Source organism: Ovis canadensis, chromosome 1, assembly GCF_042477335.2.
Source record: "Ovis canadensis isolate MfBH-ARS-UI-01 breed Bighorn chromosome 1, ARS-UI_OviCan_v2, whole genome shotgun sequence".
Classification (NCBI taxonomy): domain Eukaryota; kingdom Metazoa; phylum Chordata; class Mammalia; order Artiodactyla; family Bovidae; genus Ovis; species Ovis canadensis.
This window is the reverse complement of record NC_091245.1, coordinates 100,733,144-100,851,293: the sequence shown is the minus strand read 5'-3', so window position 1 is coordinate 100,851,293 and position 118,150 is coordinate 100,733,144. Positions and strand designations below refer to the sequence as shown.

The window sequence follows — 118,150 nt, the reverse complement described above, 5'->3', positions numbered from 1 at the left end:
ATTCCAAGACCCACTCCCTAACTTATCTCTGAGGCAGCCCAGGGGGCTGGTAACAGCCAGTGTACATGCAGGCAGGCAAGTCGGGACAAGTCAGAGGTCTACTCTGCTTTCTTTGTTTCTGAAGCCTGAAAAAGACTACTTCCCTAACAGTCCCTGCGATGTAGGAGACACAGAAGGGGGTTCAATCCCTGGATCAGGAAGATCCCCTGGAGTAGGAAAGGGCAACCCACTCCAGTCTTCTTGCCTGGAAAATCCCATGGACAGAGCACGGAGGACTACAGTGCAGGGTCGAAAACAGTTGCATGTGGGATCAATTGTGAGGTTAGAGGTACAGGTGATGCTGTTTGTGATATCCTGGGTCACACAAGAAGCATTAACTTATTTTACCCACCATGTCTGTATTGAAATCTCCCTCTGTTTTGATTACTGATTTAAGTTTGGATTTTAAGGTTTTTGTTTAGATAACTCTGTGATTACACAGTTTTTTACATTTATGGTGTCTCCTCCACATTTTGTCTACTATTAAAAAAAAAAACCAAGAGTTCAAAACCACTAGTGACTTCAAATATAGATTCTTTTGGTCTAGATCCTAAAAATTAAAAAGAAAATCTGGACTTCAAATTCCAGATGATATTGACATGGTGGGGGGATGAGAATGAAGAGAAATAAAACAAGCTAACTAATATTTATGTTATACTCAGGAGGAGGATATAGATTATTATTCTAGAAGTTAGAAAAGTGTAAGTTTAAATACACCTGTACATACAAAATGTATATGTATAAAAGTTGACTTACAATGTACTAAATATTTCATATTCAGAAAAGCGGAAATCCATTAAACAGTGATCAAACCAGTTAATCCTGAAGGAAATCAAATTCACTGGAAGGACTGATGCTAAAGGTGAAGCTCCAATACTTTGGCCACCTGATGTGAAGAGCTCACTAATTGGAAAAGACCCTGATGCTGGGAAGATTGGGGGCAGGAAGAGAAGGGGGCGACAGAGGATGGAATGGTTGGATGGCATCACTGATTCAATGGAAAAGAGTCTGAGCAAATTCTGGGAGATAGTGAAGGATAGAGAAGTCTGGCATGCTGCAGTTCATGGGGTTGCAAATGTTATGCCCAAGTCGCGAAATCTCTCAATGACCACCAGGGAGCCGGGATCCGATGTAAAAGCAAGAGAGTTTTTATTACCAAGCTCGAGCTGGGGCTCCCACCGTTACCGATGCAGCGGCTAAGGAGAGGAGCCCCGAGTTTTGGGTTACACTGCTTATATAGGGAATATTCAGGTGAAAGGGTAACAAAGGGGGTGTTCAGGCTGAAGGACTACTGATTGGTTACCCTCTTCTATAGGGTTGTGTGTGGATTTCTAATTGGTTTTTTTACTTTCACGGTAAATCATTACTTCCAAGGTAATCACAATGTAACTCATTGCTTCCAAGGTAAATCACAAAAGTAAATCATTACTTCCAAGGTAAATCACAAATTCTTGAAGTTAAAGTCAGGAGGTTTAACCTAAGGGCTGATTGGCTCACGCACAGTCGGGCAAGTTTAGGCAGTATCCAAAGTCTGAGTCTGTTTGCCCGGTACCTTTGCAAAATGGAGCTCTTTTACAAGATGGAGTACCTTAGGCTCTTCACAAAGAGACAGGACTTAGCAACTGAACAACAATAAGAACTGTTTGCACTTGAAAGGTGACTGTAGGAAGAAACTTCCAGTTGGATATGAAACCCATTTGCTAATTGTGTGTGTGTGGTGGTGGTGGTGGAGAACAAATCTTTTAAATTATATAATGTAAAAAAAATTGTTTGCATCTAACACAGGTACACACACATGCATATCCTCAGGAGTGTATACACAAAGATTTAAAATAAGTCAATAAGCAAGTGTTAATTATGTTAGCATAGATACATCTTTCTCAGGAATTAAGACTAAATCAACAAAAACTTATTTGAAGATATAGAGGATTTGAAGAACATAGTTAACAAGATCAATCATAAGTGTACTATACCTGCACCATTTTTATCCCATAGAGTACATTATATTGAACTTCACATGCAAAACTGATTAGACACTGACCAAGTGTGAGATGACAAATGACAACTCAACAAGGGCTGAAAAAACTGAAGCCATACAAAATATATTTGCTAATCATAATGCAATGAAATAACTAAAAATACTATCCTTGATCTATACTGTTGGGGAAAAGCACATGGTTAAAGAAGATATCAAAATAATTATATACTCCTTAGAAATAAAGTGAACATTACATTTTAAAACCTATATGATGAGGTCAGAGGAAAATTCATAGCTTTAAAATGCCTTTATGAGAAATTAAGAACTATTAAAAACTGAATTAAAGCTATTAAAAGCTAATAAAGGAATAATAAAACCCGAGGAAAGAAAAAATAAATCAGGATAGAAATCAATGGAACAGATTTCCCCACTCCCCCAAAACAATTAATTAAAACCATAATCTGGTTCTTTGAAAGAAAATTTAAAGTTACTCCTTCAGTAAATTTAAGTTTGAAAGAAAAAGTACATAACTATCAGCAACATTAGATACAGAAGTATTAAAATGCTATGTATATTTTGGTACATAGATTCCTACTCAGACTAGCAACCACCTGTGTGCTCTGAAGCGGGCCTGGACTCTAGCAGAAGTTCCCGTGATCCCCAGATGAATTTAGGGCCCTCCCTACAGGCTGGAAGGTGAAAAACAACTCTTCTCCACACCTGGTTGCCTGTTCAGCTCCATAACTGTGCTTAGGTCTAGCCCTGGGGAATATAAGATAAGAGTCCAAGGGCTTCTCAGGTGAAGCCTTGGTAAATCCAACTGGTCCTAGGTGTTGTCCCTGCTGAAACTGAAAGCGAAGGAACAAAACCCCCAGCCTCTCTCCTCTCTCCCAGCTAGCTGCTTCAGTCCCCTCTGGGGCCTTGTTCTCAGGCCCGGAAATGTCTTCCGGAATAGACAGGCCTTGGACCCCTGAGGGAGAAGCTCCACAGTTCCCAAAAGTATTTCAGAGCAGGCTGTGAAGAGCCTGGGGGCTCCCTGCACAGCAGCCTGCACACTCTGCCGGCCGAGGGTCCCTTCCTGGCTCTTGATGGTGAAGGAGCCAGCAGGGAAGTCATCAGTGCTCTACTGGACAGCCGCCTCGTCCTCTCCACTTGCTCCCTCCCTGCTGCTGCCGCCGATTCCAGCCGCCTTTTTCTTTAGGTCTCGCCCAGATGGCTAGCGCTCCTCCCCTTCCGGTGACCCCCGGACCAGGTTTCAGCCGAGGCCGTGGCCCCCGGCAAACTCCTGAGTTCCCCGCGCCTCCTGGCAACCACCGCGCCAGACGGCGGCCGAGAGTGTAACCGCAACAGGCGGCCCGGGGTTGGCGCCGCCGCCGCCGCCGCCGCCGGGCCCAACAGCAGGACAAGGCAGTCCCTGTCCGTCGACCCGACCAGAGCTGATTTTTTGCACTTGCTGGCTCTGGGGAAGCAAATATTTGTCATGAGATTTTGAGGAGAGGTTGCAGAAAGCGTGCACCCTGCCAGCCTCTGCGCCGCCGGATCCTCGAGCCCCGGCCCCAGTCTCTGGCGAGCTAAGGTCGCAATGTGCACAGGAGATCACAGGATGGCGCCAGCGGTCTTCCGAGGGATACCGTCGGAGCACGAAGACTCCTCCTCGTCAGTCCCAGAGCTACCGCTTTGGTCTGACCTTCGGGTAGCCCGGTTCTAGCAAGTAAGTGTGGAGCTAAAAAAAAGTGTTTTAATGACCGTTAGTGTAGCAGTTTTACCGTGGAATCTACTAACACCAGTTAGAAACAAATGATTGCAGATTTGCAACCGAGTGAAAATATGAATATGGATTTACAGTATCTAGTACTGTGATCGAAATCGCACATCCATGTGCCCCATGCACAGTGAGACGCATCAATACTAAACATGAGTCTGGAACAGAGAAGGGTTTATTACAGATTCATACAAGCAGATGAGTGGCTCATGTCCTAAGAACCGCAAAGTTACTGAAAGCTGTCAGCACGTCCCTTTAAAAGGAAAAGGTGAGGGATGGGCATGGTAGCTGTTGCAGACTTCTGGGTGTCCTATCCTTTGTTCTCGAGGTCAGGTCATGGTCAGGTAACGATGTTCCTGAAAATCTCTACCAGATGAATGTTATTCTCTGTCCTGACGAGAAAGGGCAAAGTCCCAAGGCACAACTTTTACCCTCCAAGGTCCCAGTCCTGGCTAGGAGGAGGCAGATCTCAGTTGGCAGCTCCTTCGGGGCCAGGTTCCCATATCCTGCCCAGCTGTCATCCCTGAGGGAGCCAGGCATCCAAGCCAAGTGGCCCTCAGTCTCCTCAGGCCATCCAAATGGGGAGACCAGGTCTCACAGACTGTGACGCATACAGACGACTGCTGCTAGTGAGTCACAGAGACAGGGAGAGGTTCACTGCTTCTCAAAGTCTGGGCCCCAGCTAATGGAGGGCCTTGCTCCCTGGGCTCTCCAGCTCATCTGCTGGTCCAAGGCTGGGTAAACTGGAGGGCCTCCAGGAGAAGGCCTGCATCTGCCTCTTACCTCACTCTCTACCTGATGACCACCACACCATGGACCCTTGACTGAATCACTTCCCCAGTCGTCCCTCATTGACAGTTACCCTTGGGCAGGACAGCTGGTTGCTTGTGGGCAGGGCCCATGCTTGAGGCACTGAGCAATGGCTGAACAAGACCTGTTGCCTAGTAACAGGGTGCAGAGTAATGAGGCACAGCAATACTACCTGCTAAGGGCTGTGCTCATCCTGCTCTGTTGCAATTACCCCCTTTTCTTTGATAATCCTTAATCTTGAGGATAACATGTGGATATGTCAGGAGGAAGCCACTGAAGTGCAGTGCTGAAGCTGATGGTGATCTCCTTAGGAAATTGATCTAATCCTTAGGAATGACTGCCCTTCTAAAGTAAAAAGACCAGCATCTGATGTCAAGTTTGCAATTCTAAACATACCATGCTGTTAGTCACTGCAAGATTGATTCCTAGTCCATATTTGTCTTTTTTCTATTATAAATATTATAAATGCAAAAAATGGGAAAGAAGAAAACAAAATCATTTACCACTCAAAGTCAGCATTAAGATGTGGAGAATTTCCCTCTTGTCATTTTTCTGTGCACATTGTAGCATACTTATGTTTGTGTATTATATGTGTTATGCTCCGAGCCCGTATCTCCGAACCGACGGAGAGAGCAAGTCCACCACAGTAATGCAAAAGCAAGTAGGGAGTTTGTTTATTCCTAGCGCGCTAGGGCCCAAGTCTCATCCCACACAAGGGAATCCGACAAGAGCCCCGAACAAAGGAGTATGGCGGCTTATATACAGGCAGTTCTTTGTCTCAGTTACAGGAGTAGCTGGCCTTACGTGATTGGCCAGGCAGGATGAGCGCATATCCTGTCTCTTTCTGGTAAACATGACTCAGGTCCTAGAGCCCGTCGTTTGGTCCCTAACAATATGTAAAGATTTTACAGTCTGTTTTTTTTTTTTTTTCAGTTTAAAGTGATAGTATAGTATTTCTCCATTTTTTTTTGCACGTTATCCACATATATTAGCAAAATCCATTTACCTAAGTTTAATCTAATTTCAGCCTGACCATGCATAAAACTCATGTGTTTTTACTCAGCACATATATCCTACTTTCCTATTATATACTGATAATTTTTTTGTTTATTCTTAGTAGCTTTAATTACACATTTAGATCAGAATACTCAACTCTTAAACACCTTAATTTTTAGTGAAACCAAGAGGCAAGTAATTGTGAACTGTTTGTCATACCAGCATTTTCTGATTGGAAACTTATGGACTGTAGCCCTCCAGGCAAGAATACTAGGGTGAGTTTCCATGCCCTCCTCCAGGGGATCTTCCCAACCCAGGGATCAAACCCAAGTCTTCCACATTGCAGGCAGTTTCTTTACTGTCTTATTTGACCTCTAATAAATCTAGGTACATTTAGCAAAACAACATACTTAAGCTAGCTTCAATACCAGGTATCAATTCAGTACTGAATATTTTTCCCAGATCATGATGATTTGAAATTCATTTTGGCCAAGTTTCTAAATATTAGGAAGTATTTTATTTGTAAGTGCTTACTTTTGAGTCAGTTAAATAAAGATCATTTACAAATTAACTCAGAAGTATTATAACCAAAAAAATGGTCCAGTTCTGGAGAATGCAGCTGAATAAGCTGTATTCAGGAAACAAATTTGAGTTTCCTGTAGCCGGCACACTTACACACAAAAGAAACACAAACACATACAAAGAACAAAAATGTAATCCCTGCAGGACAAAAACAAAAGGGTGAAGTTCAACAACTTCCTCAACTTTTTCAAACCAAGATTCCTCTTATTAATAACAAACAACATGCAAATTGAAAGACAGGAGATCATGACTACATGTGTCACGGCAATTCACCCGACAAACACAAAACCAGAAATAACAGTAGGAATAAGTTAACTTTACTTAGTTAACTTCATGCTTTCTGCTAGAAGTATTTTTTATTTTCTCAGTGTCAGAATTCTGAAAAAAATATTTCATCAAGCCAGCTTTCTCCAACTGCATATACAAAAAAGGGCCAGTTTTGAAATTGAAAAAGTTTCATCTTGACCAAATTTTCCCCTCCTCCAGAGTCTAAAGAATATAGTGGCCATGCAGTGTAAAAAAAAATCTTTTTTTTTAACCCTGGGGGGGGGGGGCACTATAAGATGAACTAGAGCTCTGATTATTATCAAATGCCAGGTGTTATCAAATACCAAACAAACAAATGCAGTGCAAAATGGTCTCTAAGATTCACAGTTCCCTAGCACCACAAAAATGAGACTTCCACCCATTGCAAAGGGAATATCCCAACCAATGTTCCACCACAGGCGAAACCCAGCTCAATAGGGAAGGAAACCTGGTGTCATCACATGCTAGCTGCATTATTCAAAGACATCTCAACTAACCAGTGAAAATCTTGAATCACAAACATATAATATGCAAATAACAAACGTGGTCCCACGCACAGAAGGACAAACCAGAGTGGCCCACCCCAAAATGATACATACAGAAACACAAACAACAAAGAAGCTACAGTCACACAGACAGATAATTAGAGAAAGTGAGTCTAAAATTCCACTTCCACTACCAGAGGTCTCCAGAGTAGCCCAGCTCTCAAAAGAGAACAGACCCAAAATGGCTCACTTTCTGCAAAGGAAATAGCCCAAATGGAGTGGATAGAATTCCTAGCTTGTGCAAACTTGAGTGACTTACTTCAGGCGACACCAAATGTGGACCATAGCTCTGGATGTTTCTTTGCTCCAAACAGCCTTGTGCCTTGGGGCAGCTGCAGCCTGTAAGGGAGAGTCCCTTCCATTTCCCCAGAGCAAAATGAACTCCAGCAGCTGCTGGGTACTTGGGAAGGGGCTGCCCCTGGCCAGGGTCAAACTGCCATGGGCACAGACGTCCTGCCCCAGTCACCATAAATTGTTACTGAAATCTCATATCCATGTGCCCGATGCACAGTGAGGCCCATCAGTACTAAACATGAGTCTGGAACAGAGAAGGGTTTAAAATACCAGTTTGCCTTCAACTTCTCTAATGGCTCAGTGGTAAAGAATCCACCTGCAATGCAGGAGACCAGGGTTCAATCCCTGGTTGGGAAGGTCCCCTGGAGAAGTGCAGGGCAGCCCACTCCAGAATTCTTGCCTGGAGAATCCCATGGACAGAGGAGCCTGGTGGGCTGCAGTCCATGGGGTTGCAGAATTGCACACGACTGGGGACATGCTACACACTTGTTTTACTTGAAGATGTAATGTTGAATCTGTTAGAAGTGAAAGACTTCAAGTATTTAAAATCATGCCGCCTGTTCAGCTAAGAAACAAGACTGAGTCATGATGAATGAAGATCAACCCCTTCCCTTTACTGAGATGATGCAGGGAGACATGGCTCTTTCGAAATTAGCTGGTATTTCCCAGCATGCTTTTGGCGTAGCTTGAATACTCTGTGATTGCATTTATGCTGTTGTCACAGTATTTCCAGCTCCTTGTTTTTGCTTACTTTAGGATTTCACATCCTCTTTGTGGTTGGGTGTAATGCAAAGTTCTGACCCAAGCATTGGAAGTTGAAGTGTTGGTTGTGACTTCTGGGCTAGAGTGTTTAATCCCTGGTTTGAGATGTTCCAGAACTCTTTTTCATTCTGGCACAAACAACTGGCCTTCTCCCTCCCTCTCAGTTGACCCTAGAGTAAATATGAACAACAAAACTTTATTGGTGTAAGGTGCTGGGATTTGGGAGTTGTTTAAACCCCCAAACAACGTGTTACAGATTCGAATGCAGCCTAATTCATAGATGAATAGATTAGGTATAGGCTGTGCATGTTTGTTGTCCTAGATGAGATAATTTGCTGTTGTTATCAGGTAGTAAAGAATTCATCTGCCAGTGCAGGAGATGCGAGAGATTTGGGTTTCATCTCCGAGTTTGGGAAGATCCCCTAGGGTAGGAAATGGCAACCCACTCCAGTATTCTTGCCTGGAAAACTCTGTGGACAGAGGAGCCTAGTGGATTACAGTCCATGGGGTCACAGAGTCAGACACAACTGAGTGACTGAGCATGCACAAGGTTATTATCAAATATTTCTTACTTGCGCTTTCTTTGCCTTGCTCTCAGAGGATTTTTGCCGCAAGCCAAGCTTTTTTTTTTTTTTAATAATAATGCAAGGAAGCAAGATCTTCAAATAACAATTGTTGTGAAATCTGCCCTACCTCTCTACAGTATACTAGGATTCAAAACATCTCAACATGGGCTAACAGTGGTTTTTGAATATCTGACTTGGCACCTAACTGCCATAAGTATAAGACAGAGAAAGATGAAAATTATCTCTGGTTTGTATAATAGTTCTTTTGTCTCTTTGGTACACTTGGAGATTTTTTTTTAAATCCCTGGGGTAGTGTATCATGATTTGGGATGGGTGAGAGCTACCCATCTTTCACCCGCTTTTCTTTTGTAAACTAGGAGAAGGATGAGTGGGAAAGAAGAGCTTTAAAAGGATGAACCAGCTTCAGCATTTACAGCAGGCATGTTCTTAGGCTGCACAAATGTAATGAAAGGGTGCATATAGAAATTGATGATTTCCATCAATTTTCCGTCAAGGGATGAGTCTCTTAAACTATCATTGCCAAGGTACCTGTTAGGACATCTTTATATATCCCTGTGAGTTCGTACAGCCTTCGAGGACACCTATGCTGGTGAGTGAAGCAATCCATGTGTGTGACGATAGGGAGTGGTGGTGACTGTAGAATGAAATGCTGTACAGTGCTTGTTTTACCAGTATTAAATAAAATCATATTGAGCCATTTGTTGATTCTGCAAATAAAATTAGTAGGCTTACATTTCTTTTTAATTAATTTATTTTTGGCTGCACTGGGTCTTCGTTGCTTTGCAAGGGCTTTCTCTAATTGTGGTGAGTAGGGGCTACTCTTCCATACGGTGCGAAAGCTTCTCATTGTGGTGGCTTTTCTTGTTGCAGGGCACAGGCTTTAGGTGCACGGGTTTCAGTTGTTGCAGCCCGTTAGCTCATTAGTTGCGGCTCCTGGGCTCTAGAGCATAAGCTCAATAATCGTGGCACTGGGGTTTAGTTGCTCCGCAGCATGTAGAATCCATGACCAGGGATCGAACCCATGTCCCCTCCATTGGCAGGAGGATTCTTATCCACTGCTCCACCAGGGAAGTCCCCAGGCTTGCATTTTGCATCTAATATTAACTAGTGAAATTCTAAACCCTGACTTTAAAATGCAAGCCTGTGTAACTCATAAAAGTATAATCAGAAAAAAAAATGAAAATATTCTCTTGCTTACAGCTAGAGGGAGAGACATTTTTGCTTCATAGGACAGCTCAAAAAATTCCATTTGAGAAGGTGTTAAACCAAGAACATTCACAGGAATATCAAGCTTATTCTCCTATCCAAAATGGAGGTCTTGTGCAATTATTTTTAATATTTTGTTCTCTGTTACAAGAAGTGTGTCCCTAAACATGTTATTTGAATATCTTATGAGACTCCAGAGGCTTTACAATTGTTGTAGTGACTTACAAACTGCTCAGGTTGGACTTTCTGGAAGCAGAGGCTGAGACAGTGTTTGGGGTAAAGTAAAGTGAAGTTGCTCAGTTGTGTCCAACTCTTTGCAACCCCATGGACTGTAGCCTACCAGGCTTCCTCCTTCCATGGGATTTTCCAGGGAATAGTACTGGAGTGGGGTGCCATTTCCTTCTCCAGGGGATCTTCCCAACCCAGGGATCAAACCTGGGTCTCCCGCATTGTAGACAGATGCTTTACCATCTGAGCCACCAACAAGATGATTATTAGGGATGAACCCTTATGAAAGGAAGAATGAGGACATAAGATTGGGCAGAAGAGGAAATCAGATTGCAGTGTTGGCTTTGATGAACCCTCCAAGGAGCTCTGGAGCAAGTGCTGCTCCTAATAAGTTATTTGAAAAAGGCCAGGTGCAAAGGTGTATATTATGCCAACATTTGCTTACAAAGGGAGATAGAGGAAAGGATGCCTTCTTTCATTTGCCTATGAAAGCATGAAAATCTCTGAGATGACAGAAAACAACCAATAGAAATTATCTTTGGAAAGGACATTAGAAGGTGCTATGGACTGAGTGTTCATGTTTCTTCCCAAATTCATATGTTGAAATCTAATTCCCAACATGATGCATGGTATTAGGAGGTGAGGGGTGTTAGGCCATGGTATTAGGCCATGGGTGGTATTAGGGGTGTTAGGCCGATGGTATTAGGCCAGGGGTGAGGGGTGATTGGGTCATGATGGTGGAGTCCTCATGGGTGGTTATTAGTGCCCTTAGGAAAGAGACCCCAGACAGCTCCCTCACCCCTCTGCATATGAGGACACAGAAAGAAGATAGTCATCTATAGATCAGGATTTGGGCTCTTCAGTTCAGTTCAGTTCAGTCATTCAGTCGTGTCTGACTCTTTTCGACCCCATGAACCACAGCATGCCAGGCCTCCCTGTCCATCACCAACTCCCAGAGTCCACGCAAACCCATGTCCATCCAGTTGATGATGCCATCCAACCATCTCATCCTCTGTCGTCCCCTTCTCCTCCTGCCCTCAATCTTTCCCAGCATCAGGGTCTTTTGAAATGAGTCAGCTCTTCACATCAGGTGGCCAAAGTATTGGAGTTTCAGCTTCAACAGTAGTCCTTCCAGTGAACACCCAGGACTGATCTCCTTTAGGATGGACTGGTTGGATCTCCTTGCTGTCCAGGGGACTCTCAAGAGTCTTCTCCAACACCACAGTTCAAAAGTATCAATTCATCGGTGCTCAGCTTTCTTTATAGTCCAACTCTTACATCCATACATGACTACTTGATAAACCATAGCCTTGACTAGATGGACCTTTGTTGGCAAAGTAATGTCTCTGCTTTTGAATATGCTATCTAGGTTGGTCATAACTTTTCTTCCAAGGAGTAAGCACCTTTTAATTTCATGGTTGCCGTCACCATCTGCAGTGATTTTGGAGCCCCCCAAAAAAGGTCTGCCTCTGTTTCCCCATCTGCCATGAAGTGATGGGATCGGATGCCATGATCTTAGTTTTCTGAATGTCGAGCTTTAAGCCAAGTTTTTCACTCTCCTCTTTCACCTTCATCAGAGGCTCTTTAGTTCTTCTTCACTTTCTGCCATAAGGGTGGTGGCATCTGCATATCTGAGGTTATTAATATTTCTCCCGGAAATCTTGATTCCAGCTTGTGCTTCCTCCAGCCCAGCGTTTCTCATGATGTACTCTGCCTATAAGTTAAATAAGCAGGGTGACACTATATAGCCTTGACGTATTCCTTTTCCTATTTGGAACCAGTCTGTTGTTCCATGTCCAGTTCTGACTGTTGCTTCCTGACCTGCGTACAGGTTTCTCAAGAGGCAGGTCAGGTGGTCTGGTATTTTCATATCTTTCAGAATTTTCCACAGTTTATTGTGATCCACACAGTGAAAGGCTTTGGCATAGTCAATAAAGCAGAAATAGATGTTTTTCTGGAACTCTCTTGCTTTTTCGATGATCCAGCAGATGTTGGCAATTTGATCTCTGGTTCATTTGCCTTTTCTAAAATCAGTTTGAACATCTGAAAGTTCACAGTTCACATACTGCTGAAGCCTGGCTTGGAGAATTTTAAGCATTACTTTACTAGCGTGTGAGATGAGTACAGTTGTGCTGTAGTTTGAGCATTCTTTGGCATTGCCTTTCTTTGGAATTGGAATGAAAACTGACGTTTTCCAGTCCTGTGGCCACTGCTGAATTTTCCAAATTTGCTGGCATATTGAGTGCAGCACTTTCACAGCATCATCTTTCAGGATTTGAGATAGCTCAACTGGAATTCCATCACCTCCACTAGCTTTGTTCGTAGTGATGCTTTCTAAGGCCTACTTGACTTCACATTCCAGGATGTCTGGCTCTAGGTGAGTGATCACACCATAGTGATTATCTGGGTCGTGAAGATCTTTTTTGTACAGATCTGTATTCTTGCCACCTCTTCTTAATATCTTCTGCTTCTGTTCAGTTCAGTTCAGTTACTTAGTCGTGTCCAACTCTGCGACCCCATGAATCGCAGCATGCCAGGCCTCCCTGTCCATCACCAATTCCCTGAGTTCACTCAAACTTACGTCCATGGAGTCGGTGATGCCATCCAGCCATCTTATCCTCTGTCGTCCCCTTTTCCTCCTGCCCCCAATCCCTCCCAGCATCAGTCTTTTCCAGTGAGTCAACTCTTTGCATGAGGTGGCCAAAGTACTGGAGTTTCAGCTTTGGCATCATTCCTTCCAAAGAGCACCCAGGGCTGATCTCCTTCAGAATGGACTGGTTGGATCTCCTTGCAGTCCAAGGGACTCTCAAGAGTCTTCTTCAACACCACAGTTTCTGTTAGGTCCCTACCATTTCTGTCCTTTATTGAGCCCATCCTTGCATGAAATGTTCCTTTGGTATCTCTAATTTTCTTGAAGAAATCTCTAGTCTTTCCCATTCTATTGTTTTCCTCTACTTCTTTGCATTGATCACTGAGGAAGGCTTTCTTATCTCTCCTTGCTATTCTTTGGAACTCTGCATTCAAATGGGTATATCTTTTCTCCTGTGCCTTTCACTTTTTGTCTTTTCACAGCTATTTGTAAGGCCTCCTCAGACAGCCATTTTGCTTTTTTGCATTTCTTTTTCTTGGGGGTGGTCTTGATTCTTGTCTCCTTGTTCAGTGTTATGAACCTCCATCCATAGTTCATCACGCAGTCTATCACGTCTAGTCCCTTTAATCTATTTCTCACTTCCACTGTATAATCGTAAGGGATTTGATTTATGTCATACTGAGTGGTCTATTGGTTTTCTCCACTTTCTTCAATTTCAGTCTAAATTTAGCAGTAAGGAATTCATGATCCAAGCCACAGTCAGCTCCCGGTCTTGTTTTTGTTGACTGTGTAGAGCTTCTCCATCTTTGGCTGCAAAGAATATAATCAATCTGATTTCAGTGTCGACCATCCATCTGTAAGCACCTTGATCTTGGATTTCCCAGCCTCCTGATCTATGAAAAATAAATTCTGCTGTCTACACGCGACCCAGCCTATGGTATTCTTTTATAATAGCACAAACAGACTAAGACAAAGGGCTTGGAGTCTGAGATGGGAAGAGATTTTTGTACATTTTGGATTTGAGTATATATTCAAAAACAAAAAAAAATTATTACAAATAGATAATGTGATACTAAATATTCAATAAGTAGTCTTAGCTATTCTGAAAAAAGCATTGGGTTAAAAACCTGTAAAACTTTGATTTGTCCTGATGATATTAAGTTCTGAAAGATTTAAGTAAAATTACTAGAATTTTTCTTCTTATAGGTGGTAAAAGACCACTTAGGTTTGTTTACCAAGATACATCTGATTATAAATCTTGAATATGTATCCATGCATTAAGTTATTATTAGTTGACAAGATGGTGGCCAATGAATTTGTTGCACATAATCTGGAGCCTAAACTTAGTTTTCAATACACTTTCTGAAGGAAATTGATAAAACATACTTCCTATATCCTCCAGTAAGTAAAAGCTAATGACAGCTTTTACAAAAGCACTTCTGGGTGTTCCTGCATGCTAATTCCCACAGCAGAGGAGCCTTTAAGAATCAGAGGCATTTTGGAGAACTGCCTGCGGGAAACGTCTCGCGTGTACAGAGGGGCATGAGACAGAGGGGCATGGTGGCGCACAAACCACAGGAAGCAGAATGGCTTCTTTCCAGTGATCAGGCATGCTCCAGAGACTGGAGTCAGCAACCATCTCGTGACTTTTTTCAGCTGTGCCTCTCCCTGCAAACTGAAAACTGGTGTGAAGATTCAAGTTGATGAGTGCATTTCTCTTTATGTCTGAAACAAATTGGATTTAGTGATTCAAAATATGAGACCATGAGGTCAAGTTTCCCTGTGGGTGCCTGTTGATTTGTCTCTAGAGCAGACCTAGAGAATCTTTCACTTTCCTTCCCATGGTTGCCTCGTCCCCCCATACTAAGGCTTTAAGCAAGGGTGGAGGATGGTGAACAAAGAAGGGATCTGGGTCCTTTGGGCCTCTCTCTCCAGTAGGAGCCAGTGATTTCTGTGTGTTTCCACATTGGATGGAATAAAAATAAAGAGGAGTGAGCCCTTAGAGAGACAGGGCAAGTGCTAGGGAGATGGCACTCAACCCCTGTAGAGAAACTATAGGGCTGTACACCCACCTGGAGAAAGAGGGAGGTGGCATCAGACCTCGACCAGACCCAGCACCAAGGCTTGCGGACCAGGCAGGTGTGCCTCCATTTGGGGATCCCAAGAGCCTGTTTCCAGCTATACACTAGAAATGAGGGTACATGGAGGTACAGATTGTTCAGTCAAGAAACTAACTGAATCAGATCCATTTTTTAAGTATACTAAAGTATATGTGAGAAAATACTGTGGCAAAGATACAAGCATGGGGAACTCTGGATAGGAAGCACAAAAGAAAAGCATGGGGAAAAAGGAAGTACTTCCGGATATGTTAACCATGATTGGCTTCATTACAGTTTCCGCCAGGTCTGTATCCATGTCTGCCTCCAATTTTCCGTCCCCAGGGAGCCCTATTCCTGAAATTCCATCCACCTAGTGAGGGTAGAATGTAACTGTCTCCTCTTGAGTGTGACTGTCACTTCCTGCTTCAATTCCCAATTCCTCAGGCTAGAGTCTTCTACAGACAGTCTCTCCAGACAGGGTCTTTGGCCCTCTTTCCTATGGAACTAATTCCCTGCATTCTAATTTCTGTTTCCACAGTCCATAAGACCAAATATGGGTAATCAATAAGGCTCCTATGATGATCTATGACCATTTCTTTTAATACAACTGTTGGAGTTTAAGTATTTCTGTTGAGATGACAATTACTGTACCTTTTTTCTTAACATGAAGGGGAGAAGGACATTCTCATTGTCCACAGACTAAGGAAGCAGGGGGGCTATGGTGCTCTTCCATCTGCTTCAAGTCGCCAAGTCTCTGATCACAGAAAGGTTATGAGAAAACCTCAAAGGAAAGGGCAAAAGTGATACACCCATTTTTCATCGTGAGTTACTTCCTTGTATCTCGTTGAGGTATATGCAATACAGAAAAGTCATCAAGGGACCACCCAGACCCCAAGAAGTATGAACTCTCTCATTCTTAGTCACCCAGATTCATTTGTAGGATATAGTTCTTCCTTTTTTGTTTATACTGTTTCCTCTTGTCTCCCTCATATCCTTCCCCTCTCTTTCTTTATCTTAATCTCTTACATACATACATACTTACTTTTCCACCCTGTCTCTGTAAACAAATTCTTGTTCGTAAATAATAATTTGATAACAATAATTTATTATTTTAATAGGATAATCAGGTTAGACTTGACTTCCAACTTTCAAAAAACTTTTTCTTTAGAGTAAGTCTCACTTCAAATCATCCTTGTTACCAAGTTTTCCACTTTATTTCCACTGAAGTCAACCTCATTTATTTGCTGTATTGAAGAGTTAGGTGCCATGGGAGTCGCAGTTCTCATGTGTGTCAGCGTTTGGGTGTTTGTGCCCCGTGCTTACACAGAGAAGAGGGGAAGGGGCCTCTGGACCTGCGGGCACCCACGGCATGACTGCCGCAGTCCACCCTCTCAAGGCTTCTCCTCGTGTGTCCTTTCTCGCAGTTGTTCTTGTTTCTGACGTTTCCACTTTGTTTTAATTGTCTATGTTTTTGAAGGTAGGAGGTACCTTCTTCCCATGACCAGAGTCCAGAGAGTCCAAATAGATTTCTAAATTCCACATTTTCTTTCTTTGTAGTTCCTTATGTATTACAATACATAAAGCACTGTCCACCAAAAACATTATCCCCACTGCCAGATAGAAAAGAAAATGAAACCAGATAGGGGTTGTTGACTGGAGGCCTGTAACAGAAAACAACAGAGGATAAATGCTATTAAGAAACCAGAGGGATCTGGCTGAGTTATGTTTGGAAGAGAAGGTTGGCTGAGACTTGCTATGTCTGTGCCTGAGGGAGACGCTGGGGCTTTGGGGGGCAGGAAGGAGCTGGTGGTAGCTCGAGCTGGGCTCTGTGGTTTTGGACAGGGGGCTGCTCCTTGAAAGAGCCTAGCTGCCAGGGCCTTGCCAGCGCACTTACTTCCTAGTTTCAGCAACAACTGCTATCTGTGCCATTTAAAGATTAGAATTTAATATGAAGATAAACATTTTCCCCTAAAGAGTCTTTGTTCTGGAGCTCATATTCCCTCTACCTCAACCACAGTTGGGCAGGCAGGTATTCATGTGCAATCCACAAAACCCCCGTCTCACCAATCTACCATGTGAGCTCTCTGAAGTAAAAAACTGTACCCCAGTGTCTTTATATCCCCATACTATAAAATAGATAGGAAGAATTAAATATATTTTTTATTAGATGATTGGTGAAAGAGGGAGGGAAGAAAGGAGGGAGAGAGAGAAGGCAGGAGAGAATACAGAGAAAGGAAAAGAAGGGAGGAAATAAATGGAGGAAGGAAAGAGAAGAAAGAGAAAGGAAAGGAAATTTAAGGAAGTTTATGAGGAGAACAGTGAAGTTTTGAATCAAGAGTGCAAAGCCTGTTCATGGTTTTTTCCTGGGTGGGCTGTGAAAAAAGTGTCCTGAGATCTCAGTCCCAGAGGAGGGAAGGGTATGTCTCCTTGTGTATCAGGCAGTTCCCCTCGTTCCCGCTCACCAAGCACTGGAAGCTCCAGCTCGGGGCTGCGCTTGATAAGATTTCCATCTTCTGTGGCAGCTTCACACCAGTATAGCCCAGGGTCTTCTGTTTTAGCAATGAATGTCTGGTATTCAGAGGATGTGGTCCTGCTCATTAGGGTCTTGTTTCCCACATAGAAGGAGAAGTAAAGCTGCAGACCAGGCTTCTCTGAGGGCAACTTTGTTTCACAGCTCAGGTTGACCAGATTCCCCTCTTGGTGAGGGGATGAGAAGGATGTTCTCAGCACTGGGGCTGGAAATAGCTCTGAAGAAAAAGTTGATAGGGATAGGGTGGCCTGCATCAGTGTCGAGGTTCTTTTGTTTGTTTGTTAACAGAAGATATACTCCCACCCCTTTTGGGAAACCTGCCCCTAGAGAATACATCTATAAGACAGAGTTTCCCCACTTCCAGCAGAGAGGTATTCTTAGGATTTCCTCATAGACATACTTGCAGTTACCAGCTTGACCATATTTTTCTGAGGAGAGTACCTCTACGTAGTTCATGCTTCACTGAATAGCCGTGTCATTTATTATAGGACCCTCTGGTAATGTTTAACCGGGAGTGGACACTGACACCCCAGCCCCCAGCCCATTCAGTGACTAATTACTTGTGTTTCTGACTCAAAAGATAATCTGGAGGGGAATCCCTGGAGATCCAGTGGTTCAGACTCAGTGCTTCCACTGCAGTGGGGGCAGGGTTTGATCCCGGTCAGGGAAGTGAGATCTCTCAAGTTGTGCGATGCAGTCAAAAAGACAGAAAGAGATAATCTGGGACAATAATTTTTTTCCCATAGGAATGAACTATTTTTCAGACACACAGAAGTTGCTAGTGGTTATGACTACTAAGATAAAGGCCATGAAAGAGTTATATCAAGAGCCACATGCAAACTAAGACAGAGGGAACCACTTAATTAGCAGATGTTCAAAGGGAAGTGGAACCAGAGAGGCCACGTGGTCCCTGGGAGATAGATGGAAAGTATAACCACATCCTAATGTCTTCCTCACTATGGAATTTTTATGAAGTTTCATTGAATTATTTCCTAATAATCTTCCTACCTACCTTGAGTGCGTCTCTATTCCTTGCAACTAAAATAAAATGGGTGAAGTGGATTCTCACTATGGCATGGCCTTGATGTTAGCTCCTGGAATTAGTGATGGGGCACTGTGGTATACTGGAAAGAGCAATGGACAGAGGGACCCAGAAGACCTCAGTTCTGCTCCCAACCTAGCCACTGACCATTGTGTGGCCTTCATAAGGCAGTTTACCTCTCTGGAGTTCAGTTTCTTCACTTGCAAATTGAAGTGACAATTTATGATGGTTCTTCTGGTTCTTATAACTAATAGCTCTATGACTATTTAGATATAGTACCTTTTATAGTGATGGATACTCCTGCTGATGTGTAGCGACGCCTTCTCTCACCCGAGCAGTGATAGATGCCGTTGTGACTCAAGTTGGTTTTCAGAATGGTGAATTCAGAATCCCGATTAGAAAACCAAAAGGAAGTGCCATCTTTGTAGAAAAGCATTTTGTACACCTCCATATTCTTCCATGCATGACACCTCAAGACCAGAGGGTCCCCTTCTAAGAAGACTCTGCTAGAGACCTGGAGTAGTAGCCAATCTGGAAAATACGGGCACAAAATGTGTATATATGGTGGCAGAGGTACAAAAAGCCAAAGCTGGACCCTGTGGGTTTATCTTTTTTCACTTTGTAACCTTCCAACTTTAGAACTCTGTTGAATTTAAGGTCTGTCTTCTATTCCTCGAATATCTTTAGCTTTGCTAGGAAGAAAAGTAATCTTTACCAGCAGCCCCTTCTTACTTTTTCTTTCCAGGTCTCAGAAGTTGGTTGGGACAAATCAGCTTACTCTGTGTGGTAGGCAGCATTTTAAAATGCCCCCAGTGAGTCACACTCCTGCATGTGGCTGGAACCTATGACTTATTTCCAGTCAACAGAATAGGGCAAAGTTTCTGAAATGCCACTCCTATGATGATGTTACATTATATGAGGTTGTCTTAGCTGACTGGGCTGCAGGAAACTCCTGCCAACCTTGAAGAAGTGAGCTGACATGTTGTGAGAGGGCCTGTGTGAGGGCCACAAAGAAGGGGGTCTTCAGGAAATGAGACTGGCCTCCAGCTGACAGCCAGTAAAATGGCGGGAACCTCATTCTACAACCGCAAGAAACTGAATCCTGCCAATGATCATGGGAGTTCAGAAGAGCTGCCGCGAGGAACATAGCCCAGTCAGCACCCTGACTGCAGCCTCAGCAGAGCACCAACCAAGCTGTGCCAAGACTCCTGACCCATGGAAAGATAATAAATGTATGTTGTTTTAGGCTGCTAAAGTTATGGCAGTTTGTTACACAGCAATAAAAAACTAATACATTCTAACTCCTGACTAATTGGTTAATGGTATCACACATACTAAGACAAACACACAGAATAACAAGTATATGTACATGTGTGTATGTATGTGTATGTGTATATATATATATATATGCTTCTAAATTGATAGGAATACTCACATATGTGCAGATCAGTGACATAGCTGGTCAAAATAAACTCCAAATCAACTGGGCCCTCCCTTTTGATGTTCATTTCCATACATACCCCAAAAGGCCTACTTTATTTTATCTCCCTTGGGGCAGTTGGCTTGGCTAAATGAGGATGAGGTTCTTAAAGGATGAAAGAGGAAAAGAGTTAATAGTGCATTTCCTCCCTCCAGAACATATCTAAGAATGGAAGGCAGATATTCCATGATATATGGTGTATGGTTTTTACAGTCCAGGATGCTGCCATAGAGTTTCTAAATAGAATGAACATTCTTTCTTCCCGTATTTTTATTCCCAGCCAAAAGGTGCTCGAAGACTGCACTGCCCAAACACAAAGACACCTTTGCTTTCTGCATCCACACACACAGTGGGAAATTTTAACATGCTTCCATCAGAAACTGTCAAAACTACTAATAAAGATACAAATATTTGAATGATACAATTAATAGACTTGATTTCAGGATTTATAGAATGATGTACCTTAAAAAAAAGAAAATTCACATCCTGTGCAAAGACACATGCAACAGTGATTAAAGAATGAGCACATAGTAGGCCACAAAGCAATTTTCAACACACATCAAGGAACTGATACCAGATTTGACACAAATTTTTACCAAAATGCTACCTAATATATCCAGAATATACGAAGAATCACATGAATCAGACACAACTTAGCAACTAAAACAACAGTAAAAGACATGTATAAAAATGTTGGACTGAGCAACTGAGCACATACGCAGTATTAGAAGTCAGTGTTGAGGGTAGTGACAAGTGATTCTAGAAATGTTCTGGCTATGATCAATAGGGTCACAAAGAGTTGGACATGACTGAAGCGACTTAGCTTGCAAGCACGCATGATATACTTCAATAAAAGTTTTACATTAAAATATAATGTATATAATATATGTAAAGTCACTCAGTTGTGTCTGACTCTTTGTGACCCCATGGACTCTACAGTCCATGGAATTCTCCAGGCTAGAGTACTGGAGTGGGTAGCCTTTGCCTTCTACAGGGGATCTTCCCAACCCAGGGATGGAACCCAGGTCTCCTGCATTGCGGGCAGATTCTTTACCAACTGAGCTATCAGGGAAGCCCAAAATATAATGTAAAAGATATATAGTACACAGTAACAAATAATGTAAAAGATATTTTTGTCAGTAAGTCATCAGTGCTTGAAGTTCAAGAGTCTGTGCAGAAGCAAAGAAAATGGCCCCTTCCCAGCCCTAGCTCATCTTTTGTTATTTGAACTACAAAATGTTGCTGCTTCTGCTTGAATTATACAAAATCTCATGTTAAAACAGTTCTGTCAGCTTCCCTTACCTCTCTCGCATAGGAACTGAGTCTTAAGAGACACATAAGGAACACCTAGCATTTGCTCTGACATTCTCAACATTTCCTTGGCTGAAGCACATTTCCTCCAAAAGCACCCTTGTCTACATAAATCTAATTCTGCCTCCAGTATGAGTTAACTTTTGATTAATAATTACAAAGAAGTTTTAACATTGCTTTTGAATAACTGAATCACCCAATTGAATAATTATTTCCTGAATAATGAAACATTTTGCCCTAAAAAATACTACAGTCTCCATTTCTTGATAAATAGGAACCTCTTACAGATTTAAGTGTATGGAGATTGTTTTCTCTGCTTCTATTCACCAAAGTTTTTAATTCTCAAAGTCTCACAGTAATTTCATGTCCAGAATATTATATTACCCATATACTGTAAAGTGTGCCCCAGACTATGTGTATAAAGATGTTTACTGCAGGCACTGATTGTAAAAGCAAAAGAATGGAAACACAGTAGAAGTTCACTAATATAATGGTTAAGTTAATTATAAAAGTTGGAAGTAGATTTCTATTGATATAAACAGACAGCCAAAGTATTTTAAGTGATAAAAGTAAGGTGGAAGATAGTATATGGAGTATTCTAATCAATCACTTTTAAAAACAAATGTATATATACTAACAGTTTCATTTTTGTGGAAGGTAACTGCAAGACTTGGGAGTTTATATATATTAACAGTTTTGTTTTTGTGGAAGATGACTGCAGGACTTGGGGTTTGGGTGGGAAGGAAATGTGATTGTTCATTTCCCTGAGTACTATTTACTATGTGTGCAGGCATAACTTTTTTCAACAGAACAAGATAATTTTGAAAAATAAAGTCTTAGTAGGGTATCTAGATTAAAACTTAGACCCTAAGAGCTGCCCTAGTTGAGGTATTGTTGGGGTACAATTTAAGAACCCTAATGTTATGTTTTGAGTATCTTGACTTTTACCTGGTAGACACATAGAGCTGAGATGCATACTCAGATGAATTGGTACACACACATACATGCCATCCAGGAAGGAGAAAACACCAATGAAGATCTTGTGATTTCTAGCCCTCCTGTACCATGCCATACTTACCACTGTGGACTTCTAGCTGTACTGGGTCACTTGGCATTGAGAGGCCTGTCTGGCACTTGTATTCACCACTGTCATCGAATGTAGCACCATTAATACTGTATCTGGGGGCCAGGGTCTTGATGGCTGTGCCGTTGAGAAACCACTGTGTAGCGGTGTCCCCAGGCAGGTGGGGCCCCTCACACAATAAGGTTACATTTTCTTCTTGGAATACACTGACCCATGGAGGCTTCAAGGTGATCACTGCCTTTGTGGGGTCTGCTTGGGGATTAAAAGAAAAGAAGAAGATCAAGTGGAATGAAAGGGAAATCTGAGCAACTGGCAAGATGTGGCTAGCACAATGAAAAAAAAAAAAACATCCAGTATCAATACTCAGATTGAAAAATAGGCAAGTAGAAAACTATAAAAGCTAACCATTAAGAGTATCCAGATTCTGCAGCAGAGAGTTCTATTCATGTTATTAAAGCTGCATCTCGCTATTGGAGATTTGGGGTTCCTGAGAAGTAATTGACGAATTTAGGTCTTGTTGGTAAGTACGAAGCATAGTTTTAAACTAGGGCAAACTGACTGGAGCTGATTCTCCTATCTTCTGTACTGTTCTGTCTCTGAAGGCTAACCTCAGACTTTAATTAGCATCTATGTTGGAAATCTAGGTTCAAACTCTATACTTTGAAACCTTCAGTACCTGTTTGGTTCTCTCTGAGAAGAACAAATAGTTTTTGTCTAAAGGGGAATGGTGTGGGGGTTATTGGAAAGCAAGCAGAGCTACATCTATGCTTTTGCAAGTTTGGTCCTTTCTTGTTATTATATAAACATTTTTTAGACATTTAACCAAGAGATCAGGGTGCATTTAGAAGATTTTACAGAGAAACCTTAAAAACCAGGATTTGGTCACAATCATACTCTGAATATAGGGACTTTTACATCATTTACCAATCTTTCTCCTTTCTGTCCTCTCCTTCTACTCTCTTCTTTAGAATAAGGGGACCCATTCTGTGACAGAAAAGGAAGTTAAGTTACTCACCCACTTGCTCAGCAACTGGAGCTGTAAGAGACAAAGAACAGAGACATCAGTTGGTCAGTGGGAGATGACAAAGAAGGGAGAACTGAGGAGACAGGATTAACGTGGACTCCAAGGGACCAATTTAGGTCTCTTGAGTTTCTCTTTACCCTCTTTTCCCAAATGGGGTACTGGTGATAATGAACAGCCTACAGATGGTTATTGGTAGGGCTTTATTTTGAGACTCTGCTTCCAGGCTTATTGTTACCTCAGAGTTTCCCTCCCCAGTTTTTTGATACAATAGACACGAGTAAACCATGGAAGCCCAGAAACAGTTGTCTCCATACTCATGAGTTCTAGCCTAGGATACCAAAGGAAGACAAAAAGTCCTGAGTTCCCACAGCCAGAGCCTTCTAGATACCCCCTTCTAATCCCAACTTACCCCCAAGGATCAGAGCTATCATGAGCCACATCTCCAATCTGACAGGAACAGTGAAATCTGTAACGCACAAGACATTGAAGAGTTTCTGTTTGGGGTTCTGGAGTCAAGATTAGAAAAGAGGAAGGAAACTGCTTTTCATCACGCTCCTTTTCTGGGAAACGCATCCTTAATTCTTGAAGCATGATCTCATTTTCATACTTCTAGGCTCATCTTCCTGTTTGACACTCTGGATTTTGGGTTTATGGAATTTACAGAATCCAAGGGAAGGGGTAAAGTTTTGACATTCTCTTCTGATTGTGTTCTCCCTCCACCAATTCTGTTTCTTGGGGCTAGACTATGGCAAATCTCCATTTTTAAAAAATGGTTCAGAGACTGGCTAATGCCTTCAAAACCTGATCATTTGAATCCAGATTATCTATATCATTGTCAATGAGGCATGTGAAGAGTTACTCATCTGTGCAAACCAGCCTCTGTACCTCTGGAAAAAACATGCAGGATTAATATCCTATTTTGGTTTTTAAAAAAGCCATCCCCTAAAAGCCAATATGAATTTGGGATATTTATCTTGGCTGAATCCAAGGAAGTTCAATGTTTAATGTGAGTACAATAGAGAAGAAAAATAACTCATATATATGGGTGGAAATATCCCTCAGAGGGAGTTTCAGAGTCCAGATGGGAAGCCCTTATGCCACCAAAGTGAGCTGGTTCCTGAGTCAGAGTTGCAAAGATACAAAGAAATTTTTAGATATTCTGTTATGAGAGAAAGTAAACTAAACAGAAACAAGGATGAATTCAACGAGTACAAAGAGAGACTTGGGTAGTAATCTTACTGACAGACAATTTAAAATGATGACAAATAACGTTGTAGATTAAATTACTGGCTCCAATTTCTTATCGCTCCTCGAATCTACCCCATCTCTACAGCTTCATGAGAGGCTGGGGGTATTTCTCTGATCCTTGGCTTTGGCTCATCCATGTGATTTTCAGTGACCAATGAGATGTGGATGGAAACAGACTTGTGTTCATTCTGAACCTAGGCCTTAGGAAGCTTCACATATTGTTTCTCATCCTCTTATACTTCTGTGATTGTCATGATAAGAACGTATTCTGGCTAACTAGCTCTGTTGTGAGGCGGAGCTATCCTAGCCCTGAAGTAGAGCTGCTCCATCTGCCCTGCAAACTTCTAGTGAGAAATAAATGCTTACTGTTTTATGCCACTGAGATTTTGAAATTATTATGGATCTATAGCTGACTGATAGAAGGAAAAGCAAGAAAGAAAGGTCTAAGAATAACTCATGTTCTGGGAGAGATGGGAGAAGCCTCAGCTCACTCCAATTTACTCTCAAAGTCTGTATTCCAAACTATTATACTATTTTGTCTCCAAAGTTTTCTATTGTGTAGCTGTACCATACTTTATTTCACTAACGTCTCTTCATGAAGGTTATTTCTAATGTTTTACTGTTATGACCAGCATTGCAATGAATAATCTTATCTTTAAATAGTCAACCTGTTATTTGCATAGGTGCAGTACATTCCACCTCCCCACCCCAACTTTGGAAAGATTGTTAGGTTGTCTGTTATCATCGTCATTTCATGTAACTGTACAGTGCTTATTATATGCCTGGAAAACATGCTCAATATGTATTTTCTCATTTAATCCTCACTGTAAACTATGAGTAGACACACTGTTCTCTCCATTTTATAAACAAAACTAGCCAGAGAGGAATTTGGTAACTTGACCAAGGTTATAAAAAGTGGAATCAGAATTCAAAACCAGGCAGTTTGATTTCCTCTACATTCTCATCAGTAGATTATAACAGTGTCTTCTTCATCCCTTACAATTCCTGCTTTCTAGCAAAACAGCTGCTGCTTTGAAAATGAGTGAACGTGTTTCATTGACCAGGAAAATACGGGGGAAGAAGTATTGTTAACAGAAGAGGAACGAAAGAGATCCATAACCTGGAAGGATGAAATACTTTTTTTCTAGTAAGCATCTATAATTTCCAAAATTTGAGGATGTAAGTTTGAATTCATGTAAAAAAAAGAACAATCATTTTAACTAAGACAGAGAGTAGTCTCTAATATTTAATGATCAATGTATGTCATGATGCTCACAAGAGGCATTAGGAGAATTTACATCTGTAAAAAATTCTTAGGAGCAATTGAAGTAAGAGGATGACAAATGCTAACTCAGGGAGGATTGAGGTGGTTCTTAGTTACAACCACATTCTTCCCCTTTACACTCAATCCACTAGATCTCACTTCTAGATCCAAGCCTTAGTTCGACCATAGAGACATCACTGCCCCAAACACGGCCCAGCCTTCAGTTCTGTCTCTACAGTTTCAAGAGCTATGAACTATGAAACCAAATGAAATAGATGATTAGAGGTCTAGCAGTGCAAGGACTTCCTGGGATCACATCATTATTCTCCCTGTTTTGGTTAGGAATATGTTATCCTAGCTCAAACAGATGGCAGTTCATTCAGTTCAGAAAACTCATGTGGGGAAAGGCCATTTCCAGCATCAGATTTGTGGCACTCTCCTTCTTCCCTAAGGTAAGTGAGTTTAAGGGTGCTTTTTCCTTCATACATACTAAAAGAAAAAAATGATTTCCCCTACTCATGACACTTCTGATACCAGATGTATGAATTCCGCCCCCTACCGCCGCAATAAGCAATTCGGATTCTAACTACTCAAAGGGTAGACCCACATGGCCAGGGCTTGGTCCCACAAGACTGCCTCCACTTCACCTGTGCTTCTGACTGAGCAGCTATGAAATAGGAGTTCCCACAACCTCCTCTTCACGTTTGTAAAAATTATTGATGATATCAAGTTGGAAAGAATGAAAGAAAAAGGATACTTTCACACTGTGTCAATGGAAATAAATTGGAAAAGTTTGAAATATATATATGTTAAGTAGTGTATAAGCAAACTTGAACTTTTTTCATTAGGTTAATCTATTATGTTGAGCCATATGAAACTGCCAATATTGAAAGATTTTGACTTAAAAGTGGGCTTAATGACAAACTATCCATATTGAAACACAGAAAAAGAAAAAAGAGCGAAATGTTTTCAAATTTTCAGGAGCACCTGGGTCAGAAAAGAACCAGGCCAAAATTTATTTTTCATCTTGGTAGCTCCATCTACTGGTTAGATAAGGCAAGAACTTCCCTCCTACGTAGAACGTGAGGGGTAGGGGGCATAATTTCAACTCTATCAATTTTGCTACCTCCTAAGAGAACACTCATCCTCTCTCGTCCCCTTCTCCTCCTGCCCCTAATCCTTCCTAGCATCAGAATCTTTTCCAATGAGTCAGCTCTTCGCATGAGGTGGCCAAAGTACTGGAGTTTCAGCTTCAGCATCATTCCCTCCAAAGAAATCCCAGGGCTGATCTCCTTCAGAATGGCATCACTGACTTGACGGACGTGAGTCTGAATGAACTCCGGGAGTTGGTGATGGACAGGGAGGCCTGGCATGCTGCAGTTCATGGGGTCACAAAGAGTTGGACATGACTGAGCGACTGAACTGAACTGAACTGAAGAGAACACTCTTCCTTTCCTGGTTCCCAATCCATATACTTTAAGGGAGTATTTTATTGTGTTTGATGTCTTCAAAGACTACTTTTCACCTAAAAATTGAGAATGTGGTCCTAAGCCATACTTTCTAGATATTTTGAAGCAGGAAATGAGATAACCATCCAAATAGGAAACAATGGTAATAACCATTTCCAGATGTAATGTTAAATAATGCACGACTTACTGAACAGGCTTTATGATAAGGAGAAATGCCAGAGATTAGGTTTCTTGGGTCCTAAAACCGTGAACTTCCTGATGTTGAAGCTGGTTTTAGAAAAGGCAGAGGAACCAGAGATCAAATTGCCAACATCTGCTGGATCATGGAAAAAGCAAGAGAGTTCCAGAAAAACATCTATTTCTGTTTTATTGACTATGCCAAAGCCTTTGACTGTGTGGATCACAATAAACTGTGGAAAATTCTGAAAGAGATGGGAACACCAGACCACCTGACCTGCCTCTTAAGAAATCTGTATGCAGGTCAGGAAGCAACAGTTAGAACTGGACATGGAACAACAGACTGGTTCCAAATAGGAAAAGGAGTAAGTCAAAGCTGTATATTGTCACCCTGCTTATTTAACTTCTATGCAGAGTATATCATGAGAAACGCTGGACTGGAAGAAACACAAGCTGGAATCAAGATTTCTGGGAGAAATATCAATAACCTCAGATATGCAGATGACACCACCCTTATGGCAGAAAGTGAAGAGGAATTAAAAAGCCTCTTAATGAAAGTGAAAGAGGAGAGTGAAAAATTTGGCTTAAAGCTCAACATTCAGAAAATGAAGATCATGGCATCCGGTCCTATCACTTCATGGGAAATAGATAGGGAAACAGTGGAAACAGTGTCAGACTTTTTTTGGGCTCCAAAATCACGGCAGATGGTGACTGCAGCCATGAAATTAAAAGACGCTTACTCCTTGGAAGAAAAGTTATGACCAACCTAGATAGCATATTCAAAAGCAGAGATATTACTTTGCCGACTAAGGTCCGTCTAGTCAAGGCTTTGGTTTTTCCAGTAGTCATGTATGGATGTGAAAGTTGGACTGTGAAGAAAGCTGAGCACCGAAGAATTGATGCTTTTGAAGTGTGGTGTTGGAGAAGACTTTTGAGGGTCCCTTGGACTGCAAGGATATCCAACCAGTCCATTCTGAAGGAGATCAGCCCTGGGATTTCTTTGGAGGGAATGATGCTAAAGCTGAAACTCCAATACTTTGGCCACCTCATGCAAAGAGTTGACTCATTGGAAAAGACTTTGATGCTGGAAGGGATTGGGGGCAGGAGGAGAAGGGGATGACAGAGGATGAGATGGCTGGATGGCATCACTGACTCGATGGACGTGAATCTGAGTGAACTCTGGGAGTTGGTGATGGACAGGGAGGCCTGGCGTGCTGCGATTCATAGGGTCGCAAAGAGTCGGACACGACTGAGCGACTGAACTGAACTGAACTGAAGATAGCCTTTTGGAGAAGGCAATGGCTCATTCCAGTACTCTTGCCTGGAAAATCCCATGGACGGAGGAGCCTGGTAGTCTGCATTCCATGGGGTCGCTAAGAGTCGGGCATGACTGAGCGACTTCACTTTCACTTTTCACTTTCCTGCGTTGGAGAAGGAAATGGCAACCCACTCCAGTATTCTTGCCTAGAGAATCCCAGGGACAGAGGAGCCTAATGGGCTGCCGTCTATGGGATCACACAGAGTTGGACACGACTGAAACAACTTAGCAGCAGCAGCAAGATAGCCTTTTAGAAACTAACCCTTGAAATATTAGAAATATTGGAGATTGTAAAGCAACGATGTCTATATTGTTCATGAAACAAGTGAAAAATCTGAAAATACTAACTCAAAAAACTACATGCATTCCCATGTTCACTGCAGCATTATTTATAATAGCTAGGATGTGGAAACTATAACTGTCTGTCAACAAATTAATGGATAAAGAAAATTCAGCATACACAGAGGAATATTATTCAGCCATAAAAAACATGAAATCTTGCCCTTTGCAACAACATGGATGGACCTTGTGGACATTATGCTAAGTGAAATAAGTCTGATGGAGAAAGAGAAATACCATGTGATCTCACTTCTGTGTATTGGATTGGCCAAAAAGTTTGTTTGGGTTTTTACATAAAATCTTAAAGGGAAAAAAAAGTGGGGCTTATAGTTACAGAGAGCAGATTGGTGGTCACCAGAGGTGGGTAGTGAGGGGTGAACAGAATGGGTGAAGGAGGTCAAAAGGCACAGACTTCCAGTTATGAAACACGCCATTGGGATATAATGTACGGTACGGCAACTATGAGGCTCCCCCCATAGCTCACTTGGTAAAGAATCTGCCTGCAATGCAGGAGACCCCAGTTCAATTCCTGGGTTGGGAAGATCCACTGGAGAAGGGATAGGCTACCCATTCCAGTATTCTTGGGCTGCCCTTGTGGCTCAGCTGGTAAAGAATCCACCTGCAATGCAGGAGATCTGGGTTCTGGAAGATCCTCTGGAGAAGGGAAAGGCTACCCACTCCAGTATTCAGGCTTGGAGAATTCTGGCCTGGCTCGCAAAGAGTTGGACACAACTGAGCAGCTTTCACTTTCATGGCAATTAATTGTACTGTATTGCATATTTGAAAGTTGCTAAGAGAGTAAATCTTAAAAGTTCTCATCACAAGAAAAAAATTATGTGATTAATGTTAGCTAGCCATTTCAGTGATCATAATGCAACACGCAAATATTGAGTCATTATGTTGGACACCTGAAACTAATATGATGTTGTATGTCTATTATACCTCAATAAAAATTTGTCTTCATTGAAAATTTGGAAGAATTTTGCTCATTTAGGGAGTTTTCTTGGTAGTAGTGATGGTTTAGTTGCTAAGTCGTGTCCGACTCTTGCAACCCTATGGACTGTAGCTCCCTAGGCTCCTCTGTCCATGGACTTTTCCAGGCAAAAATACTGGAGTGGGTTGCCATTTCTTTCCCCAGGGGATCTTCCAGACCCAGAGATTGAACCTGTGTCTCCTGCATGATAGGCAGATTCTTTCCTGCTGAGCCACCAGGAAAGCTGTTGTTCAGTGGCTCAGTCATGTCTGAATCTTTGAGAATCCATGGACTGCAGCACGCCAGGCTTCCCTGTCCTTCACCATCTCCCGGAGCTTGCTCAAACTCATGTCCTTTGAGTTGGTGATGCCATCCAACCATGTTTGTCCTCTGTTGTCCCCTTCTCCTCCTGGCTTCAATCTTTCCCAGTGTCAGGGATTTTTCTAATGAGTCGCTCTTTGCATCATGGCCAAAGTATTGGAGATTCAGCTTCAGAATCAGTCCTTCTGAGCTAGTTCTTAGCTGCAACTAAACATTCAGAATCCTAAGACTTTCACAGGCAACACATGGCATCAGTCTACTCAGAAAGAGAAAAGATAAGAACTACAGCCTCCTCGCAAGCCAACTTCAGGCATCATTCTTCTGTGGGAATAGTCCTTGCAGCAGTCAGCAGTCCTTGCAGCAGTCACCCGATATATTATCCTGGTTCTCTACCCCTCACTTTCTACTCCAGGACAGCTGGAGTGAGGTGTAAGGCAACAAACTACAGTGAGGCCATGCTGGCTTTTAAACTTCATGTCCCAGGAACCAATATCTGTTTCAAAAACTTCACAGAGTAAGCAGATAGGGTAGGGAGGTCCCTGGAGAAAGAAAACCAGGCATAGCTTTCTTGACATAAGAGAAGCCATTTTTGGCCTAAGCCATTTTGTGATCTAAGCCTGGCCACAGAGTCAGGGGAGACTGTAGGAAAAAAACAAAACAAAACAAACAACCCAGGATGACACTGTCTCTGGCATGCAGATGAATGGACGGATGGTGGTGCCAAACTTATTGCTTGCTCTTGCCCAGCTTTCAGCTGCTCTTTTGTCTCTGCCTCCCATAGTGAATCAAATGGTTGTTTATGTGGCTTCTCTGATGCCAACTGCTTTACTTATTATCACTGGGCCAACAGCAGAAGGTATTTGGACCAGAATAGTCTTAAAGAATACGCCTGCAATGCAGGAGATGCAAGTTCAATCCCTGGGTTGGGAAGATCCCCTGGAAAAGGAATGGCAACCCACTCCAGTATTCTTTACTGGAAAATTCCATGGACAGAGGAGCCTGGAGGGCTACAGCCCAAAGGGTTGCAAAGAGTCGGACATGACTGAGCGCAGGACGCAGCAACACAACACAGTCTTCCACCACTCCACTGAACTTCAAACATTATCCCTTCTTCCTTCTTAATTGTGTCTTTTCGGAACACCAAGACTGACGGTGCCCATTTTCCCATCCTGTGTTTCTTGTACATGTATCAAAGAAGCCGAGGTCTTTCTCTCTCAGCCTTCTGAGCTGGCAGATTTAGACAGATTAGAGATGAGGAGGACACATTCTCTGTTTTGGCAGATGAACTGTCCACATTATCACTTGATGTAGACTCATCCATGAGGAGTGGCCATGTGGTAAATCAGGGCGTTTTGCCATTAATCGAGTGGTTGTCAATGAAAGCTGATTGGGTTTCGACTGGCTTTAGCACTTCGAGAGCTTCTCCTACGCTTCAGTTTCTCTCTCATTCTAAACAGCTTTTGTTCTGTATTTGTTGTACCCACCTAATAATTAGCCAGAAGTTCTGAATACTCCTCTGTTATCTGTAATTGTCTGATAGGCTGTTAGAAAAGGTGAATAATTAGCATTCAAAATGAACCACTGACTTCTTGGATAGTAGGTTCCAAAAATTAATGTACAATTTTAACCATTTGAGATGTTGTGGTGACCTATATGAAAGTCCCTCAGTCGTGTCCGACTCTTTGCGACTCCATGGACTGTAGCCCGCTGGGCTCCTCTGTCCATGGAATTTTCCAGGCCAGAATACTGAAGTGGGTACCTGTTCCCTTCTCCAGGGGATCCTCCCAACCCAGGAACTGAACACAGGTCTCCCGCATTGCACGCAGATTCTTTACCAGCTGAGCCGTGACCTGTGCAGACCAGACTCCTCATCTTTCTGGTCCAATGTAATATATAGGATGTTCAAGAAAAGTTTATACAATGGCAACCTAAAGGATAGGATGAGACCTCCTTCTATATTCCCGAAATCTCTTAGGGGTACATTTACATGCATCATGACAAGAGAAAATCAGAATATTATAGGCATGACAAGGGAGAGAAGTCTTCTGATCTTCTTCCAAAGCTAGCTTCCAAACAGAGAATATACAGTAAAAGTATTCTTCATATTCTAGGCCACTCATTTGGTAGTAGGTGATGTAATGGTGTCAGAGGTGATACACAGGAGTGTGGCAAGGATTTTAGCTCTAAATGTTACATGTCCCAGCAACACACCAGAACTCATTTCCTGCCTTGGAAGATGCACCCGATAGGAACAGTTGTGTAACTCACACCAGACATTTATCTTTCCATGATGATAGACCTATCCCAGTCCCAAGGCACAGTGTTCAGTCATTTCTTTCCCCAAACACTGCCCATTTATTCTTTCCCTCCTTTTCCTCAGCCGACTGTGTTGCCCCTGCCTGTTGGATCTTTGCATAGATGAGAATTGCCTTTGCAATAAAGACTTAGTAGAGGTAGTAAATGAAGCCACTGTGGTGGAAAGAAAGATGAAAAATTGTTTTGGCCTGCAATCAAACCCGGGTCACTCGTGTGGGAGATAAGATTCTTCCTACTGAAGCACTAGTCTTCTTAAAGTGTTCTTCTATAGGTCATAACACATCCAATACTTCATGACACTCATTCTCCCACAACCCCAGCAGGCCCTGGGACTTCATCTACCAGGATTCTTCAAAGAAATGGAGCCACCTGTCCACCCCTGGAATCAGTGATCACACAGATTCCAGCGTATTAAGCAGCCTACTGTTTCTGGAGCTTGGTCTGGGATGGAAGAGAACTGTAGGTGGGACCCAGCTCCCCCAAAGGATAAAAATTCTCCCCTGAGGAACCTAAAATTACCCCTGTAGGAAGACCTATGTGCTTCTAAGACAACCTCTGAATATTGACCACTGAGAATTCATGTAAGACCAAGTTTCAGAATGTTTCCTCCAGAGAACTTATTACAGGGGCCTTTTGGTGGCCTTTATTCCTGCTGCAAGGAAACTGACTCAGTGAAATTGAAAAACCAGAAGGTCAGGTGTATCAGCACAGTGACTCATTTTTATCCTTGCTTCCTAATTCCCAAGCCCTGTCAGAGACTTGTGCTTCTCCAATATGTAAATATTTCAAAGTCAACATAACCCCAGAACCCACTATCTCCAGAGGCTGATCTATTGCAGTTCTTTTCCCAGAGCCTCCCACAGTCTCCAGGGCCCTAATGGTCAAGGGAGGAGGGACTACTGTTGCTTGGCTACTGTCTTGGTTGATGTGGAATGTCCAGATTTATGCCATGGAATGGTCAATCAGAACTCAGTTTGGCAAAGGGATTGAATAGACTAGACTAACTGTAGGGAGGGCATTTTTTGATCTAATTACACTAATGAGGTAAGAGGTGATAGAGGAAGGGTATAGTAATGAAGCAGAGGTGAGTCTGTAGAGAATCCAATAAATTTAAGCACTGTTAATTATACTGGAAATAAATTTCTGTGCTGGGAGGATGAGAGAGTTTATCCAAAAAGGATAGCAAGATCTAGTATGGGCAATACGCTGGATGGTGGTGAAGGTAAATGTACCAGGCAGGGACGGGAAGAGGTCTTCTTTTAGCGATCAGCTGAAACATGGGACATATGTAACATGCTGTACCTGGGTCTGACCATAGTGTTGAGGCAGAGGGTAGAATGTGATGCTGACAGGGAACTCGCTGGTGTGTTGAGTTTTAACATATGTGACTCTGAGACACATATGAGGCATCGACTTGTGGATTAGGAGTTGTGAGTTGAAAGTATAGGTCTGTAGTTTAGAAAGAGATGTGGGAACAAATGTAGATCTGGTTGATGTAGGTGGTAACTGAAAACATGTGGGCCAGAGCATATGTGTGTCTTGGGTGTTGGGCAGAGGGCAGCCAAAGCTCTTCAAGGTCAAGGTAATGATTGTTTTCCTTGTTTATGACTCAGCCTGGAACTAGCTTAGCTTCTCAGCAGAAGAAGCATGATTATAGGTCACAGCTCCTGTCTTTCAAAAAATCCTAAATCCCGACATGTGAGGAGCTCCCCAGGTTCCTTTCGTCAGTTTAATTTCCCCAGGGACAACTGAAGAAAGAAACCTCTATACTATTTGAACTTCACTAAAAGATCACAATGCTAACATTTTAATGATCAATATTTCTTTCAAATAGTCTACTCTTGGGATTTCTCTGGTGGTCCAGAGGTTAAAACTCCATGGTTCCAATGCAAGGGGTGTGGGTTAGACTTCTGATCAGGGAACTAAGACCCAGCATGCCAGTTGGTATGGACAAAAATAAATAATTTTAAAGATTAAAGAACTAAAAATAAAATCATCTACTCCTCATACAGCTAATAAATCAAAGCCTATTAATTTCAGAAAAGACTCCTGAGAGTCCTTTGGATTGCAAGGAGATCAAACTAGTCAATCCTAAAGGAAATCAACCCTGAATATTCTTTGGAAGGACTGATACTGAAGCTGAAGCTCCAATACTTTGGCCACCTGATGCTAAGAACTGACTCACTGGAAAATATCCTGAGGCTGGGAAAGATGGAGGACAAGAGGAAAGGTGGGGCAACAGAGGATAAGATGGTTGGATGGCATCACTGACTCAATGGACACGAGTTTGAGCAAACTCAGACAGATAATGAAGGACGAAGAAGCCTGGCCTGCTACAGTCCATGGGGTTGCAAAGAATTGGACATGGCTGAATGACTGAACAACAACCTCAAAAAGCAGACACATACTATTATTATAATGATCATAACACTGACCTTTACTCTTTCAGGAAAAACATTTTTTTAAAGCCTCAGACGACCAACTCCAAAATTTATCTCTTTACTATTTCTATCTTGATTCTGTCTTTTCCCCCCTCTTTCTTCTAATTTTGATTCTGATTCTGATTTCTTTCCTGGATTAGAATTATATCCTACCTAACCTACAAGATAGCAGATTTACACAGAAGGGACTGTGTAAGCTATAAAACTGCTTAGCTGCAACATGAAATTGGTTCCTTCCCTCTTGTCATCAAAAGGGCAAAGAAGAAGCCCCAGCAGAAAGGTAGGAGGGGTGAAATTGCCTTTAGAATCAAACCCCATACCTGCTAGAGATGCTCAGAGGGCTCAAACATACCTGGTGCGCACCAGGACCCAGAGACCCAATAGAGATTGAGACAGAACTGTGTTTGGTGTCTCCTAAGGAGGTACAGGTCAGCAGCGGACTGCTGCAGGGGCAGGGGCTCTGGGTGCAGTAGACCTGGGTATGGCATAAGCCCTCTTGGAGGAGGTCGCCATTAACCCCACCACAGAGCCTCCAGAACTTACACAGGACTGGGGAAACAGACTCTGGGAGGGCACAAACAGAACCTTGTGTGCACCAGGACCCAGGAGAAAGGAGCAGTGACCCCATAAGAGACTGACCCAGACTTGCCCGTGAGTGTCCAAGAGTCTCTGGCAGAGGTGTGGGACGGTGGTGGCCTGCTGCAGGGTCGGGGACACTGAGTGTAGTAGTGCATCCATGGGACCTTTTGAAGGAGGTCACCATTATCTTCATTACCTCCACTATAGTTTGGCCTCAGGTCAAATAACTGGGAGGGAACACAGTCCTGCCCTTCAACAGAAAATTGGATTAAAGATTTACTGAGCATAGCCCTGGCCATCAGAACAAGACCCAGTTTCCCCCTCAGTCAGTCTCTCCCATCAAGAAGCTTCCATAAGCCACTTATCCTTCTCCATCAGAGGGCAGACAGACTGAAAACCACAATCACAGAAAATTAACCAATCTGATCACATGGACCACAGCCTTGTCTAACTCAATGAAACTATGAGCCATGCCATGTAGGGCCACCCAAGATGGACAGGTCATGGTGGAGAGTTCTGACAAAACATGGTCCACTGGAGAAGGGAATGGCAAAACACTTCAATATTCTTGCCTTGAGAACCCCATGAACAGTATGAAAAGGCAAAAAGATGGAACACTGAAAGAGGGAGTCCCCAGGTTGGTAGATGCCCAATATGCTCCTGGAGATCAGTGGAGAACTAACTCCAGAAAGAATGAAGGGATGGAGCCAAAGCAAGAACAATACCCAGTTGTGGATGTGACTGGTGATAGAAGCAAGGTCCAATGCTGTAAAGAGCAATATTGCATAGGAACCTGGACTTTAGGTCCATGAATCAAGGCAAATTGGAAGTGGTCAAACAGGAGATGGCAAGAGTGAATGTCAACATTCTAGGAATCAGCAAACTAAAATGTACCGGAATGGGTGAATTTAACTCAGATACCATTATATCTACTACTGTGGGCAAGAATCCCTTAGAAGAAATGGAGTAGCCATCAAGGTCAACAAAAGAGTCCAAGATGCAGTATTTGGATGCAATCTCAAAAACGACAGAATGCTCTCTGTTTGTTTCCAAGGCAAACCATTCAATATCACAGTAATCCAAGTCTACGCCCTGACCAATAATGGTGAAGAAGCTGAAGTTGAATGGTTCTACGAAGACCTACAAGAACTTCTAGAACTAACACCCAAAAAAGATGTCCTTTTCATTATAGGGGACTGGAATGCAAAAGTAGGAAGTCAAGAAATACCTGAAGTAATGGGCAAATTTAGCTTTGGAGTACAGAATGAAGTAGGGCAAAGGCTAACAATTTTGCCAAGAGAATGCACTGGTCATAGCAAACACCCTCTTCCAACAACACAAGAGAAGACTCTACACATGGACATCACCAGATGGTCAATACCAAAATCAGATTGACTATATTCTTTTCAGCCGAAGATGGAGAAGCTCTACAGTTAGCAAAAACAAGACTGGGAGCTGACTGTGGCTCAGATCATGAACTCCTTATTGCCAGATTGAGACTTAAATTGAAGAAAGTGGGGAAAACCACCAAACCATTCAGGTATGACCTAAATCAAATCCCTTATGACTATACAGTGGAAGTGAGAAATAGATTCAAGGGATTAGATCCGATAGACAGAGTGCCTGAAGAACTATGGATGGAGGTTCATGACATTGTACAAGAGGCAGTGATGAAGACCATCCCCAAGAAAAAGAAATGCAAAAAGAGAAAATGGTTGTCTGAGGAGGCTTTACAAACAGCTATGAAAAGAAAAGAATCGAAAGGCAAATGAGAAAAGGAAAGATATAAGCATCTAAATGCAGAGTTTCAAAGAACACCAAGGAGAGATAAGAAAGCCTTCCTCAGTGATCAATGCAAAGAAATAGAGGAAAACAATAGGGAAAGACTAGAGACCTCTTCAAGAAGATTAGAGATACCAAGGGAACATTTCATGCAAAGATGAGCACAATAAAGGACAGAAACAGTATGGACCTAACAGAAGCAGAAGATATTAAGAAGAGGTGGCAAGAATACACAGAAAAACTGTACAAAAAAGATTTTCATGACCCAGATAATCACACTGGTGTGACCACTCACCTAGAGCCAGACATCCTGGAATGTGAAGTCAAGTATGCCTTAGGAACCATCACTACAAACAAAGCTAGTGGAGGTGATGGAATTCCAGTTGAGCTATTTAAATAAATCCTAAAAGATGATGCTGTGAAAGTGCTACACTCAATATGCCAGCAAATCTGGAAAACTCAGCAGTGGCCACAGGACTGAAAAAGGTCAGTTTTCATTCCAATCCCAAAGAAAGGCAATGCCAAAGAGTGTTCAAACTACCACACAATTGCACTCATCTCACACACTAGCAAAGTAATGCTCAAAATTCTCCAAGTCAGGCTTCAACAGTACATGAACCATGAACTTCCAGATGTTCAAGCTGGTTTTAGAAAAGGCAGAGGAACCAGAGGTCAAATTTCCAACATACACTGAATCATCTAAAAACAAGAGAGTTCCAGAAAAACATCTACTTCTGCTTTATTGACTATGCCAAAGCCTTTGACTGTGTGGATCACAAAAAACTGTGGAAAATTCTTCAAGAGATGGGAGTACCAGACCACCTGACCTGCCTCGTGAGAAATCTGTATGCAGGTCAAGAAGCAACAGTTTGAATGGGACATGGAACAAGAGACTGGTTCCAAATCAAGAAAGGAATAGGTCACGGCTGTATATTGTCACCATGCTTATTTATATATGCAGAGTACATCATGAGAAATGCTGGACTGGAAGCACAATGAAGCACAAACTAGAATCAGGATTGCTGGGAGAAATATCAATAACCTCAGATATGCAGATGACACCACCCCAATGCAGAAAGCGAAGAAGAAGTAGAGAGTCTCTTGATGAAAGTGAAAGAGGAGAGTGAAAACGTTGGCTTAAAGCTCAACATTCAGAAAACGAAGATCATGGCATCCGGTCCCATCACTTCATGGCAAACAAAAGGGGAAACAGTGGAAACAATGATAGACTTTATTTTGGGGGCTCCAAAATCACTACAGATGGTGACTGCAACCATGAAATTAAAAGACGCTTGCTCCTTGAAAGAAAAGCTATGACGAACCTAGAGAGCATATTAAAAAGCAGACATTACTTTGCCAACAAAGGTCCATCTAGTCAAAGCTATGATTTTTCCAGTAGTCACATATGGATGTGAGAGCTGGACCATAAAGAAGGCTGAGCACCGAAGAATTGATGCTTTTAAACTGTGGTGTTGGAGAAGACTTTTGAGGGTCCCTTGGACTGCAAGGAGATCCAACCAATCCATCCTAAAGGAGATCAGTCCTGGGTGTTCATTGGAAGGAATGATGCTAAAGCTGAAACTCCAATATTTTGGCCACCTGAAGCGAGAGCTGACTCATTTGAAAAGACCCTGATGCTGGGAAAGATTGAGGGCAGGAGGAGAAGAGGACGACAGAGGATGAGATGGTTGGATGGCAACACCGACTTAATGGACATGAGTTTGGGTGAACTCCGGGAGTTGGTGATGGACAGGGAGGCTTGGCGTGCTGCCGTTCTTGGGGTCGCAAAGAGTCAGACTGGACTGAGCGACTGAACTGAACTGAACTGAAGCTTTTCTGGCTCCACGGATCAAAATCTACCTCTTCCAGCAGGATCTGAAGCCTCATACCTCGTGCGGCGCTGGCAGAGAAGCTTCCGGCACCGTGCAATCAAACTGCTTGGAGCTTGCGAGGCGCAGGTGGCGCGTGCGCACGCGGCGACTTTGTTCTCCCGCATCCGCTGCCCGCCTTGTTCTGACCCTACCGGCCGTAACGTCCGGGCAGGAGACCGGTAGGAGAAGGGTGGCCTCCTTTTAAGTCCTGTCCAGTCAGGATCCAAAAACGATCTTCAGACGGAGGGAGGGGTGGAAATACGTTAAGGGAAAAGAAATCCTCGGTGATTTCCTCATTTAAAAGCACCCTGAAGATGAAGTCGGCGTCTGCAGGGACCAGGTTTTCCTGGCGCTGGTGAAGGGGGTGGAGTCCCCGTTAGCAGTTGGAGCCAAAGCAGATAACCTGGGCCCAGCCACTTGTGAGTAAGCAGCCCCTCTTCCTCCCCTGATGGGCAGCACTTGAACTTCTCTCGTAGCACTTGAACGTCTGCCCCTTGGCTTTGGATGGATTCCAAGGATGCAACAGAAACATCTACTTTTAAAGTTCACTTGCTTGGGGCAAGAGTACTTTAAAATCTCTTAGCAAAGGAAACGGTTTATGGTGGGTTTTGACAGATTTCAGGTGTGTGGGATCTACGAAAACCAATACACTAGGGAAAGCAACTACTGTTAATGACACGCACCCAGAAACAACACTTCAGGCAGGTAGGTTTGTCCGTTAGGTTGCTACTGCTGCTAAGTCGCTTCAGTCGTGTCCGACTCTGTGCGACCCCATAGACGGCAGCCCACCAGGCTCTCCCGTCCCTGGGATTCTCCAGGCAAGAACACTGGAGTGGGTTGCCATTTCCTTCTCCGGTGCATGAAAGTGAAAAGTGAAAGTGAAGTTGCTCAGTCTTGTCCGACTCTTAGCGACCCCATGGACTGCAGCCTACCAGGCTCCTCTGTCCATGGGATTCTCCAGGCAAGAGTACTGGAGTAGGTCCCCAGTGCCTTCTCTGGTCCGTTAGGTTGGGCCTACTTTAAATGCACTGTTAGTGGAACTTCAGAAAAATCTAGGACGTTCACAATGAATATTTTAATTTTAGTAGTTTTAAATGGACATACACATTCCAGAAGTTATGTAACAAACACTTGAGGCCCCCCTTTATGCCTGTTTTACAAAAACGAAAAGGAAAGATGATATATAAATGACAAGACCTAATAAAATGAATTTAAATATTTTTTCCATCAATATTTTTCCCCCTTTGGATAGGTAGCATCTAACTCCTCATTCAATGAAATCTGTCAACCACTGCAAGAACCTAATACCAGCTTTCTAGTTCCAGCTTACTCTTCCCTAAGACTTTCCTCAGCATCTTCCCATCATCTTTTCTATACCATAAAAGTAAATTCTACTTCAGTCTTTAATTTGCAACCCCAAACCCAACAATCAGCCTAGTAAGTTAGGGTAGAAGTCCTCCAAGGGACTCTCCCTACAACGAATAGAAAATTACAGGGGCTTCCCTGGTGGCTCAGTGGTAGAGAATCCACCTGCCAATGCAGGAGACACTGGTTCAATCCCTGATTCGGGAAGATCCCACATGCTGGGGAGCAAGTAAGCCTGTGCACCACAACTGTGAGCCTGTGCTCTAGAGCCCATGAGCCACAACTGCAGAAGCCGGCCAGATCTACAGCTCATGCTCTGCAACAAGAGAAGCCACAGGGAGAAGCCGGTGCACCTCAACTAGAGAGTAGCCCCCATTCACCACAACTAGAGAAAAATCCTCACAGCAACAAAGACCCAGCACAGCCAAAAATAAAGAAAATTGCATAGCAAATGTTGTATTCATGTTCATAAGGAAAACAAACTTTTTTTCCCCCCCCAGAAAAACCCAGATTCATTGTTGAATGTTACAGATATTTTGTCTCTCAATCAGCTCTGGAGGTAACTAGAGATTTTTCTTTGGAGGCTGCACTAGAGGATTGTTGGCTAATAGGTCAGCTATAATATGTGAAGGCATGTATCCTGCAATTAAATGAGAGGAGTTAAGTGACAGTATATCTTGATTTGCATGGTGGCTAGTTCAGTATACACATTTCAAAATATCTTGAGCTGTGTGAAAAAGTCAAACCTGGAAGACTTTAAGATTTACTATCAAACTGTTTTTTACTGCAAACAAGATAGTATGGCGAGGCAAAACAATAAGCTGCATACATGTATAGATAAATGTAACTGAGTTGAGATACCTAAAACAAACTCACCTTATATGGGTAAATTATTTTTTTTTTAAGAACACTAGAGCAATTCAATGGGAAAAGGAATATCATTTTAATAAATAGTGCTGAAACAACTGGATATCTATGTAGCCAAAAACCTGCAATCCTTACTTTGCAATATACACAAAAACTAATTTGAGTTGGACCATAGATCAAACCATACAAACTAAAACTATAACATTTTATAAGAAAATACATGAGAATATGAGAATACATGAGAATATCCAGTGACATGATAGTAAGCAAAGGTTTTCTAAGTATGACACAGAAAGAAATAAGTAAAAAATACAATGATAACTTTGCTATATTTATGGATAACTATAAAATATAACTTTTTAAACAACTTTACAACTTGTTAAAAAAACTTTTTAACAACATTAGAAAGTGTTTTCGTGAAATATACCATAAGTAAGTAGAAAGGCAAGTTACAGTGGAAAAAAATAGTTACAAAAGATATCTGAAAAAGACTGTCTCCAGAATATATAATGAACTCCTATAACTCAGTACTAAAAACTGAAACACCCATTTTTAAAACAGGCAAAAGGTTAAATACACTTCAGAGAGAGGAAGATATAATAATGGCCAGTAACACATTAAAAAGTGTTCAATATCATTATAGATATTAAAACTACATTGAGTAGCATGGCTAAAATTACAAAGTCTGAAAATATCAAATCTTGGTGGAGATGTGGACAAAACCAGAATTCTCATCCAGGGATGTAAATGTTATAATCATTTTGATTTGACGATTACTTACACATTTAAACATAAATTTACATAAATATCCTTCTGTTCCCATGTTTTTCTGGAAGTTTTACTTTCATTTCAGATTCAAGGGATTCCTTAATTTAAAAAAAAACACTTGTTACGTACAAATCAACAATTTCAATATTTAAAAGAGGATTATTTAACTTAATTTCAATATGCAGTCATTAAAAGAAAAGAGAAATAGAAACAACAGAGAAGAGTAATAGCACATAGGTCAGCAAATTGAGCCGACCAACATCCAGACTTAAACAGTGTGCTGGGAAGTCCTGAGTAACAGCAATCTGGAGTCCCAATTAGGAGAAGGGCAGTGCATCCACTCCACAAATGAGACTTCAAATTGCCCTTTCCAGGGCTCCCACTTATAATCCCAGGCCACAAACTGATGTTATCAGTTTACACGGAAAAATGCAGCTCTGGTTTTACCATAACATTTTCACAATGCTGTTGGTGTCACTTGTGAGTCATAGGATTTCATTAAACCCCAAGCAATTGGCCAGACCTCCAGGGGCTCAAGAATTCCAAGACTCACTCCCTTTCTTTTCTGAAGTACCACTTGATTTGCTTTGCTTGCAGACAGGCTAGGAATCCAGGCAGGTTAGAAGCAAAGTCAGAGGCCTGCTCTCCTGCTTTGAAGCCTGAACAAAACTTCCTCTATTTTAATTTCCCTAACATCCCAGAAACATTTCATTTAGATATTCTTCCAAGAGAAATACACCCTGTTCATACAAAAAGAAGTTGTAGCAAGAATGTTCATAGCATTTAAAAAACTATTTTATATTGAAATATAGCTGATTAAAAATGTTGTGATAGATTCTGGTAGACAGCAAAGGGGCTCCAGCCATATATATACATGTATCCATTCTCCCCCAAACTCCCTTCCCATCCAGGCTGCTGCATAACACTGAGCAGGGTTCCCTTTGCTATACAGTAGGACTTTGTTGCTGCTGCTAAGTCGCTTCAGTCGTGTCCGACTGTGTGCGACCCCATAGACGGCAGCCCACCAGGTTCCTCCATCCATGGGATTTTCCAGGCAAGAGTACTGGAGTGGGTTGCCATTGACCTCTCTCTCTGTTGTTTATCCATAAATACAGCAATATGTACATGTTCATCCAAAACTCCCTAACTATCTCTTATCCAAATTCTTTCCCTCTGATAACCATAAGTTCATTCCCTAAGTTTGTGAGTCTGTTTTGTAAATGAGGTCATTTGTATCATTTCTTTTTTAGATCCTACATATAAGTGATGTCATGATCGTTCTCCTTCTCTTTCTGACTTACTTCATTCAGTATGACAATCTCTAGGTCCATACATATTGCTGCAAATGACATTATTTCATTCTTTTTTAATGTCTGAGTGATATTCCATTGTATATATGTACCACATCTTCATCCATTCCTCTGTCAATGGACATTTTGGTTGCTTCCATGTCTTGGCTATTGTAAACAATGTTGCAGTGAACATTGGCGTGCATGGATCCTTTTGGACCATGTTTTTCTCCAGATATAAATAAACTGGAAAATTCTGAAGGAGATGGGAATACCAGACCACCTGACTTGCCTCTTGAGAAACCTATATGCAGGTCAGGAAGCAACACTTAAACTGGACATGGAACAACAGACTGATTCCAAATAGGAAAACGAGTACGTCAAGGCTGTATATTGTCACCCTGCTTATTTAACTTCTATGCAGAGTACATCATGAGAAATGCGGGCTGGAGGAAGCACAAGCTGGAATCAAGATTGCTGGGAGAAATATCAATAACCTCAGATACCCAGATGACACCACCCTTATGGCAGAAAGTAAAGAAGAACTAAAGAACCTCTTGATGAAAGAGAAGAGTGAAAAGTTGGCTTAAAACTCAACATTCAGAAAATTCCATCACTTCATGGCAAATGGGGAAACAGTGGAAACAGTGACTGACTTTATTTTTGGGGGCTCCAAAATCCCTGCAGATGGTGATTGCAGCCATGAAATTAAAAGACGCTTACTCCTTGGAAGGAAAGTTATGACCAACCTAGATAGCATATTAAAAAGCAAGAGACATTACTTTGTCAACAAAAGTCTGTCTAGTCAAGGCTATAGTTTTTCCAGTAATCATGTATGGATGTAAGAGTTGGATTATAAAGAAAGCTGAGCACCAAAGAATTGATGCTTTTGAACTGTGGTGTTGGAGAAGACTCTTGAGAGTCCCCTGGACTGCAAGGAGATCCAACCAGTCCATCCTAAAGGAGATCAGTCCTGGGTGTTCATTGGAAGGACTGATGTTGAAGCTGAAACTCCAATACTTTGGCCACCTGATGGAAAGAGCTGCCTCATTTGAAAAGACCCTGATGCTGGGAAAGATTGAGGGCAGGAGGAGAAGGAGACGACAGAGGATGAGATGATTGGATGGCATCACCAACTCAATGGACATGGGTTTGAGTGGACTCCGGGAGTTGGTGATGGACAGGGAGGCCTGGCGTGCTGCAGTTCATGGGGTCGCAGAGAGGCGGACATGACTGAGTGACTGAACTGAACTGATATGCCTAAGAGTGGGATTGTAGGGTCTTATGGTAACTCTATTTTTAGCTTTTTAAGGAACCTCCATACTGTTCTCCATAGTGGCTGTACCAATTTACATTCCTGCCAACAGTAGAGGAGGGTTCCCTTTTCTCCACACTCTTTCCAGCAATTTTTTATTTGTAGATTTTTTTATGATGGCCATTCGGACTAGTGTGAAGTGATATTGTAGTTTTGATTTGTATGTCTCTAATAATTAGCAATGTTGAGCATCTGCTCATGTGCCTTTTGGTCTTCTGTAAATGGCACCCCACTCCAGTACTCTTGCCTGGAAAATCCCATGGATGGAGGAGCCTGGTGGGCTGCAGTCCATGGGGTCGCTAGGAGTCAGACATGACTGAGCAACTTCACTTTCACTTTTCACTTTCATGCATTGGAGAAGGAAATGGCAACCCACTCCAGTGTTCTTGCCTGGAGAATCCCAGGGATGGCGGAGCCTGGTGGGCTGCTGTCTATGGGGTCGCACAGAGTCGGACCCGACTGAAGCGACTTAGCAGCAGCAGCAACAGCAGCATATCTGTACATGATTACTGGAAAGACCATAGCCTTGACTATGCAGACCTTTGTCAGCAAAGAGATGTCTTTGCTTTTTAATACACTGTTTAGATTTGTCATAGCTTTCCTGCCAAGAAACAATCCTCTTCTAATTTCATGGCTGCAGTCACCATCTGCAGTGATCTTAGAGTCCAAAAATAGGAAATCTGTCACTGCTTCCACCTTTTCCCCTTGTATTTGCCATGAAGTGATGGAACCAGATGCCATGATCTTTATTTTTTTAATACTGAGTTTTAAGCCAGCTTTTTCACTCTCCTCCTTCACACTCATCAAGAGGCTCTTTAATTCCTTTTCACTTTCTGCCATTAGAGAGGTATCATCTGTATATCTGAGGTTGTTGATATTTCTCCCAGTGATCTTGATTCCAGCCTGTGACTCATCTAGCCCAGCATTTTGCATGATGTGCTCTGTGTATAAGTTAAATAAACAGGGCGATAATAAACAGGCTTGTCATACTCCTTTCTCAATCCTGAACCAATCGGTTGTTCCATACAGAGTTCTAACTGTTGCATCTTGCTTTCTCTGTTATCCAGCAAATGCTGGCAACTTGATCTCTGGTTCCTCTGCCTTTTCTAAACTCAGCTGGAACATCTGAAAGTTTTCGGTTCACATAGTGCTGAAGCCCAGCTTGGAGGATTTTGAGCATAACTTAACTAGCATAGGAGATGAGTGCAATTGTCTGGTGGTTTGAACATTCTTTAGTACTGCCCTTCTTGGGAATTGGGATGAAGATTGATCTTTTCCAGTCCTGCAGCCACTGCTGGGCTTTTCAAATTTACTGACATATTGACTGTAGCACTTTAATAGCATCATCTTTTAGGATTTTAAATAGCTCTGCTGGAATTCCATCATCTCCACTAGCTTTATTGGCAGCAGTGCTTCCTAAGGCCCACTTGACTTCACACTCTGGAATGTCTGGCTCTGAGTGAGAGACTGCACCGTCATGGTTATCTGAGTCATTAAGACCTTTTTTATACAGTTCTTCTGTGTATTCTTTCCATCTCGTCTTGATCTCTTCTGCTTCTATTAGGTCTTTACCATTTCTGTCCTTTATTATGCCCATCCTTGGATGAAATATTCCTTTGATATTTCCAGTTTTCTTGAATAGATCTCTAGTCTTACCCTTTCTGTTGTTTTCCTGTACTTCTTTGCATGTTCATTATTGTTGTTGTTCAGTCACCCAGTTGTGTCTGACTCTCTGCAACCCCATGAACCGCAGCACGCCAGGCCTCCCTGTCTATCACCAACTCCCGGAGTTTGCCCAAACCCATGTCCGTTGAGTCGGTGATACCATCCAACCATCTCATCCTCTGTCATCCCCTTCTCCTCCTGCTCTCAATCTTTTCCAGCATCAGGGTCTTTTCAAATGAGTCAGCCCTTCGCATCAGTTCCTCTTCAATTTCTGCCATTAGAGCGGTATCATCCACATATCTGAGTTTGTTGATATTTCTCCCACCTATCTTGATTCCAGCTTGTAACTCATCCAGCCTGGCATTTCTTATGATGTGCTCAGCATATAGGTTAAACTAACAGGGTGACAGCAGACAACCTGTCTTACACCTTTCTCAATCTTGAACCAATCAGTTGTTCCATACAGGGTTCTAACTGTTGCTTCTTTCATATTCATACTGCAGAGTAAATATTTACTTCTGTCTCTATACTGTCAAACACACTGTCTGACACATATTAATAAGTTACTGGAGGCACAGGGAAGCAAAAAGTGACATATAATCAAAAGAAAAAGGGATGACCAATTTATGGACATGAATTTGCGCAAACTCTGGGAGATAGTAAAGGACAGGGGAGCCTGGCATGCTGCAGTCTGTGGGGTTGCAAAGAGTTGGACATGACAGCGTCTGAACAACAACAAAAAAGACAACTCTCAGGTGGCCTTGATGCTGGACTGTTAAACAAGGACTTGAAAATAAACAAAGACGTGTTAAATGACCTAACAAGCAAAAAAGTAGAGGAAGAAAAAAATGTGAATCACTGTAAAGAAAGCATTAAGTTTTCAATGATAAAGGTACACTTGCATGCTTAGTCACTCAGTTGTGTCTGACTCTGCGACCCCCATGGACTGCAGCCTGCCAGGCTCCTCTGTCCATAGAATTTTCAAGGCAAGAATACTGGAGTGGGTTGCCATTTCCTTCTCCAGGGGATCATCGTGACCCAGGAATGGAACCTACCTCTCCTGTCTCTCTCCATTGGCAGGTGGGTTCTTTACCACTGAGCCACTAGGGAAGCCCCAGTAAAGGTACATGGATATGGCTAAATATGAAAGGGTTATGTCATTAATGAACTTAGAAAAGCATGAATTTGTCTCATTTTTTATGGGATATTCTCCCTCCTCCTTGTCCCTTTAGGAGCACTCTCTCTTCTCTAAGTCAAGAAGAGGTGCTCAGCTGTCCCCTCCACCCTTTGAACATAAAAGACCCTGTTCACCTTTTTTCCTAGGAGCCTCTCTAGGGAACTCCCTTGTTCAGACCAGGAGAATGAAGACCCATAAACACTTCTGGTTGGGAGACATGATCACATCATCTCTGGACCCATGTATTCTGTTTGGGGGTAGATTAAATGGTTTTTATTTACTTTCTTCTCTTCCTTATTTTGTTAATTGGGACTAAATGTTTCATAAGCCTTCCTTTCAGTCTTCTTTTTTCCTTTGAAATCTTGGAGGTAGAACAAGAAGGAAGAGATGCAAATCTTAGTGAAGCCTTCTCACTGAGCATGATGGCCAAGGAGAAGGGTTCTGCCTGGGTCTGAGTGCTGGGTCTCATCATCGTAGTGGTGGGACCCTTAAAAGGTTAGCTCGGCCTTTTACTGCCTCAGTGTTTTCCTCTGCAACAAGAGGGTGATAAAATCCTACACTACGTTTCAGAGCTGTTATGTGGACTTAGTAAATTATTACATAGTAAAGCACTGAGGAACGGTGCTGGTCACACAGTAAAGCTCCAAGAAAGATGTTATTTTTGTTATTATTATTAAGCCTTTTATTTCCACTTCTAACTATACCACTGCTGACTTTCAACATTCCCAGGAATAAATTAAGGATGTCTACTGGAAAAGGTCAGTTTTCATTCCAATCCCAAACAAAGGCAATGCCAAAGAATGCTCACACTACCGCACAATTGCACTCATCTCACAGGTTAGTAAAGTAATGCTCAAAATTCTCCAAGCCAGACTTCAGCAGTATGTGAACTGTGAACTTCCAGATGTTCAAGCTGGTTTTAGAAAAGGCAGAAAAACCAGAGATCAAATTGCCAACATCTGCTGGCTCATGGAAAAAGCAAGAGAGTTCCAGAAAAACATCCAGTTCTGCTTTATTGACTATGCCAAAGCCTTTGACTGTGTGGATCACAATAAACTGTGGAAAATTCTGAAAGAGATGGGAATATCAGACCACCTGACCTGCCTCTTGAGAAACCTATATGCAGGTCAGGAAGCAACAGTTAGAACTGGACATGGAACAACAGACTGGATCCAAACAGGAAAAGGAATACGTCAAAGCTGTATATTGTCACCCTGCTTATTTAACTTCTATGCAGAGTACATCATGAGAAACGCCGGACTGGAAGAAACACAAGCTGGAATCAAGATTGCCGGGAGAAATATCAATAACCTCAGATATGCAGATGACACCACCCTTACGGCAGAAAGTGAAGAGGAGCTAAAAAGCCTCTTGATGAAAGTAAAAGAGGAGAGTGAAAAAGCTGGCTTAAAGTTCAACATTCAGAAAACGAAGATCATGACATCCGGTCCCATCACTTCATGGGAAATAGATGGGGAAACAGTGGAAACAGTGTCAGACTTTATTTTGGGGGGCTCCAAAATCACTGCAGATGGTGACTGCAGCCATGAAATTAAAAGACGCTTACTCCTTAGAAGAAAAGTTATGACCAACCTAGATAGCATATTCAAAAGCAGAGACATTACTTTACCAACAAAGGTCTGTCTAGTCAAGGATATGGTTTTTCCAGTAGTCACTTATGGATGTGAGAGTTGGACTGTGAAGAAAGCTGAGCACAGAAGAATTGATGCTTTTGAAGTGTGGTGTTGGAGAAGACTCTTGAGAGTCCCTTGGACTGCAAGGAGATCCAACCAGTCCATTCTAAAGGAGATCAGTCCTGGGTGTTTTTTGGAAGGAATGATGCTAAAGCTGAAACTCCAGTACTTTGGCCACCTCGTGCGAAGAGTTGACTCATTGGAAAAGACTCTGATGCTGGGAGGGATTGGGGGCAGGAGGAGAAGAGGACGACAGAGGATGAGATGGCTGGATGGCATCACTGACTCGATGGACATGAGTTTGAGTGAACTGCAGGAGTTGGTGATAGACAGGGAGGCCTGGCGTGCTGCGATTCATGGGGTCGAAAAGAGTCGGACACGACTGAGCCACTGAACTGAACTGAACTGAATGGTTTGGTTGGCCTCTTCTCCCACATATTAGTGACCAGTACTGGAAAACTGGTTACTGGCAAGGTTTGATAGTGATCTAACTGAAGTGCAGACGGCTCAGCAAGGAACTGGAGCAAACTTCATCATATTCTTGGACTTCTATGCAGGCATAATGATTTTTCAGCTCATGGTAGAAAATCTTTGCACATGATTCTAGGAAGTGCTTTTAGTATACAACCAGACTTGTTGTTTAGTCGTTAAGTAATGTCTGACTCTTTTACAACCCCAGGGACTGTAGCCTGCTAACTCCTCTGTCGATGGGATTTCCCAGGCAAGAATACTGAAGTGGGTTGTCATTTCCCTTCTGCAGGGGATCTTCCCAACCCAGGGATGGAACCTGAATCTCCTGCATTGCAGGGGGATTCTTTACCACTGAGCCACTAGGGAAGCCCCGACCCACCTGCAATGCAGGAGCCAAATCAGACTTACCCAAATATAAGAAAAATCCAAGTATGTATCAGTGACCCCTTATTTTTTGTTGTTCTTAAGGAATCAAAGTAGGAAAATTTAATTTACCTGGAAATTGTAGATTTCCTCTTTCAGTTGTGAATGGAGTATCTGTAGCAAACCAGCGCATACTCTGAAAACAAGTAGATAAAATCTGATTTAAAGGAATTATATTTGAAGTCTTTGGAAAACTACCAGTGCAGTCAGGACACACAGAGCCAGTTCTAGAGAGAGGCTCATTGGAAGGAAACTAATTCTCTGCCTTTGCCCCTCAGGGCATTTGCCAAGTCTTGGCAAGGAACAAGAGGCTGAGAAGCTAGGTAGAGGGCAGATGCTAAAGAGGGGGGGGGAAAGTAGCAGCACTTTGGGTAATCTCTTGGGGTCAGGGATGTGGAATTCAGTTCAGTTCAGTCCAGTCACTTAGTCAGGTCAGGCTCTTTGCGACCCCATGGACTGCAGCACGCCAGGCCTCCCTGTCTATCACCAACTCCCGGGGTTTACTCAAACTCATGTCCATTGAGTCTGTGATGCCATCCAACCATTTCATTTTCTGTCATCCCCTTCTCCTCCTGCCTTCAATCTTTCCCAAATCAGTTCTTCGGCACTCAGCTTTCTTTATAGAGCAACTCTCACATCCATACTTGACTACTGGAAAAACATAAAATAAATAGGCAATGGAAATTTGCTGTGTGACTCAGAACTCAAAGTGGAACTCTGTAACAACCCAGAGGGGTGGAAGGTGGAAAGGAGGTTCAAGAGGGAGGGGACATATATACACCTATGGCTGATTCATATTGATGTCTGGCAAAAATCAAACCAATATTGTAAAGCAAGTATTCTTCAACTAAAAATAAATTTAATAACAAGAACATAGATCATGTTATAAAGGGCAAAGTCCCACATGGTAGGAGATAGAATGTGAATTGAAAACAATTTTATAAAATGTAACAGTCAGTGAAAAAAATAACTGATGAGCTAGGAAGCCAAATATATAAGAAATTCTACCAACTCCAAACAGGATAAAAATGAGAGCCACATCTAGGTACATGGCTGTGAAACTGCCGAAAATCAAAGGCAAACAGAAACATCATAGAAATGTCCAAAAGAAAAAAAATTCACGTTGTATTCATTATTAAAGAACTAAAATACTATAATTTCCAATCAACAATTTAGTCCCTGACAAAATATCCTTCAAAAGGAAGGTGAAATAAAGGCCTTTCCAGATAAGCAGCATACCTTCACTAGAGGAAATAGTAGTAGTTTTTTGGGCAGAAGTTAGGTGATCCCAGAGGTTTCCCTGGTGGCTCAGACAGTAAATAATCTGCCTGCAATGCAAGAGACTCAGGTTCAATCCCTGGGCCAGGCAGATGCCCTGGAGAAGGGGAATGGTGCCCCACTCCAGTATTCTTGCCCGGAGAATTCCATGGACAGAGGAGCCTGGAGAGGGCTTCAATCCATGGGATCCCAAAGAGTGGGACACTTTTACTTTCACTAAGTGATCCCAAGAGAAACATGGAAATGAAGGACATGGATTGAAGAACATTGAATAGGTTTAATATGTAAGTAAATCAAATATTACTGTTCAAAACTATAATAATGTTGTTTTTCAGTCTCTAAGTGGTATCTGACACTGCGACTCCATGGACTGCAGCATACTGGGCTCCTCTGCCCTCCGCTATCTATTGGAGTTTGCTCAAATTCATGTCCTTTGAGTTGATGATGCTATCTGACCATCTCATCCTTTGCCACCTCCTAGCTCAGATGGTAAAGTGTCTGCCTACAATGCAGGAGACACGGGTTTGATCTCTGGATTGGGAAGATCCTCTGAAGAAGGAATTGGCAACCCACTCCAGTATTCTTGCCTGGAGAATCCCATGGACAGAGGAGCCTGACAGGGTTGCAGAGTGAGACATGACCTGAGTGACTAACACACATCTCCTTTTGTCATCAGTCTTTCCCAGCATCAAGGTCTTTTCCAATGAGTCTGCTCTTTGCATCAAGTGGCCAACTATACATCAATTTAAAAACAGATAAGTACTGCCCACCCCAAAAAGAAAATAGTAACAAGGTTGCTTATAATGAACCACTGTCACACAGATGCTAGGTGGTGTTAGCCTGTGGTATTAAAAAATTTTAACACCTCTTTCTGTTTCATAGCTATGACTCTCCTTTCTGATGGGTAAATTAAACTGTTGAAGTGAGGACCATGAGAATTTCTTATCTTTTGATCTACTTTGCACATTGAATACCCTCTAATGTTGATGCTAGAATATTAGTGATTCCTAATGAAAAGCAGCACATTATACATTACCATACACCTGTACCAGCCTGGTTTGTACCATCTCAAGTCCAGTTGCTATGGCCTAGATCTTACTGGGTTCTGTCAAGGGCCATTTTCAATAGGCTTTTTGGCAGCCCAGGCAACTCTATTAAATAAAGTGAAAGAATAAATAAATATGTTAGATTTTTTAAATCAGCACCAACATGAAGCATCCATTAATTATGTTAAAGGAGATAAAATATTTTAAGGGCCATGATAAAGTGGAAAGTAATTGTAGATCCAGAATTCAATTGAAAACAGACATTAGTAGTATAATGTTTGTACAGTTGTTTTTTTTTTTAAGCAAAAACAATCATCTGTAAATAGCAAAGTTGGGTGAGAGTGGTAGTTTGGAAAGTTAAAACTGACTTCTTGTTAAGTGAAACCCCCTGCATATATCCCTACTTCAAGGGAAAGAAACCCAACATTGCTTTGCTTTGGGATATATTAATAATTATGGAATTAAAAGATTATGATTAATGGAAAATTGTTATGCTAATTTTATTAGTCAGAATATAAACTCCAGCTTTTGATTACTGTGCTCTTAGAAGAATATTAAAAAGCAAAATCTGGAGAGTTCCCAAAGAGAAATGGTAAGAATCACTAGAAGTCTTAAAAAACTCATTTAAGAAAAGCTGCAAGAGTTGTTTTCATTGAAATTGTCTTCAAGAAAATAAAAGGTGTTGAGAAAATATTATTGTTTGGTGTTTTCTCTTAAAAAAATATTTATTGATTTAGGCCACACCACATGGCTTGTGGAATTTCCCAACCCTGGAATCGAATGAGGGTCTCCTGCATTGCAGGCAGATTCTTTACCAACTGAGCTATGAGGCAAGAGTGATTGGTTGGTACTATCAGCAAAAGAATACACAGATATTAAAACTGGCTGGTGAGAGAAGTGGTCTTTATTGATAGAAACAACCAGAAAGAAACAGCCTTGTGTTGAGTGTGGCAGGCCATCAGGAGGCAAGGCTTCCCGGGGTTTTGTAACTACCTCCACAATCTATGTATGATTACAATTTGCCACCAGATACTCTTATCATGGTGCTATCGTTGAGTCCCAGTTACTGAGATTTGAACTCTGACATCTCAAACTTTGTTTCTGCCCACATAGTTGTCAGAAGTTAGGGATGATAGAAAGGCTTGCTGGTTTCTGAGGGGACACTCACGAGGAACTTTGTCTCAACTGTAAGACTCAAAAATACTCTTCCTCTAGCCCAGTTTAAAGCCCACTTGTTTTCATGTGTTTACTTCATTGTTTGCTTGTTTTTAATGCTAAAATTTCTCTGAACCCTCCCCTTCCTCCTAATGGCAGCATCTGCCCCTACTTGCTGCAGCTTTTCTCAATCCCAGTGGATCACCATGGTTCTCATGGCTGATAAAGAACTCTTCAATGGAGCACCTTGTAGGTTTCATTGTTTACTTCCTTGTAGCTTCTGCTCTTGTGATTTTTATGCTCCTGGGGGACCCTTCTTATAGTCCAACCTCTTTAAACCATTATTTTGTTTTGATTCCTCTAGGTAGATGTGGAGGAGAGGCTAGTCATTGTGGATACCCAGATGCGTTTCTTCTCTCTTTCCTTTTGAAGGAGGCAGCAAGAGGTTTCTTTGTGAGAAAATGCTCCAACTGAAGCCTGGGATGCATCAGCCCTTGGAGAAGAAGCGGCCTTCTGAGAGGAGGGTGAATGAGCCGAAGACTCAGCCTGAGAAAGCTGGATTCTCCTCTATGTCCTACAGCGAGTAAGGGACTCTGTGTTTCAGAGACTGTTATAGCAGCTTTCAGGGTCTGTATGCAAACTATGTGCCTTAACTGTAGGGCTTGCTCTTAAGACCAGCCTGGAAATTCTTTAGAGAAAAGTCTATAGTATTTTTATTATAATTACTTTATATTATTCAGAGAAGTTTGGTTTTATTCTAATTAACAATGCATGTTGTTGTTGAATAGTCACCAAGTTGTGTCTGACTCTTCCGCAACCCCATGCACTGTAGCCCGCCAGGCTCTTCTGTCCATGGGATTTCCCAGGCAAGAATACTGGGGTGGGTTGCCATTTCCTTCTCCAGGGGATCTTCCCGACCAGGATTCAAACCTGAGTCTTTTGCATCTCCTGCATTGGTAGGCAGTTTCTTTACCACTGAGCCACCAGGGAAGCCTGACAATACATATATACACCAAATATATGATCTCATGGATACTTGAGATTTCATGGAGCCCTTCTGGTCATGTGAGTGGTGTCTCTTTTCTGCATTGATGGAAGCACATAAGAATCTCCTATTACCTCATCTGTGTTGATGGTGAAAAGTTGACCCATATTAGTGCTGAAGAGGTGGAATTATACAGAGCCTCCTCCATCTCTACTCCATTCTCTTCAGAAGCTCACATCCCTGGTTTCTAGAATAGCAATTTGTATAAGCTTAATTTTTTAAACTTTTTTTTTTATTGAGGTACCATCAGTTTATGACATTATATAACTTCCATGAGTACAATCTTATATTTCCATTTCTGTATGCACTACAGTGTGATTAGCTCAATTTCAAAAATAAGCTTACAAAATTGCCCAGGAATGGCCTGATCACTAGATTTGTCAGTCTGTCTTTAATGGCCATTTTCCTGAAACTTTTCAAAGACATTCAATTAGTATAGAATTAATCTATTATATAATTACCTGTGAGCATCAGTTACTGAAATACTAAATCATCACTAACTTGCTTAGTGGTTGAGGATCAGCTTTGAAGGTGGTTCAGGTTTTGCTTCATACTCCATTGAATCTCTGTTAATATGTAACACTTAAATTTCACTGACCCAGAAAATGTTAGAGCTAAAATAACGAGAAATATTTTAGAACTGAGAACACCAAGGCCCAAAGATATAGTTGCTTGCTCACAGTTGTACAGTGGACTTTGGCAGAAATAATATCAAAATACTGGGCTCTCAGTTCACAAAGCCTCCACCCACTTTGTCAAATGCATTAAAAATTTTTATATTCTCACAATTGTTCTTTTTTAAAAATAGACTTTGTTTTTAGAACAGGAAGTTTAGAGCAAAATTGAGCGGAAAGTACAGAGAGTCCCCATCTACCTATCCTTGTCCCTGCACATACATAGCCTCTTCCCCTAGTATCAACATGTACCATAGTGGTGTATTTGTTGATATTTGTTGCAGTCGATGAAAATCATTATCACTCAAAGTCAACAGTTTACGTTCGGGTTCATTCTTGGTCTTGTACATTCTATGGGTTTTGACATAAGTATAATGACATGCATCCATCGTTACAGTATCATATAGAATGAGTGTTCACTGCCCTAAAAGTACTCTGTGCTCCACCTACTCATCCTTCTCTGCCTTCTAATCCCTGGCAACCAGTGGCCTTTTTACTGTCACTACAGTTTTGGCTTTTCCAGAATGTCATATAGTTGCAATCATATGCGATGTAGCTTTTTCAGATGGGTTTCTTTCACTTAGTAATATGCATTTAAGATTCCTCCATGTCTTTTAATAGTTTGACTGCACATTTCTTTTAAGAACCAAAAAATATTTCATTTCATGGATTTACCACAGTCTATTTATCTGTTCACCTACTGAGGAACATCTTGGTTGCTTCCAAGTTTTCGCAATTATTAATAAAGCTGCTGTAAACATTGTGTGCAGATTTTGATGTGGACATAAATTTTCATCTAATTTGGGTAAATAGTGAGGGATGCAGTTACTGGGTCATATGTAGGAATATGTTTAATTTTGTAAGAAACTGTCAAGCTGTCTTCAAAGATAGCTATAAATAACATTTTGCATTCCTACCGGCTATAAATGAGAGTATCTGTTGCTTCACATCTTCACCAGCATTTAGTATTGTCAGTGTTCTGTACGGTCACCATTCTAACAGATGTATAGTAGTAGCTTAGTGAAAGTAAAAGCTACTCAATCATGTCCGACTCTTTGTGACCCCATGGACTTTATAGTCCATGGAATTCTCCAGGCCAGAATACTGGAGTGGGTAGCCATTCTCTTCTCCAGGGGATCTTCCCAACCCAGGGATCAAACCCAGGTCTCCCACATTGCAGGCAGAATCTTTACTGTCTGAGCCACCAGGGAAGCCCCTAGTAATAGCTTACTGTTTGTAGATTTTTTTTCATGATGACCACTCTGACCAGTGTGAGGTGATACCTTATTATAGTTTGGATTTGCATTTAGTAGTAGCTTACTTTTGTTTTAATTGACAGTTCCATGATGACAATGATGTCATTGAAAAATGGGCAGAAGACCTAAATAGATGTTTCTCCAAAGAAGACATACAAATGGCCAACAAACACATGAGAAGATGCTAAACATTGCTCATTATTAGAGAAATGTAAATCAAGGCTATAATAAGGTACTACCTCACACTAGTCAGAGTGGCCATCATGAAAAAATCTAGAAACAATAAATGCTGGAGAGGGTGTGCAGGAAAGAAAACCTTCTCGCGGTATTGGTAGGAATGTAAACTGATACAACAACTATGGAGAAACAGTATGGACGTGTCTTAGGAAACTAAAAATGAAACTACCATATGACCCCACAGTCCCACTACGGGGCATATACTCTGAGAAAACCATAACTCAAAAAGACAAGTACCCCAATGTTCATTGCAGCACTGTTTACAATAGCCAAGACATGGAAGCAGCCTAAATGCCCACTGGCAGATGAATAGATAGAGATGTGGTACATATGTTCAACAGAACATTGCTCAGCCATATAAAGGAATGACATTTGGTCATTTTTAGTGATATGGACAGATCTAGAGTCTGTCATACAGAGTAAAGTAAGTCAGAAAAACAAATATTGTATATTAACACACGTATATGGAATCTAGAAACATGGTACAGATGAACCTATTTTCAGGGCAGGAATAAAGATGCAGATGTCGAAAACAGACATGTAGACCCAGAGTGGGAAGAAGAGGGTGGGGCGAATTGAGTGAGTAGCACTGACATATACATTACCGTGTGAAATGGATGCTAGTGGGAAGCTGCTTCACAGCACAGGCCGCTCAGCTCAGTGCTCTGTGATGACCCAGAAGGGAGGGAGGGAGGCTCAAGAAGGAGGGGATAAATGATACACATAGCTGATTCACCTTGTTGTGCAGCAGAAACTAACACAGCATTGTAAAGTTATTATACTTCAATTAATTAATTAATTGATAAAGTAGAACTTGAAAACCATTTTTAGAAGTATGGGAGCAGGGGAAAAGATGATCTTAGAAGGAATCTTTTACCCAGAGACACTCTCTTATTTTCCTTCCTTCATTCGCTTTACCCATTCCCTTCACTAAACACCAGCTAGAGTTCCGCGTGGGGACTCTACTGGTGAAATTCTCAAAGCACCTTCTGCTGAAGCACCACAATCTATCAGTCACCCCTTTCTACCCTTACCACTTCCCACTTTAGGAAATATTCCTTGATCCAGGATCAGGCTCGAGATTTGACCCACCTGCGGGAAAAGATAAGGATTGGGAGGGCTGTCTCTTCCCTTCTCATCCAACATGTTCAGAACGCAGTGAAGGCCTTTGAAGAGCTCCTCAGCAGTAGGAAGATTGACTATAACATGGAACAGCATTTCCGTGAGCAGCTGGCCAAGAGCAGCCAGCTGGCAGAGAGCCTCGCCAGCAAGTTCAACACAGGTAAGCCAGGCCCAGGGCTCAGGAGGGCCCTTAGTCCCTCCCCAACTCACACTCCCAGACCTGCACTCATTCACAAGTGACATTTCAATCTGGTGTCCTGTCCTGTAATCACCATCTTGGGGCTATGGCAGAGTCAGGGCTGGCTGGTGAGAAGCAACAGAGAGGCACACAGGGTTGGGGATGCCGTGATGATTGCCAGCTACTCTGTCTCGTGGAGTATGGCCGCTACGGCAGGAGGCATCACTGGGGGTGACAGCATGTATCTGAAACTAATTGGTAGAAAGAGAGGTGGAATGGGGCAGCTGGCTGCTGTGAAAAGAGTCCTAAACTAGGAATCTAAAGACTTCTGCTCTAGCCTGTATGTGTTCGTTGCTAGTTCTGGACATGTTCATATTTCTTTTGATATCTGTTTCCTCACCTAAAAAAATTTAGATCAAATAATACAAGCCCCTAACTCTTGCATGATTGTTCTTAGGATTAAATAAACAATATTAATCAGTGCACTTGAAAAGAATGATAAGAGAATCGTGCTGATTTGGGAATTGTTTAGAATACTATTTTTTTTTTGTATGTTTTGGGTTTTTGATCATGAAGCCTGAGGGATCTTAGTTCCCTGACCACGGATCGAATATGCACCCCCTGCATTGGAAGGTGAAGTCTTAACCACTGGACTGCCAGGGAAGTCCCTGGGAATGCTTTAGTCACTCTATGTATAAGTACCTTTTGTGGGAATGTTTATTATTTAAGAAGCCAGTTACATAGAATATTGTCTAGTGACCTGAGGGTACATAGTAAGAGCAGGTTTGAGGCCATTGTGCAGGCTCCTGATGGCAGATGCAGAGGTGGGACAGGGTGGCTGTTACCTTTATGGAGACAGGTTCTGCATGAAAACTGATGGGACACACAGACACGGGACTGGGAACCTGCCCCATGGCAGGACTGGGAGGCTCTGGCTGGGGTGATCAAGAGGCCAGCTGGACAAATACCCCATGATCTGAGGGAAAAGAGACATTTTCAACTTTTTACTCTGACTCAGGGCAGAGCAAGTAGAGGTTACTGATGATCTTTGAGGTGGGTTCAGGAGAAAGCAATGGCAACCCACTCCAGTACTCTTGCCTGGAAAATCCCATGGACAGAGGAACCTGGTAGCTGCAGTCCATGAGGTCGCTAAGAGTCAGACATGACTGAGCGACTTCACTTTCACTTTTCACTTTCATGCATTGGAGAAGGAAATGGCAGCCCACTCCAGTGTTCTTGCCTGGAGAATCCCAGGGATGGCGGAGCCTGGTGGGCTGCTGTCTGTGGGGTCACACAGAGTTGGACACGACCGAAGTGACTTAGCAGCAGTAGCAGCAGGAAAGTTTGCCAGACATGCTCTCTAAACACTCAACCCAGTGTCTCCCGAAAAAATTCAGAGAAGCCTGTACTTGAGCATCAAGGAGCTATGTGTCTCTGACCCCAGAGAGAGAACCCAGTGTGTGCTTGTATTTGGTAAATGAGAGCTGTTTAAAGTAAGACTGTTCCTTTTCTCAATTTGGTTTTCAGATGACGGTATAAGTAAGAAGAAGCAAAGAGAACAGGTGCTGCAGAGACTCAGGTAACTCCAAATTTTCAGGGGCTATGAAAGATAAAATCTAGTCAAGAATCCAGAGCAAGGACCAGAAGATCAGTGGAGCAGCAGCTCTCTCACCCCATGAAAACCGAACAGCTGATTATACCATTAGTACCTTAGTGACAAGGTGGTCTCATTTCCCTTTTTTTAGTTTATTATTCTTCTAGTTCCAAGGCTCATATTCACTCATTTAGTAATGTAGTAATTTAGCCTAATTCTCCAGTCTTAGGAGTCTCCCATCCTCCCAGGGATCACCTCTGGTCTCCCCTAGATCTTTAAAACCTAGAGTGAGATCATATCTGAAATCTTTAAGAGTGACCCAACAAGTACTGGCAGAGTTGAATGGCTACAAATTTCTTTCAAACAAAAAAGTTTTATATTATAAATATGACATAGATTTATATGATGTATGACTAGGGAAAGGAGAATTCACTCAGTTGTGTCTGACTCTGTGTCCAGCCCTTTGTGATCCCATGGACTATAGCCCGCCAGGCTCCTCTGTCCATGGAATTCTCCAGGCCAGAATAACGGAGTGGGTAGCCATTCCCTTCATTCAGGGGCTCTCCCCAACCCAGGAATCAAATCCAGGTCTCCCATATCGCAGGCAGGTTTTTTCCCAACTGAGCCACCAGGGAAGCCCAAGGAGGTCTGAAAAGTACAAGACACCTAGAAGGGAGCATTGCCTCAGGAAGCAGTTTTAAATGGGTCACCACAAATACTATTTAATGGATTATGTCACACGGTATGTTGAACTCTTTATGGGCCTCTGGGTGTCTTGTCAAAGTGTTAAAGAGCCTGATGGGTCTTCTCTCTTTCTCAGGATGTTTGTAGCCAAGGCACTGGACACTGTTGTTCTCCCTGCCTCCCAACTCTCTACCCCCAAATGAAAATGGGTTGTTTGGCTGCTTCTCTGAAGGAACAGTCTCCTTGACTCCTGGGGACTCTCCTCTAAGCCCCCAGATCAGTATAACTGTGATGTTTGGGTGACTTTCACTTTTCCTCTGTCTTTCTTACTTCCTAGTATCCTAAGGGAGAGGCAGAAGAGGGGTAAGAAGACAGAAGTCCTGCAGACGCAGCAGGATGCCCAGCCGCAGACTTGGCCCCAGACGTGCTCCAGCAGCCATGCCCAGTCCACCACCCATCACTCCCCTAGCAGTACCTACCTGCTGCTCAATCAGCAGAAAGTGTGCCCTGCAGTGGACATGGCCAGTAAGTACCCAGACATCCTTCAGTTTCTGGGCGCTTGCTTATTTGTCTAGACCAAGAGGAGGCATCGTGGCAGCCACATCCTGCAGACCTACTGTGACATGCCTGATTGAGCTCAGGTCAGGGATTCAGTGCCAAGCACAGGCTTCAGGGGTGTCAGATAGCTTTTCTTCATTCCTAGTGCCTCACTTTATCAGCCACCAGACCCTGACTCAGGCACATACATGGTGCTGGATTTGAGGGGAGGGGTCATGAGTTGGGAAAGGGAGGGGACAATTGCTCCCTCATACCTGCAACACAGTCATGTCACCTTTCAGACCACAGACAAGAATGTCATTAACATTGGGCCTTTGATCCTGAACTCCTTTGGGTAAACAGCCACAGTTTCTCTTTTGGGTGTGGGTGAGTCGTTCAGTAGGGTCCAACTCTGGAACCTCATGGACTGTAGCCCAACAGGCTCCTTTGTCCATGGAATTCTCCAGGCAAGAATACTGGAGTATGTAGGCACTCCCTTCTCCAGGGGATCTTCCCAACCCAGGTCTCCTGCATTGCAGGCAGATTCTTCACCATCTGAGCTTCCAGGGAAGCCCATTTTTTCCTATTATTTGTTTATTTTTACATTTATATTTTTTACTTTTTCCTATTTTTATTCACCACTAAATATTCTCTATCATCTGTGAATTTACAGATCCCACCCATCATTCTAATAATTCAGCTGTAATATCCTCTAAACCATCAGTTACTGGGACTGACTGAATCCATCACCATCATGACACTCCCCAGAATTCCCCAAAGAGGGCCCTTGGGTAGCTTTGGTTTAAGAATAAGTTTAAAATCAAGGCTTCATTTTTCTCCTGCTCAGCATTCCCTTTATTTTCCCTCCTGAGGAAAGCATCTGACTCATACAGAGTCAGATGTAAACAACCAGGGGCCAGGAAACCATCCTTAGTCCCTGGCTATATGTGTTTGTTTTTATTTTTTCTGAATATTTTAGGCATGTTGTTGTTTTTGTTGTTTATTCACGCAGTCGTGTCCAACTCTTTGCAACTCCATGATCTGTAGCACACCGGGCTTCCCTCTCCTTCAACATCTCCTGAAACTTGCTCAAACTCATGTCCATTGAGTTGGTGATGCGATCCAACCATCTCATCCTCTGTCTTCCCCTTCTCCTCCCGCCTTCAATCTTTCCCAGCATCAGGGTCTTTTCTAATGAGGCATGAATAAGCCATAATGGATTTTGACCTGGAACTATTCCTGTTTCTCATTTTACATGAGAAGCAAAGCAGCATGTCTCCTCTTGAGTATAGCAGTCAAGGAAAGACAGAAAATTCACATTTATTGAGCATCTATTATGCTCATATTATTGATCACTATATATATGCTGCCTCATTTAATCAGGACACAATCCTTTTAAATTAGTGGTGGTATCTTGATTTTACACCACAGCTAAGGACACTGAGGCCCAGTGAGGTCAGGAAACTTACTGAAGCAGTCCAGCTTGGAGTAACATTGACTGTGATCCTGGCTGACTCTAAAGCTTGGAGTGCCCTCTGCACTGCGGCCTGAGCAGTCACGGACCAAGCCGGGAGGGAGTCACCCCTGTGCACACCTCTTTCTCTAGGCTTCTGGAGCCAGTGTTTTCCCCATTCCACTCTTTCTTCCCCTATGCCCAGCACAAAGGCCTAGCCTCTGCAAAGAAGATAAGACTCTATGCACGTATGCTTTCACCCATGAATTTATAAATGAATGGTTTTGGTTGTGGTTTAGTCACTAAGTCTTGTCCGACTCTTGTGACCCCATGGATTCTAGGCCTCCAGGCTCCTCTGTCCATGGGATTTCCTAGGCAAGAATACTGGAGTGGGTTGCCGTTTCCTTCTCCAGGGGATCTTCTCCACCCGGGGATCAAACCTGGCTCTCTTATATCTCCTGCATTGCAGGTGGCTTCTTTACCACTGAACCAGCAGGGAAGCCCACTATAAATGAGTAGGCTGTCCTTGTTAGGTACATGACATTGTCCAAGATGGCTGATGGGAGTTTGTGGTGCATCCTTGAACTCAGTTGCCCAGAGGCACTTGGTTCCACCTCAACGCTTCCCTGAGATACAGCAGATAAAGGGCAAACATACCTTCTCCTTAGCTGCAATTCCTGCCACTACTTGTTAGAATGGCCACATTTGAGATGTGACCACGGAGGTGGCACTCTCAGAAAGTATCAGCCTTGTTTTCTATTATCTCTGTCTTTTCCGAAGGAAACTAAGCCCTTCTTTTTCCCACCTGAAGTCATCATTTTTCTCAGAGGGGCAATGGTTTATCAATACTCCTTCTTTGGGGGCCAGAATTCCTATTGCCACAAATGGTGTGTGGCAGTGTCACTGTGACACTTAATTCCCCTCCCAGGAGGCTTGTCTCTGCTGCTTTCCATGTACAGTGTAGGACGTGTGTCCTGTGTTGTGTGGCAAGGGAAGAATGGGACAAGAACATGCTGATCACTGTTGCTGACCGACTAGAAACCTCGTATGCCCTTGGCTGAGAGGAAGCTGATTTTCTGGGGAGGGGATATAAAGGAAAAAGATGAAGAATCACATTTTGATTGAGTTTCTACTTTAAGTTATGCCTTGAACTAAAGGCTTAACGTAGTCTACCTTACTCTTTATTTCACAGCAATGTTATATTGTGTAAGTCAGGGAAGGATACTGATTTAAGTAAGCAGTTCCCTAAAGGAATTTGGCTTGGTTGAGGAAAATAAGACCTCAGTCTGACCCAGCTCAGAGAAGAAACCTGGCTGTTCTGTGGCCCTTGATAATTGTCCTTGAAAGGAGAAGGCTTTTAAACTTTTCTCTGAATTATGGCCCTGTCACCCAGCCTGGTTTTTTGTCTGAAGGGAACCAGCAAAAACATGATATAAATGTTCTCATAGCATCATTGAGCTGTACGATACCTTTTTTTTTTTGGTTCTATAATCCCCTATGCAAAAATATTGTACCCCAGTCATTCTTTGGACAGGAGCCAGACAATCTGAGCTATACTTAAGAATTCTTTTTACATTCTCATGAGCCATTCTGGTGGATTGCAAATCACCACTTGCCTTTCTCAGACACCCCCTCAGCCTCAGAAGGCATCCAGAGTCAACTCAGGCAGGAGTAGTGGGAGCCACCAGGAGTAGGCCACTCTGTCTAGGTTTGCTGCTCATCAGCCAAATGCAAAGGCCATTTTCTCTTCCTCATCTTCTACCAACAATCCCAATACAGAACAAGCTCAGGAAGGATTATCAGCTGTTTGGTGGCAAGAGCATAGACTGTTGGGTGAGAAGATCACACGTTCACAGACCAGTTTGAGAGTCCTTACTCTCATGACTTCTAAGATTGGCAGTGATTCCTACAATTGGAGGAGACATTTCTGAAGTACCTCCCTGGGATCATTCCAGCATTTGAGGATCTTAGAACGAGGAGAGAGGCCCCTGTACTTTTCCTCTGTATGCACTGTGACCCTCAGACGTTGTATCTAGCAACTGCTTCTTGATATCATAGGCCAGGAGTGCCAGGAACCTTGGGGTTAAATTGATAGTTCTTGGGAAATGAGTTCTTAGCTGATACTGAGCAATTGACTGATCACTGTCTTTCACCTTAGTCTTCATTCCATGGATTGCTGTGTCAGTTTTCTCAGGCTTTTGTAACAAAGTATCACAAACTGGATGTTTTAAAACAACAGAATTGGTTCTCTCACAGTTCTGAAAACCAGGAGTCTGAAATCAAGTAGGCAGAGCCATGCTCCCTTCTTTCTTGCCTCTTCCTGACTTGATGGTTTTGGGCAGCATCCTTTGCCTTAAAGATGCATCTCTCCAATCCCTGCCCCCATTGTCACCTGGTCTTCTCCCCTGTGAATCTCCTATCTCTGTCTCCTCTCCTCTTCTTTTTTTTTTTTTTTCCTCTCCTCGTCTTATATAGACATCAGTCATGTTGGATTTAAGGTCCACCCTAATCCAATATCATCTCCTTTTAACTAATTAAATGTATAGAGACTCTATTTTCAAATAAGGTCACAGTCTTAGGTTCCAGGTAGACATGAATTTTTGGAGGATACTATTAAACCCAGCATAATTATTGTTAAAACACTTCATTTCTGTCTTCCCCATTTGTTTCTCGCTCATATTCCTTTCTGGACAGATGTCAGCCCAGCCACTCCTGCTGATTCAGCTTCATTGCCCAGCAACCACTCAGAAGCTGTATCTGCTCAGCCCTCCTATCCTTTGGGTGGCACCACAGAGCAGAATGGGACACCAGACCCTGGGCATCACGGCAGCAATCACCCATGGGAAGAGATGAAGCCTCAGAAGATGAATGCCTCCGGGAACCTATCCTCCTCCTCCTCTTTGGACCGGCCCAACTCCAAGCCCTCTGGTAAAATAACAAAGGAGCAGTTGGTGAAATACAGCCATTGACAGAAAAGACACATTCCTTTCCTGGCCAGAGGGTATTTTGTTCCTCAGTTAGACCCTGGCTCCCAGAAGTGGGTGAGAAGATGAAGGGGCAGTATCCCATGGGCCAGCCAGAGAATGAAGCCCCAGCTTAGTGCTGATCCTTACTACGTGCCTCTCTCCTTTCCACTAGCTAGGGGCTCACTCTGGGCAGGAGAATAAAGGAAGGCAAAGGCATTCTGAGGCACTCTACAAGGAGGAGGAGTTCCCTCACATTTGTGTGCTCCCTCTTTTCTGTGCTATAACCTTTTTGGTCTAGATTTTTTGGACTATTTTAGAATTCGAAGTTCAGACTTCCAAGGGGAAGGTAAGTCTTCTTAACTCAAGAGTTATTGCAGAATGGAAGACTATTTCTATACACACATTTCTATACACAGAGAAAGACACACACACTTTGTATACAATTATAAGCCAGTCCCGCTTCTCATTCTTTGCCATTGGGTTTGGAGCCAGGCCTCCTGGCACTCAGTGGCTAGGGGTGCACCCCTGGAGGAACTGCTTGGAAGCAGCTTGGTTTCAGTATGCAGACAGTATAACAAAACAACATTTGAAAATCTCAGAGGAAAAACCTAGCCGTAAGCAAGATGTCCTGGTGAAGCCTATTTTTGATCTTTTTACCCTCCTCTTTCTGCATCTTTTTCCATCCTTGAAAATGTTCCCTTCTCTCATTCCTCCTTCAGGTTGCGACACCTCCCCAGGCTCTTCCCGTCACTCTTCACCCAAGGAAGACATTCAATGTCACTCATTATTCATAGCCTGATCTAATTTCAAAAGCATTTGCCTTAGTTTCTTTCCCTGGGTGAATGTTAAAAGTTGTTCAGTCATGAATCGTAGGATAAGAGAGGTCTGAAGTAGAGAGGGATGCCCTCTGGATTTCTACCAAAGGAGGTGGACACACTTTCTCATTATTAGGCCAGTCCTCCCAAGAGCACTTTAGTGGCTTCTCACCCTTGTTCACCAGCCCAGGGTCCATCTCCCTCAGATATATTCAACTTCTCCCTGGGAGGAGGCCTCATGGAGTTCCTAGCAGGGGGCTGTCTTGGGATTGAAAGCCTGCTGCTGCTGCTGCTGCTGCTGCTGCTGCTGCTGCTGCTGCTGCTAAGTTGCTTCAGTCTTGTCCGACTCTGTGCAGTCTCATAGACGGCAGCCCATGAGGCTCCCCTGTCCCTGGGATTCTCCAGGCAAGAACACTGGAATGGGTTGCCATTTCCTTCTTCAATACATGAAAGTGAAAAGTAAAAGTGAAGATGCTCAGTCGTATCCAATTCTTAGCGACCCCATGGACTGCAGCCCACTAAGCTCCTCCATCCATGGGATTTTCCAGGCAAGAGTACTGGAGTGGGTTGCCATTGCCTTCTCCGGGATTGAAAGCCTAAGACCGGTTTAAACAAAGTTTCCTGATGCTTCCCGGGTGCCGAGATGATCAGAGGAAGTTGACAGCAGTATGGATATGGGCAGGGATCTTGCAGAGGCTCCCGTGAGGGATCCGCCTTCCTCATTTCCTACCTCTCCCATGTCTTGGTGGTGTGCAACAGGGGCCGACCTGCTGGAAAAGAATCTTATTGAGATCCAAAACCTGCGCCAGCGCCTGGAGGAATCTGTATTCATCAATGACCGCCTGCGGGAGAGGCTGGAGTTTGTGCTCAGCGATGCTGGCCAAGGAAAAGGTAGGAAGGACACTGAAACCTCCCGGCTCTGTCCACATCTGGGGACCTCACAGGGCATGTAGGTTTGCAGCTATAAAGACGCTGGTGTGTACTACCCTGCTCTTCCTCACAGTCAGCCCAGAGAGGAAAGCAGGACAGGCATTTTTGCCCCTACTTTGTAAATGAAGACACTCAATGGCTTGCCCTGGGTACGGCTAGTTCTCATGCATGCTCAGTCACTCAGTCCTGTCCGACTCCTTGGAGACCCTATGGACTGTAGCCCAGCAGGCTCCTCTGTCCATGGGATTCTCCAAGCAAGGATACTGGTTCAGTTCAGTTCAGTTCAGTCATATCTGACTCTCTGCAACCCCATGAACTGCAGCACCCCTGGCTTCCCTGTCCATCACCAACTCTCAGAGCCTACTCAAACTCATGTCCATTGAGTCAGTGATGCCATCCAACCATCTCATCCTCTGTCACCCCCTTCTCTTCTTGCCTTCAGTCTTTCCCAGCATCAGAATCTTTTCTAGTGAATCAGCTCTTTGCATCAGGTGGCCAAAGTATTGGAGTTCAGCTTCAGCATCAGTCCTTCCAATGAATATTCAGGACTGATTTCCTTTAGGATGGACTGGTTGGATCTCCTTGTAGTCCAAGGGATTCTCAAGAGTCTTCTCTAACACCACAGTTCAAAAGCGTCATTCTTCAGTACTCAGCCCTCTTTATGGTCCAGCTCTCACATCCACACATTAGTGACTACTGGAAAAACCATAGCTTTGACTAGATGGACCTTTGTTGGTAAAGTAATGTCTCTGCTTTCTAATATGTTGTATAGTGGGTTGCAATTTCCTGCTCCAGGGGATCTTCCTGATCCAGGGCCTCAACCTGCATCACCTGTGCCTCCTACATTGGCAGGCAGATTCTTTACCACTGCACCACCTGGAAAGCTGTTCTCATCCTCAGAGCTATCTAATGTGATGCCCATTCTTGTATCTCCCGGGACTACTTGGTGCTGCCCCGAGGGCTTATGACCTGACTGTCAGATGGTAGAGCCAAGGCTTCCATGGTGCCCTCAGCAGAGGGAGAACCAATCCCACCTTCATGTCACTGGATGCCACCTGCCACCCTCCTCTCCCTCATGCAGATGGACTGTATTTCTACACTTTCTACCCAAATGTTCTCCCTTGTCATGATCAGGAATATAGTGACCAGGGCCCTGACAACATCACAGCAGCAGCCAGTTAGGGGGAAAGACTATGTTCCACAACCGGAGCCATTGACATGAGGGTGTGGCCCATAGTGGTGTGACTCAGCCACATCAGACTGTTGTCCCAGTGCATGAGGCTCCCAGGTTTTGCCAGAATTTTGGTGGATGAAGGGAAGTATATCTTTGAAAGCATCTGTTACCCAAATGTGTGACTTGTCTGGTTTGTTATTATTTCCAGAAATAGTATCTACCTTTGGCTTCCATGCATAGAACCCGGAGTCCATACCTCAGCTCTATAACAAGAAAAGGGCCTAGAGGGAAGCAAGCTGGAGTTTTCAGACTTACACAGGGCAAAACCCAAACTTGGTTACTTCCATATCCCTCCGTTCTGCAGCAATAGCCAGCTGCAGAATCACAGAGAGTGGAGAGTATAAAAATTGCCCGGACTCACACAGCCCAGTCTAGATAAGGTTGCTTCTTATGAGGTCCCACTTGCAAGTCCCTAGATTCACAAGCTCTAGGAGTGAAGCACAGTGGGAAATTCACATTTCACGTGTAAGTCCCTTCCCCAGATAACCAGAGAGTTACTGGCTGTGAACTGGATACCAGCTTGGTGTTTCTCTCTCTACCTTTCCCACTTCCTGTTGTTTGTGAATAGGAGGGGAAAAAATGTCAGTTTCTGTTGGGAGCAGTCATTGAAGAGAGTTCCCTAAATCCCTCTAGACCTCATTGCTCTGTCTCTCCCTCCCCAGGTGCTGCGCAGTCAGCTTCAGATGTGTCCCTCGCCACTCCTCATTCATACACTGAGAGTCACTCTTCCGGCTCTGGTAAGGACATCTTGTGACACAACACCGGGAGGGTCTAGAGGAATGTTCTCCAGATTCTCCAGCCCTATCCAACAGCATTTGTGGGTGTAAACTTGGAGGCATCAGATATTACCTTTAAATGAATGGATCAAATTAATAAATTATTATTTAAAAATTATTTGCATGTATTTATTGAGTGACTATAAAAAGTAAAATTTGTGCAGGCCATAATGGCCTGAAATTCAAAGAAAATATTAAAGGAAAAATACATTTTCTCTATTATCTATCTCTATTTGAAGAACTAGATCAGAAAGGCCAATGTAGGGGAAAAGTTAGATCTATTGAGAGTGGGCCTGTGGGATCCTTGAGCCCTATTACATGCTTGGAAAGAAAAAAAACTATCACATGTGAAAATATAGTAGGATAAAATCCAAATGTTTATAATGAAAACCGTTGGCAAGACCCAGGTGAACTCCATTAGAGAGAGTGACAGAAACTGCTTCTCAGAATCATGAAGATCAGAGTTGCCTCAAGCCTGGAGATAGTAGTTGTTGAATTTTCAAAATGGTAACAAAATATATGCTAATATATTGAATAGTAAATTTTATTTTGATCTTTTTCAAACTAAGAATGGATTGATATTAATGAGAGGACATGTCAGTTCAGTTCAGTCGCTCAGTCATGTCTGACTCTTTGCAACCCTCTGGACTGTAGCATGCCAGCCTCCCTGTCCATCACCAACTCCCGGAGCTTGCTCAAACTCATGTCCATTAAGTCGGTGATGCCATCCAACCATCTCATCCTCTGTCACCCACTTCTCCTCTTGCCCTCAGTCTTTTCCAGTATCAGAATCTTTTCCAATGAGTTGGCTCTTTGCATCAGGTGGCCAAAGTATTGGAGCTTCAGCTTCAGCATCAGTCCTTCCAATGAATATTCAGGACTGATTTCCTTTAGGATTGACTGGTTGGATCTCCTTGTAGTCCAAGGGACTCTCAAGAGTCTTCTCCAACACCATGGTTCAAAAGCATCAATTCTTCGGCGCTCAGCCTTCTTTATGGTCCAACTCTCACATCCATACGTGACTACTGGAAAAACCATTGCTTTGACTAGACAGACCTTTGTTGACAAAGTAATGTCTCTGCTTTTTAATATGCTGTCTAGGTTTGTCATAGCTTTTCTTTCAAGGAGCAAGCGTCTTTTAATTTCATGGCTGCAGTCACCATCTGCAGTGATTTTGGAGCCCAAGAAAAGAAAATCTGTCGCTGATTCCATTGTTTCCCCATCTATCTGCCATGAAGTGATGGGACTGGATGCCATAATCTTTAAGTTTTTGAATGTTGAGTTTTAAGCCAGCTTTTTTACTCTCCTCTTTCACTTTCAAAAGGCTGTTTAGTTCTTCACTTTCTGCCATAAGGGTGGTGTCAATCTGCATATCTGAGGTTACTGATATTTCTCCCGGCAATCTTGATTCCAACTTGTGCTTCATCCAGCCTGCCATTTTGTAGTCAATGTAACAACTGAAGTGAAGTGTGTAGAAATGCACCTTGAAGCATTGACTGAAGCCCTTCCTGGGGACAGTGTGGGCTTCAATGTCAAGAACATGTCTGTCAAATATGTTCGTTGTGTCATTGTGGCTGGTGACAGCAAAAATGACACACTAATGGAAGCAGCTGGCTTCACAGCTCAGGTGATTGTTTTGAACCATCCAGGCCAGATCAGTGCTGGCCAGACCTGTGCTGGACTGTCACACAGCTCACGTTGCTTGCAAGTTTGCTGAGCTGAAGAAGAAGATTGATTGCCATTCTGCAAAAAAGCTGCAAGATGGCCCTAAATTCTTGAAATCTGGTGATGCTGTCATTGTTCATATGGTTCCTGGCAAACCCATGTGTGTTGAGAGCTTCTTTGACTATCCTCCCGTGGGCCGTTTTGCTGTGTGTGACATGAGACAGTCACTGTGGGTGTCATCAAAGCAGTGGACAAGAAGGCAGATGGAGCTGGTAAGGTCACCAAGTCTGCCCAGAAAGCTCAGAAGGCTAAATGAATATTATCCCCCAAATCTGCCACCCCAGTCTTAATCAGTGGTGGAAGAACAGTCTTAGAACTGTTCATCTCAGTTGGCCATTTACGTTTAATAGCAAAAGACTGGCTTATGATAAAAATGCATCATAAAACCTTCAGAAGGAAAGGCGAATGTTTCGTGGACCGTATATTTTGTGTGTGGCAGTTTTAAGTTATTAGTTTTTAAAATCAGTACTTTTTAATTAAAACAACTTGACTAAAAGTCTGTCACAGAATTTGAGACTCATTAAAAAAAAGTTTAATGAAAAATGTAACTTTTTTGTTACATTAATTAAAGCTTTATTTTTTATGAGAATGAATGTTATCTGTATTTTTTGTACTTTTTATTTTGTTTTGGGGTATAGCCAATTAACAACAACAGGATTCAGCCATACATATACATGTATCCATTCCTCCCCCATAACCCCTTCCCATCTAGGCTGCCATATAACACTGTGCAGAGTTCCATGTGCTATACAACAGATTTTTGTTGACTATCCATTTTAAATGTAGTAGTGTGTACATCCTTATATAAATCCCTTTTTAATACATATATATATATATATATACCAAAATCACTGCAGATGGTGACTGCAGCCATGAAATTAAAAGACGCTTACTCCTTGATAAAAAAGCTATGACAAACCTAGACAGCATATTAAAAAGCAAAGACTTTACTTTGCCAACAAAGGTCCGTCTAATCAAAGCTATGGTTTCTCCAATAATCATGTATGGATGTGAGAGCTGGGCCATAAGGAAAGCTGAGTACTGAAGAATTGATGCTTTTGAACTGTGGTGTTGGAGAAGACTCTTGAGAGTCCCTTGGACTGCAAGGAGATCCAACCAGTCCATCCTAAAGGAGATCAGTCTTGAATATTCATTGGAAGGACTGATGCTGAAACGGAAACTCCAATACTTTGGCCACTTGATGCAAAGAGCTGACTCATTGGAAAAGATCCTGATGCTGGGGAAGATTGAAGACAGAAGGAGAAGGGGAGAACAGAGGGTGAGATGGTTGGATGACATCACCAACTCAATGGACATGAGTTTGAGCAAGCTGTGGGTGATGGTGAAGTATAGGGAGACCCCTCCATGGAGTCACAAAGAGTCAGACACAACTGAGCAACTGAACAACCAGAAAATATATGTATATATATATATTATATATATATATATATCTGTCATATATATGACAGACTGTATGATTTCAATACCTTTATACCATGAAATTTTTATACCCTGTTTTATGTCCCTGGATATGTTCCAATGGCTCCTAGTTTATAGTCTATGGGAACTTGAATAGAATTTGTACCCTGCTGTTGTGTGAAAATTGTATAAATCATAATTCTGTTGAATTGGTTCATAGTCCTTTTCAGGTCTACTATATCCTTCTACTGTTCTGTCTATTCTATTTTTGAGAGTTTGATATTGAAACTCCAACTAAAAATCCTAAGTTACCTACTTTCAAATAATTGTAATATATAGTGGAAATATATGTAACTTTGTTCTGTATTTTCCAAGGCTCCTGTAAATGTGTCTATCATTCTTTCATAATTTAAAATGAGGAAAAATTATAGTTTCAATCAAGATTCTGTAAACAAGATGATTTCTCTCATGAGATCAGCCCAGGGCACAGAGATAATCACATCTGTGGCTCATGGGTCCACTAATTCCTTGTTGCCACTTATAGCTTAAACCGAAGGTAGAACAAAAGAAGGTGGAGTGACAGTATTTCACCAAACTGGAGAGGAGAGGAGACAGTTCTACCATTGTTCTTATTTCTGTTCCCTGTACTTAGCCAATCACTGATACTTTTATGTAGTCTTACATCTGTCCTGGGTTTGGTTGCTCTGATGGCCTTATAGACCTTCCTAATGCAGAGATAAAATTGACTGAAGATCCCAGTTGTGCTATCTATCTATCTATCTCTGAGGCTGCATCTCCCATGGGCTGCTCCCTGCCAATAGCTGAGTGCAGTGGGGATGGAAAGGCAGACCCACTCCTGGGAGAGACAAGACTCTTCATTGGCTGGGTTTGGCTCAGTGACTCCACAATGACTTTGATGAACTTAGACTTCATGGCAGGCAGTCTTGGACACCTTCTCTTCTCTTCCTTACTAAGTCAGATTTGCTTCATGACCTGAGGCATCTCTCATCATTCCTAAGTACCTTCCTATTTCCTTGCAAATGGGTATTTTCCCTAATGAAGTCCTTGCACATTTAATTAATTCTCACCATTTGCTTTTTGGAGCATCTGGAATAGCATGGATGTCATCCTGCCAGCCCCTTCTATGGCTATGTGCTGTGGGCACTTTGTACTCTGCTTTGTTCCAGACATAACTGTCTTGATATTACTCCTCCTGTCTCACCCTGCCACACAGTCATAAGGGACTCCATGCACTGTTATCATTAGTAGGTTATTTATTAAGTCCATAAACATAGAAGGTGCTGTGGTGATCACCCTTTATTAGTTTATAGTTATCTGGCACATATCCATGAACATTGGATATTGAGAGAACAGAACAAAACTTTTAAACCAGAAATGATGGGATTTCATCCTGACATATCACACATTATGGGAATGTTTAGTGGTTTGGAATCCATGTGATTTCTCAGCCTTAGGGGAAAAAAAAAAGGTGAAATCTTACCATTTGCTACAACATGGATAGACTTGATGGTATTAAGCTAAGTGAAATATCATTCAAAGGAAGACAAACAGCATGCAGTTTCACCGCATGTGGAATATTTTTTTTAAATTTTAAAATGAACCATCTGAACCATTCAAAACAAACATATAAACAGGTAATGGTTATCAAATAGGTAACAGTTATCAGAGGGAAAGACTGAAGTGGGGAGGGAAAAGTGAGTAAGAGGAGTCAACTATACGGCAAGAGATGGAAAGTAAACCTATTTAATGGTGAACTTGCTGTAATGTATACAGAAGTTAAAATATACTGTACACATAAAAAATATAGTTATAAATGAAAAAATAAGTAAAATGATATCCTAGCAGGGTACAGAGAGCCTGGCAAAAGCCAAGGGGGCAGCTGTACTTCCCTGAAGGCTCTCTCCTGAGGTAGGTGGTTCTAGTGTTCAGTCTGGCCCACGACCCCACTGCCCACCAAGGGAATCTGGAGGAGGCTGGAGGGCAGCCTGTGCTGTGGAGGGCCAGGGATGACAGCCTAGTGGCCTTCCTATAGCCACTGGCCTGCACTGCCAAAGAGAGCTGAATAAGACATTGCCTGAAATTTCTTACAGCCTGAAGAGAATGGGGCAAGAGGGGCCTCCTTGCCAGGACAAAACCTTCCCCGAGTCTTGGAGGACAAGGTCCCATGGGAGCTGGTTGAGAGGGAGATGCCAAAGGAAAAGAGCAATAGCAGCCCAACCAATGATCTTAGGATGTCTGCAAGTTCCTCTCAAATGGTGGAGCAAGTCATGTATACGGAGAGAGAGTAAGAACACAAATGTGGGGAAATGTTAATTGATGCATTGAAATGGAGAATATATGCAGTTACTCTTCTTGCAAATTTTCGTAAGTTTCAGTGTACTTTTTAAAGGAATAAGTACTCAGCCAGTTTCGTGCAGCCATGAAATTAAAAGGCACATGCTCCTTTGACGAAAAGCTATGACCAACCTAGACAGCATATTAAAAAGCAAAGACATCACTTTGCTAACAAAGGTTTATATAGTCAAGCTAAGGTTTTTCCAGTAGTCATGTAGGGATGTGCGAGTTGGACCATAAAGAAGGTTAAGCACCAAAGAACTCATGTTTTCAAATTCTTGTGCTAGAGAAGACTCTTGAGAATCCCTTGGACTGCAAGGAGATCAAACCAGTCAACCCTAAAATAAATAAATCCTGAATATCCATTGGAAGGACTGATACTAAAGCTGAAACTCCTATTCTCTGGCCACCTGATGCAAAGAGCTGACTTATTGGAAAAGACTGATGAAAAAACTGATGCTGATTGTAGGCAAAAGAAAAGGGCAGCAGAGGGTGAGATGGTGAGATAGCATCACTGACTCAATGGACATGAATTTGAGCAAATTCCAGGAGACGGTACAGGACAGGCTGGTGTGCTGCAGTCCATGGGGTGGCAGAGTCAGATTGGCCTTAGCGACCGAACAGTAACAAAACAATTGGTACTCAAGTCCCAAGTTCTCTTTAGAGGGACACTGAAAGTGAGGCTTTAGGTTTCTGGTGAAGGGAGGAGTGGAGGTGAGGGGCTGTTCCGACTGCTCCTCACATCTCCCCTCTATCACCCTAAGAAATGCCCTGGACCCTGGGATTCTACCTCATTGGCTGAAGGATTTGATGCAGACTCCACTGCAACTGGACGGTGGGACACATAACACTTGTGGGCAGGAAGTGAAGATTGCTGGAGATGCAGCCAAAACTTAAAAAAAAAAAAAAAAAAAAAAGTAACCAGCCTCCCCTGACCGGGAATCGAACCCGGTCCGCGGCTGTGAAAACGCCAATTCCTAGCCACTAGATCACCAGGGAACTACGTGCTCTTGTCCTCATAAGTAACAATAGGAAACCTGAAACGACTGTGTGGTGTCTCTCGCCCTCGAGTTCTGAGTCCTGCACCCCGCCCCCCTCCAAACAATTGTGCCCTGCTTTCTCCGAATAAGCCCCACACCAAAAGCCGAGCGCTCTGCGAGACAGTAGACGCGCCCGCGAGGTCTGCCTGGTTTTCAAGTCCCCACGACTTGCCCAGTGCCGGCGCACCTCACAACTGCCCTGGAGACGCGCCCTTTCCCGGCGAGCGCGCGTGGAGAGCAGGTCGCCGGGGCGGGGGCGGGAGAGGCGGGAGGACAGCCCCGCGGGTGAGACCTCGGGATCCCCAGCGACACGAAAGACTCTAGGCGGGTGCAGGAACCGGGAGGGCTGGATGCAAAGCGCTTGCGAACAAGGCTCCACACCCAGACCTGGATTCCGTCCGGTCTTCCCCCGACGACCTGCTGCCCTGCGGTTCTCCCGCCTTGGATGACACCATCTCCAGCTCCCTGGGCTCAGACCTCCAGTTGTCCCTGACGCCGCGCTTTCCTCAGACCCACATCCAAATAGTCAGGACTTGGCGTTTGCTTCTCAGTCCCACACAGTCCCAGTCCCTCCTTTTCGAGACTCTGGACTTGGGCAAACGACTCTGCTGAGAAAGGTGGTCTCTCGGGCACCCGCTGTGCCCCCGCTCCGTCGGGGAAAGGACTGCCACCCCCTCCTCTTGTCCACGTAGGACGGCAGCGCGCTGGACGCAGCCGAAAAGACCGCGAATCCGCTCCTCTGGCTGGACGTGGGAGGTCCTAAAGGGGAGGAAAGCAGGGGAATCTCATGAAAGGTCCTGATCTATTTTCATGTCCGCCTCTGTGGGGACTCAGGCTCCAGCGCTGGTGAGGGTGCTGCCGCGCAGTTGCACCCGCGACTGCACTCGGAGTCCACGCGGAACCAGGCGGAGCCCTGCGGCCCGGGGGCCGGTGCGCACGCGGCCCGCGCGCTCCTCCGGGTGGGAGCCCCTGAACCTCAGACGGGAAGGAAATGGCTGTGACCGTCGCACTAAGAAAAGAAGAAGAAACCACTGCAGGAGAAAACGCATATGCATTCCCAAGCTTGTGAAGCTTAACTTCTAAAGGAAACCAGGGACAGGGAGACACACAGACAACAAAGCATTAAATTCTTTCAGCAAAAAGAAATGCTTTCTGCCCGTTGGCGTTATGCTGTGAAGTGAACACGAAAACCCATCCTGCTTTCTGGGGGAAATTGACTTTACCTCTCTGTGGTTCTAGGTTAAGATTCGCACTCCATGATCCGTTGAACTGGAATATTATAAAAGGCAAATAAGTTTTAGACATCTTACCGGGATGGGAAGAGAGTTTAGGGGAGAATGGATACATATTTATGTACAGCTGAGTCCCTTTTCTGTCCGCTTGAAACTGTCACAACATTGTTAATGAGCTATACTCCAATATAAAATAAAAAGTTCTTTTTAATTTAATTTTTTTTGAAGTTTTAGACATTGTAAACGATAAAGCAAAGCTATCCTTAAAGAAGAACCTCAACCGATGAGGAATGAACCACCATGAGATTTGCGTTGACCGAGCCTGGCTCCCCCGCGGCTTGAGGCGGGGCCTGGTCTGCAAACGAACTCAGTACAGGCGGGGAAGAATGGCTCTGCCGGCGTTGATGCTCGCTATTTTCAAACAGATAAAAGACCTGAGCCGTCAGCCTTTGCTGGGCTTCCTGCTGAACGTGAAAGCGTGATGGAAGTCTTGACATCTAACCCCCCGGCTCCTGCGGCTTCTGGAAACTGGCGAGTCAGCAGTGGCGACCCTTACACTCCGATGCATAGCTGTGGAACTGGAGACCCTACCTTGGGTGCCGGACCTCCAGGCTAGACTGTTGGGGACCCAGGGACCTCGTTTCGGGGAAGGCGAGGAACCTTAGCCAGAGTTCAGTCTCCTCACCTGAGGGATCGCCTGTGCCCCTACAGTCCTTTTCCTTTCAAGAATGTTTGTGGCCAGGCGTGGTAAGAGGTACAGTTCTTGAGATGTGTCATTAGACAACAACAGTTATCTGGTTTCCGTAGTGTAGTGGTTATCACGTTCGCCTAACACGTGAAAGGTCCCGGTTCAAAACAGAGCTGTATGTTTACATGCTTTTTCTTCTTCTCCCTGAAACTTACTTTCACCTTTAAACCCTCCCACCGCTCCCCCACAGCCCTCCCCGCCCCAGTCGATAAAGAATCTGCCTGCAATGCAGGAGACCAGGGTTCGATCCCTGGATGGGGAAGATCCCCTGGTGAAGGGAATGGCTACCTACTCTAGTATTCTTCCCTGGAAAATCACATGGACAGAGGAGCCTGGCGGGCTACAGTTCACGGGGTCACAAGAGTCGGACACGACTTGATGACTAAACCACCACCACCCCCAACATACACATATCAAAAAAGAAAAAAAAAACACACAAAAAACTGGGCTAGAGAGATGGATTATAGCAGCGTGTGCAGCTGCACTTTTATGGCCCACCCACAAATACAGGAGAAATTCCCGAATTACCTAAAAGCCTATTCAGCACTAGGAACCAGACCTCCCTTTGTCTGCTCTGAGTCACTTTGAAGACCAGGCCACAGGAAGTCCAAGGAGGGCACAAAGCCAGCTTCAGGTTAGCTTTCCTCTGGAAATGCCCTCACCTTCTCATCTGGTGCCTAAATCTCCTCTACACGCTGAGAGGCATTTCATCTCTGAAAACCAAGAAGCTTTTCCCTGTGAAGTTCACTCGCTTTTCCCCACCTCAGCACACCTGTGGAACAACTTGGTTTGCCCGACAGAACTTAAGAGACTGTCAACATCCCAGTGCTCAACCCAAAGACACATAGATGAAGGATTTCAGGTTCTAGAATTGCATGGAAAGGAGTCCTTACATGTGCCATTGTCAGGAGAGACCCCGGAGTCAGGTGAGAGATCAGGAAGCAGACCTATCCCCTCATCACCCGCTGAGAACACCTAACAAGGAAACTGAGATTCAGAAAGAGAGCATGACCTTGGCTCTGCTGTACACAGCACTAAAACCAAACCAGGAGGGACCCAGCCTGTCACCTTTCAGCCTGGCCTCCGAGCCCAGAATATCACCCAGGAGAGAGAGTGAAGGGAGTTGAGCAGACAAGGGCTGGAGCCTTGCCCAGGTGCATGCAGCCCTGGGCCACTGGGACTCACCTCCTTTTCTGCTCTGCCACTCTCAGAAATTTAACCTTTACTGTCAGTTTTCAACTGGAAAAGCCAAATTAGAGGGAGGAGGTAGTAAGGTAATGTCTGGTTGCCTGGTAGCTACAATTTGGCATTGTTACTGCTGTGGTCTGGATTCAGTTCCAGGTCAGGAAAGCTCTGCTGCTGCTAAGTTGCTTCAGTCGTGTCCGACTCTGTGCGACCCCATAGACGGCAGCCCACCAGGCTCCCCTGTCCCTGGGGATTCTCCAGGCAAGAATATTGGAGTGGGTTGCCATTTCCTTCTCCAATGCGTGAAAGTGAAGTCACTCAGTCATGTCTGATTCTTCGTGACCCCATGGACTGCAGCCTACCAGGCTCCTCCGTCCATGGGATTTTCCAGGCAAGAGCACTGGAGTGGGTTGCCATTGCCTTCTCCCAGGAAAGCTCTAAATTGCATTAAATCTTCCTCTTCCTGACCAGAGGTGGTTTGCTGCAAGGCACAGGCAAGACCCTGTGCAGGGTTCCTGTGGCCAGGTGCCCTTCAGGTCAGGGAAGAGAAATGTGATGAACCACCAGGACTTCTCCCCTCCAGTCTTTTCTTTCTTTATTTCAGAAACCTAGTGTCTCACATATGGAGTTTTCATTCAAAGAGAACCTGGGACTTGAGTTCTAAAAACTCATTAAGAAAACAAAAACATAAAACCTTTTAAAATACAAAAAAAAATTGAAATCCTCATATCGTATATTCTGTCCCAACTGCACAGTTAACATTTTCCCGCATTTGCTTTCTCATTCTCTCCATCTACACGATTTGCTCCATCATTTGAGAGTAACTTGCAGGCATCTCAACTCAAGACCACTGGTTGGGCCACTGTTGCTCCTTTCCTTTGGTCTTTCCCTCAAAACCAGCTCCTGTAGGACCTGTCCTCCAAGGTCAGGGGAAGCCTTTGTCCTTGCACAGAGTTCCTGCTTGCCCCTTCAGGAACCTGAAATCTGTTCTCTTTAGGCTGCAGAGAAGCTTCAGGCAGTGTTTTATTCTGCTCTCCCCAAAGTGTAGGCCAGGCTTGCCCTGTGCTTGTAGGAACTCTACTAGGCTGTCATCCCCCCAGCACTGCCTGCTCTTGGAACTCCTCCTGGTCGCCTTGCTGGGCACTGGGGTCTTGGGTCAGCCTGAGCGCTAGAACCACCCACCTCCTGAAAAACCCTTCTGGGAAGTGCAGCTGCCCTCTTGTCTCTTGCCCGGCTCTTTTTGTTCTGCAGGGAGCATAAAGTGTTTCAACTGGACAGAAAGATAAAGGATCTTTCCTGTGATGGGAGGATGAAGGGATCAGGTGGGAAATGCATTAAAGGGAGAGGGAGAGTTCTCAAGAGCTTCCCACAATTGTCTGCATTGGTGCTGTCAGAGGGTTGGCTGCCCTGTGATCATGGTATGTAGTCTTGTCTCACCCTGGCCTTGGCCTGGCCCTGGGTCCAATCTGAGTCCAAGCAAAGAGAGGCAACCTGGTTTGCAGTACATAATCCATTGTGCCTCTCTCCAAAATGAGGTAGTCACTGAACTTCTAGTTCCAGGATCCCGGTGGATGGAATCCATGGGTTGGGTTTTCTCCTTTTTCCTTGAACTTCCTTTCTTGGTGATCCATAACTCGGCGGGGGGAGGGAGGGGGAAATTAGCTCAGGAAAAAAGTTTAGCTCTGGATAAATTTGTGATCGTCGGTGTTAGGTAAAAGAAAAAATACTTTTAAAGACTTTTAAGAATTCTAATAATTGACATATAATGACATAGACAATGTTCCTGTCATGTTATGTTTCTAAAAATGACTCCTTTTATGCATCATGTGTGTGCATGTTCGCAATTGACTGTTTGCAATCCTATGGGGAGTCTATAGGTAAGAATAGTGGAGTGGGTTGCCATGCCCTTTTCTGGGGGTCTTCCCAACCCAGAAATGGAACCAGCATCTCTTATGTCTCCTGCATTGGCAGGTGGGTTCTTTACCACTAAGCACCACCTGGGAAGCCCTGTATGCATCACACTAGTTTAGTAACTTCAGTCTAAAAGCTGTTTTATGTTGTCTTCCAGATTTTCTAATAATGAAAAAAATATTGGTGGCAAAGAGCTCTAATCCAGTGTTTGTAGAAGTCTTGGATTTATTTTCTCTTCAAAATTCTAATGACACTGAACTGTCTGATTTTCCTACACTGGTTTTACTGGTCCAATAAGCAAACTTAAATCTTATAAATATTTTTTATAAAATTTTAAAATATGTGTTGTAATAAATTAAATGTACCATGGGCTTCCTATGGTACTAGCAGTAAAGAAAACCGCCTACCAATGCAGGAGACACAAGAGATAAGGGTTCGATCCCTGGGTCGGAAAGATCCCCTGGGGCAGGAAATGGCAATCAGCTCCAGTATTATTACCTGGGAAATTCCATGGACAGAGAGGCCTGGTGGCCTCCGGTTCATAGCTTCTCTGTCCATGGGGCCACAGAGAGTCAGCTGAGCAACTAAGCCTAAATAATATACCATATGATAAATGGAGACTAAGTCATAATTCTAGAAGCCACTATGTTGATTATTCTACCTACCATTTTTGGGATAACCACCTCATTATTTTTATAGATTATAAAGTGTCCATATGGTCACAGATTAAGAGGAGGTGTCAGTACTTTAAGGGATGTCAGTGAGCATGGCCATCCCTGTCACTTTAAGAAGTGTAAAACACACGTCTGTGCCAGGAATTAAGGAGCTGTCACTGGAGACTTCTTTCCCTAAAATGTTATTTATTTTAAAAAAAAATTTATGTGTGGGGCAGGTGTGTTCCTTGTTACCTGCCTTCTAGATTGTGAGTCACTCTTTCCTGTTCTTTGTTAGGTTTTCTTTGTCTTTTTCACTGTTAGTGCCATGGGAGGGAAATGGGAGGCCACACCTGGAAAGGACACAGTGCCAAGCTGTTATGCTCTGCTATGTTCCAAATGTGGGCTCAGCAAGGCAGGGGTTTGTCTTGGGTTTGCTCAACACACAGCATCTCTCCCAGAGGAGGGCCTGGCACTTAGTAAGCCCCTAATATGTGTTCAGTGATGAAAGGCATTCTAACAAGAGACCCCAGAAAACAGAAGAGAAGGAGAGAAAAATGGGTAAAATTGGGGGCAGCCTAGAGTACGAGGGACAGAGGAGGACAGACAAAGAGAAATACCCATACACAGGCATGCGCGCACATGCGCACATACACACACACACATAGATTGTCCAAGAACCATATTTAGTGTATAAAGGCAAAGGGCCCAATTATGCTCCGGAGATTCAACAGAAGAACCAAGGGAAGGTGTGCCAATAATTCTTGGTATTCAGGTCTGCACATGATGCATTATCAGTAGCAGGATTCTCGGTTCTGATGATTTGTCTCAAGTAGGCTAATTTCTTTTTCAAACACTGTCAAGGAATCACATGGAGACAGTGGTCAGTTTGCTAATTCACCCTGGTATAGGAGGCAGCCCAGTCATTAAAGTGTGTGCATACAATGAAGGCAAAAGGCAGTCCACAAAGGAAAGGCAAGAGGAGCAAATGTCTGAGACCAGTGGTTTCCCTAACTCCGGTAGGTAAGCTACGTGGCAGGAGGCAATCTCAAGTCATTCTAGTACCCAGTCACGTAGGTCGCTACTGAAAATGCAGAGGGAAAGGAACAAGCTGCTCTGACTGGACTGACTCCATTTTGAAAAGAACGGGAACTCCATGTTACACTCTCGGTGAACTTTGGACTGTATATTGGGAGGCCATGGAAATAAAATGCAGAGCAGACCTCTCTGGTACAGGGAAACCAAACCAGGCTGACCCCGTACCTAGACTTCCCGGAGCCAAAAAGAATGCAATGTCCACTATGTAATCAATCACTATCTGTAATCTTAATAATACCCATTGTTGATGTAGGCTAAACTGCATGTCCAGATGACTTTAGAATGTAAATTTATGGCTGTAACCTGATTGTATCTCTTACTAACATTGTCCAGAGTGGGCTTTAGAGAATTTGGGGGTTGTGAGCTTGGGCACGTATGCTTTGGGTATAAAAAGTTGTCACAAAAATTGGTCGGCGTCCCTTACTAAAGCGGAATCTCTGCCTCAGACCCACTGGTATAATAAACTCTATTCCACTATCCGCGCTGTCCTTCTGAGTGAGTTTGCTTCCCAGGGCTCTTGGCTACAACAAAAACAATTGGAAGTTGTTCGAAGACTTTCTAAACATCTTGGAGGTTTAGTTGCTGAACATATGCAGTAGGGTGTCTGTGGGTAATGGCCACATTGCCCTTCTGTTGTATTTCTTGCTTAGGAGGGCACCACTCCCCAGTTTGGATGAACAGATAGATGCATAGAAAGCTTGTCATACTGACAAGAAGAAGATCTTTCATCAAATTGGAACAATACACTGGAATATCAATAAACACAACTCCTACTGAAGCTCAACTAGGAACATAAAAAGATGCCTTCAGCTCCTGGCAAATGTGGAGTGACAGAAATTTTATTTATCTTCTTGCCTGAAATACCCTCCCCTTCTTCCCTGCTTCCAAGGGGGGCGGGGGTGGGGAGGAAGAAAGACATGAAACACTAGCTTTCCAAACAATGGAAATAGGCAATAAAAAGACAAATCACGGAGAGATGAAAAACAAGCAAGGTGAGCCCTACCATTGGTTCAGCTTACTAATTTCAGAGAGACTGCAAACTGGGCATGGGGAACAAGATCTGAGGCCAGCTCCTTGATAGTGAAGATAAAGCCAAGAGCCTGTGGAGAGCAAAGTAGCTGGAGTCCATAGGACAAAGATCCAGTGATGAGAGAGATGGAAGAGAGAATCCAGACATATGAAAAAGATCTCCCTCAAATAGTAAACAGAGTTCTGATCAGAGCCTACTTGCAGAGCAATTGCATAATGACAAGGAAAGAAATTCTGAAAAGATCATAGAACTGTGTCTGTTACTCACACAGGGCAGAAAATCTTACTCACTCCCACCAGCCATATTGGGCTACTCATCATTCCTCGACCATTGGCTAGAGACCTCAGCAATTTTGCCTCACTCATGGGAACACTCAGTCCTAGACTGACTTACCTAAAAATCATAAAAGCAAGGTCCAAAAACATGAAAGTAGTTACAAGTCACTTACCTGTCCCCCAGAATAAATCTCAAGATATATAGGAATGCCAAAATAGCCAGTTTCCCCAAAACAAAACTTTGACAATGTCTGGCATCCAAAGAATACCAAGAATGCAAAGAAGCAGGAAAACATATCCCATAAGGAGGAAAAATAATCTATCCAAACTGAACCAGATTTTAAATTATAGAGAGGATTTTAAAATAGTTATTATGACTGTGTTACATATGTCCAGTTAAGGAGAGATGTAGAGCATAGACAAAAGATGAGACCCAAACTTCAGAGATGAAAAATATAATATCTGGGATGATACATTCACCAGCTAGAATTAACAATAGATGAGACATTGCAGGGGGAAAAAAAAAAGGATAATGGAACACAAAGCCACAATCAATTTTTAAATATCCACAGTGAAATTCCCACTCAAAAAAAAAAAATTTAATAGCATGCGTAAGTGAAGGGTAGGGCAATTTTAGAAAGTCTAATATAATCAAAGTCCCTGAAAACACTGAGGGTAAATTTCGTGAAAGAAAATATTTTTGAAGAAATAATGACAGAAAACATTACAATCATAATTAAAATTATAAGCCCACTGAAACAAGGAACCAAATGGACCCTAACACACTGTAATTAAACTGTTCAATTCCACTGAAAAAGAAGCAATCTCAAAAGAAGCACGACAGAAAACAAAAAGATCATATCAGATTTCTCATCAGAAGCAGTGGATATAAGATAGTGGTAAAGCAACTATACCCCAATTTAAAAATAAAAACTTTTTGAAAGGAATCAAGAAATAGGAAAATAAACTCTGATATATACAGTTACAAAAAAAAAGAGAAGATGATAGTGGAATAACATCTTTAAAGGATTGGGGGGAGGGGGTGGGAAACAGTTTATGTAGAATTCTACACTTCTCCCCACCCCCCTCCCAAAGTCTTGGAGAGATAAAAATGAAAATTTTACAGACATACAAATGTTGAAAGACTTCATCACCAGCAGAACCACACTACAAGAAATGTTAGCGTCCTCCAGGAAAAAGGAAACTCACACTAGCTGGAAATAAGGATGTACACAAATTGATGGACAATGAAAATGGCATCTGTGGGAGAAATATACATTTATTATTATTATTGGTATTATCATTACTGTTTAAACCTTTTTAAAAACATGTGACAGTTTAAAGAAAAGTAACAATAATAGATTGTGGAGTTTATAACATAAGCAAAGTAAACATGCATGACAATAGCATAAAGGCCAGTAGGGGAGAAATGTAAAAAGGTGTGACATGGCTTGAAGGCAGACTGTGGTGAGTTACAGATGTATGTTGTAAAGCCTAAAGCAATCGCTAAAATAACAAAACACAGTTATAGCTAATAGGCCAATGAAGGTGAGAGAATGGAACCATATACAAAACCATGTAAACACTATGATAGAGCAGTTGCTCTTCCGGAACTCTGTCCTATAAGATATGTGCACAAGATTGATGAATGCGTATTCATTGTAACAGAAAATGCATAGAGCCAAATGAATTTCAAAGTTAGATGGGAAGGATTCAATAAATACTAGTACAAACAATGGGAGAAACTTCATTGCTAAAAGGAACCCAGAGGATAACGATGAGATGAAGAATCCTGGATTCTAAGTAACCTGTTTTCCTCCAGAGCACTTCCGTGGGGATCAGTGATGTCCTCGCTTATGTCCTCCTGTTGTGCATAAGATTCAGGGAACAAAAGGGTAATGGAGGACTTCTGCACCTTTAGGGGAATGTGCAGGGTAGTAATAACCGCACCCTGTTTTCATTCTGAAAAAGTAGGAACCGTCCCTGGGTGGGCTTGAACCACCAACCTTTCGGTTAACAGCCGAACGCGCTAACCGATTGCGCCACAGAGACACCTGGAGGTGTCGCCCTATTTCCCCTCCCCCACCTCTTTCCCTTAGATTGCAAGCAAGCCTTCCACGCTAGGAGGAGCCACTCATCCTTCTCCGAACAGTTATACCCGCTCCAAAGCCTCCGAACACCAGGGAAACCTGTGGGGAAGCCGGGGGTCGGGCGATTCCGAAAGCAGAAGTGCAGTCGAGCGTCCCCGCAGCGCCTGGCGCCACGCTCCCCGCAGATGCAGAGCCCCGGAGCCGCTCCGGACCTGATCCGAGCGGGCCCCAGGGAAGCTGAACCCCGAGTGGACTCTGTGCTGCCTCCCAGTTTGCTCTGCCTTCATTCGACCGTCTGCGCCCCTGGCGTTGCCCCCTTTCTCCCTGCGTTCAGCCGGCCAAGGGAGCCAGAAAGAGGGCTTGGGGACGGTTTATCAAAACAGAAATATAAACAGGCGGGAATGAAGCAGGGGCGGCAAGGACAAAGCAAAGATAACTTCCGGAAGCAGGTGCAGAGACAAGGACTGGACGCAGGGGAAATGAAAACTGCAACAGACTTGAGAGGGCGTAACGGAGGGAAGGTGCGAGAGAGAATCAGGAGTGCCTGCAATTATCCAACAATAAAGCAGCACAGTAATTGGAACGGATTTGTCAAAGTTAAAAGAGCAATATCGCATCTTGCCTACCGTACAGTGGCGCGCCGTGATCGTATAGTGGTTAGTACTCTGCGTTGTGGCCGCAGCAACCTCGGTTCGAATCCGAGTCACGGCAGTGTTTGTCTTTATCTTCTGCATTGTATCTGCCAAAACAACTCTTGGCCTGAAAGGAAATCATTAAGTTGTGTTTACAGAACAAAATGTTTGTATCATTAATGGGCAGCTGTTTTAATACTGTAATGTGTAGTTGTCACCAGGATCGACAGAAAATTTTTATCATTCAAGCATTGCCCTTGATACTTTCCAGGTAATGCATATCCATCCTCTGATACTTAACTCTGATGTCTACTCCTTCAGGCTTCTTTCTTCAAGTTCATGTGAATGAATGTATAATTTTTCTATCTAGCTATTAACAAGCGACATGATGTTTTTGATACATATGTATGTTATTGAATTTCTCACACCTTAATTTTGGCATTAAGCTAATATAAAACTGTGTCACAAATGATGGACATTAGGATAATTTCAAACTACAGCTTTTGGGAAAGGCTCATATAAATGCCATTCTACTAGTTATTTGTGGATGTGAGCATAAAATTCCATTGAAAGAAAGGGAGTAATGGACAGGAAATTGTCAAGGAAGGCAAGACCAATGGCTTTCTATCCTAGAGGTTTTAGTATGCCAGAGGGGAGAGGAGCAGTGAGGCAGGTCGTAGAAAAGTGGAATATTTATTGCCACTGAAGAGCACTAAAAAGGTGACTAGGAAGTAGATTGTGGCTGCCAGTTACCATGACTAAACACTCATGGTTCCATAACCTTATTTGCCACTAGCAACAGCTGCAGAAAATTGCCTCCTCTCACTTATGCAATTTCTGAGTGCAGTTACATAGACCTTACATTTTTCACAAAATGTTAACTCAAAATAGTTCATAGACTTAAAAGGAACATGCTAAATTATAGAAGTTCCAGAAGATAGCATAGGAGAAAATCTATGTGATCTTAGGCTTGACACTAAGTTTCCTGGGTATGAAACAACATAGTGCAATGTAGTCCGAGACTGGGATAGGAAAAAGGATATGTAGTGACAATGGTTTCGGTTTCAAAAATTCCAAACCTCAGAGGTTTTAGTGGATAAACTCGAAAGACATACTCCCAACAGGAGAGGTCTGCAGCATTAGCGGTTTGGAAGCACTTTGTGGCTTCAGAGGGCTGCAAAAACTGATTTTTCCAAGACAGCATCTTAAGCTGTGCATTAGTCAGGAATTGAACCCATATCTCCTGGATGGGAGGTGAGAATTCCGCCACTAAACCACCAGTGCTCTCCTGTAAGTCCTTGCTCTCAGCTTCACCAGGAAGAGTCACAGAAATGATGTTGCAAGGCCAGTTCAAAAAATCAGTTTATACAGGCCTCTTTATTCAAAATGCAGAACAAAGCCCCCAAAGCACACCCAGAACAGAAGTTTGTATAGGAGGTTTAGGTCAGGAAACACCATCAAGATGTGGAATTCAAATCAAAATACTGGACTTCATTTCCTCACTTAGGATGCATTCTCTTCGCCCTCCTGTGGCTTGGTGCCTTCCAAATCCTTTCCCCTCACTCTTGAGACAAACACCAATTCTTCCCTAAACAGGCATTCCGGACCCAGAGACAGTTTGGGAGGCTCAAAATTTGGAGATGTGCCTGAGTTACTTCAGAAGATCTGAATGACAATTAAGCCTCTCTTCTCCCAAAGCTCTTTTTCTTTCTTTCTTTTTTAAAAAAATTTTAAAGCAACTTGATATCCTCTTCTCCTGATTCAATAACAGTAACATAAATTATAACAAAAATTTATTGAAGTGGACACCTAAGTGAATTTAATCTATTCTCTTCAGAATTAATGACTAACCAGGTAAGATACTCTTTTGAGTTGCTGAAAAGGCCAAGAATCAAATGGCCTTGCTTTTAAGCTCTTGTGTTTGAGAGAGACCTACGAAAGGGTGAATAAATTAAAATTTCACTCCAAGATTTCCCTTTAGCCCCACCCTCTTTGGTCATTCAAGGAGGGCAATGAGAAGAATGATTGCATTTGATTCTGGATAGATGCTGGATTGCTACTCTTCTGTCTAACATAAATTTATTTTGCCCTTTGCCTTGTCTGATATTCAAATTATCCCTTTTTTATTCTTTAAAAAAAAATTAGCCTGAAATAGGCCAAGCACTAATCCATGCACAATCACTGCACAGTGCAGAGCCCCAGAGTTTCTCTCCTCCTGAGCATCTCTTTTAAGTCCTTAGAAAAGCCCAAGGATCAAAATAGCCAGTTTTCAGACTCTGGTGTCTCACAGAGACCTACACAAAAGTATAAGTGAGGTTTTCGCACCAAGGTTTATTCCCTTCATCACACCACACCATACCTTTCCCCTCTCCTTCCCATCTCTTGAGTTGTTTTCAGCTCTGAAGATCCACTCAAGATCTTTTTAGCACATTACACTCAAGCAAAACTTTATTTTTGATCATTTTATTCTCCACCTTTTTCAGTTGTTATGCTGCAGTTCCGATGCTTTGCAGACTCATCATTCTGCCTATCTCACTAAATTTATTTTTTCTTTATCTGTTAGTGTGTGTGTGAGAGAGAGAAACTTTCCTTTATTTGCTCCTGTCTCTCTCTTCCCTTATTTAACAACTCTAGACTATAAACTATGCTAGGCACTGTGCTATCTCTTGAAAATATTTTATTTACATACATAGTCTTGGTTTTTGTGGGAAATATAAATCTTTTTCTTATGAAAATATGTCTTTGGAAGACAAAGTCAAGTAAAATGTGATTTTGTTAGAACACAATGTCAAAAGCAAAGTGGACATATCACACATTCAATTCTGGCAGTCAGGAAAGTCTCTCCAGGGGAAACTTCTGAACTGAGACCTGAAGAACGAGGATGAGTTTGAAGAATGAAGAGGGAGTTGTGAAAGGACTCCCTGTAGAGAGAAGCAAGTCCCTGAAAGGGAGAGAGTTCCTGAAACATCAAGTTACTTCACTGTTGCTGGACTTGGGAACTGGCAAGAGGTATCTTGATGATAAGGAGGGGGAGAAGCAGGTACATGTCCTAGAAGTAAGAAGACATTTTAGTGAAGGAATATGGGGACACTGGGTGGCTTTAGGCCACAGGCATGTTCAGATTTGGGCTGTGCAAGGGCACTCAGGATACAGTGAGGCAAATGAATACCACTCAGTCATAAGAAAGAACAAAATTTTGCCATTTGCTGTTCATGGATGGACTGGGAGGGCATTAAGCTGAGTGAAATTAGTCAGACAGAGAAAGGCAAATACTGTATGATCTCACTTAGAGGTGGAATCTAAAAAACACAACAAACTAGTAAATATAACAACAACAACAACAAAAGATTAAAAGAGCAAACTAATGGTTATCAGTGAGTTGGGGGGCAACATAAGGTTGGGAGTGCGGAAGGTTCAGACTGTTAGGTGTAAGATAGGCTCAAGGAGGTATTGTACAACATGATGAATATAGCCAATATTTAGTAACAACTGTAAATGGAAAGTAACCTTAGAACGTGTATATTTTGAAGTCTTAAATGTAAAATTTTTAATTAAAAATATTTTTTTTACTTGCCTATTTTAGCAAGTTAGACCATTTTCTCAGACTCTTTAAGACCATTGCATAGACTCTTTTGGGTAAAACTTAAGGTTGACAGTTGAAGGTCTAGGGTTACAAACAAAGGATCTGAATGAATCGCCGATGTTTTTCTGCAAGGGTCTGTTCTGTGATTGGAAAGAGCCTTTATCAGAGCTGTAATGTGAGCGAACAAAACCAATATTTCTATATTTCATTTGGTTGTCCCCACCGCATGCTATTGCCTAATTGTCAGTCTCTTTTGCAAGCCTTTCCTTTGAGTGCCTTTCAGTCTGTGAGTTCTATCTTCCAAAGACAACACCTATTTGGGAAGTCTTTTGTTTCCCGACCACCAGGCCCTTGGTTATTGTGGAGATTGTTTCTGGAGAGCTGTCAAAAGGTCACTCGTGGCAAGGCATTGGTGGTTCAGTGGTAGAATTCTCGCCTCCCACGCGGGAGACCCGGGTTCGATTCCCGGCCAGTGCATAGTGCCCAAGTGCTTTTCACACTTCCTTGTTTTGCCTAGTGCACGGTCAGGTCTGAATAGTAGGCGGTTCGCGGTTCTGGCCACCAGGAGCAGGAAAAGGAGAACTGAAAACCTCGAGGTGGTTCTGAACCGAAGACTGTAAGGGGACGAGGTCAACTGGGGCTTTGCAAAGCTCTGAGGTGTCTGGGTATATGGAGAAGCATTTGGTGGCTGGCAGCGCAGCAACCACCTCGCTGGTGGGTTCCTACCTTCCAATGTGTATTTCTGTGGGCCTTCGATTTAGAATATTTGGACTTGTTACTTTTCAGTTTTTCTCCCAGAAGGTCTTAGCAACCCAAAGAGCCATCAGGTCACTGATTCACACTCTGGAGCTTGGGCTGACGAATGGGCCATAACCCACCAGGGAGCGAGAATTAAGAGAGCAGCTGCGGCCCGGCCGACCCCCCAGTGTCCAAGGCGGCGCCAGCGGCCAAGGTAGAGGAAAGCCTGAGGGAAGGAATCCGCGCCGACAGGAGCGGAGATGCAAAGACGGGGTCTTGCGCAGCAGTGGCAAGATGTCTCTGAGGCTGTGCGCCGGACGTTGTGATGAATTTAACATCGTCAGCTAATTCGGCCTCTGCGTGTCCTGTGAGCCCATCAGTGTTCCAGGAAGGATCTCATGTACCTGGAAATGCGTGTCAACAGTACTATATATATAGTGGTTCTGTCGCTAAGTGGTGTCCGACTCTTTGCGACCCCATGGACTGCAGCACACACTGTCTCTCCGAGTTTGCCTAAGTTCCTGTCCATTGAATTTGGTGATGCCATCCAACCATCTCATCCTATGTTGTCCCCTTCTTCTCCTGCCTTCAATCTTTCCCAGCATGAGTCTTTTCCAACGAGTTGGCTCTTTGCATCAGGTGCCCAAAGTATTGGACCTTCAGCTTCAGCATCAGTCCTTCCAATTGAGGGTTGATTTCCTGTAGGATTGATTGGTTTGACCTCCTTGCTGTACAAGGGACTCTCAAGAGTCTTCTCCAACACCACAATTTGAAGGCATCAGTTCTTCGTGCTCAGCCTTCATTATGGTCCAACTCTCACATTCCTGCATGACTACTGGAAAAACCATAGCTTTGACTATACCTTTGTCAGTAAAGTGATGTGTCTGCTTTTTAATACGCTGTCTAGGTTTGTCATAGCTTTCCTTCCAAGGAGCAAGCATCTTAATTTTGTGGCTGCAATCACTGTCCACAGTGATTTTGGAACCCTGTATTCTGTGTAGTAATTATTATTTTCTTCCTCTACATAGTTAATGTGGCTAATTAGATTAATTTATTTTCTAAACAGCATCAATTATTTTCCAAGATAAGACCAATTTTGTCATAGCATTCAATGAGCTTTCTTGGTGATTCAAATGGTAAAAAATTTGCCTGCAATACAAGAGACCTCCGTTCAATCTCCTGGTCAGGAGGAACTCCTTGCTCCCTTCTTCCTGCCCCAGCGTTCTTTTCTGGGGAGTTCGATGAATACAGAATCTATATAACCCATTGGATCCCAAAGAGTTGGACATGACTAAGTGACTACTTCTTTTTTTTTTTTTTTGTGACTACTTCTTACATACATCATTACTATATTATTTGATTCAGTATTTAACACTTTCCACATACTTTTTTTCTTATTTTTCTTTATTTTCACATACTTTTGTAACACATTACTTGACTCAGTATTTTTAAATTACAGCTATATTCAGCAATGAGAGTCCTATAACTTCTGTTTGTTACATGATATTTTTTGGAGAGTTTGGCTTTAGTCTGGACTCATACAATAAATTGGAGAAAATGTGCCATCTTTTAATTCTTTTGGAATTTCTTTGCTCAGGAGCCATTTCTTCTAATGAACATTTTTTAGTCCTGGAGATTTCTTTGCAGGAAGATTTTAAAATTCTGACTTGAAATAGTGCTTGTAGACTAGTTCTTCCCCACCCCCGCAAAAAAAAAAAAAAAACAAAAAAATTCATTATTGGGACAAAGGATTCAGTTCCTCTAAAATATTTATTTTGTGTTTAAGAGATTCACTTATTGTTCCCTTATGTCTACAAGTTTAGTAGCAATGACTTCCTTTTTCTCTCTGAACAGTTTTATCAGCTTTAGTAGTCTTTTCAACGTCAACCATTTATATTTTCTCTTCTGTATATTTATTTCTAACTTTAAAATTTCTGCTTTTCTAGTTAATTTCTAATCCTATCTGCTTCTGTTATTGTTATTCTTTTAGTAACTGTAAGATGAAGATTTATCTCTTCAGCAATCAGCCTTAATTTTCATAATTTGCATTTATGTTTGTGTTCAGTTCAGTCACTCAGTCGTGTCCGACTCTTTGCAACCCCATGAACCACACCACACCAGACCTCCTTGTCCATCACCAACTCCCGGAGTCCACCCAAACCCATGTCCATTGAGTCAGTGATGCCATCCAACCATCTCATCCTCTTCTCCTCCTGCCCTCAATCTTTCCTAGCATCAGGGTCTTTTCAAATGCGTCAGTTCTTCGCACCAGGTGGCCAAAGTATTGGAGTTTCAGCTTCAACATCAGTCCCTCCAATGAACACCCAGGACTGATCTCCTTTAGGATGGACTGGTTGGATCTCCTTGCAGTTCAAGGGACCCTCAAGAGTCTTCTCTAACACCACAAAAGCATTAATTCTTTGGTGCTCAGCTTTCTTTATAGTCCAACTTTCACATCCATACATGACAACTGGAAAAACCATAGCCTTGACTAGACGGACCTTTGTTGGCAAAGCAATGTCTCTGCTTTTTAATATGCTGTCTAGGTTGGTCATAACTTTCCTTCCAAGGAGCAAATGTTTTTTAATTTCATGGCTGCAATCACCATCTGCAGTTATTTTGGAGCCCTCAAAAATTAAGTTTGTCACTGTTTCCACTGTTTCCCATCTATTTGCCATGAAGTGATGGAACCAGATGCCATGATCTTAGTTTTCTGTTGAGCTTTAAGCCAACTTTTTCACTCTCCTCTTTCACCTTCATCAGAGGCTCTTTAGTTCTTCACTTTCTGCCATAAGGATGGTGTCATCTGCATATCTGAGGTTATTGATATTTCTCCCAGAAATCTTGATTCCAGCTTGTGCTTCTGCCAGCCCAGCATTTCTCATGATGTACTCTGCATATAATTAAATAAGCAGGGTGACAATATACAGCCTTGACGTACTCCTTTTCCTATTTGGAACCAATCTGTTGTTCCATGTCCAGTTCTAACTGTTGCTTCCTGACCTGCATATAGGTTTCTCAAGAGGCAGGTCAGGTGGTCTGATATTCCCATCTCTTTCAGAGTTTTCCACAGTTTATTGTGATCCACAGAGTCAAAGGCTTTGGCATAGTCAATAAAGCAGAAATAGATGCTTTTTAGGGAACTCTCTTGCTTTTTCGATGATCCAGCAGATGTTGGCAATTTGATCTCTGGTTCTTCTGCCTTTTCTAAAACCATCTTGAACATCTGGAAGTTCACAGTTCACGTATTACTGAAGCCTGGCTTGGAGAATTTTGAGCATTACTTTACTAGCATGTGAGATGAGTACAACTGTGCAGTAGTTTGAGCATTCTTTGGCGTTGTCTTTCTTTGGGATTGGAATGAAAACTGACCTTTCCCAGTCCTGTGGCCACTGCTGAATTTTCCAATTTGCTGACATACTGAGTGCAGCACTTTCACAGCATCATCCTTCAGGATTTGAAATAGCTCAACTGGAATTCCATTACCTCCACTAGCTTTGTTTGTAGTGATGGTTCCTAAGGCCCACTTGACTTCACATTCCAGAATGTCTGGCTCTGGGTGAGTGTAAGTGATCACACCATCGTGATTATCTTGCTCGTGAAGATCTTTTTTGTATAGTTCTTCTGTGTATTCTTGCCACCTCTTCTTAATAGCTTCTGCTTTTGTTAGGTCCATACCATTTCTGTCCTTTATCAAGCCCATCTTTGCATGAAATGTTCCCTTGGTATCTCTAATTTTCTTGAAGAAATCTCTAGTCTTTCCCATTCTATTGTTTTCCTCTATTTCTTTGCATTGATCACTGAGGAAGGCTTTCTTATCTCTCCTTGCTATTCTTTGGAACTCTGCATTCAGATGCTTATAGCTTTCCTTCTCTCCTTTGTTTTTCACTTCTCTTCTTTTCACAGCTATTTGTAAGGCCTCCTCAGAGAGCCATTTTGCTTTTTTGCGTTTTTTTTTTTTTCCCTTGGGGATGGTCTTGCTTCCTGTCTCCTGTACAATGTGACGAACTTCTGTCCATAGTTCATCAGGCACTCTATCTATCAGATCTAGTCCCTTAAACTTATTTCTCACTGCCACTGCATAGTCATAAGGGATTTGACTTAAGTCATACCTGAATGGTCTAGTGGTTTTCCCCACTTTCTTCAATTTAAGTCTGAATTTGGCAATAAGAAGTTCATGATCTGAGCCACAGTCAGCTCCCGGTCTTGTTTTTGCTGACTGTATAGAGCTTCTCCATCTTTGGCTGCAAAGAATATAATCAATCTGATTTCGGTATTGACCACCATCATCTGAAGATGGGTTTAGCATCATCTTTGGTATATATGTAGTATTTCAGTTTTGTTTGATTCAGAATATTTCCTAATTTTTATTTTCAAATATGCTTTGATTCAGGAGTGGTAGAAGTGTTTCTAAAATTTCAAACACAAGAGATTTTGTTCTTATATTTATACCTGAATTCTAGTGACTAGTGGATTCTCTTGAAATGTTATTTTTGGATACTTCTACAGCTCCGCTTATGCTGAGCCACCGGCCTTTAGAAGGATAGTTATATCGTCTCTAAAGCCTCGGAGAACCGGGAAAACCCATGGGGAAGCCATGAGTCCTGCGATTCCGAGGAAAGAAGGGCAGCGTCCCCCCATGCCTTGCTCCCCTCGCTGTAGCTCGAATTTGAGCCGAGATTGCTATAACCATCAATAGTATTAACAACACCGTACGGTCACGATGAGCCACAGGCCAGCTGGCAGCCACAGCACTTTTTGTAAGTTTTTGAAGGCTAATATAGTCACACTGTCTTGGCTGTTTTATTCGTGCACACTTACAGAAATTCGTGCTTTTCTTGTTTTCATGCTCTTTTCAGATTCTCCATCCCCACTCTGCTACTTAATAAAAACAATTTTTCTCTCTCAGGATCTGGCCCAAGCCTCCTCACAGGCTTCCTGGGAGGTATCGTTGTCTTATTCTTGCGTTTGCCTGCTCTAGCTCCTTTTCATGTTTCCTCTTTTTATCTGATCTCTTTCCAGAGAGATTCTTCTGCACCCAGAAGGGCCACTTCTACAAATTCCTGCCCAGGGGCGAACTTGGTTGAGTGAAGGCGGAGCAAACCCAGAGCCACCTGTGAGCCCGGGCCTGTCAGCTCAGGCCCGGGCGTCTCCGGGGCGCTGCAACTGTGGCTGCGAGGGAAGCAAGGCGTGGGGCTTCGGAATCGCGCGACTCACGGCTTCCCCATGGGTTTTTCCGGTTTTCCGAGGCTTTAAAGCCAATATAAAGTCCTTCTAAAAGCGGGTGGCTCAGCGTAAGGAGGAGAGGGCGTGCTTGCTTTCCACCTGAATGAGGTAGCAGTGAAGTAGGAGAATGTATAACCTCCAACTGTTTCTGTGGCACAATCGGTGAGTGCGTTCGGCTCTTAATTGAAAGGTTGGTGGTTCAAACCCTCACCAGCAGCGGGTGTTTCACACTATAGAATGTAAAGGATTGGCATCTCTTCCTTTTCTACATAAGCTCTCTTCCCTTAATGGCCAAGACAGGAACCTCCACTCCTATATTCCTCCTGTCCTTTGTATTTTGTGCACCACAGGAGAACCTAAGCCCAGATCATCGCTGATCCTGGGAGAGGAGTTCAGGAGGAAAACAGGCCACTCACAATTGAGAAATTCTCAAAAGAGTAGACTCATCATTAAACTGTGAATTCCTGTAAATCGTGAAGTCTCTTCCATTGTTTGTACTAAAATTTATTTACTCCTTTGCATATACTTTTGGTATTAATTTGGTTATATTTTATTATGGGTTTCCTGGGTGGCCCTAGGGGTAAAGAATCCACCTGCCAATGCAGGTAGACCTAAGAAACCCAAGTTTGATCCCTGGATCGGCTATATCCCCTGGAGGAGGGCAAGGCAACCCATTCCAGTATTCTTGCCTAGAAAATCCCATGGACAGAGGAGCCTAGGCTTGCAAAGAGTCAGACTCGACTAAAGCCACTTAGCACGCATGCATGTTTGTATCATTACAAATAATGCTGCAGTCATCTTTCTTATACACATATCCATAGGACAGAATGCCAGAAGAGCAAATGCTCTATCATAGATTATACATGGTTTTGTATATAAGTCCATGTATATAATTGTCTTGCCTTTGTTGACTTGTTAGCTATAACCTGTTATTTCAGCAATTGCTTTAGGCTTTATGCCATCCATCTGCAACTTACCACAGTCCACCTTCAAGAGAAGTCACACCAGTTCACATTTCTCCCCTTCCTGCCTTTATTTGTTTTGTTGCATTTAACTTTGCATATGTTATAAACCCAGAGTTTATAACTATCCAAGTAACAACAATCCAAGGTTATTACTTTTCTTAAACTGTCCTATTCTTTCACCAGCCCTCGGACTGACTAGACTCTGGCCCAACCCATTAGCCAGCCAATTGAAGTGTCTGGACCCCTCAGAGTCACCTTTGTCCGGAACTAGCCCCATCTACTACCAGCAGTTAGACACCAGCCTGGGGACTCCTGGGCCCTCCAGCCAGACCAGACCTCAGGACCTGGCTTTGCCCACCAGTGTGCCAGTACTAGCCCTAGCACCCAGGGGTTCCACAGCCAGCTGCCTCTTGACCCTGCCATGCTAACCAGCGGCTGGAGATTCCAAACAAGGCAGGGCCTAGCAATCAAAGAGATTGGAGCCAGCTAATCCTGCCAGACCACGCACTGTGGTCAGCCAGCCACAACAAAATGACCCATGCAGCCCACATACAGGGCACCCCTAGAGCATATCGTTCTGGTGATGAGAGGGTAGCAGGCTGCTGGGATCCACAGGAAGTCCCGTACAAATGGCCACTTCTCTAAGGCCAGGATACATAACTACCCTACCAGATATGGAGAAATAAAAACAGTACATTAGCAAAATGAGGTCATGCTCCAAATGAAGGAACAAGATAAAACTCCAAACTTAAGTAAAGTGGAGATAGGCAGTCTTTTACTTAGTTCATGAGGTTCTCACAGCAAGTATACTGGGATGGTTTGCCATTCTCTCCTTCAATGAATCACGTTTTGTCAGAACTCTCTGCTATAACCAGTCCATCTTGGGTGGCCCTGCATAGCATGGCTCATAGCTTCATTGAGTTATGGCAAGCCCCTTCACCCTCACAAGACAGTGAGTGATTCATGAAGGGGAAAAGTAGAGCTGCAGTCTATAGCAGGAAAGATGCATCGCTGGGTGAACTCGAACCACGAACCTTTCAGTTAATAGCCAAACAAGTTAACAGATTGCACCACAAAAACAGCCCAAAATCATGGAATCAGAAGATTGTTGCTTCTTGGCAGGAAAACTGTGACAAACCTAGACAGTGTGTTGAAAAGCATAGACATTACTGCAGACAAAGGTCCGTATAGTCAAGGCTATGGTCTTCCCCATGGTCATGTATGGTTGTGAGAGCTGGACCATAGAGAAGGCAGAATCCCAAAGAATTGATGCCTTCAAACTGTGGTGCTGGAGAAGAATCCTGAGAGTCCCCGGGACAACAAAGAGATCAAACCAGCCAATCTTCAGGGAAATCAACCCTGAATACTCGTTGGAAGGACTGATGCTGAAGCTGAAGCTCCAGTATTTTGGTCCTCTGATGCGAACAGCAGACTCATTGGAAAAGTCCCTGGTGCTGGGAAAGATTGAGGGTAGAAGAGGGCGTCAGAGCATGAAATCATAGGATGGCATCACCAATGCAACAAACATGAACTTGGGCAAACTCCAGAAGATGGTGAGGGGTTGGGAGGCCTGGCATGCTGCAGCCCACAGAATCTCAAAGAGATGGACACAACTGGGCAACTGAACAACAACAGCAGGCGGTCTACCCCAGAAAAGATTAGATTTCAGAGATACAGAGAGCAGAAAAAAAAGGTGATTCTCAGAGCCCAGGGCTGAATGCAGCTGTGCAAGGCTCCCAGCCTTTGCCTCACTGCTCATCACCCTTCACCACCCTCTCCCTCCTGAGTGAGGCTTTGGGCTCAGAGGCCAGGCCACAAGATGGATTCCATCCTACTCTAGCTTTAGTGCTGTGTGCTGGGAGAGCCAATGTGATGGTCTCTTTCGAACCTCAGTTGCCTTTTGAATCAGGGGCAGACTTGGTTCTCAGTGGGTGATGAGCAGATTCATCTATTTCCTGTTTCCTGACCTGGCTGCGGGGCACCTCTCCTGGTTAAAAGCACGTGTATCGGCTCCTTTCCCCCCCAACCATTTCAATTTGTGGAGCAAGAAATTCTTCATCTTTGTGTCTTTGGTTTGAGCCCCATGCAGAGTTGAATTCGTTCTCTATTTTTCTGTCGTGAAAATCAAATTGTTTCACAAGTGTGCTGGGGTGAGGGAAAGCCAAGTTTGCTTCACAGGGATGCATTTCTTGGTTTTCTGAGACATGATCCCTGTCAACGTGTAGAGGAGATTTAGGCCCCTGAAGAGAAGGTGTGGGGATTTTCAGATGGAAAGATAACCTGAAGGCAAGCCTTCTCCTGTGTCTTCCTTGGAATGTCTGTGGCCTGGCCTCTAAAGAGCTTACTCAGAGCAAAGAAAGGAGGCCTGGTTCCTAGTGCTGAGTTGGCTTACGGTAGTAGAACTTCTGGGTTTGGGGGGAGATAAACGCAGCTACACATTTTGCCATAACCCACCCCACTTGCCCCCGTTTTTGAAAAAACAGGAGTTCAGGGGGAAAGTTTCAGGGAGAAAAAAAAAAAAAGGAACCTGTTTTCGCCCGGGGGACCTTTCGGGTGTTAGGCGAACGTGATAACAACTACACTAAGGAAACCCCGTGGGTACCAACGCCTAATGACAGCTCCAAGAAATGAACTTGTCGCCAAGACTGGCCCACCAAAAATTTTTGAAGAAAAAGGATCCTGGGAGCACCTTCGATCTCCCAAGCACGTAGACTGCAGTTCCCCAGAGGCCTTCCTTAAGGTTAGGGTTTCTCGCCTCCCTCGAAGCGAGGTCCCTGGGGCCCCCACCTCCAACTGAGTCTCCAGTTCTTCAGCCTAGCGCCAGAGACCAGGGATCGCTCCATTGAATCCCCATCTTCCAGAAGCCGCAGGAGCTGGGAGTGATGGGCTCGTCTGAGCCGCAAGCAACCTGGACGCCCTTCAGTGTAGACGCTGCCCCTCCCCGGCTGCAGACGGCACAGGTGGTCGGTCAGCGCTCTTGGCTCTCGGAAATGAGCGGTGTTTCGAATTCACCCTGTAACGCGAGGCCCGGCCCTTCCCTGTGCTCCCAAGCTCCGCGCGCTCTTGCCTTGCAGCCCTTGAAGTCCGCGGCAGATGGGGTTCCTCAGGTTACCGCTGCTATGGCTTATTCTAGTTGTCCAATATAGTTCAAATCCAAGACTTTCACCACGCTTTCATGTTTCACATGAAGAGCAGCAAAGGCTGAAGGCTCAGGTCTTCTGTCTGTTTGAAAATAGCGAGTATCAACGCAGGCCGAGACTTTCTTCCCTGCCTGTATTGAATTCGCTTGCAGACCAGGCCCCCGCATAAAGCCGCGGGGGAGCCAGGCTCGGTCCACACAGATCTCAAGGTCGTTCATTCCTCGCTTATTGTACTTGAGATTCTTCTTGAGAAACAGTTTTGTTTTACCTTTTACAATGCCTGAAACGCCTTTTATGATTTTCCAGTTCAACAGGTCATGAAGTAAGAGTTTTAACCTAGGACGGCAGAGGTCAAAGCAATTTTCCCAGAAAGCTGGCGTCTGGAGGGGTTTCCGTGTTCACCTCACAGCAGGCAGTTTCTTTTTGCTGAAAAACTTAATGCAGTGTTGTCTGTGTGTCTGTCTGCCTCTGGTTACCTTTAGAAGTAAAAGGTAACAAGCTTGGGGATGTAGGTGCGTTTTCTCCTGCAGTGGTTTTTCTTTTCTTAGTACGGCAGTCACAGCCATTTCCTTCCAGCGTGAGGTTCACGGGGCTCCGACCCCGAGGGAGGCGCGGGCCGCGTGCGCACCGGCCCCCAGGCTACGGGGCTCCGCCTGGTTCCGCGTGGACTCCGAGTGCGGTCGAGGGTGCGACCGCGCGGCAGCACCCTCACCAGCGCTGGAGTCTGAGTCCCCACAGAGGCGGACTTGAAAACTGCTTTAGATCAGGACGTTACATGAAATTCCCCTGCCTTCCTCCCATCCAGGTCCTAGTTTTCACCTCTCACGTCCAGCCAGAGGAGCGGATTAGCGGTCTTTCGGTCCTGTCCAGCGCGCTGCCCTTCCATGTAGACTGGACGAGGAGGGTGGTTCTTTCTCCGACAGAGGGGGCGGGGGGTGGGGGGCGGGGAGACGGACCACCTTTCTCGGGAGAGTCGTTTGCCCAAGTCCAGAGTCGCGAAAAGGAGGGACTGGGACTATGTGGGACAGAGAGGCAAACGCCAAGTCCTGACTATTTGGATGTAGGTCTGAGGAAAGCGCGGCGTCAGGGACAACTGGAGGTCTGAGCCCAGGGAGCTGGAGATGGCGTCATCCAAGGCGGGAGAACCGCAGGGCAGCAGGTCGTCGGGGGAAGACCGGACGGAATCCAGGTCTGGGTGTGGAGCCTTGTTCGCAAGCGCTTTGCATCCAGCCCTCCCGGTTCCTGCACCCGCCTGGAGTCTTTCGTGTCGTTGGGGATCCCGAGGTCTCACCCGCCGGGCTGTCCTCCAGCCTCTCCCGCCCCCGCCCCGGCGACCTGCTCTCCACGCGCGCTCGCCGGGAAAAGGCGCGTCTCCAGCGCAGTTGTGAGGTGCGCCGGCACTGGGCAAGTCGTGGGGACTTGAGGATCAGGTGGACCTCCGGGCGCGTCCACTGTCACGCAGAGCGCTCGGCCTTTGGTGTGGAGCTCCTCATTTGGAGAAAGCAGGGAAGGAACGTTCTTTGGGTACAGTTCCTTGGAGGAGGGTGCGGGACTCAGATGGGAGGGCGAAAGACGCCACACACTGTTTTCCGGTTTCCTGTTCTCACTTATGAGGACCTTAGCACATAGTTCCCTGGTGGTCTAGTGGCTAGGATTCGGCGCTTTCACCGCCGCGGCCCGGGTTCGATTCCCGGTCAGGGAAAGCAAAGTCTTTTGCTTTCATCTCCCCGTACAGAGTTTTCACTTGCTCCCTGTGGCTCAGACCGTAAAGAATCTACCGGCAATGCCTGAGTTCCTATCCCTAGGTCAGGGAGATATCCTCGAGCGGAGAATGGCAACCTGAAAAATTTCAAGGACAGAAGGGCCTGGCCTGCTATAGTCCGCCACTAACACTTTCATTTTCCAAAAGTGTGGTGCACCCCAGTGTCCCCATGCAGTAAAATTTCTGCATTGAATCCTTAGGTCAGTGAGGTCGGGCCACAGGTCCAGGGCATCTCCCAGAGTGGTAGGGGGAAATGTGAGGAGCAGTCTGGACAGCCCTTCACCTCCACTCCTCCCTTCATCTCAGGAACCCAGAATCTCACTTTGAGTGTCCATCAAAAGAGAACTTGGGACCTGAGCACAAATTAACCTTTAAAAAGAATTACTGAACATCAATTACTCCTTTAAAAAGAAAAAGAAAAACAATTTTGAAACCTATAAAATTTTACAAGTATATTAATAGTATATATTCTTCACTTCCCCAGTGCCTCAGACAGTAAAGAATCTGCCTGCAATGTGGTAGACCTAGATTTGATCCCTGGGTTGGGAAGTTCCCCTGGAGAAGGGAATGACTACCCACTCTAGTATTCCTGCCTGGAGAATTCTATGGACAGAGGAGACTGGCAGGCTACAGTCCATGGGGTCGCAAAGAGTTGGACACTGCTAACCTTCTCACTTTGGAGAAGGCAATGGCACCCCACTCCAGTACTCTTGCCTGGAAAATCCCATGAACAGGAGAGCCTGGTGGGCTGCAGTCCATGGGGTCGCTAGGAGTCGGACACAGCTAAGCGACTTCACTTTCACTTTTCACATTCCTACAATGGAGAAAGAAATGGTAACCCATTCCAGTGTTCTTGCCTGGAGAATCCCAGGGAGAGGGGAGCCTCGTGGGCTGCCATCTATGTGGTCGCACAGAGTTGGACACGACTGAAGCGACTTAGCAGCAGCAGCAGCAACCCTCTCACTTTCATTCTTCACCTAAGTGTACAGTTAACATTTTCCTACATTTGCTTTCTCACTCCCTCTCCATATACATGATTTACTCCACCATTTGAAAGTAACTTGCAGACGTCTCAAGATCACTCTTTGGGCCACTGTTGCTCCCTTCCTTTGGCACGTCCCTCAAAACCAGCTTTTGCAGGACCTGTTCTCCAAGGCCAGGGGAAGATTTTGTCCTTTCGCCCTGTTCTCCATAGGCTATAAGAAGCTTCAGGTGAAAATTTATCCTGCTCTTCTGATAGTGTAGGCCAGGCAGGCCTAGAGCTTTTAGAAGGAATAGGACTAGGCTAGTATCCCCTCAGCCCTGCTGCCCTGTGGACTCTGCTTAGTTACTCTAGTGGGCTGTGTGGTCTTGGGTTCAACTGAGTGCTGGAACCACTCACCTTGGGAGAGACAAGAAAGTGCCGCTGCCTCCTCGCTTCTAGCCTGGCTCTCTTCGTCCTGCTAGAATACTTTATGTTTATAACAAATTACTTTACTCACTTCCCTCCCACTCCTCCTCCTTCCCCTCTGGTAACCATTACTCTGTTCTCTGTACCTATGTGCTTGTTTTTGTATGATTTGGTTTGTTCATTCATTAAAACATTTTAAAAATTCCATATGTGAGTGAAATCACATAGTATTTGTATTTATTTGCTTATTTCACTTAGCATAATACCCTCAAGTCCATCCACGTTATAGCAAATGGCAGATTTTGTTGTTTTTAAGGCCAAGTAGTACTGCATTGTGTATGTATGCCACATCTTTATCCATTCATCTGTTGATAGACACTTGGGTTGTTTCTATATTTTGACTATTGTAAATCATGCTGTGATGTACATATGGGTGTATATATTTATTCCAATTAGTGATTTTGTATTTTCTAGGTAAAGACCCAGAAGTGGAATAGCTGGATCATATGGCTGTTTTATTATTAATTTTTAAAGGAATCTCTACACTTTTTCCATAGTGGATGCACCATTTTAATTCCTACCAACGTTGTAAATGCTTCTGATGCCACAAAAAAGAGAAGAATCTTTCCTGTGGTGGAAGGATGAAGGGAGCAAGTGGCAAATTATCTCCTCAAAAGTAGGGGATAATTCTCAAGAGTTTCCAGAGTTGTCTGAATCACTGTTGTCAGGTAGATGGCTACCTTGTAATAATGGTGCTTAGTCTTTTTTTTTTTTTAAGATAATCTCATTAAATGTTTTAAAAATATTTTGGGAATGTCTTTTTTAAGAATCTGGCAGTATGCAACATTGTTCTACTCTAAAACCACCCTGGAACTGCTAAAGGATTTTCATATATTTAGATTACTTAACACTTAATTACTGAACCCACGCTTTAACAACCCAAGAAACAACGGTGCTTGGCCCTGTCCTGTCCTGGTCTTGAATGGTCCTGGCCCCAGTCTGAAGTATCTTGATTTGTGGTTCATATTCAACTGTGCTTCTCTCCAACATAGGTTAGTGACCAAGCTTCTACAGCCAGGATTCCAGAGGAATCCAGAGACACACTTGATGGGGTTTTTTCTTGCCCTTCCATAGACGTTGAAAAAAAAAGGAGACATGAAAGTCTTTCACAAAAGCAGTTTCTACCTGCTTTCCATCTGAGATACTTTCCTATAAGAAGAACCTGTAGTGGGAATTCCTAATAATATACTTTCACAGCCTTGAGAAATTCCACAGAAATCAGTTCAGTTCAGTCGCTCAGTCGTGTCCGACTCTTTGCGACCCCATGAATCGCAGCACGCCAGGCCTCCCTGTCCATCACCATCTCCCAGAGTTTACTCAGACTCATGTCCATCGAGTCCGTGATGCCATCCAGTCATCTCATCCTCGGTCGTCCCCTTCTCCTCCTGCCCTCAATCCCTCCCAGCATCAGAGTCTTTTCCAATGAGTCAACTCTTTGCATGAGGTGGCCAAAGTACTGGAGCTTCAGCTTTAGCATCATTCCTTCTAAAGAAATTCCAGGGTTGATCATCTGGAAAAACAGTATATATTAAGAAATCATGTTAATAATTATCTTTCATGTTTTTCTTAAGAATAATCTCCTTGTTACAAACCCCAAGGCCAGACCCAGAAGGGAGTATGACTGGGATCATGAAAGCATGGACCTTGGAACACTGGATTGGCATCAGGCATGAACGCTGCCTGCTGCTGCTGCTGCTGCTGCTGCTGCTGCTAAGTCGCTTCAGCTGTGTCTGACTCTGTGTGACCCCATAGATGGCAGCCCACCAGGCTCCTCCGTCCACAGGATTCTCTAGGCAAGAACACTGGAGTGGGTTGCCATTTCCTTCTCCAGAACGCTGCCTATGCACTTGCTAGTTGTTCCAAAGACTAGCCCAGAAGGGAACGGCCTGAGGTGAACACAAGGAGATCTGGACTAGGTCGGTGTAGTCCATGACTTTTAGGGGTACATGATTAACACAGCATGTGTCTTGAGAAAGATAAGATCTGAGAAAGTCTTGTAGTCTGCAATTAGGACTAAAAGCTGGACTCAGAGTGGACTCTGCACGTCAGTCCAATAGAGGCTGCAGGTCCCCTGACCCATTGCACCAGATTTCGTTTTCTGTCTTCATTCTCGTCACTTGCTCCCAGGCCATTAGGGCAACAAGAACCGACTAAGGGGATAAAGAACCTAAAGTCAAAAGAAGTATAGTCACCATGACAGTCTGTGTTTTCTGGACCTTGGTCCTCTGCTAGGTGGTAGCCCAGTGATGTGAATAGTTCACACTTGGCCTCATGGCTGGTCTTTTGTTCAATTCAGGCATGTAATCAAGAGCTGACTTGGATAAGAGATTTACCATTTCAAAACAGCCAAATGCCCTGAGACCTTCAGGCTTGGCTATGGCACTGTTTAAAACATGAAGACCTGGTTAGACTATTAGACTTGAAATCTGATGAAACAGAACAAAGTAAAGTGACAAGAGCCAGAGGGATCTCCCATTTCTGAGGGAAAGCAAGAAAGAAACACTGAAGCTTAAGAGAAATGAGCTGGCAGAGCAATGAAATGAAGGGGAATAATGGGTGGTGGATGGGAGGAGTCCCACTGATCTTGACTTACACAGAGCTCTCTCACGCCTCTGATCTGTGCTTGTGCTCTAACTCCCGAAGGCAACATCCAGGAGCTCTCAGATTCAAGGGGTGAAAACTTTCAACTGGTATTTTGTTTTCAAATCAGGAGATATGAGATTCTGACTCCTGACTGAGATGTGGGTTGCTAATCCAGATGTGAAAATCCTGGGTCCTTGCTTCCAGGGAAAGGCAATACAGGCCCCAAGCAGAAGCCTATGCTCTCCTTCCACTGAAGCACTGTCTTAATTCTTTCTGGAGATATTGCTCATGGTATATGGTGCAATTGAATTTTGGACATCACATAGTCTGAAATTGGAGCACTGAATTCAGGAGAGGGTGGGGCGCTACAGTGGACCGGTTGCCTCAATGTGAAAAATATTCATTCAAAAACTGGGTAGAATCATCTCTTTTTTGGAAAGACACTGATGTACTCTTTTCAGAAGGTTTTGTTTGAAAATACAAGAAATATAAAGACATCTTGGATCCCAAAGGAACCCTGGAGATAGATCTAAGCTCATTGAACTAAGCAAGAGCTGGAAACAGGTTTGGAGCACACCAATCAGCCTTCCAAGGATACACAGTTACAAAGAACTAAATTCTGCCAACATAAGAAAATTACTTCGAGCTTTGGATGAAAATATTTCTTTTATGTCCACCAACACTCTACTAATTTAGGGCTTTTTGTTATTTGATTTAAATGGTAAGGGCAAATAGGATGAGATCACTGCTGAAATGACAGCAAAAGTCAACCATGTAGGGAATCTACCTGAAAAGACTCAATAGGAAGCTTTGATTCCAAGTAGGTTCATGCTCCAAACCCACTTAGTTGATAGCCCAAGGGACTGGAGGTCTTCGCACCACACTCTGGAATGTGCTTTATGAGAACCTAGGCTAGTGTTTCTTTCATCCTTTGCTCTTTCAAACCACTCTAGCTCTGGAGGTCTCAGCAGGTTTCAGACATTGGAGACATGACTGAGGAAGTCATGTCACAGAACAATTTGGGGGCTCACAGGAACACCTTTAGTTAAATGATTTCAAGGCCAGACTGAGTCAACTGCTCTCCCATAACTTGCTCCTTACCTCCTTCAGAATAAAAGCTTCTGCATATTCCAACTATAAATGGAGAGGTGAAAACATTACTTCCCTTTAGTGGAAGTGACATGTCTTATGGACTCAGAAGCCTCCTTCCAACCAGTTTTGACTGTCATTTCTCCTCGGCACCATGGTGAATGTAAAAGCTTCCGTTTAGTTTAATAACCAGATGCCAGCAGTGTTACTTCAAATTTCTCTTTGTCAGAAAAGCAAATATTTCAGTGTTACTTTTCTAAGCTCTTTTTTTAAAACAAAAAAAAAAAATCCTGGGATGGACAGAAAAATGCTCTTCTTTGAGTTATTTCTATCCAGGGAACAAGTCTGTAATGTCAACAATAATACAATTCTCCATTTACCTCTGTTCCTGAGAGAGGGGACCCGGGGTTTGAAGAAGGAAATGCTGCAGGATGGCACAAATAAATGAAAATCTAATGAGAAGAAGCAGAGGAATGGTGAGGAAAGTGGGACAGAAAACTGAGGCTTCCAAGGTAGTTTAAGTCTTGCTTTGTTTTTACTGAAAAAATAAATGCCTGATTAATATGTGGGCAGGAGGAAATGTTTTTTAATTTGTATGTGTGGGCACAAGAAAGTGATATGATACCAGAAATCCATAACTTTCCAGTATGCTGAAGTTCCTAGTCATCTTTGTATGGTGCCATTGTTCTACTGTGTTTGGTATTGTTGTAGTGATACCCTTGGTTAGAAGTGAGTGATAATAAGTGGAGTGGGTCCCCTCCTACATTCTTGGTAGGAATGTAAATTGGTATAGCCACTTAGGAGAACAGATTGGAGGTTCCTTAATAAACTAAAAAAGCAGAGCAAAGGCTAACAGTTATATCAAGAGAACACACTGGTCATAGCAAAGACCCTTTTCTAAGAACACAAGAGATGACTCTACTCAAGGACATGACCAAATGGTCAATTCTAAAATTAGATTGACTTGCTTTCCTGGTGGCTCATAGGTTAAAGCATCTGCCTGGAATGCAGGAGACCTGGGTTTGATCCCTGGGTTGGGAAGATCCCCTGGAGAAGGAAATGGCAACCCACTCCAGTACTCTTTGCCTGGAGAATCCCATGGAGGGAGGAGCCTGGTAGGCTACAGTCCATGGGGTTGCAAAGAGTTGGACACGACTGAGCGACTTCACACCATACTCTTTGCAGCTGAAGATGGAAAAGCAATATACAATCAGCAAGACACAGAGCTGACCGTGGCTTAGATCATCAGCTCCTTCCTGCAAAATTCAGGCTTAACTTGATGAAAATAGGGAAAACCACTTCAAATCCCTTATGATTACACAGTGGAGGTGACGAATAGATTCAAGGGGTTAGATCTGATAGACAGAGTGCCTGAAAAACTATGGATAGGAGTTTGTCACATTGTATAGGAGGCAGCGACCAAAACTGCCTCCTATAGAAAGAATCTCAAAGAAAAAGAAATGCAAGAAGGCAAATGGTTGTCTGAGGAGGCTTTACAAATAGCTGAGGAAAGAAGAGAAGTAAAAGGCAAAGGAGAAAGGGAAAGATATACCCATCTGAATGCAGAGTTCCAGATAATAGCAAGGAAAGATAAGAAAGCCTTTTTAAGTGAACAGTGCAAAGAACTAAAAGAAAAAAATAGAACGGGAAAGACTGGAGATCTCTTCAAGAAAAATGGAGAGATCAAGGGAATATTTCTTGCAAGGATGGGCATGACAAAGAACAGAAACAGTAAGGATCTAACAGAAGAAGCAAAAGAGAATAAGAAGAGGTGGCAAGAAAACACAGAAGCACTATACAAAAAAGGTCTTAATGACCAGGATAACCACAGTGGTGTGGTCGCTCACCTAGAGCCAGACATTTTGGAGTGTGAAGTCAAGTGGGCCTTGGAAGTATCACTAAGAACAAAGCTAGTGGAGGTAATGGAAATTCCAGCTGAACTATTTAAAAGCTTGCTGCTGCTGCTAAGTCACTTCAGTTGTGTCCGACTCTGTGTGACCCCATAGACAGCAGCCCACCAGACTCCCCCATCCCTGGGATTCTCCAGGCAAGAACACTGGAGTGGGTTGCCATTTCCTTCTCCAATGCATGAAAGTGAAAAGTGAAAGTAAAAGCCTAAAAGATGATAAAAGTCCATATAGTCAAAGCTGTGGTTTTTCCAATAGTCCTGTACTGATGTGAGAGTTGGACCATAGAGAAGGCTGAGCACCGAAGAATTGATGCTTTTGAACTATGTGTTGGAGAAGACTCTTGAGAGTGCCTTGAACTTCAAGGAGACCAAACCAGTCAATCTGAATGGAAATTAATCCTGAATATTCATTTGAAGAACAGATGCTAAAGCTGAAGGTCCAATCCTTTGGTTACCTAATGTGAAGAGTCAACTCATGGAAAAGACCCTGATGCTGGGAAAGACTGAAGACAGGAGAAGAGGGCAATAGAGGATGAGATGGCTAGATAGTATGACTGATTCAGTGGACATAAATTTGAGCAAACTCCTGAAGATAGTGAAGGACAGGGAACCTGGCTTGCGTGCTGCAGTCCATGGAGTCACAAAGAGTTAGACATGATTTAGTGAGTGAACAACAACAGCAGAGCTACACTGCTTTCTTCGCCTTTGCAGGAACTGATAAAAACATCAAATGTGTGGGTAAAGGTGGCACAAAGAATATGTCTTTATATAATAGCTCCAAATGAGTAAAATGGCAACATTCCAAGCTATGAAAAATGAACGCCTTTATATTTAATTTAAACTCGTGCTGCTAAGTTGCTTCAGTAATGTCCGACTCTTTGCACCCCTGTGGACTGTGGCCCACCAGGTTCTTCTGTCCATGGGATTCTTCAGGCAAGAATTCTAGAGTGGGTTGCCATGCCCTTCTCCGGAGGAACTTCGCGAAGGTGGAACTCGCGTCTCTTATGTCTCCTGCGTAGGCAGGCGGGTTCTTGACTGCTAGTGCCACCTGCAAAGCCGCAAAAATAAATAAATAAGTAAAAAGTACACCTTCCCTGACCGGGAATCGAACCCGGGCCGCGGCGGTGAAAGCGCCGAATCCTAGCCACTAGACCACCAGGGAACTTCACAATAAAGAGGAATTAATTTTAAGGGTGTATGTAAAGGGGTTAATAAATATCAATACAAACAATGGACGGAACCCACCGTTGAAAGGAACCCGGAGGGCAACGATGAAATGACTCTGTTCTTTCGATCCTGGTTTCCAAGTGACCTACCTGTTTTCCTCCAGAGCCAACATTCTTTTGTGAAGATCAGCGATAATCATGTCTTAGCTCAGCCTGTTGAGAAGATATAGGTGACAAAGAGGGTAAAGGAGTCCTAGTTCCAAATTTTCAAGAAAGAATGTACAAAGCAGAAATAACCGCAAATCGTCAGATTACGTCCTAAAATAGGAGAGGGGGCGTCCCTGGGTGGGCTCGAACCACCAACCTTTCGGTTAACAGCCGAACGCGCTAACCGATTGCGCCACAGAGACTCTGGGACAACCGCGTTTGTCTCCTACCTCGCCCACAACTTCATCTGGCAGAAAGCAAGCACGCCTTCCACTCTAGGGGGAGCTCCCTGCTTTGAGCAGGACAGTAGTACCCGTTCCGAAGCTTATGAAAACGGGAGGAACCAGTGGGGAAGCCGGAAGTTGGGCATTTCGAATGCAGAAGTCCAGCCAAACGTCCCTGCCGCGCCTGGCTCCCCACCCAAGGCAGATGCAGCGCCCCGGAGACGCCCCGGGCCTGAGCCGAGGAGGGCCCGAGGGAAGCTGACGCCCGCTGGGCTCAGCAGTGGTTCTTTCGGTTCTTTTCTCCGCCTTATCTGACCTCCTGAGCCATTGGCGCTGCCCTCCCTCCGCTAGGTTGCGGTCGGTGGGCGTGAGCCGGAAGGAGGCTTTGGGGAGGATTGGTCAAATCGGGAAATGTAACGAGGAGGAGAGGCAAGGTCAAAGCAAAGATACTTCCCAGGACACCTGTTTTGAGGCGCGGGCTGAAAGAGATGAAAATTGCATCAGAATGGGAAGAGAATAACGGAAGGAAGACGTGACGGAAACGCAGGAGTACTTGACGGTTGTTCAATGAAACCACTATACTAAAATGTAGGAGTTCAAAGGCGTAGCTTATTGCCAGCACGGTGGCGCGCCGTGATCGTATAGTGGTTAGTACTCTGCGTTGTGGCCGCAGCAACCTCGGTTCGAATCCGAGTCACGGCAGTGTCTTTTTTCTTTTGCATTGGATCTATAACAACTCTTTAGTCACCAAACGAAGTAAGGTCAGGAGAACGGAAGTCAACCCAATGGTGCTCTAGGCTGAAACACTCTGGACTTGATCCAGGTCTCACCATTTACTAGAAAATATCTAAAGATCAGTTTCAAACTCTAAATAAGTCTTGTGTGTAGCTTCCACAAAAGAAAGACAAGAATCTTTGTGTGTGTATAGAAATATTTCTCGCAGAAGGCAATGGCAACCCACTCCAGTACTCTTGCCTGGAAAATCCCATGGACGGGAGACCCTGGTAGACTGCAGTCCATGGGGTCGCTAAGAGTCGGACACGACTGAGCGACTTCACTTTCACTTTTCACTTTCATGCACTGGAGAAGGAAATGGCAACCCACTCCAGTGTTATTGCCTGGAGAATCCCAGGGACGGGGGAGCCTGGTGGGCTGCCATCTATGGGGTCGCAACACGACTGAAGCGACTTAGCAGCAGCAGAAATATTTCAAACAGCAGTGAGGCTTTTTTACACAAAACGAAATAGAATTTAAATAAAGAATTCATAATATACTCCAATCCAGTCATTGTCTTCACTGGATTCTCTGACATCTTACCCACAATTTTTATCCTAAAAGGAGATTATTAAAAGGTGTTCACAGAACAAAATACACAAAACAATAAAGGGCGGTTATTAGAATATTGCCATGTGTAATCATTACCAGAATCACGACAGAGAATTTTTTTTTGTCATTCAAGCATGCCCCTTTGATACACTTACCAGATAATGCCCCCCCATCCTGTACTACTTTAAACAATTCTAATGTCAACTATCACAAATTAGGCTTTGTCCTTTCTTCAAGTTCAAGTGAATGTGTGTACAGTTTTCTATCTAGCTATTATCAGCCAACATTATGTTATATATATATATATATACATGTATGTATATATCTGTGTGTATTTGCGTTTCTCACACCTTAATTTGATACTAATGATAGCCATTACATTAATGTAAAACTACTTCATATATGATGAACATTGGGGTGATTTCAAGCTACAGTATCGGGAAAGGCTAATATGAATATCTTTCTATTATAACTTTCTTGTGTAACTTCACAAGTTATCTGAGAATAAATGTCTATTAAAGATAACGGAGCCAAGAACAAAAAATTGTTCAGGAAAGCAACACCAGTGACCTTCTATGCTGGAGTGAGGGAGTGGAAGGGAACAGTGAGGCAAGTCAGAGGAAAGTGGAATTTTTACTGCCAATGAAGGGCGTAGCATCGTCAATCATTTCTCCACTCTCCAAGGTTCACTGAAGGAAGAATGGCCCATGGAATCATCATTCCAAACTGGTTTAGTGCAGTCTGGGCTCTACAGGAGCATTCTCTGGGCATCTCTTCTGTAAGAGTGGACCTACAGATTTCTTGCTGTTCCCTAAGAAACAGTGGGAGAGACACCAGCCTGGTCAAGCCCCTGGGCTGTGCCACCCAAGCCCTCAACGAGGAGCATCATTCTGGGCCCTCGTGTCAGCCAAGAGAACCAACAAAGCAAGAGGTTGCTTCCAGCCACCACAAGTTCTCTGTCCTCCTGTTGTTAGAAAACGTTGATCCAACTCCTTCCCCAAGCACTAGAGGTGTGTTGGGACATTTTGCTTGTTGGGAGATTTTTGCTTGTTGGGAAACGTGGCTTATACTCCCCAAGAACACAGCTGGTGTGGAAAAGGGAAAGGGAGAAGGAAAAGCCATATGAGAGGCCTTAGAATTGGCTAGGCCTGGAAGGGAAAGTGCCCCTTGGTCCGGAGAGCCTCTGGCCTCCTTGTTCCTGGAAGGGGTGCCTCCACTGCCCCCACCTGATCCCCATTTGGCCCCAGAGGTATGAGGACTCTGGGCCACATTTCCCATGTCTTTCCACAACCCCTGAGGTGTGGCTTCTCTCTTGCTGGTGCCTGCCAGCCAGCCCTCAAGGGCTCCCCAGGCAAGTGCCAAGTCCAGTGGGTGGGGAACCCGCGTGCCCATAGACAGCACAGTCAGGAGGCTTGGCAAATGAAGTAGGACCCATCTATACACGTTGGTCATGAAACAGGAGGGCCATGAAAATGCAGGTGCTTACCCTAATTCCCAGGCAGTTGAGTACACAGAGTGGTGTGGCTCTTGCCCTGGGTCAGCATAGCACAAAGAAGCATTATGGAAGAGGTGTCATCTGCCATGAACCAAGGGATATCGGGAGACAGCGGCAACTCGAACCCCTCACTAGAACCACGTCCCTCCCACAGGTGGGGAAATCACAGCCATCAGCTTTCACAAGTGCAACAGACAAGGCTTACACCCTGGGAAAACACTTTCAAGACCATGGCATCTCTCTTGCAAGGTAACTAGGGACACAAAACCTATAGGCACAGTGCAGCCCCTGTCCCCTCCAGGGTTCACTTGGGGGTCACAACCCTCCTCTCCACCTGCCCTTCGCTATTCTTCTAAACTGCTTTTCCCAAACGAATTCAAGAGAATGCCCTCCAAACCTCTCCCACCCAGCCCCAAACCCTCTCCCACACACAGGAGAACCCATAGCCCACCCACCAGAAGGATGGACCCACAGCCTCAGCGCTGTCTCATGTACTCCACCTGTTGCCTCTGCATCCTTGGTCTACCTCATCCCCTCTTCCCCTTTCCCTGGCTCTCCTCTTGCCCTACAGTGGAAGCAACATTTGTCCCAACAGGTCTTCAGCTTGAGCGTCCAAGGGAGAGATGAAAACATCCTCTCTGCAGGGCAGAGACCATGGTAAGTTGAATTAAGAGCAGTTGGAGAAGTTGCCTAGATCACCATCCTTTTGGTATTCTGGCATCGATCTTTATACCCAACTTCTGATTATGGTGCTGATAATAGTTTTGCATTTGTGGTAGTGAGATGAATTGAAAAGTCAAATTACTCAGGGAAATCAATATAAATTGAATGAAAGAGAATATCTTATGCCAGGAGCCATTGTGAGGAATCCCGCCCGTGGCAAAGGTCATGAGGAAGGAGGCTCGGCATATGCAAAGGCAGGATCGAGCCTCAGGGGTCCTCCTGGAGATTCTCGAGCATCTACCCCCAAAACCAGAGTCTGCCTACCTTACTGCTTTATGCTTTCACTTACACTTCTGATATTACGGGGGACTGTTCCCCTCCACCTCTGTCTGAGAAGGGGTTAACTTATAGCTCCAGTTAATAAATCTCCTGGGTGTGACAAGAGTGTTTCAATCCACAAACTCCTCTGAAGGTTCTCTAGCTTGCCTGACAGGCTTGTCCGGCCACATATGATTGTTCACAGCCTCCCAACCGTGAGAGGCATGAGATGCTTTAAACTTTCTAATACAGATTCTTTTGAGAAGTTAGAAAATTATTAGTATAGTATTAGTGGGTTGGTTAGAAATTATACTGGTGGAGGTTTTTCATTGTTAAGCCAATATTCGCTGCTAAGTCTCCATATCCCCTGCCCTTATACACATTAATGAATATAACTAGCATATAGGAGAAATAAGTATTAACCTTGATATTAATCATGTTAAACCTTAGGCTAAGTAAATTCTTTTCTTAATTATAACCCACTGCACCTTTGCCCTGTAGGAATGCAACTTTTTTTTGGTGCCTTCGGAGGATGGCGCCTGGTTTAAGAAAAATCACCCCTGGAAAAAATAAGTTTTCTGGTTGACTGACCGTTATCAGAAAGAAAGGGTCATAAAATGTTAGCAGGCCCCTGGCCAGAAGATGATGTAAAACCCCTAAGACCTTTGTATACATTTGTATGAAGCATCTGATTTTGATAAATGTCAGGGCTGCTGACCCTGCGTGACTTTGTAGTTTATCTCTATGTATAACAAAAAATATATAAGCAGACCTGAAAAATAAAGAAACGGGTCAGTTCCTGGAAAGACTGGTCTCCTTGTGTCGTTCCTTCTCTCACCTTCTGGCTGAATTCCCATCTGGAGCGTGGAGGCTCGCCAAGCCTATTAATTTTGCCGGGCCTTCTAAGATGGGAACGGGGAGGCACTTTGTGTCTCCACTACTTCGGGAGACCGGGAAGATGCCTGTGGCCTATGCAGGTGGTGCAAACTCCTTGTCTTGGAGTTTTATTGGTTTTCCACATAAACCAATTATTCAGCCCCTTTTCTCCACTGGATTTTCCTACTACACTGTTCTTATCTAATCTCTCTTTATATCTTTAATTAATACTTAATTAAACAATTCTTTCCTGATCACTGATGCCGTCCACCCTTCAAATTACCCTGGATCCACTGGGGCTGGACCCCGGCAATTTAAAAAATATATTCTGCTCTCGCTCAACTGACAAGTGCATGGAGATGGCAAAGACCTGGGAGGCCAGGTGGGTAGGCTGGTGCTCTGCTAGTCATTCATCTGTACCTGTTGCTGCTCCAAACACCAGGAGTCTGGGTCTCTTGTCTCAAGAGACGTCTGGGGAGGACCTACTTGCACTGTGGCGATGGACTTTTTCACCTGGTTTCCTTCTGGGAAGGCTAAGCCGATGTCTTACTGGATAACAAAGGAAGATATCTTAATAACCAAAAGTTATAAGACAATATTCTTGATATTTTTATTTATTAGGAAAATTCACATTAATACTATAAGAAGGTATCATCACACAGCCTCCAGCACAGTTATGTTTAAAAGAATTAGTACACCAAATGCTGACAAGAATGTGGAGCAACTGCAACCATAGCTGCTGGTTTGAAACCATTCTAGGGCTCTGTTTATCAGTTTCTAATGAAGATAAACTTGCAGCTACTCCATGACCCAGCAGTAGCAGTACTTCTGTGAATGCAAAAGTACACAAAAAAGACTGGTACAGAATATTCACCAAAACACCAACAATATTCATCAATAACAATAACACCAAAATTAATACAACAGTACCAAAATTAAGAAGTGATATACATAGTAATATTTGGAGAAGGGCATGGCAACCCACTCCAGTATTCTTGCCTGGAGAATCCATGGACAGAGGAGCCTGGTGGGCTACAATCTACAGGGTCACAAAGAATTGGACATGACTGAACTGACTTAGCACGTGCACACACATACACAATAATACAGATATGCTTAATGAAAATAATATTTTAAAAGCCAGATACAAAGAAATGTGCATTCATTCATTTAAATTTCAGTAGCAATAGTAACCTCTGCAATAGACTTTGCAATAGCAATTAACTAACTGAGATTGGGTAACAAGTGCCTGGAAAGGGGCTCAGAGGACATTTCTGGGATGATGGCTATTTTCTATAACTTGATCTGGGTGATGATTATGTTTACTAAAATTTTTGTGTTTTACAGATTCGTGCTTTTAATGGTATGTGACCTATATAGTTCAAAATTAGTGGCTGGTGAATGAAGACAAGTTGGTGTTCAGTTCAATTCAGTCACTCAGTCATGTCCAACTCTTTGCGACCCCATGAATCACAGCACACCAGGCCATCACCAACTCCCAGAGTTCACTCAGACACATGTCCATCGAGTGGATGCCATCCAGCCATCTCATCCTCTGTCATCCCCTTCTCCTCCTGCCCTCAATCCCTCCCAGCAGCAGAGTCTTTTTCAATGAGTCAACTCTTTGCATGAGGTGGCCAAAGTACTGGAGTTTCAGCTTTAGCATCATTCCTTCCAAAGAAATCCCAGGGCTGATCTCCTTCAGAATGTACTGGTTGGATTTCCTTGCAGTCCAAGGGACTCTCAAGAGTCTTCTCCAACACCACACTTCAAAAGCATCAATTCTTTGGCACTCAGCCTTCTTCACAGTCCAACTCTCACATCCATACATGACCAAAGGCTATACAAAACCATAGCCTTGACTAGACGGACCTTAGTCGGGAAGTAATGTCTCTGCTTTTGAATATGCTATCTAGGTTGGTCATAACTTTTCTTCCAAGAAGTAAGCATCTTTTAATTTCATGGCTACAGTCACCATCTGCAGTGATTTTGGAGACCCCCAAAATAAAGTCTGACACTGTTTCCACTGTTTCCCCATCTATTTCCCATGAAGTGATGGGACCAGATGCCATGATCTTCATTTTCTGAATGTTGAGCTTTAAGCCAACTTTTTCAATCTCCACTTTCACTTTCATCAAGAGGCTTTTTAGCTCCTCTTCTCTTTCTGCCATAAGGCTGGTGTCATCTGCATATCTGAGGTTATTGATATTTCTCCCAGAAATCTTGATTCCAGCTTGTGTTTCTTCCAGTCCAGCATTTCTCATGATGTGCTCTGCATATAATTAAATAAGCAGGGTGACAATATACAGCCTTGACATACTCCTTTTCCTATTTGGAACCAATCTGTTGTTCCACGTCCAGTTGTAACTGTTGTTTCCTGACCTGCATACAGATTTCTCAAGAGGCAGGATAGGTGGTCTGATATTCCCATCGCTCTCAGAATTTTCCACAGTTTATTGTGATCCACACAGTCAAAGGCTTTGGCATAGTCAATAAAGCAGAAATAGATGTTTTTCTGGAACTTTTGCTTTTCCATGATCCAGCAGATGTTGGTAATTTGATCTCTGGTTCCTCTGTCTTTTCTAAAACCAGCTTGAACATCAGGGAGTTCATGGTTCACGTATTGCTGAAGCCTGGCTTGGGGAATTTTGAGCATTACTTTACTAGCAT

The 118,150-nt window shown here is 43.5% G+C and overlaps 2 protein-coding genes and 7 non-coding genes across 13 annotated transcripts; 5 read left to right on the top strand and 4 right to left on the bottom strand.

Annotated features, from left to right (window-relative positions):
* Window positions 1–3,262: 3,262 nt before the first annotated feature.
* LOC138447439 (myomegalin-like) lies at window positions 3,263–69,485 on the top strand. Of its 4 annotated transcripts, none has more exons than XM_069603319.1 (9): window positions 3,305–3,728; window positions 25,520–25,650; window positions 54,299–54,449; window positions 58,128–58,360; window positions 59,906–59,957; window positions 60,994–61,181; window positions 65,341–65,574; window positions 67,187–67,318; window positions 69,254–69,485. In XM_069603319.1, exons 2-9 carry the CDS (start codon window positions 25,632–25,634, stop codon window positions 69,343–69,345), a joined length of 1,101 nt encoding a protein of 366 aa, XP_069459420.1. In that variant the 5' UTR covers window positions 3,305–3,728; window positions 25,520–25,631; the 3' UTR covers window positions 69,346–69,485. The 4 variants fall into 4 exon arrangements, with proteins under 4 accessions (XP_069459429.1, XP_069459420.1, XP_069459440.1 ...); XM_069603339.1 differs by having other exon boundaries at window positions 3,335–3,728; window positions 54,231–54,449; XM_069603328.1 differs by lacking the exon at window positions 25,520–25,650 and having other exon boundaries at window positions 3,263–3,728.
* Window positions 15,977–50,666, bottom strand: FCGR1A (Fc gamma receptor Ia). Of its 2 annotated transcripts, none has more exons than XM_069603298.1 (6): window positions 50,460–50,666; window positions 23,644–23,721; window positions 22,226–22,480; window positions 18,636–18,887; window positions 17,247–17,531; window positions 15,977–16,445 (listed from the first exon to the last, which is right to left on the bottom strand). In XM_069603298.1, the coding sequence occupies exons 1-6, from the start codon at window positions 50,518–50,520 to the stop codon at window positions 16,240–16,242; spliced, it is 1,137 nt and encodes a 378-aa protein (XP_069459399.1). In that variant the 5' UTR covers window positions 50,521–50,666; the 3' UTR covers window positions 15,977–16,239. The 2 variants fall into 2 exon arrangements, with proteins under 2 accessions (XP_069459399.1, XP_069459407.1); XM_069603306.1 differs by lacking the exon at window positions 50,460–50,666 and adding an exon at window positions 23,247–23,267 and having other exon boundaries at window positions 23,665–23,745.
* A 16,531-nt stretch (window positions 69,486–86,016) lies between the features above and the next one.
* Window positions 86,017–86,090, bottom strand: TRNAN-GUU (transfer RNA asparagine (anticodon GUU)). The gene has a single exon. It is a non-coding gene; the product is annotated as a tRNA-Asn (tRNA).
* Window positions 86,091–86,767: 677 nt separating this feature from the next.
* TRNAH-GUG (transfer RNA histidin (anticodon GUG)) lies at window positions 86,768–86,839 on the top strand. Its single transcript has one exon. It is a non-coding gene; the product is annotated as a tRNA-His (tRNA).
* Window positions 86,840–90,749: 3,910 nt separating this feature from the next.
* TRNAG-CCC (transfer RNA glycine (anticodon CCC)) lies at window positions 90,750–90,820 on the top strand. The gene has a single exon. It is a non-coding gene; the product is annotated as a tRNA-Gly (tRNA).
* Window positions 90,821–102,042: 11,222 nt separating this feature from the next.
* TRNAE-UUC (transfer RNA glutamic acid (anticodon UUC)) lies at window positions 102,043–102,114 on the top strand. The gene has a single exon. It is a non-coding gene; the product is annotated as a tRNA-Glu (tRNA).
* An 8,181-nt stretch (window positions 102,115–110,295) lies between these two features.
* Window positions 110,296–110,367, bottom strand: TRNAE-UUC (transfer RNA glutamic acid (anticodon UUC)). The gene has a single exon. It is a non-coding gene; the product is annotated as a tRNA-Glu (tRNA).
* A 340-nt stretch (window positions 110,368–110,707) lies between these two features.
* On the bottom strand, window positions 110,708–110,781 carry TRNAN-GUU (transfer RNA asparagine (anticodon GUU)). Its single transcript has one exon. It is a non-coding gene; the product is annotated as a tRNA-Asn (tRNA).
* A 651-nt stretch (window positions 110,782–111,432) lies between these two features.
* Window positions 111,433–111,504, top strand: TRNAH-GUG (transfer RNA histidin (anticodon GUG)). Its single transcript has one exon. It is a non-coding gene; the product is annotated as a tRNA-His (tRNA).
* Window positions 111,505–118,150: the final 6,646 nt, after the last annotated feature.

Coding starts and splice junctions, on each gene's coding strand:
- LOC138447439 (XM_069603319.1), top strand. Junction 58,361..59,905: donor CGCCAGCAAGTTCAACACAG/GTAAGCCAGGCC, acceptor TTTGGTTTTCAG/ATGACGGTATAAGTAAGAAG. Junction 61,182..65,340: donor CCCTGCAGTGGACATGGCCA/GTAAGTACCCAG, acceptor CTTTCTGGACAG/ATGTCAGCCCAGCCACTCCT.
- FCGR1A (XM_069603298.1), bottom strand. CDS start 50,520: ATGCGCTGGTTTGCTACAGATACTCCATTCACAACTGAAAGAGGAAAT. Junction 22,481..23,643: donor TAAGTTGGGATTAGAAGGGG/GTATCTAGAAGG, acceptor ATCCCCAAGCAG/ACCCCACAAAGGCAGTGATC. Junction 17,532..18,635: donor AGTATCCATCACTATAAAAG/GTACTATATCTA, acceptor CTTTTTCTTCAG/AGCTATTTCCAGCCCCAGTG.